The sequence below is a fragment of the Amphiprion ocellaris genome, chromosome 19 (assembly GCF_022539595.1).
Source record: "Amphiprion ocellaris isolate individual 3 ecotype Okinawa chromosome 19, ASM2253959v1, whole genome shotgun sequence".
In the NCBI taxonomy this organism is placed as follows: Eukaryota; Metazoa; Chordata; class Actinopteri; family Pomacentridae; genus Amphiprion; species Amphiprion ocellaris.
This window is the reverse complement of record NC_072784.1, coordinates 19941257-20085435: the sequence shown is the minus strand read 5'-3', so window position 1 is coordinate 20085435 and position 144179 is coordinate 19941257. Positions and strand designations below refer to the sequence as shown.

The 144179-nt window shown below is 39.5% G+C and overlaps 6 protein-coding genes across 8 annotated transcripts; 2 read left to right on the top strand and 4 right to left on the bottom strand.

The window, feature by feature from the left end:
- Positions 1-7360: 7360 nt before the first annotated feature.
- Positions 7361-9933, top strand: igfals (insulin-like growth factor binding protein, acid labile subunit). Its single transcript, XM_023269302.3, has 2 exons — positions 7361-7566; positions 7692-9933. Exons 1-2 carry the CDS (start codon positions 7376-7378, stop codon positions 9430-9432), a joined length of 1932 nt encoding a protein of 643 aa, XP_023125070.2. The 5' UTR covers positions 7361-7375; the 3' UTR covers positions 9433-9933.
- A 1481-nt stretch (positions 9934-11414) lies between these two features.
- On the top strand, positions 11415-22369 carry LOC111567925 (dynein axonemal assembly factor 8). The gene is made up of 27 exons (XM_023269303.3): positions 11415-11565; positions 11687-11791; positions 11886-12014; positions 12104-12223; positions 12317-12419; positions 14033-14159; positions 14233-14490; positions 14573-14708; positions 14778-14957; positions 15033-15167; positions 15256-15447; positions 15533-15640; positions 15741-15879; positions 16003-16294; positions 16698-16780; positions 16943-17097; positions 18781-18907; positions 19026-19127; positions 19192-19356; positions 19459-19761; positions 19857-20129; positions 20237-20331; positions 20428-20518; positions 20806-21020; positions 21089-21174; positions 21264-21327; positions 22040-22369. The coding sequence occupies exons 1-27, from the start codon at positions 11479-11481 to the stop codon at positions 22106-22108; spliced, it is 3939 nt and encodes a 1312-aa protein (XP_023125071.3). The 5' UTR covers positions 11415-11478; the 3' UTR covers positions 22109-22369.
- unkl (unk like zinc finger) lies at positions 22363-37821 on the bottom strand. 2 transcript variants are annotated; one of them, XM_023269299.3, is made up of 16 exons: positions 37688-37821; positions 36821-37030; positions 34756-34932; positions 34027-34160; positions 33761-33896; positions 33565-33682; positions 32616-32700; positions 32012-32178; positions 31371-31559; positions 30471-30521; positions 30182-30359; positions 30003-30092; positions 29661-29897; positions 29005-29192; positions 28641-28898; positions 22363-28462 (listed from the first exon to the last, which is right to left on the bottom strand). In XM_023269299.3, the coding sequence occupies exons 1-16, from the start codon at positions 37750-37752 to the stop codon at positions 28307-28309; spliced, it is 2439 nt and encodes an 812-aa protein (XP_023125067.1). In that variant the 5' UTR covers positions 37753-37821; the 3' UTR covers positions 22363-28306. The 2 variants fall into 2 exon arrangements, with proteins under 2 accessions (XP_023125067.1, XP_023125068.1); XM_023269300.3 differs by lacking the exon at positions 31371-31559.
- A 4998-nt stretch (positions 37822-42819) lies between these two features.
- Positions 42820-46077, bottom strand: gper1 (G protein-coupled estrogen receptor 1). Its single transcript, XM_023269305.3, has 2 exons — positions 45941-46077; positions 42820-44579 (listed from the first exon to the last, which is right to left on the bottom strand). The coding sequence occupies exon 2, from the start codon at positions 44144-44146 to the stop codon at positions 43085-43087; it is 1062 nt and encodes a 353-aa protein (XP_023125073.2). The 5' UTR covers positions 44147-44579; positions 45941-46077; the 3' UTR covers positions 42820-43084.
- Positions 46078-52572: 6495 nt separating this feature from the next.
- On the bottom strand, positions 52573-63007 carry gpr146 (G protein-coupled receptor 146). Its single transcript, XM_023269306.3, has 2 exons — positions 62693-63007; positions 52573-57005 (listed from the first exon to the last, which is right to left on the bottom strand). The coding sequence occupies exon 2, from the start codon at positions 56962-56964 to the stop codon at positions 55963-55965; it is 1002 nt and encodes a 333-aa protein (XP_023125074.1). The 5' UTR covers positions 56965-57005; positions 62693-63007; the 3' UTR covers positions 52573-55962.
- Positions 63008-92873: 29866 nt separating this feature from the next.
- On the bottom strand, positions 92874-139713 carry baiap3 (BAI1 associated protein 3). 2 transcript variants are annotated; one of them, XM_023269297.3, is made up of 34 exons: positions 139481-139713; positions 129476-129618; positions 120035-120122; positions 119404-119487; positions 119074-119181; positions 118373-118432; positions 116339-116405; positions 114504-114717; positions 114244-114288; positions 113209-113286; positions 112488-112593; positions 112224-112331; positions 112041-112133; positions 108164-108267; positions 107956-108073; positions 107656-107780; positions 106645-106735; positions 106273-106329; positions 106084-106181; positions 105060-105111; positions 104821-104972; positions 104594-104717; positions 102890-103030; positions 102687-102782; positions 102215-102430; positions 100956-101024; positions 100787-100866; positions 99162-99270; positions 98646-98717; positions 98468-98551; positions 98070-98190; positions 97868-97991; positions 97428-97633; positions 92874-97219 (listed from the first exon to the last, which is right to left on the bottom strand). In XM_023269297.3, the coding sequence occupies exons 2-34, from the start codon at positions 129607-129609 to the stop codon at positions 97116-97118; spliced, it is 3528 nt and encodes a 1175-aa protein (XP_023125065.1). In that variant the 5' UTR covers positions 129610-129618; positions 139481-139713; the 3' UTR covers positions 92874-97115. The 2 variants fall into 2 exon arrangements, with proteins under 2 accessions (XP_023125065.1, XP_054861409.1); XM_055005434.1 differs by lacking the exons at positions 120035-120122; positions 129476-129618; positions 139481-139713 and adding an exon at positions 119813-120015.
- Positions 139714-144179: the final 4466 nt, after the last annotated feature.

Below are 144179 nucleotides of genomic sequence, written 5' to 3'. Positions count from 1 at the left end.
TCTCTCTCACCGGATCAACTACGCATTTGCGCTTGCGTTAGGGCAAGTCTACTTGGACAGTCTTCCCGAAATGCGTTGCCAGAGATGTTTCAGGGATTTTGAGCCATTCTGCGCTGCAGATGCCTTAATTGTGTTAGAATTTTCAAATCAGATTAATCGTGATGGTGGATAAATCCGCGTTACCACGTTAATTTTGACAGCCCTAATAATAATAAAAACTAAATTACAAAGTCTGTTACAATTCAAATGCCAAATTAGATGAATAATGAAAACTAATATAAACAACTAAGATCCCAAACATGCAACATAAACAAATAAAATAGTCAAGTTGATATTTTAAATACAGCACATTTAAGACAACAGTCTTTGCCTTCCAGTGAAAAATATTATGTACGGTGTGATTTTACTTGAGGAATTTACATACTAGGAACTAAAACCCTACAAAAGGGATATAAATGCAACTTAACCTGACTATAATACATATTAGGGCTGACACTCTACAGTGTTATAAATTATGAATCTTAACCAAAGTAGTATAAATATTATGGCTAAATCCTACAGCACTGTTCATTATGGAAATTAACCTCAGCAATTTTAAAATAAGACAAACAAAAATATCCATTATCCCCAACAATTTACAATATATTTGCATATCTAAGGACTTACATTTAGCTTTAGCATGGACAAAGGAGGCAAAAACCAACATTTCAATCTAAACACAGCAAAAACAACATAAACTAACCAAAATCAACCTTACCTAACCTTCCCAAATACCTGTCTGATATAATGACTGCTCACCTCTACAAACTCCTACAGTTCAACAAAACTGCATGGCATAACTGCCATCTTTGTTTTTTAAGTTGTGGGCCACAATCAGCCAGGAGCCAATCACCTACAGACAGACAGCTCATCCACCAATCACCACCTCATACTTATTTTAATTAACATATGTTTGCTTTTAAATTTATGCAAATCTCATACCAGAATTGAGAATAGGCCAGTTACAGAACAAAATAAGGATGCAGTGTGAACCTATGACATGTCAGAAGCACCAAAAAAAATGTATTACAATAAATAAAGACAGCGCAATTAGAAAATACAGTTACAGAAATAAGGATTCTGTTTAGGGTCTACAAAATCATTAAAAGCTGTTAGAGTGCAACAGCAGCAGCTCCGTTTTCTTAAATAACTACTTAACTGCTAATGTCTGCACATATCCTAAACAAGCTCTGATGATCGCAAATCCAAAAAGCATCTTTCCCTTCTTCTACAGTTAAAAAACAGACCAATCTGTTCTGTATTAAAGTCCTTCCACTAAACTGCAAAAACTTTCAGATGTGGCTACATTATCAGATCAGTGCAGTCCATTCTCTTTACCCACTTTGTATAAAATCCTGGAAGTCTGAATCCATGTTTTTGAGATGGTCATCCAGGTGGAACGGCTCAGCCATGCTGTTAGGCGCGTATTTCTCTTATGATGTCGATACAACAAACAAACAAACAAACCATCATACAGACACGTAAACAAGGTAGAACAGACTTGATTTATACTGCAGGGGGTCTTCAAGAAAAGCCAAAATTCTGAAGTCTTCTAAAAAATCATATGATTTTCAACTTGCTGAAAGTCCTTTAACAAATCATGTGTGATGTACAGTTTAATCAGGAAAATGAACCAAATTTAGGCTTAAAATTGTGATATTTCATCAAAATGACTTTGTCCTTCAAGGTTAATTAAAAAACCTGCCAAAAATAAATCATTTATAGAAACAGTGGAGAAACCGGGCTGTGTTTACACAGAGCAGATATGAGACAAGTATGACTTAAGTGAATTAAAACTGTAAATTGTAAAACATCTATAGTATATAGAGCACCATTTACTTTCCACTCCTGACAAAATTGGAAAAATATTCTGTCAGCATCCTTGCCTGGCCCTCTTTCTGTCTGTTTCTCTCTCTTCCTCTCTCCTTTTCTTCCTCTCTCTCTCTTCCTCCTTCTCTCCTCTCTCTTCTCTTGCATTCTTCTCTCTCTCTGAGTTTTAGATTCCTCAAAGGGTGGCTATTTTGAAAAATCTGAAATCTCAAACATGTTTTGATGTATTTCACACTTTTGTTAACTACATAATTCCATATGTGTTCATTTATAGTTTTGATGCCTTCAGAAAGAAAACTCTTGGTCTTCTGTTCCTGGCGGGGAGGTCCTCATGTGAGCCAGTTTCGTTGTAGAGCTTGATGGTTTTTGCGACTGCACCTGGGGATACACTCAAAGTTTTTGCAATTTTCTGAACTGATGGACCTTCAATTCTTAAAGTAATGATGGACTCTCATTTCTCTTTACTTAGCTGATTGGTTCTTGCCATAATATGGATTCTAACAGTTGCCAAATAGGGCTGTCAACTGTGTACCAACCTGACTTCTGCACAACAAAACTGATGGCCAAAAATCCCATTAAGAAGACAAGAAATTCCACAAATGAACTTTGACAAGGCACACCTGTGAGGTGAAAACCATTTCAGGAGACTATCTCATCGAGAGAGTGTCAAGAGTGTGCAAAGCAGTAATCAAAGCAAAGGGTGGCTACTTTGAGGAATGTAAAATATAAAACATGTTTTGATTTAAGCCCTGCGACAGACTGGCGACCTGTCTAGGGTGTCCCCTGCCTTCACCCGAGTCAGCTGGGATAGACTCCAGCCCCCCCCCCGCGACCCTAGTGAGGATTAAGCGGTGTATAGATAATGGATGGATGGATGGATGGATGTTTTGATTTATTTCATACTTTTTTGTTTACTACATAATTCCATATGAGTTCATTCATAGTTTTGATGCCTTCAGTGAGAATCTACAGTGTAAATAATCATCAAAATAAAGAAAAAACATTAAATCAAAAAGCGTGTCCAAATTTATATGCAAAAAACATATTTACGTTTCCTCACTTCCAGCTATGGTTGTGCTGTTTCCATATATTTTACATTGAGAAATGAGCCCAAGCTGAGTAAAATGTGACAGGAGCAAATAACATTCAGGAATTGAGTTCAGGAACTGAATATTATACATTCTGCAAGTACTTTTTTTTAAGTATTAACCACATTTAATTTTGTGTTAATATGGATCCAATAACATTTTGACAGCAGCATCACTTACACATCCAAATTTTTCCATCAAAAGGTTAAATTGTGTCTTCATCTGCAATGACTTGCTCCGGTCACAGCGATCACAATCAATTAACAAGCAGTGGCTCAGTTCCAGCACCTTCCAGATGTCGAGACAAAGCCAAGACGTTCTCTCTCCTCCTAGAAAGCAGCAAGTTGACTGCGAGTTGTTATTAATAGCCTCTGCAGGGGTGTTGGAGTCTCTGGCTGTCAAAGGGTGAGGTGGCACGAAGGTTCACAGCAGCTCTGAACCACTACCACCTCGTGTTCCAAAGCTGTTTCTTTCAGACAAAACATGGTTCTCTTTGTTCAGGTGTGGATTACTGTGAAGGGATAACAGGCCAACAATCTACCAGAGGATGGCAGTGTTGACTGAAGCTGTTGTCTTTCAGTATAAAGTAAAGATGTTGGGATTGTTCTCACTTAAAGCCAGACAAAGAGAACAATTTAGGTTAATAAAGTGTCTCTGGTGAGCTTATAGCACAGACTGCTGCAACCTTCAACCCTCCTTTTTCCTGGTGAGATGCTCTGGCCCTGTTAAAGCAACAGAAGTGCAAGTAATTCCTTTGGCGGTCTTCCATGCACCGCTATGTTATGTGCAACAGATGAGACCAACAGGAGGGTCCAACATTATGCATATCCAGGGGCCTGCTGCACCATCACAGGAGGGGTAATCTGTCGCTTTACGGCTGGGCTTTTTCCATTATGGAGCCAATTCTTCCTGAGGCTCACTTTACTGCATTCAGCTCCCTTTTATGTAATTATCTGAGCCTCATGTGGAATTTTACTGTGGTGTTTGGCTGTCTTTGCCTCACAAAAAGTACAATAGGTAATACCTTGGTGGATTTTTTTGTGCTGGTTTATCACAGGGTGTTCTGTGTTTGACGGGACAACGGGGAAAGTTGTATGGTTTCAAAGGTGAATAGGTTCCGACCAGAAATAATCTATTCAGTTAAAAAAAAGTCTAGGGAATAATCATGCTTTAATTAGGAAGAATGACAACTTTTAATCTACACTAAGGAACCATTTGCACCAAGTAAACATGGCTTTTTTGTATTGCGAGTTTATTATTTATTATCCCAGTTACAGATGGACAAAAATCACAAGTCCTGTTGTCAGTAGATGATTATGGTGATGTTGTTTTAAGTAAATGGATAAAATGGCTATATATATATATATATATATATATATATATATATATATATATATATATATATACATATATATATAGATCAAAGTTCCTCTTTGTGGACAATAAAGTTAAAGATGAGGTTGGACATGAGTTGATTAAACCAATAATTGACCTAATTTTTAAACAAGAATTTGACTTTAATATAACATACATAAATACACAATGAAAAGAAAATAGGAACAGCAGCAAAAAAAAAACCTAAATGCATGCTAAACTTGTTTGATTTCTGAGTGTGATGTTAATGGATGATCAATAAACCTGTCAGGCCTGGAACTACATAAATCTGAGGTCTCATTACATATAGTTTATGTCTCAATGGATCCTAAATATTTGTAATGGGCTTCCTCAGCAGTACATGCCAAGAAGTTCCCTGACATTTATTTATGGAGCAGCAGAGCGAAGGAGGGTGAGTTCCACTGATAAACATGCATCCATCCAATTTAGATTGACATCGTGCATCTCAGGCCTGTTCTCTGCTGCTGAGGAAGCACAAAATTTATATGGAATTATATGAGAAAATTATTCCTCCGGAAGCAAGGGCAAGCAGCCCAGTCAAAAATTTACAGCCACAGCAGCAGCAGGCTCTGTCACTCATTATTAGGACTCCTCGTCTCCACTCAGGAAGCCCACAGCGACCAGCAGGAAGCTGGAAACCTTTGTGTCTTGCTTGAGTGCTGGTAAAATGAGCCAATTAGAGGTGTTTGTCGGGGGAGCAACAATCATGAACCAACTCATGATGGCAGCCATTCTGCATGACTTTTTTTGTTTTAGGACTGAAACAGCAGTAAAATTGCTTATTTCCCTGTATTTAAAATGAATTAATATTCATTATATGAAACAAAAAATGAAGCCAAACTCTTTTTCTACTGCTGTATTGTGCAGTCCTCAACGAAAACATCTATATAGCTTTAACTAACATGCACTCATTACATGATATGTGATCAGAATCACCTGCTTATCATTTCTGCTCATACTCTTTGAGGCATTTAAGAATTGATTTGTTTAGCAGCTTAGGGGATCCGTTTACAGAAGTAGAATGGATCAAACTGTTGGACCAAGATGCGACAACAAACCAGCAGTGCTCTCTACTGGCAAGAGGAATAAAAGTGTGAGACTCTACAGCTTCCTCAGCACTGCTCCAACTTTCATCAGGATTATGTGCATATTAAGAGAGGTTTCAGTGAGGACACACTGTGTTTTAAGATGAAAAATTTCTCAGGCCATTAAAAAAATATACACATCATGGATTCTAACACAAATGATTGCTATGGGAAATGTAAATAAAAATAATAAGTATGTAAATATGTGTAAACAATATGTATTGTTAAACAAAAACACTAATTTATTAATGCATTTAAAATATTGATTTTAGATATATTAAGTGGAATTAAACCTGAATTCAGTCACTCATCTCAATCTGAATTCAAATATTCCTTAATAATAAATAACAATTATCACACTTATATGAATCAAGATTATTGGTAAGTTAATCTAGTGTAACTTTAAGCACCTGATGAAAGTGTTGTGCATTATGTTCCCTACTCATCACATTTGTCTGTTTATTCAGAGCAGCAGTGGGTCAGATCTGATTTGACATTAGAAACCCAGAATATATGATTAACATAATGTTTCTTTAGAGTTTTTATGAATATAGTGTTGGTAAGCAATCAATGAAATTTATGTGCAAGCACACAGTGCTATCTAGATTTTCTTGTCCTTCCGAGCATGACCTGTTCATGGTTGGCTACAGATACCGAGAAAAAGAGTGTAAACAGAAAGTTAGTCATTACAATCACAGATTAGGAAACGGACCTCTGAAACCGAACTCATCCTGCCTTGTGAGTGAAAGACGAAACAATGGCACTGAGATTACAGCTGCTATGAAGCGTCTGTTATATGCAACTGTTGTGTAGAGGGGTGTGTGCAGTTGATTTTATTCAAATATAACATGAAGGCAAGAGCGATGGTTAAAGCAGTATTTGATATAAAATACACACTTCCAAGATTGGGTAAAGAGGGGGAATGCAATTTTGCTTCATATCACCTTTTGTGACATTTTTTGTTCATTAAAGAATAAGACCAATAAATTCAGTCAAAGGTTAAGTGCACTGGGTTCATCTTATCTCTTTGCCACTGTACATCGGTTAAAATCTACAGTAAATGCACTCAGTGACAGGACCCTGACTTTAGCAAACACCAAGGCCACTAAATGTTGAAGCCTTCTTTAGGCTGGTAATACAGTATAAGGGAGAAAAGTTATGAGTAACTGATGTATATGTATATAGAATACTTCATTTAGAATTGCTGTTCAGTACAGTCAACACCTTACTGAGAAATTTTAAATACGTTGTGGAATTTCATTGATGTCAAGAGAGGATGAGGAGGCAGATACAGAGACACTCTTTAGACTCAGATGGCTTAGGCTGAGAATAAGGTCTTACTAAATTCAGGAGAACTGATACAACAAAGCAGTATATTCATGTGAGCACTGCCAACACCAAATCTGAGGATTCTCTTCGACCTTTGGGTATGCAATGGGTTGGGAGGAATGTCAGATTTAGATTACAACTTAACAAGGGGACAGCTTATCTGCTCAGGCACATCAGACTAAATATCTAATGTTGACCAGGTCAGGGAGTCCTGACATATCTTCCTCCTACAGCAGTTGTCTTTCTCATGTACATAGCAGGAGAGAAGGCCTGAACAAGCTCACAGCCTTAGTAAATAGGAGAAGTAAATAGGAACAGGGTTCAAAGGTGATAACCTGTAGGATAATTTGAGGTGACTCATAGGGTCTATGGGATGATTTAAGGTGACTGCAGCTGACAGTCGCAATCTGTTTGATGTCTTCAGCTAACAGCCGCAAGGAAAATCCTTAGTAGAAGGAAAGAGAGTGATTTTTCCTTCACAAAAAACATCTCATTTTGCAGACTTTACAAAACGGCAGTCATCAAAGACATCAGATTGTGGTGCAGAATGAGACACTCATATTGGGGACAGGCAGCCAAGGAAACATAACAGAGAAAAAGGTTCAGCACATGAAACTGTCCTCCTTTACAGACAAGTCTAATGGAAATGAATGGGTTAATAGTACACATTCCGAGTATGACTTTAAAAAAAAAGGCTTGGGGGCTTGGCAGAGATTCCATTCAGTATACAAACAATTGCACAAGGGTCAGTCATTCAGTATTCTGCAGGCTCACCACCTTAAATTGAGACCTCTGAGAAGGTAAGCAATCTGATTTAGTCATTTAAGAATGAAATTTGAAAATGTAATTTAAAATTTAAAAATAGGAATGTATTCTAAAGGGAATTTACAGTGTATTTATGTTTTTATTTTTATATTTTATACAGAGCTGGTATGCAGACCTTTGTGCTGTTGGTTGTGTGGGTACTGGGGACATCACTGGTGCTGCCAGACCCGGACACAGCAGGAGACAAGGCGACAGAAGAACCCATTCCCTGTTCTAAAGGGTGCACCTGTCTGCATGATGACTACAGCTTGGAGCTCAACATGTACTGCAGTGCTCGGAACTTCACACAAGTACCAACGGACATGCCGACATCCACCCATTCCCTCTGGCTGGATGGCAACTTGTTCACCTCCCTCCCCCCAGTATCCTTCAGGGATCTTAGCAATCTGGATTTTTTGAACCTGCAAAGCGGCCAGCTCATGACAATCGATGCTCAGGCTTTTAAAGGCCTTCGGTCACTCGCGCACATCCATCTTGAGCGAAATCGCCTCCGGGTGTTACCAGGTATAATCTTCCAGAATACACCTAACCTTGCTTCACTTAGTCTGCATAACAACCAGCTCAGCCGCATTGAAGAAAGACTGTTTGCAGGACTCTCCCACATGTGGCTTCTCAACCTCGGGTGGAACTCACTAACAGTCTTGCCAGAAACTGCTTTCCAGGATCTACAAGGTCTACGAGAGCTCATCCTCGCTGGGAACAGACTTGCTTACTTGCAGCCACAGCTCTTCCAAAATCTTGTCGAGCTTAAAGAGCTGGATCTGACCGGAAATTACCTGAAGAACATCAAAGCAAATGTGTTTGTTAAGCTCACAAAGCTTCAAAAGCTTTATTTGGCCCAGAATCAGATTGTGACAGTGGTACCGAGAGCTTTTGTAGGCATGAAGTCACTCAGATGGCTGGATCTGACGAACAACAAGCTGACTTCTCTGCATGAGGACACGTTCTTGGGTCTGCACAGTCTTCATGTACTGCGTCTTTCCAACAACTCCATCACTGGAATTCGACCCAGGACTTTCCGCGATCTTCAGTACTTGGAAGAACTACGACTCAGTTACAACAAGATTCGAGCTCTGGGGGAGAGAATCTTCGAAGGGCTCGGTCATCTGGAGGTCTTGGAGCTGGAACACAATCAAGTGCAGGAGGCACAAGTGGGCAGCTTCACGGGCCTCTCTCATGTAGCCGTCATCAACCTGTCTGGAAGCTGCTTCCACAGTCTGCCAGACCATGTGTTCAAAGGTCTGCCCAAGCTGCACAGCCTGCATTTGGACAGAGGTTGCCTAACAAGGATCACAGCCAAAGCTTTTACTGGACTCTCTGGTTTGCGGAGGCTTTTCTTGCAACACAACAATATCTCTGTGGTGGAATACCAAAGCTTTGTAGACCTGGTAGGCCTGCTGGGACTGGACTTGAGTTTCAACAAACTGGAGGTTCTCACAACCAACACATTCTCTGGTCTCAAGAATCTGGAGTACCTGCTGTTGTCCAACAACGATTGCCGACAGTTTTTGCAGAACGGCACAAAGCAGCTGCTTCCAAGGCTGCGCTATCTAGACCTCAGAGCTAACGCCATGACAAATCTGGTCCCCGATTTCTCTGACAGTACAGAAAAACTTTTGCTGTCTGGAAACCGGTGGAGATGTGACTGCAGCGCCCTCCCACTCAGAAACTACAGCTTGAAGAATCCACTGGTGATACCTCGACGAGTGGAAACCCACGCAGAGGGTGAAGAACCCGACACGACTATCACCATATACAACAACATCACATGCACCAGCCCAGCGCGTCTAGCTGGTCAAGACCTGCGGGATGTGGATAGCGAACTATTCCAAAGCTGCTAAACAGATACAGTGTTTGAGGGACTGTTTGGTACACAATTCACAAACTAACAAAAAAGTGCAGCCTACTGTATATTATATTTTCAACAGTGTAAATTCAGTCAGTTTAATTTCAATGTTAAAATAATAATATAGACATGTTTAAGGTTATTTTACATCAACTATTAACAGATATATTGTTGTCTTCTCAAGTCTTTACAGAAAATGTAAATATCTGGGAATATGCAGAGAGAACAGTCAACTCATATTTCTCTGCTTCAGCTTTATGGAGTTATCTTAAATGTGAATATTGTGGGAGAAGGTAATGAGAGTTGGCGAGTTGTAGGGAAAAAAGGAAAATTCAACAGAACAAATCCACAACAAATGCCTTGCGACAATTCAGCTTATGGTAATATTAGGAAGTCTGATGAACTGTAAAGATCTGATTTTTAGCTCCTTGGTGGAGCTGCTTGACATGTAGAAGAGTCTGCTGGAGATATTTAATAAAAACAGATTGAAATGTGATGCATTCGGAAGTTTTTTTCTTCTTCTTTAATAATTTTGTTTTATTTAAAGGCCTTGCCTGTGGGGCTGGTATGAATATTGTGGTATTCCAACATTCTGTAGTTTGTGTTTAGGTCTGGAGTGGGTCCAGTGTTCTCCGGACTACAAAAGGCCGACCTTTGCTATGGTCTGTCTGTCTCCAAACTGCTTGTGACTACAGGCTACTTTGCAGCTTCATTTGGTTTGGTCCCACCACCTTACAACAACTCTCACCACACTATGACCATGCATCCACAGTTAAACCACTCATTAGCACACTCAATGTTCTTCATTGTTTGGGTTAATAAATACTCATTTTGCTTGTCCTTTCCAATTGTTGTCACAGCCGTGCCCTCGGGGCCAAGCTGGCCTCCTGAAACAAACAAGAGTGTATGAGAGACAAATCTATACATAAGAGTGCACACAGTTAATATATGAAATATCCTTTCAACCATTCATTTTCCATACACCATTTCATCCTGTGGAGGGTCGCGGGGGGCTGGAGCCCATTGCAGCTGACTTAGGGTGAAAGGCAGGGTAAGTTACAGGGCTTAGGATAGGATACCTAATGTCAGCAGTAAAATATCCTAAAACTTGTTAGAATAAAACAAAATCATTGCAATATAAATAATAATAATAATAATAATAATAACAATAATAATGAACTATTCTTATTCTAATTAATATTATTACTATTATTAATAATAATATTAATAATGAATCAAAATCACAGCAAAAGCCTTTGATTTGAAATGGAAAGAAAGGTGAAAGTTGGAAACCCCTTTAAGAATTTTAGAAACCTAAGAGGAGCAAACTAAAGAAAACATTTTAAGGCTTTAGATAATTATTTAATTAACTGAATTGTGACTGACTGACATAGACATGTTTGTCTCTTGAAATATTGTGAAATTGCCTTAAAAAAAACAAACAACTATGTTCAAACTTGAAACTTTGAAACATTAGACAATTCGTCTGGTTTGGCAGCTTCCAGAGCCTCCGACAGGAGGTCACTGCAGTGGTGAGGACGGCAGAAAAGATCATCAGGACTTCTCCTCCATCCATCCTGGATGATGTGCAAAAACGCAGTTAACATTATCAGAGACTCTACACACCCCACCATGGACTGTTCTGCCTGCTCTCCTCTGGGAAGAGGTTCTGCAGCATCAGAACTCTGCTGAACACCTGATTACTTAAAAAAAATTACATTGTATAGATTGCATATAGTGCGATATTTACACACATATTACATACAGTAAAGTGGCTATTCTATTCTATTCTATTCTATTCTATTCTATTCTATTCTATTCTATTCTATTCTATTCTATTCTATTCTATTCTATTCTATTCTATTCTCTATCATTGGTCAAGCGTCGCGATATTTCCGGGGGCCCCTGAACGCAACTCCGTTGACGAAGCACACGTGACCTGAAGTTTCTCGTTGCCGAGGTAACCAAGAAGCGTCAAGTCCTTAAGTGCGGCCGGTAAAGTTACTAAAACTATTTTATCTCGCTCGTAGACGACTTTGAAATGGATCCAAACCGTTCTTCGTGTTGTAATTCAATTCTAGAGAAAGTTAAACCACATTTACCGACGATAGACTTTGATTTTTCAACGGTAAGATGTGTTTTCTTTCTTCCTAAAATCTGTCAATATGCTAACTGACGAGAACATGATGAAAAGTTGCGCAGCTTTGTTTCAGAATTACACCGGATAATGTGTCTTCTTAATGTTGCAGTGCCAGAAAGACGAGGTAGTGACAGTATATCAGAGACCAGCTGGTCTTTCCCTGAAGGTCCCTGAAGACTTTAATAATCTTTCAGTAGATGATGCTGAACTAGAGGTTAATGAATTATGGCTTCCTAAGTGTTAGAAAAGTTGTGAACCCCATGCAAACATAACTGAGACTCACTGATGTTGATGTGTTTAACACGCAGGAGCTTTTAAAAGCACAGATCTCCTCAGAAGAGATTCACAGACAGTTAGATGATGATAATGATAATGGAAATGTGGAAAACAACTCTGCAGCACAGCAGAGTACAGGACCCTCTGATGCTGATGATGAGGTGGGTTATATTGATCTGCAGCCTCTGTCCTGGTGAGAGTAAAGCACTACAGAGCCACTTACACAACAATTCTTCTTTCACAATTAAAGGCAGGCGCTTATGCGACCAGCTTTGTGGTGTCGAATAACAAAGCCAAGCCGGATGCCTCTTTTAAACCAAACGTAGGCAGCACAAAATCCAAAGAGGGTTTACCTGTTCTCTCATTTGCAGTAAGTTTGGAAAAATGAGACATAATCTCAAACATTATAGCTGATCCAGATAAATATTTTATTCTGTTTTTTGTTATGCACCCATTTGTTCAGAGGCTTGACCAGTGGGATTTGGATGCTGTCCTCCAAAATTTAAAAGCGTCCAGAGTGTCTCTGCAAGAACATGCCCCAGTGGAACCTGTGAGAAGACGTGAAGGTAAGTAATTGTTAGATACAGCGGTTGGCTGATATATAAATCGGCATATGGTATGCACCAGCTTGAATATTTGCATTATTTTTTTTACATAACATAGTGCATGCATGGAGCAATTCACAGATATACACTACCATTCAAAAGTTTGCGGTCACTTAGAAATGTCCTTTTTTTTTTTTTTTAAAGAAAAGCAGTTTTTCTTCCAATGAAGATAAAATTAAATTTATCAGAAATACAGTCTACACCAGGGGTGTCAAACACACGGCCCGTGGGCCAAAAACGGCCCGCCAGAGGGTCCAGTCCGGCCCACGGGATGACTTTGCAAAGTGTAAAATTTACAGAGGTGAAAATGAATACTTCCTGTGAAAATATTTAAAGACATTGAACATTGTGCAACATAATGTGAGTCAGCAGCTTCAGTACAACAGAATTTGGTTTGGTTGAACCCTATTGTTGATGCACTGCCACAACTTTTATGCATTTTTTATGTATAAAAGCAGGAAGATAACTTAACCGTCATCCTGAATAGTTCCCACTTTAGTTTGTGTGGTGTGGTGTGTCAGGATAACTACACAGAAGTGGAAATGAATGGGATTTTAAAATAATTTCTAGCTCTTGACAAGTTGTAAAATGCTATATTGTTCAGTTCCAGCAACTGAATGTTTTGTGCTTTTGTAGATACACTGTGATCTGTAAGTCGTGATACACAAATGATAAACTGAGGCTTAATATTGTTGAAATTTCACTTATTTGTCTTAAGAAATTTCAGGTTGTTCATGTTTTGTTTTGTAAAAAGATAGTTCATTAAATGTGAACATTGTCAGAATGTAATTTTTTGCACTAAAACAAAGGGAAAAATTTGGAGTTGTCGTTATTTATCGGTAATTATGTTATGATTTTACTGGTCCGGCCCACTTGAGATCAAATTGGGCTGAATGTGGCCCCTGAACTAAAATGAGTTTGACACTCCCACTCCAGACATTGTTAATGTGGTAAATGACTATTCTAGCTGGAAATGGCTGATTTTTAATGGAATATCTACATAGGGGTACAGAGGAACATTTCCAGTAACCATCACTCCTGTGTTCTAATGCTACATTGTGTTAGCTAATGGTGTTGAAAGGCTAATTGATGGTTAGAAAACCCTTGTGCAATTATGTTAGCATATGATTAAAAGTGTGAGTTTTCATTGAAAGCATGAAATTGCCTGAGTGACCCCAAATTTTTGAACGGTAGCGTCTTTTTTCTACTAGAATGGGTAGGACTCCATTGTTTCTAATATTTTCTGCACCACATGCAGCAGAGTACATCACAGCAGTGTGTGGAGTAAAATGATGTTTTTACAGTAAGCTGCTAGCTAGTTGTTGATATAAATTTCTAGAAAGCTAATAAACAATTACCGCATTATTTCTCCGTTTGAATATGACTCTAACGTGTATAAAGAGTATCAGCAGATATTAATATCAGATTTTTTAAGCCCTAAAGCCAGTAAAAACACACTATTGGTTGCACTCTAGTAAACATAACACATTTTGCTGTAGCTATAAGGATCAATAAAGAACGTATAAATAGAAAATTGAGAATTTACACAAAAAATTTGCAATCTTGTGTCGCAGTTCCAACCCGATGTTCGTTTATAAATGGTGACAACAGACGCTCCCAGGAGGACATAATGGAAAGACTCACTGCTCTCTGTATGAAACAGTCTGTGTCAGAACCTGTAAAAAATCCAGGCTGCATCAGGTAAGCCACATGCATGCTGAAGATTTGGGACCAAAACTGTAAGATAATAACAACAATCACATGTTTCTTGCAGACAAAATAGCATCTGGGACAAATTGCTAGAAAAGATGTCAACACAGCTCAACAGCCACGCGGAACGTCCTACTGTTTATATGGACTTGCGTTGCCCTGATCCCTCAATAAAACCAGTGAGAACATCCCCAGATCTTTCGTTAGAGCCCCAGTCAGCAACCAACACTCAACAAGATGAACAATGTCCATCTGTGCACTCCAGGAAATCAAACAGGGAAACTGATCAGCAAAGTTTAATTAAAGAACCAAAGCAGCAGAGGTATGAATTTCTCTGTATTCATTTGCAAATTATTAACAAAAAAACCCCCAAAACATCTGAACCATGATAATGTATCTGTTAGTGATCAACACAGACTGGAGACATTTCAACACGAGCAGAAGCAGGAAATTCTAAAACTACTGGAGAAACATCGCCCAATCAAATCTGTGCATCAGAAGCAGCCGGCTGCTGAGAAAACTGATGTTCTTTTTGACATTGTAAGTCTCACAGAATGAAAAATAGTATCACAGCGCATTTGCCTGCACTCATTCTAACTTGTTTTTCAGGAAGCGTCTCAGTTAGAGTCAGTCAGCTCACTCCCAGCAGGTATTGAAAGTAAAGGCCGCATGCTGCTCATTATCAACCTCTCCAGTCCTGGTATGGTTGCAGCTCATGGAAAAAGGAAGCATCCAGCTGCAACCAAGTCCCACATCTACAACACTTTAGTGGCTTGGCTTCTGTCTTTGGTTAGTGGCCTCTCTCTCCCAATGCATGGTTCACCATGAGGCCACTTATTAATGTTTTTTTTTTTTTTTATTCAGGCTGGTCCAGATCAATGCCACGATGAAGACCAAGCAAATGCCCCATTCTGGGTTGCAGGACTTCAGCAGCTGTGGACAGAAGATGGACTAACTTTGCAAGTTTTAGCCGTGGCTCGTCGTTGTTATAAACCAAGGGTGAAGAGAGAAAAATCCGCAAAAACGCACACACAAAAAAGCAACATTTCTCATGTGCTTGCAGATGTTATTTTTGACTGTTTTCTAGAAAAGGGACGTAGACATCCACGCACCTTTCTATCACCACGTCAGCAAGTTCCTGTCTGAAACCTCCCTCACCGTAATCGCCAGCTGGCTACCTCGGCTCCAACACATGCTGGACCAGCAAGCCTACACCTCACCCATCCACCTGCCTCCGTCCTGTTTGAGCAGTTTTATCTCCACCACCTCCAACAAAAATGTAGGGAGAGTGAGCTTTCATAAATTTTGAAGCGCTTAGATGAGTTTTGCTAACCGGATTTTGTTTCCCCGGCTTTTAATTTCAGGTAATAGACAGAACATTTGGTCTCAGTCCAGGGTTTTACTGGCAGACTGTGGAAACTCAGGATCACATCTGTAAGGGGAGGGAAACCTCACAAGAGCAGCACATAGAAGTGAGCATGTTGCCCTTGAAGACTCTTTTTAAACAGCTATCTCTTCATAATCACGGAATTGCAGCAGGAACTGACTGATTTCTCTTGGTTTTGATCAAAGGTATCGGTTGTCCTGGGCTGCAGTGGTTTCTTTCAACACCCTCTCATAACTCACCACACCCTCCAGCTGGTGCTCGAATTAGGACTGGACGTGTGTGGTCTGCGACTCCTTTATCCACCACAGACGCTCCTGAGCGATGGTAGGATATAACAAATGCCATCTGTTCTTAAAATGACTCTACTTGGCTCATTGGTCAGGGGTCCATCACGGCCTGGATGTGTGTTGCCGCTGGATAAAAATGCTCCTCTTAACTTCTTCACAGGTGGTGTAACAGTTAACCAGAGAGCCGATGAGCCAAATCAGCCTGTCCTTGCCTTCGCAGTTCGGGGTCCTTATGCCCACTCTTTGTTGAAGGATTTCATTCATGCTTCAGAACCTATGCTGCTAAAAAAGATAGAAAAACCGTCTGTCAAGCCTCTGCACAACAGAAATGAAGAACCTCGACTTGTCTGCTCTCCTCAGTTGGTCGCCCAAGTTCACCGTGAGCTCTGCTTGTGGTTTTCAGGAAGACTTGAGGGAGGCGGCGTACAAAATCACAACCAGCACGTAAACAGGTTTGATGTCAAAATCCGACAATAGAAAAAATTTTTCAAGGGACAGATCTTGTTAAAAAAAAAAAAAAAAAAAAAAAAATCATGAGACCTTTTTGATCAAATCTGGGATGGATTTATCCAAAACTGATGGTGGGTGCCCTCAACATGATTAGCTAGCAGTAGAGATGGGATTTATGGCTGTTGAGGAGCCGTTCTTTTTCAAAGAGCCGTTCAAAAGACTGGCTCATTGTTATATTCATTTATTTTTCAGAAGTAGACCAGGGGTAACTCATTTTTATCAAGGAAACAAACACTGGTAGCCAAGAAAAGCAGCACATACCACAGAATACTTCCCTTTGTTACACTAATATGCTGGGTTTTTGTCTTTTTTTTTGGTCTTTGTCACTGTCTGTTGTCTTTGTAGCGTTGTGCCTTTGGATGATAGATTTGAAGGCATCCCATCTAATCTGAGTAGACCACCTTCTTTTCTGTGCGCTACGACTAAAGGTACAGTAACTCGAGGGGGCAGGGGAAACTGGCTGGTGTCCACATTTAATTCTCAGCTTTACCATCCTCAGGGAAATTGCTTGTTTGCAGAAAGCAGTAAAAAAAATTCACTTGAGTGGAGCTAGTAATCCTTCCCTTCCCTTCCCTTCCCTTTCTGGATAGCTGATTTGCTCCTCGTGGTGTCACCTGTTGTGCCTCCACGTTGCTACGGCCAAGTGTTGGCTGGATGTGAACGCAGAGGCTTCAGCCTCAGGGGGCTGCAGAGGCTGCAGCTGCACAACAGTGAAGCTGCTATTCTGGGACTCAGCAACCTCCAGGTAGAGTTAAAGACACTCAGTCAGAGGGCAGTGTGTAAATCCTTAGGAAAGAGTTGTTCCATCTGAAATCATCAGGGACCTTCTGCTTGACCATCTCTGATTAACTTGAAACTTTTTTGTTACGAACTATGGATATTTAAAAGGGCATTTGTGAAATTTAAAGTCAGAACATGTTCTATATTTTTAGTTCTTCAAAATAGCCACCCTTTGTTTTGATCACTGCTTTGCACACCCTTAGCATTCTCTCGATGAGCTTCATGAGGTAGTCACAATGAAATTTAAGGCTAGAAACTACTAAAAACAACAGCCTAAAATTCTCTGTGTTATTTCTCAACATGCTATTGATTCAGAATCTGCAGTATTTAACAGGTAGAACAAATAGTCTCTGATTATGGCTGAATTCCCGAACTATGTTCTACTTGGATGAGGTTATCTACCAATATTTGTGTTTTTGTGGTACAACTTATCATACCTACATAATCAGGAATCATTTAGGGGAAAAAAAAAAACTAGTTTAAAAAGGTTTTTTATGACCAAGTATTTTATATTCAAAAGCATTCTATAGGTTTTGTTTTGTGTTATTGTGATGTGCAGCTACACATGGTTCAGAAAATCTCAGTAGTTGATTTCTTCATTATCAGAGTTTTTGTTAATGTGTACTCAACAAGAGGACTTTTGCTTTATTTTATCCCACATTTTTTTCAGCTCATCAATAGTCAGAGACTAATACTATTGCAGATGCTGAATCAAATGCATGTTGAGAAGTAACAGTAAAATCTTCAGGTTTTTATCTTATAGTTCCTGAGATATTGTCAATATTGTCATCAAAACAGAACTTCAAGCTTCAGTACTAGGAAAACATGCTCCAAGTGGGTTAACAGGCAAAATTTTAAAAAGAATATCAGAAAGTCTTTGATATAACAAGTTAAAATTTTTTACCAATATCTTTCCAAATATCCATATTTTATGCTATACAAATTTTAGGTAAATCAGAGATGCTCAAGGAGAAATTGTTTTAAAAATAAGATGATTTGAGATGGAATGAACTAAAATCTAGAAGTTACTATTTTTTTTGTTAATATGTATTAAGAATATATGTTATAGAATTAGTTTTGTTACTGTTTGGACAAATAGGGGTGCAGATCAAAATTTGAGAAATGACAATTACAGTATATCATACTATGATCTTAATGCATACACTACTGTTCAAAAGTTTGGGGTCACCCAGACAATTTCATAATTTCCATGAAAACACACACTTTTATTCATGTGCTGACATAATTGCACAAGGGTTTTCTAATCATCAATTAGCCTTTCAACACCATTAGCTAACACAATGTAGCATTAGAACACAGGAGTGATGGTTGCTGGAAATGTTCCTCTGTACCCCTATGGAAATATTCCATTAAAAATCAGCTGTTTCCAGCTAGAATAGTCATTTACCACATTAACAATGTCTAGACTGTATTTCTGATTAATTAAAAAAAAAAAAAAAAAAACTGCTTTTCTTTCAAAAATATGGACATTTCTAAGTGACCCCAAACTTTTGAACGGCAATGTATTTACAAGAAATGCATTCAGATAGTAAATTTTTGTTGCCTTTTTATAACCTTGGGCCAGTTTTCCTTTTACCTTTTGATTTTTTATTATAGTCTTAAAGCCTTTCTATATATATTTTCTTAGGCAAGTGTGTTCTGCAGTCCAACTACTGCAACTTTGGATCAGCAGGAGCTGAAGCTGCCTTCTCACTGTCTGGTTCTACTCCTGAGAAAAGAAAATGCATTGCGCCACAGTGTTGGTCTCCCATCAGGTCTCACAATCAATCTTAAATTATAGCTAAAGCATAATTAATCTCTATGAATAATATGTGTAATCAATAAACCTGTGCTTTTTTTTTCACTTCAAATGACCTTTTCCAACTGTTTCAGCCCTAATGAGAGGGTTTAAAGCTGAAAAGCTGCCGAGCTGCTTCCACTCCAGCTTGTGTTTCCACACTGTCCCCTACAGCAGTAACCTGTTGCACATCTTAGGTAAGCACAGGACTAATTCTCTATCTGCTGCTCTTTGCGTGTTTTACATAAGTTTTCTTTTCAGTTAGGTGTATGTGGGCAGTGCCAGATCCCTCCAGTGTGATTCTATCCCGTCAGAAGTGTTCATGCAGTTCTGACATGGAGCAGGTGGTGATTTTGACCCTGTGTGGGAAGGACATGAGTCAAGGCCTGAACCTCCTACACAGAGTGCTGATAGAAGAGTCGAAAGGTGGGTGAAGTTTCCTGGGTTTTAGAATTGAAAGTAGCAAAAAAGACAATTGCTTCGGAGTTTAATGAATGAGCCAATTAGTAAAGGCCTTTTTAATTCTAGGTGATGACCAGCATGCTGGATTTGAGCTGCTGGGCCTGAAGTGGCTTCCTGTGTTGACTCGACTTCAGGCCCAGGAGCTGAGTCCTTATGAAGTGGGAGAGGCGCTCTGCTACGACAGCGTGGACACTCTGATGTCATATCCTGCTCTCGTGTGCGCTCTCAGAAGGTGTGATGCTTTTGCGTCACTGAGGAAACTGCTTCCGCACAACTGCTCTAACAACCTGAGCGTCCTGATGTCACCTACACCTGAAGCGGCCCTCAGACAAGCCTCCCTCTTCTTCTTCAAGCATGAAATGATTCCTGGTAAGTTTATCTTCTTCTCTTCTCTTCTCTTGATGGATGTTAGTGACATCCACTTGTTGTGAGGGATGCTTTAGAGGAGCTAACTTTAGGTTTAGATCCACAGATGCTGCTCACTGTGGGCGTCTTCAAACCAAGAGTGTGGAATCACACTCTGGCTCAGATACTCCAGCAAAGCGGCCTCATGTTGGTGGGCCTGCGGGTAGTGAACCCAGACAAAAGTCATGCTACTCCTCTACCGCCTTCAGAAAATGTGCAGCACCTGTGCTCTGGCCCTTCAGTGGCTCTTTGCCTTCAAGGGGAAAAAGCTGTGAAAAGGCTGCTGGACGTGCTGCGCCAGGAGGACTCATCCACATGGATGACCTGCTATGGTGCGACCTACTTCTAGCATCTGTGACCAGTGTCCCTAACTACATACTGGTGCATATTCAGGATCAGGAGAGCTGCATGCTGTTAAAAATGCCATCCACTCTTACAGGATCAAGATCATATCAAGAAGCACTTAAGGATGTGAAGAGTCTTTTCCCAGAGGGCCTCTGCTGCACTGAGACCAGCACAATGAGACAGGAGCAGGTACGCATGTCAGACACAGGACTGACAAGACTTCAAAGCTGCGCTATTTTGGGAACTTGGTTTGTAATCTGATAAAAGAGTTCCTTTTTTTTTCAGATACTCAGCTTGTGTTCAGACGCTTTAGCCTCCGTGGAGCGAGAACAGAGATGTATGCTGACCCATGTGGCCCAGGAAAGTCTGTCTGGAGGTGTGGATTTCCTTTTTGTTGTGTTTTCATAAGCAGGTATTCTATGTGCAGATCATTTCTGTGTAAAAGCACAGCTTGGAGCAGCCACTCGTAATTATAGGAATCTCAGTGTCTTATGGTTAAGTATTCTTTTAAGACCAAATGGGCTCCTTTGAAATTATTTAATCATTTATTAGGTTTTGGCAAGAAATCTACTGAAGGATGTTGAAATGCACCTAGGTTCCAGGTGACCTTTGTAAATTGTACACAAAACAAATGTCCTGTTTTGCTTGTTTACTGGGTACCAGCGTCCCTGAGACACAGATCCCTCTGGCAGACAACCTGTCTGCTCATACCCTTGAATGCGCCACAACACAGCCCAGTGTACCCCCAGCTGGAGATGGTGGAGCAGCTGCTAAGGGCAGGCTGCCATCTGGTGGCAGGGAGAATGAGCAAACTGGACCAGGAGCAGAAGGAACATATCGCAGAGACACTCGCGGTGTCATCTAGTGGAAGAGAGAAGGTGAGGAGTGTGGTTTTGTTGCTTTAGAGCATGAAGACAGCGCAATCAGCTGATTTTCTCTTCAACAGATGGAGCATTTTGACAGGGCCCCTTGTCTCATCATGGCTCTTCAAGGGGAAAAGATTGTCGCTGGGTTACGCCTGATTCTTGAAAGGTACAGAAACAGACAAATGTAATATGCAGGTATGTTTATGCATGACAATAACTTTTCTCTTTTTCGTTTGCCATTCACTGTCACTATAGCATTTGCAAGGAGAGGTCAGACCTAGAGAAGGTGGTGATGATCTACCCAGAAAGTGAAAAAGAGGTAAAAGAGCATAGACATACATACAGAACTGCTTATTTGTAACCCTTACATGTATAAGCGAGTCAAAAATGACCCGGTGAGGTCGTTTTCTTGCAATATCTTTGTAAAGAAAAGTTTTTATCATTTCATTTTCCAGCTATTCCTCAAAAAACATGTTTTTGATATCACTCCATTTATAATTTTAAGTTGCCTTTGATACTTTTAAAGCAATTCTAATATTTATATTACTACCCCAAGCTCTTTATCACTGATAATATCATACAAGATGTGATGTAGTGAAGAAACTTGGAGGGATGAGCAGAAACAGCTGGAGGAAAAGAGTGGAAAAATGTCAACCAAATGCATGTTGACATTCTTCTATGCTGTTCTGTGTAATGTTCCTCTTCTTCAACAATCAAAATGTTCAAAATACGTTATAAAGTGAAAAATAAACATACTTCAAACATGAAATCATTCTTGTGTGGACCAAAATATAATACAAACAATAATACAAATTATTGTTAACCAAAACAACAAAGAAACAACCAAAACAAAAAACATTGATTCTTATAGGGGTCATTTTTGACCCACTTCTGGAAGTGTAGGGTCCAATCACTTGTGCATCTAAGGGTTAATATAGATACACAAAATATAAACTATCCACAGCTGTTTACCTGAATTCTGTTTGGATTAGTTGTATCAATACATTTTTTCATGTTGTATTGTCCTCTAGGCCACACAGCTGATGTTCTACCTATTTGATGCTACGTCTCCTGAGACCTGTGACACTACTTTGCCATAAATGTTCAAACGAGTGCACATGTACAAGCACATTTTCCAAACATTAAGCAACATCTGACTTCTCATAATATATCTGCTTCAAACTAAATGAATAAATAAAATCACTGATAGAAAAGACTTGTATCAGACATTGTTCAAAGCCACTGTCAAGCAATAAATATATATTTTCCCCTCAAAACAACGCTATGCCTTCTCTGCCCTCAGGCACAAACTCCTATACTGTGACTTGTGTTTGAGACAAAAAGTATTCACACGTTTCAGATGAAAAATTATTTTAATTCTCAAGATGATAAAAATAATTTTGTGAACTCTGTAAACCATTGCATAACTGTAGTGTAACAATTTAACAAGTGTTAACAAACTAGTAATACACTACAGTAAATATGCCATACACAATCCTCAATGTAGAAAAGAAACATCTAGTATTCTAAGACTTGCACCTGTTTTTGTGTTCACAACACAAAAATATCAATATACCAACAGAATAAGTTCTACAATTATCAGTATAGAATTTACTACATATCCATACAGCTTGTCACAAAATAATGGACATATTTTTTAATCTATAAATAATGTCTAAACCCACTGACATTAAGTAAATAAATCCATGAAATGCAGTTTCCTCAGATTTAACACATTCTCTATCAAATCACTGTTTCACCCTGAGAAAAATACATTTTCTTTATATTTTCTCATTATGCTGACAAATAGAAACTTGAAAACTTGCATTTGTTTTAGTTCTAATAAATTTTATTGAATAGCAGTTCACAACTAGATGCTACATAATAATCAATTAACTGCGCTCCATAATATCCAGTGACCTATTCATTGAATATCTAATTTAGAACAATACATTCAATATTTCAGGGCTTCAATGTTAAAATAGCATTTCTACTGAAATTTTCTAAAGTACATGGAACAACTGGTTCCACATTCAGATCATTTACTTTTGACTTTATACTAGTATTTTTTTACTTAATTTGAACAGCTCCATACATCATAGTCATATACATGTACAAGATTGCATAAATCTTCTGGCTCCATTTTCATAATATTAAAAACAAAGAAGACACAACAACTAACAATAATGCAAAATAGATTAAACTATTCCAATGCAGAGCATAATGATACAACTATTACAGTTCATTTACAAGATTCTTCCTATTTGGTGCTTTTCCTTACAAACTTTTTTGTTTCACTTTTTTGGTGCCAAATGACTAATTGAATCCAAAATTGTGTATTCAGTGGTTCGGTATTGCTGTGTTGTCTTGAATTGCATGGCAAATACAGACTCAGAGAGATGATTATCAGTCAGTTAAAACCTTTGCTTCACACTGTCAAACTGGTGAAGCAGATCTCGTTAGTCTTTTTCCTTTCGGCTAAAGTGGCCTGAATGCACAGGACATTTAGCATCACATTATGGTCCACAAAAATATTGTAAGGCACTAGAATTTTGATTCTAATTAAACATGTTCTATTTTGTTTTTCAATCAATCCACATTACATAATTGTTAAAAGGCACAGATGTATTTGAAAGTGTAATTGGTCCATTAAGAGATAAAATCGAACAAATCTGAAGAAATGTAAAGAAACGTAAGCTGTGCTTACCGAGTGAATGCTTTTTTTGAATTTCTTTTTTAGAAAACTTGAATTGGGGAAAAGTAGACCTCTAGAGAGGGCAACAACAAATTGCCCAAACAGCTCAGTTGTGATTATGTCTGTATCTGCCATTGATGCTTCACAATCGTCATCTGTCCCTGTAATAACAAAAACTAATTTGGACCACGGCTTTTAAGAAATACAAAACAGAGTCAGATAAAAAGAAAGCACCTTACAGTCACTGTAGGCCTATCATAACAGTATAGAATGCATACCTATCGATTTCCAAACTGATTTAGATTACGTAGTTAAGCAAAATCAACAAACAAAACTGACTTCAAAACAGTACTGTAGTGAAGTTTATATGGCCACTTCAGAAGCATAAATGTCATTCAACTTTGACATTCCTTCACTGTAGACAACAATTAAACTGACACTGAATCCTCGCTTAAGGTCAGCATGTGCGAGCCAGTATTGCACAATCTGCCATAAACGCCAATGTATACTTAACACAAAATTAAATGTACAAATGCACAATTTGTAAGGATCTGACCCATGCATTTCTGATCATATTTAGATAGAAAAAGATGCCGTTAATTACTGTTAATGAACATTATCTATTTAAGGTACTAGGTGATTTACTTTTGTAAAATCAATGTATGGTTTTTTTAATTGTTTTTTTTTTTTTTTTTTTTAAACTGAAGTGAAACAAATGATGAAATGTAGTAGAAAAGAAATAACAATACAGGTCTTTGGTAAAACTGCAAAAAATGGGCCTAAGTCCATTACTGTTGTAAGCAAAAGCCATTGGCATAGTCCTGTTGTTGACTCAGTTAGAGGATTTATGTCCTACTGAATGAAATATTAAAGCAAAAATCCATCCAAAAACAGAATTCTTGCCACTAATAATGCTGGATTTTGTCTCAGTTTCATGTTATCTTGGTGCTCTGACCTGTCATTTATAGCTTTGGGTCAGACTGGGCCGCATTCACAACTACAGGCTGATCTGTCCAATACTTGAGCAATTACTCGAATTCTGTTCAAGGGTAAATTTTCCCTTTACAATACATATTTGGACAGCTACTAGAACACCACTTTGGTTCGGTTTTAGATATTCACACTAGACATCATTAATTTAGTTGGTTTCACAGGCAAAACAAAAAAAGACCAAAGGACCCTGTGAATTAGCTGCACCGTACACTGCTATCCAGTGTATGGGGGAAAGAAAGTCAACAAAAACACATTTAACTTCAATTAATTAAAAAAAGGGACAATCTACAGTAGTACAGGCCCATGACATCATTCCAAATGATTTACAAAAGTACTGAAACTTTGACTCAAATTGATTTACAAGTGAACAATTCAATCAAAAAAGATTAAGTCAAGTTAGATGCAGAAGACAGATTATTTCATAGTTTCTGAAATCTGAGCTGTGGATGCACAACAACATTCAAACATCTAAATGGATAACAACAAACTACATTAATACCTTTTCCAGTAGCAGCGAAGCTTGCAGAAGTTATTTAGCCTTAACTACACTAAAGTAAGTCAATACAAATATTCTGGCAGTGTGACACAGTGCGAACATTTTTTTTCGTATTTTTTTGTAGTTGGTTAATATATCGCATAACATGCAATACCAGAAGTGTTTAGCCTGCCTTTTATGCTGTAATATAATCATGAAAATGCTAAAATACCATAACCTTTTCTTGATATTTTTCCTCTGAGTTGCTTAATTGTCATTTGTGAGAATGTAAACAATCATTTTCCCATACTTATAAGTAGCAAAAAGTGTACCTGGAGATAAATGATTTCTACTGAATTTAAAGCAAGAATAAAAAGATTTTTTTTTTTTTTTAACACAGTAGAAGGTCATTTCAATTAGAGGAACCTAAGCACAAACCCTATGCAAAAATCCAACCTACAAGTTGTCCATGGAATTCTTCATTCACTGCAGAATTAGTACAATACAAGAAACTGAAGTTACTCAACTGCTGACAAAGCATTTTGTACGTTGCGATACAAATTCATGTGTCCTATGTTTGCATACTCCCCAACGTTAAAGTGTAAAACCTAATTTCAAAGACTGAAGCTGCACCAAAAGAGCACCACAACCAAGGAATGAGTGGGTGGGCGGGCTGTCGGAGGGGAGCAGGGAGGTTCGTTTCTATGGGTGAAGTCAGGACACAGGCACTGACAATGTTCGTCTTCAATTATGTTCAGCAGAAATACTTAATGGGATTTGGCCAAATACCCTGGCATATACTCATATATACACATATAGTCATACACATGTCAATGCTTCTGCAAAGTTAAATACAAATTCTGCAGAAACCTGTGCACAAGCTTCAACTACTTGTGTTTGCTCTGACGATTCTACACATAACCTTTTCGACTAAGGCAAGGCACTTTAGAGTTAGAGGCCGATATGTTCTAGACAAGGTCAAGAGGCTAGATTCCTACAAAAATCACCATTTCAGGCTTATAGCAAATACAATACATGCTTCTCTAATGGATAGGCTATATAAACTTCTACAAAACAAAACTAACTGATTGAATAACAGCCTTAACATGTAGCATGTGCCTTACTGATATTACAGCTGCTGGTTATGCCTAAAATGCCATTTAAATTTGCACTTATTTGATTGAAATTTTATAAATCTAACTATGAAAGTAGAAACTATTAGGTACTTTTCTATGAAATCTTAATATGTAGAACCATGCCATGATTTAACAATAGGAAACATGAAATATTAAAATATGTTTCACAGTACACACAAAAGCTTCAGACATTAGCTTATGTAGAAAAGAAATGTATAAATCAAAAAAAAAAAAGACACAAAAGAATACCTACAAAGCAGCTTTAAGCAAATTTCTCTACACCCTTTAATAAAGTCCCAGGTCAACAAAGTGCTTTTAATAAGAAATTAAACTTCTTCAGAAAACTGGTCAAAATAATGATGCTTGACTGGTTGAATTTAAAAATTGTCCATGAAAATTGATTTGGGGTTTAACAGCAAAAACTTGGCTTTATTTAAAGAGGAACACTGTTTTGATGTTTCCTTGTTAAGTCCGATTTAGAGGCAGCATGAATACCTTCATGAAACATTTAACAAATCTGAGTATTAAGTTTCTACTTTTACACAGCACTTGACCCAAACCTTTTCATGAAGTGCTCACTCAGAGTTGAATTCAAGAATAAAACACCTACTCATTTAGCAGAGCACACAGCCTCTCAATGCTGTGGTGCTTTCTGGTACAATGAAGCTGATAAATAACCTATTTCACACTTGTCAGTTTTAGAGGCTCCACTCTCTGTGAAATGGTGTCAGCGCTCACTTTTCCCTTCTTCAGCTCCACACTAATTAGGCTAAAACAAATACATGACTCCTGAATTCAATATTAGTCACTTTCAGGTGCATTGATGTCTGATTTCTTGATTTGCTCCCAAAGAATTCTCTTGATTTAGACGTATTCCTCTTTAATTAAAGAAAAATCTGTTTTGAGTTTTGCCCATTTTATGTTGAACATCGTCAGATTCTTTTGTGTGTGAACTCATGATTTCCCGGCAGTATGTTTTCAGTATTTACACAGTGACTTCCTCACATGTGAGGTCCTAATGCTTATAGCTCTAGCAGTTGTCTGAAAATATCACTATAACAGTGTCTTTGTCTACGTGTTATTATGTAGGACTGTTTTAATCCACAAAAGCAGAAATCTGAATAACTATTTTCTGCGATAAAGATCAGTAGGCTACAAGCAAGCACTCTTTACTATTGTATTAATAAATGCTTTTATCAGACTGCAAGAATTCTCTAGAGTATATTACAAACATTGGAGGATATTTTTTTAAAAACTGATATATGAATTCCATTTTACAACAGAATACTACAATTACAGTAAAAGGGAGGTACATTTTCTCTCTTCATTATGTAACAGATTCACCAAAACATATTGTCAACTTTATACACATTTCTACAGGATTTTCTAAGAAGTTAAGGGTTGAAATGCCGTCAATTTGCTCCGGGGCAATACTAAATGCATCAAGTAGATAAGATGTTGCCTTAGGAGATCAGAGATTTAGCCAAACTAATGTAAAAGAGGAGTGGAGTATTTTATAGTCGATAAAGGGCAGAAATATCAGTTCACACTCTATGTGTACTGAACTTGTAACCAAGTTTGTTTGTTTTTTAACCTATAAATTTGCATTTACCATAAGAGCAACACGTCTAAAGGTTAAGGAAAAGCATGACTGCATTCTGTGCTTAGCCAAAATGTAAAAAATCTAAACATGATGTATCACGACTGAAGATTTGAGAGTTACAAGTGAATTCAATATTCTAAACCAAGTGCAAGGCCTTTAGTACAAAAAGCAATCTGGTTGACATAATGTGGACATAAAATGAGCAAAAGCTAGAATGACTGAATCCCCTGTATGCAATATGATTCATAATACTATTTGTTTTGTCAGTCAAACATCATTTTGTCCTAAAGTAATTCAATCACTGTACGAAACAGACATTGCTGTTTAGAAAATGTAATATCTATTAGTAGTTTTTCAAAGGGCTAATCTTTAAATAGTACCTTGAGTAATTGTACATCACCACTTCAATATTTTTGCTCTACAGTAGGGACATTCTGTTTTACTAGGTGCACAGTTCTCACATAGTACATAATGTTGGCAAGGCTGCAGAACAATGCAACGATCATGCTTTTGGCAAACTATACATTTCTTTGACTGAAGCTGATATATTACCTGTTGGGGGAAGAAAAGAACGGGTATCAGCTGCAACTTCCGAAAATACAGTTCATGCAGACTTTTCAAATACGCATGCTTGAAGACAAACATGAATCTGAATGATAGTCTGATAAACTGTTTTGAAACTATGCAGATGCTACAAGTGAAATGCTGTGTGTGGTCTAGGCTTTCTTACCCCATCTATAACGTCTAGGTCATTACGCAGCTGACTCTGGATGGAGTGAAGCTTTGACAAAGGGAGCTGCTCCAGCTCTCCATAGCTACGTAGAAGAGGTGTTCCAGGGGTGCGACAAAGCACATCAAAGTCCCCCTGGAGCTCTTTCAGCTTGCGCTCTGTTTCTTCCCACTTCTGTTCTGCCAGCTGCCGCTCTGCCTCAGCAGTCTTTGCTTGTTCCTTTGCTTCGTGAGCGTCTTTCTGGCAAGCTTCACACGCCTAGAACAAAAGGTGAGTGTCCTAATGAAAAACGATCTATGAAAAGGGAAACCATTCTGATACACTGGAGCACGTATCATGGTGGGAGTAAACTTAAATCACTGACTTGTTTGACCTGATGCCAGGCCTCCTCCCATTGTTTGATCTTCCTCTTGGCCTCATCCAGTTCTCTAAAAAGGCGGGCCAGATCAGCACTGCTGGTTGTAGAGGTTAGGCTGCTGAAAACTGGAGATGGACTTGGTGAAAAGCTGCCACTTACAAAGTCCCAAATGTTGCCAGCTCCTCCATTCAATCCTGTGAGTGATGCGTTAAAAAAAATAGATCGAACACAAAGGTAAATCGTTAGTTGTAGCTCTGTGTGGAAATTTTAGATTCTGTGAAGTGCAGTTTTACTTAGAGCTGTCTAAAAGAATAAAATCCTAAACCGTTTTTAAACCAGTGGTTTAGATTTGAGAAGTTCTTTGTTACACTAGGCTTCTATTAGCCATACTTCTAAGCATAACAAGTGCTGCTTTCAAATCCTACTCCTTTTACATTTGATATTTACGACGTCTGGTTTATTCTCACATTACTGCATTTTTTTTCCCTAAGCAATGTCTGGCGCAAGAATTTCCTTTGGGATTAATGAAGTTCTATTTCATCTGATTTATACATTTAAGTAAAGTTGAGGGAAGTGGTTGATACTTAGGTAAAGTAAAATGCACTGTGATGCAAACACTTTCAAACTCAACTGGAGCAAAATATCTGATGTTATCAGCTTACCCAGAGAGTTCTGGGAAGAGGAGGTGGGTGTTCCCAGTAGGCCATGCTCTTGCTTTGCCAACATGTTTGAAGGTTGATTTTGCTGAGATACCGCCCCCGACAGTAGAGACTGCGACAGAGACTGGGAGAGGGAACTTAGCGGGGAGGTGGAGAGGGATGAGGAGGAATTGAAAGAGGACGATCGTGCCAGGGAGCCAGGAATGTTAACAGGAGCAGATCCACCTAGCACCCTTTGACCTAAGGAACAAAACACGCAGTTGGGAGTTTTAAAAACACACAAATAATGATGAAACCATTTGTGACAAACAAGTCAAAGTGCTTAAACAAACTAGATGTCCTTACTTGCCAGCCCTACACTGTTATCTTGCTCCTCTAACTCCTTATCAAGAGATGCAACATTAATGTCACTAAAGTTGAGGTCCAGTGCAGATCCTGATGGAAAATAAAATAACTCTGACTCACATTTGACAACAAAATACAGAGTGGTAGCTGACAATTCGACCTGTTTTACATGCACTTACCGATGACAGACTCCACTGTGTTGCTCCCTGGATAGAAAGGAGTGGCTTTTGCATTCATTGTTGATAAGGTGGTGGGTGAAGAACTATCTGAGCCAATACTAGAGGCCAAGCTTGACGTTATACTGGAGGTAAAGCTTGATGCCAAAGGGTTCACCGCAGAGAATACAGTATTTTGTGTCTAAACGGAAAGCACAGTCATTTAATTCGCAACGCTGTTAATTGCAGGTTTTCTAATGAAATAAATGTATTATGTAATATCATCAAGTTCTTACAATGTTTCAACACAAACCTGCTTTTCTTGGTCCATCAATTTTTGATCCACCTGCCCTTTGTTCTTGATCTACAAATGATCAAACAACACAGAAACAGCAAATTTCAGTGACAAAATTTTTACATAGACAGGTAATATGAAGCAAAAGCTATTATCATTATTATACAGAGTTATGTGGCTGACTCTGGAGCAGCAATAAATACTGCTAATTTCTAGGAGCTCTTGTTATTGTGATGATTTATGTCTTAACTACCAACTGAACGGCATCCAATCAGTATCAAAGCTGTGTAAACTGATCATGTGACTGCGTCTTGTAGCTCTAGGAATGATTGTGGTACATACTGAATGAGTAAGAGTCACATTTTACTCTGAGTGGGTGGCATTCTCCTGTAATTACAACACTAGAAAGCAGTTAAATCAACTTTGGTGGAATTTTTACCGTGGGACTACAAATACTCCTGGCTGTGTAATCAGGTGAGAAAATATTTTGAAGTCAGCCTCACTAAAACGACCGTGCCACTCGGATACAGGAAATGCTACACTGATTACAAATATTTCCACAACAGTTTGAAAAAATTTGACATTTTTGAAAAAAAGACAATCTCCCACATGGAAACTACTTAATGCTAGTGACAATGACTATATTGATTATATTTCAGACATACTGTACCTGCAGAATTAAACATGCTAAATCTGCACTATTTTACCAACATTATAACAGCACATGAAATGACCTACAAACTGTGAAATTCATGACAAAATGGCTCAGAGTGCTCAAATTAAAATGACATGACAAACAATGACTGAGAGATAAATAAACAGTGACTCAAAATAAATGCCAGTGACACACTGAATGTAAGGCCCTCATATATCTATGTGTTTCACTCTTCCTAAAGCTGAACAGAACAGTCTGTGTACCTGATCTTCACGTTCAAAGCCCGGAGCTTTAGGATAGTTAGACGTCAGAGATGAGACACTGGATGTGGTGGACTCTGAACATAAACTACTGTTAGTTAAGGATTTGGGCCTGCTGATGGATCCCACTGGGGATAACAAACTGTTGCTTCCTGAGCTTGGCGTTACAGTTGAGCTATTAGAACATGAAACCTGAGAAGGAGAAGTGCACATGATCTTAATACAATGATGATCCAAAAATAACAAAATACATGAAACCATCATCCTGGAAGGACTATTAAACTGAGGAATCAATTCAAATTCAGAGCATAAAACAATAAGTAAGAACTAGCTGTTTTTACTGAATTATCCTCTTAAATACTGTTTTCAATGAAAACTTGCTACTGTCCTTTCAGAACAATGTAATAATGAAATGTAAAAATGCAAAAGAAAACAGTAATAATGACAAATGTATGAAAACATACAAAAAAGTGAAAGCATGGTAAACAACATGTCAATAAGTAAATAACTGATCACCATCAGCTGAATTGCAATTTAAGTGGCACCAGTGAGCATCCACAAAATTTGAATAGCTCTTGTAATCAAACACTTGTATTGAGGTGATTTTTCTAAATTTCCTAATGAAGGACCGAGAAACAGCTTACACTTCCTACTTGTCCGTTGCTACTGGTTGCGCTGGTGGTGGAGTTTCCTCCACTGTTCCACTCAGTGACTGGACACTCTGAATACTGCTGAGAGCCCAGCTGAGACTGTGAACTCGACTGTATCGCTGTTAGCAGTGAGCTCATGGTCTCTTCTGTTGATGGAATTCCTGAAAGGTTTCAAATTAATATTAAGATTTTATACAATGTGTAAACAACCAAATTGTCATTAACAGTAACATTCCCTACAACAATGTTTGATTCAAACAGAACCTGCTGGCAGGTTTGACAAACACATGATTTTTGTTAGTTTTTTTTCCACTCACCAAAATTTCACCATTTATCATAGCAAGAAGCTGTGAAAATAATTTTCACTTTTCCAAGAATCCTTAAACAAATCATGTGACTTAGTGACTTTTCTGAGAAACACAACCAAACTTACAACTAAAATCAAGATATTTTAACAAAGTCCCTTTATTCTACAAGTCTAACCTAAAAATTGCCCGAAAAAAAATAACTGTATGGGGTTCAGAGGGCTCAAAAAATGTTTGTAATTGTCTATTGTAGTATTTTATAAATGACAGTATTAAGACAATCTTCCACTTACTTTCTACATGTGCAAATGCACAAAACGGTCCTCTGGGACAGTATCCAGTTTGTCGCATATCATTGCATTTGGTAGATTTGTAGATCTTGGAGAAAGAAAAACAAACCAGAACCCAATGAGATACAATACAGTGTCATCATCAAAACCATTATTCATTACTACAAGTATGTAAGGGTTCATTCCTAAACTGAGTGACATAAATTGACCATGACTGTAATATTTCTGAGCCATGCCATAATTATTCAGCCCTTACTTAATTGTGTTGCTTTTTAAGTTGCTTACTAAGATGAACTAGATGTCTCAAAAGCTACATGAAGAAATTATTCAATGGCTCCAAAACATGAGTCGTTTGGGGGGGGGGGGGAGGGGGGGGGGGGGGGGTAATTTCCAAAACACTTCAAGTTACAAAAAACAAACAAACAAACAAACAAAAACAATTCAGCAATATACACTGCAAACCTTGCAGAATCAAATTTCTCTCAGGGGAAGAATTTAGAAACAGAATGTGATGTCTTCAGTGTGTAAATTAAAGTTTGCTGATCACTGGACTTTCCAGCAACACAACCATCTCAAGTCAACCAAAATCAACCACAGCTGGTTTGAGATATTGTTCCTGGAATGTTCTTAAGTGACCACTTCAATCTCTGTATTTGAATCCCACTGAAATCTGCACAGAAACTAAATATTACAGAATCAAAATTCCTTCTGGGAAACAACCAGAAATGTTCACTGACAGGCATAAAGGTAAAAGAACAATTACAATAAATACTGACTGTGGGAAGCAAATAATAAACTCAACATTATGTTTAGTTTTTTAAATCACTTAATCGTATTATCAGACTTCTTTTCCTGACTTTTCACCAAGACTTTAGTATATGTTTTCACTCTAATGTCGACAATGTCTTGCACTGTAAGAGAATGTGATGGTAACTCAACACATGTCACTCACCTCTGGGTGAAACTGCTGTTCAGTGCGAGAGTGACAATACTGGCAACTGTCGCCACCGTCACACTTTGAGGGCTCGCCCCATTCATCACCATGTTTCACATTAGGGCAAGGAGTTGATCTGCATGCAGAGTCAAACCCTTTAACACTTTGCATTTACATAGCTTAATATTTAAACTTATGCTGAATCATAGCTCACCTATACTTGAATTTTCGTGGATTTCGCCTTCGATCTCTACTGTTGTGGTAGTGGGGGCAAGCATAGCCCTGTCTGCATAGTCTTGGGGGCTTAGTACACTGATCTGTTTTATAATTGGCTAAAACAAAGTTGGTATCTGCCAAGAGACAATAAGTTTTAGTATCATCTTTTCATCATTGTGCAGAAAAATTACAAGTTTGTTCCTTAATAACTGAATGAATTAAACAATGAATGTGATTATCACTATTTAAGTAGGGGTTGCTCACCTTGCCACCGGGGGTCTTCTGTCAGAGTTTTCTCGATCATAGCTTGACTGGCTAGTACACCAGGCTGCAAATCAGGAATACCTTCCCCAGATGCCAGTTGTCCATTTTGGAGGGCCTCTTGTGCTTGGATCTCTCTGTGAATAAAAATTTAATTAGTATTTCTTGTTCTTTAAAAAGCAAAAAAGGGGAAAAATTTGAACTTAACAGTTTTGGAAACAGTTAAAGAGTGTGAAGAAAAAAAATCTCTTTCTACCAAATATTTTTTATCTCAAAAAGTGCTTTTACTGGACTACTTGAAACACTGGATTTTAGTTACAAACTAGTGCAACAGCATGAGCATAACATTTATACATACATCTTGAAATGCTATCAAAATGCAACTAAGCTTAAAAAAATGCGATGTATTATGTACACATGGACTCGTCAATCTAAAACTTAACACAAGCAATCCACTGCATCATCTGGTATCAGCTAACCTCACTCACTGTTTAAAGTCAACAAAACATGTTCATCTGGTATTAGGTGTTTATTATCTTTTTCAGAAATGCATTGAGCCAAGCTCTGAAAGCTACAGTCCAAACTAAACAGTAAGTTCACACCCATATAATACAGCTTTTCTGTTTTGTAGGGGTTTAATGTATGTCTAGATTGGCTGATTTGTTTGGTGCATTGTGAAGCATTGAGAAAAAAGCAGGGATAAGAGAGGCCACTATTTGCTTTGCATGTCACCTGATATCATAGACTGGAGGTCGGAGATCATGTGGCCCGTGAGCAAAAGCACAGTGGAGGCCATTCTTCACACAATGCCCTCGAGCGTCTGTCTCATGGATACAAGTGCCAGTCTTGTAATATCGTAGATGGTACTTGCGCTCTGTGTCACCAGTGGTTCGGTGTAAATAAGGGCAGCTAAGGAAACGAGGATACAATGTTAAAATATTTCATCAGGTGATTCAAATACAATCTTTTAATATAAATGACTTGGTATGGCAGTAAAGTGACACACAAACAGCCCAAACCACAAATCTGTCCAAAATATATAAATATAGCACAAACATGATATATTTTTTTAACTGTATTGTCCTTCTCTGTGTGTAAAATGCAACTCTAGAGTGCAAGTTAAGGCTGCATGTTTGAGATGAAATTATTATCCAAGTATGAAACAAGTGAGCACTGCACTGACATTTAAAATATGGCCCAAACAACCAATTATAAATCTACAAAGTTAAAACATTTTAATACAAGCAGGATCTTTAAAAGTTACACACATTTTTACAACTAAGACTGAGGAATACGATTCTACTAAGAATGCAGAGCTGACACACCGGCAGTGCCTCAAGAAATGTACAGCCAATAAGCCTCTTGAATAAACCCAATTTTCCTTTCTTGAGCAGCAACAGTTGCTATAGCAACACATAAGGTCACACAAAAATAGCTTCCATTAGCAGAGGAGGAATTGTGAGGATTGCAGTTCTTCATTTTCCATTTGTTTAATAAATTTCTATTTCTTTTTATGCATCTGTCTGGCTCTCAGTTAAATGGTCCACCATTTTTAATTCCCTGACACAGCGAGAGGCTGCTTTCTGTATATACTACCTGCTGAAAATTAAATGTGAATGCCATTGTCACCCCTTTTGAGAATTCTCATATCTAGTTACTATGCTACCAGACAGTTCAGCCAACACTTAAAAGTTTATGTATTCTAAACCCACAGGCCTTCAACAAAATGTGTATAAATTGTTTTCCTCTATGACAACCCTGGACCAAATATCCAATGCAGGACACTATGAGAATCAAACATTAGAAAATATGAAGCTTGAGACAAAAATGTCAGTGTATCAAATAATACAGCCATCATTGAAAATAACAGAAGCAGCACTAAAAATAATACTGGAGAGCAGAGCAATGTATCTCGAAGACAAAGAGATGCAATACAAAGGACGAAAACAATCTGAAATGTTACATCTGGTACGTACGCTACATAAAATGCAAGAAAAACAAAGAGGCAATGTGAAAAATGGCTCTGGCACTTCTGTGCTGGCAACACCTGTAATAACATCACACTAGCAAATTAATAAATGGTGCTCATTCAGCAACTACCAATCAAATCACATGTTATTGTGTAAATAAATAAATAGCAAAATAACAGAATCATTTGATGCACTCCTAATCTGCAGTGAGAATAGACAAATTTCCCCATGTATCTTTAGAGCACACGCACAATAACATTCCTTTCATGGCAGCCATATACAAAACATGTGGCTCCAGCTTTAAATTGTCTTTTAAGGCAAGACTGGTGATTTATAGGTGTACTGAGGTGCACATATGCCATTAAGAAGAAAGGTAGTTTGTCCTACACACTTGTATTTTTGTGGCCACAGAAAGCTGGTGAAATTAAGAGAAAAGTTTTAATAATAAATCATCGCAACAGAACAGTTCGATAGCAGTACTTTCTTGGAAAAGTGAAAAGTGTTGCAGCTTTGCAAAGTTTGCTTTAGTCATTGCAAAAGTCACTCTATGAAGTGATGCAGTGCAGCTTTAACAAAGAAAGCAGACTTTTGACTATGCAATTCTGCCCAATGAGGTTAAACGACAGTATAAAGTTATTTAAAGGCAGCTCAGGGAGAACATAAACAGAAGCAAGCACTAATTAAATGTCTTTCACTCATTTTTGGGTTCCATAAAGCTACAATGATCCCAAACATGTCACCAAAACATCTGTCATTTGTCAGCAGCTGTATCATCAAAACACTGCCATGAGGTTGCAGGAAAGCACTGACTGAAAACGGGGACTTACTCATCTCCATCCGGGCAAATGCCTGTGGTCTCGTCGTATTTCGTGCAGTACACGTCTGGGCTGTAGTTAAAAGTTCCGTCTCTTCTCCTGATGGGTCGCCTTCGTCGCTGGTTGAGAAAATGCCAATGAAAGCACGTAAAGGGTCTGTGCTGCGTACACTTGTGCTGGAGGAACAACGGGCACTGCTCTGTCCTGAACTCCTTCAAGTATCTGAAACAGCGAGAGAGAGAGAAACAAAACAAATTAACGTCATGAAACGGGTTTTAAACGCTAAGCATTAACAAGTGAGTCCAAAACAAACAAAAAGTTTACTGAGGCGTCGTGTTTCGCTACTCCTGCAGCAGCCTGCTATATATTTTGGGTCACCAACGTTAGCTCACTATTCTGCTAGCATACTACGCTCGTTTTTAGACGTAGCGCCGCTACAAAGATCCGGAGCGTACGACTATATATGTGCGTAGTAAGAGGGAACTCAAAATAAGGCCGAGCTATTTACAAGCGGACTGGTTAGCGAGTTCCTGGCTAATCATTTAGCAGACCAAGATGACGGTGTAACATTCAAAATATAATTCAAAACCGTCCGCTAACTATGTGAAACAACTGCAAACGAGCCCGACAGCGGCTACTTCGCCAGTTAAGTGATTTAAGATGTGCGTGTTTCCTGCATAAGCGCTGATGTCGTTAGCGTGCCTGTCGCTGTTTGCTATGTAACGTTAGGTAGTCACAAAGCCAGGAAAAGCACCATGTTTTTAACGCACACACAACAGTTAAGGAATGCCACAAATGCGAACGCGCGAAAGGTGCGAGTGCAAACGGCGTTTTCGGCAACGGGCGAATTCGCCGTTTCTTCGCAGCAGCTTTACTCACGTATAGTGGGTAGGTTTCTCGGTTTGAGGAGACGCATTGGCCGCCGTTTTCGAAACCGACGGCATTTTCAGTCAAAACAATGAATTGCGCATGCGCCGGGATCTGTTGCTCGCGTGCATGCACGTCCGCCCGCAAGCCTGCGCGCTGCGAACACCAACACAGAAGCACGGGGGCGCCCCTGTGCTCAGGTCAGCTGTAAGACAGTCACATTCAGTTATTAGGAGGAAAATGCGACCGTTTCTGAAAGTTTGAGCAACTACAGTAAACAAGAAGAAAAACATTTTTGAAATAATCAAACCTGATGAGTCTATCAAACACAAAATGTCCTGAAGACACTTTTTTGACAACCACAGTACCGGCCAAACAGTATAATACAACGTTTGCATTTTGTAGGGGTTTTGACAAATTCTGTCAGGAATGCAATTCTGTCAGAAAAATACCAATTTACAGTTTTGTGATCTTTTGTTTTTTCCTAAAATATTTATATTTAAGAATGTGACTCTGTTTTTAAAGTTGTAATTGATCAGATTTCAGTGATCAAATTCGCGATTTTCATCAAAAAGATATCGTTTACTAAGTTTTCACAATTTCATAAAGTTTCATTGTCCATAAAGAGACAATTTACAGTTGAATAACGGCCTTGTCTTAGATATGATATGTCAGCTGATCACCCAATCCAGATGGTTTGGGATGAGATGGACTGTAGAGTGAAGGCAAAAGGACCAACAAGTGCTCAGCATGTCTGGGAACTCCTTCAAGACTGTTGGAAAACCATTTCAGCTGACTACCTCATGAAGCTCATCGAGAGAATGCCAAGAATGTACAAAGCAGCAATCAAAACAAAGGGTGGCTGTTTTGAAGAATTCAAAATATAAAACATGTTTTGACTTACTTGACACTTTTTTCTTTACTACATAATTCCGTATGTGTTCATTCATTCTTTTGATGCCTTCAGCGAGACTCTACAATGTAAATAGTCATGAAAATAAAGTAAAATCATTTAATGAGAAGGTGTGTGTCCAAACTTTTTCCTGGTAGTGTATAATCCAGTACAACAAGTAGGAACTGTAGTTAACTGTAATCTTTTTTCAAGGCACATAACACTTCTTCAGTCATCTTTTTCACTATAAAGCTCTCAGTTACAGAATGCCTACACCCTCACTTAAAAACACCATCGGGACTATTTACTACAGATGTGGGGCAGTGACTTACACAACAGCAAATGTGTGAATGATGTTTGAATGAACTCCCTTGTCGCACACATTTACACCTACTGATTAACACTGACACATACAATCTCACACCGAATGTCTGTGCATGCAGAGTCAATACACAATACACGTCACGCACAGTCTATTTAATCCGTTTTGTTCTTTTACTGTTCTTAATCTGTTTGATCCACTTATTAGTTTTGTTGTTTGAACCTGAACTTAAATTTGGAATTGCAAATTTCATCTTTTGCTTTGCTCCCTATGCTGTAGACATTATGTTATATGATGTCTGTTGCACTGCTTTTCTCAATGTAACTCCGTATATGTATGTATATATTCCCAAATAAACACAGAAAAGGAATAGATAACAGAATTAAAATGTGAAAAATCCTACAAGTGGTTACATACATTTATCCATTATATCATAGTGTGTTCTTTATTAGGTTAGAATAACAGATAAAGTCGGTGTGATGTAGTTGAGTAAATTAGGTAACATCACGATTTGTCTGCTTGTTTTTAATTATGAAAAGTGAAGTATCTACCTATATTTGGACTTTAAAAAAAAAAATCCAAGCACGGAATTGTTCACTTTTTTCTGTTCATCCCCAAAAATTGCACACCTCACCTCCAGTATGAATTCACAGATTTGCTAACAACGATGTTTTTTTGTGTGTTCTGATTGTTTTAATGAAAAATATGCTGACATTAAACAATCCGAAGGTTCATTACTGATGCATTCACACCTTCAGTCCCTTGTCTTTGCTTCTGTAGCTGGGGAGCTAATCAGTTCTATTCACCTCCTATTTTCCTGTAAAGGATTTTAATGTACAAATGCAATTATACGTCTAATCCATTATTCAGCTGCTGAGGTCCACAGAGTGCACTGCCTTATAATTATGCATAAGCCCTGGACTATCCACTTGTCATTACTTTGACGTGCCCCACCCACACTCAGCGTACATACTGACAATTTCCAGCTCCTTTCTTACATAAGAAAAACATTTAAGGATTCTTATGTATATGTAGAATAGTATTTTTTCTGCAATAGATTCTGATTGTGCAAAGTTTTTATAATGTCAGAGTGATATTGATGCAGCTTAGATGTGATTACAATTTTGAAATATATGTCAGAAGTTTTGCCTGTTATCATTAATATGCATGAGGAGAGTATAATACACCAACAACCATATCTGCAGCCTGAAAGATTATTATAATGCTGAAATATCACCTCTTTAAAGTAAAACTGAACATTAGGGTATGTGTTTTGCAGGATTTCTGCATCATATCTCATTTTTGCTCCTAATAAAGTCATCATTTGTATTTGCACTTTAATTTACTAAAAATGATCTTTACTTACTTTGTGAGAAGCTTTGAAAAATTCAATTAAGTAATTAAAAATGCTGCAGGTGTTGCCTCAAGATTAAACTCATCACTATTTGGCTGTGTGGCCATGTTCATGCCTCTCTTTAGAAATGATCAGCCCAGAATTATGCGTGGGTTAAATTTATTGTGTTATTCTCTGGATTGATTTTTGCTCACAGACTCGTTGTTGAATCCAGCATCATCCAGAGGAAGTGTTGAGGGGAAAAGTCACACCCCTTTTCCTTCTATGATGTCAGCCGCCACTAACCTTTAACCTCGCTCAGTAGTCTCAGCTGCACACTGTCAAGCTCTTCTCACAGTATGTCAGACGTGTGTGTGTGTGCAGATGTGTGCAGATGTGTGTGTGTGTTTGTGTGTGTGTGTGTGTGTGTGTGTGTGTGTGTGTGCACGGGTGATATCAAGATGTTCTTTTGCCTCTCCTCAGGGCTGCACATATAGGGCCTTGGCTCTGCAGTCAAGGTGTTGCTTGTTTATATCAATGAACCTGACAGCCCTCATTGCATTATTACTTCCCTGTCTTCCTGTTTTTGTGGAACTAAAAGAGAACAAGAGCTGCTTGCAGAAGATTATATACCCTTAGCACGCCTAAATCCACATGCAAATTACAAATATGCAATCCATACCTAAACCTGTGTTTGTTAAACGTGATACATTAAAAGACGAAAGCTGAATGTCCTCCTGCAAAATGAGGATAAGGAACGCAATTTGTGTAATGGAAACATCAATCAAAACAATCTTTGGTATCGTGCGCCACATTGTGTTTTGCATTTTTGCAGACTTCTAATAAACAATCACTTAAACAATCCTCAGTGCTGCTTTCCCAGGCTGCCGGGACTGTTACAGCTGGAATAACAGTTTGTGGTTTGGACTCCTGTTTTTTTCCAGTCACGCCATTATCTCTTGCTGCCTTGTGCACAAACAGACCCACCACAGACTGGCAATACACCCATCCTCTATAATGACATATGATCCTCAACCTAGGTGTGACTGTGATTCCTGTGTTTTTTGATTTTGCTACATGAAACATCCACTTTTTAACATTCCTAATGTACTGAACCTGTAGTACATGGTGCTGTGTACTGTAAATGGAATATTTTGAGAATTCTGTTGTATTTTATTGTAAAAAAACAAATGATTAGAACCACTATCGAAATGAATAAATCAGTGCAGTATCAAGAATTTATAATGTTTGCAATAAGAGATCGGCAAGCTATAAACCTTTATGACAGGTTATATGAAACTCCAGACTCTAGTAGGATACAACATAAAATCTGTAAACTGCACGTGTGTTGCCTGGTAATCTGCATTACATTAAGCCATGGTCAATGTCTTAATGAGCATCTTTGTCCTGCTGAAAGCATTTTACTAATTTGTAAGTGATCATATTTTTAAAGAGATTTTGCAAGTGCAGTGGCCAAGTTATGTTACAGCTCTTGCAATAGTTTGATTTTAGTATTTATATTGACTGAATTAAAATTTCACAAAAAACAAACCCCACATGTACTGATGAGGTCTGAAACAGATGCAACATACATGTCAAAGTCTCATCACTTATAGCTAATGTTGCACATTTCTGTTGATCACAGTAATTTATGTTAATGAATAAAAGAATGAAGCAGCTTCATGATGAATGGTGTATTTACTCAGTCTCATCTTCTCCTGGCAAAAACAACACCTGCCTCTTTGCTCCACCATCACGCTAACAGGATCTGACAAGTGGAGCAATAACTCAGTGAATTGTAGCCATCTTTGAAGTGAGCACTCGCTGGTTCTCACATTTGTCTCAATTTATGTGCTCGGATGTCAGATTTTGAAGATTAAGTAAACAAAAATTGGATCTCGTATGGCCTCAAACTCACCTCAAAGCTTCACTGTGACCAAAATATTGGCAAACACAAGAAGTAAGAAATAAAGGGCATGTATTACCCTGTATTTAACCTAATTTGGGATTATTTAAATATTGTTTGGTCCCTTTAGGTTACATTTTCTTGATTTGTGATACCCAGAATTGCTATTATATTGTTTTCATGTTGCTTTGCAGCTTTGATGCTGTCTTCATTTTGGCAGGAGGTGTAAAAGTGTTGTTGATGTGGATGGCATTTACGTGTGAGTTGGCTTGTTTACGTTTGACATTATGTAAGCACAAAGGAGTTTAACTGAAGTGACCTCTCTCCTGCAGCTCAAACAGATCATCTGATTGAATTCACTGTGATGCACCGCTTCCTTTATGCATCCCATTTTTCTGTGATGCAACCTCTGTTACTTACAGGTAATCCCACATTCATTAGAGATCTTCTGGAAGATTTGTGCCATAGATCACACAGTGCAACATTATTGGCTATCCACCACAAAAGCTGTCATCTTCTAAGACTCATTTATTAACTGGTTACCTTTGCTTCCTGGCTTCACTTCAATGCTGACATTTTGCTTGACTGTGGCATTTCATTTGCTGAAGCCTGCTGTGCCACACAGCTAACTTTTTGGAGAAAATAAATATAACACACCAAAACCACTCAAAGAAAAACAACTGGTTGTCCATTAAAACATGAAAATAGCTTTTATGTACTGTATGTGTATTTGTTATCTACTAAAAAGATACATCAAATCATTTCCATCCTTCTTTGGGTGTACATTCTTGGTGCTTTTGTGTTTTTTTGTTCAGAAAGTGAGCAGGTTAACTGAGAGACTGGTACAACTACTGTATGAGGCAAAGCTAAATAACAGTTGAAGAAAACTGATATATAACTTTGATATGAAGAAGTTTGTGGAGTCAGTTCTATAGTATTTGTCTCGCTTATAACAGTCACACCTCTGACACTTCGCTCCTGACAGGGAGGTGTAAATCAAGGCCGTGGTGGCAGAAGCGGTTCACTACTGACCAGCTGGCTTTCTGCTTAATGAAGAGACGCAGCTTGTCCCTGAAGGTTTCCCCAAGAAAACTATAGATAATGGGGTTGAGGCAGCTGTTGGAGAAAGCCGCCAGGTTAACAATGTGGCCTGTGAGTGGGTAGTCATGCCACAGGGTGGTAGCAGTCCTCTGTGATGGGTCGGCCGTGCCCTGCAGCAGCTGAATGCTGATGAAGACGTTCTCGGGCAGCCAGCAGATGAAGAACACCAGAACCACCACCACAATCATGCGTAGGGCCTTCTGCCGCCGTGGCCACAATCCACGGTGCTTCTGGGCCCTCATGAGGATTCGCCCGATCAGAGAGTAGCATAGACCAATGATGGAGAAGGGCACCAAAAAGCCAATGGTTACCTCCAGCCACTGAATCTCAAAGACATTGGCAAAGCAAAAGTGCACCTCGCCCCTGTGCTGGGTCTGCACAATGGTGAAGGGGAGAAGGGTGGCCAGGATGGAGGCCATCCAGATGAGGCCACAGCTGAGCTTGGCGTGCTGCATAGTCCTCAGTGGGCTGCTGCTCATGGAGCTAGCCAAGGCTATGTATCTGTCGAAGCTCATCCACGTGAGAAAGAAGATGCTGCTGTACATGTTGACCTGCAGGAAAAGGGACATGAAGGTGCAGAGGACAGCGTAGTCATAATACTTTTCGTTCAGATTGAAGACCTCAATGAGGGAATCAGCCACTAGGATGAGGTCAGCAACAGCCAGGTTCACAAAGTAGAGATCAGGGATGGTCATCTTCTCTCTGTGGTTGAGGTTCACCACCAGGATTAAGATGTTTCCAATAAATCCAATAGGAAAAAGGAGGATGGTGTATAGGCAAGACAGGAAGAGACCAATAATATAAGACTGGTATTTGTCTAAGTCTTCACTCAAATCTGTGGTGTTGTACTCATATGTAGTGTTCAGTTGTTCTGTACTGTTAACGTATATCCAGATCAAAGATGTTGTCCCTTCCATAGTGGCTGTGGTTGGCCCGTCTTAAATCATATGCCACATGTAAGTCTCCTGTAGCTGCTACATCATTAAACCGTGTTAGTTCCCAGTTTTGTCTCTTTAAAGGGTGAATCATCTATGCTGCACTGGCACGCCGACAGACGTCTGATGAGTGCAGCGAGACATTTATGGCTTGTTTGCCTCCAATGTTGACATCGAGTGTCATCTACCAATAAATTCTCGATGCAAAACAAATGCACCCTAGTGTCTTAAAACCACCTTTGCCGCCGATGACTCACATCATTCAGATATCCAAACAGTGTTCCTGAGATTAGAGGGTGGCTTTCTTTCTCCTCTTTTGAGTCATCTGATTTGAGTGCTGCTTTGTCCCCCAAAGTCCATGTGCATCTTTATTCAGCGAGCCTCGGCCAGAGACGCTATTGCTGTGACACCTGAGCTGTGGAGTAGAGAGAAGGAAAAAAAGTCACAACAGGGAAGATAATTAGGGGAAAAGCTACAGAAAAATAGCAGTCAGGATCCCAATTATGACACAGAGGAGACACAGTAGTTGTTTTACCGATTCACGCAAAAAAAGAGCGATACAAGATCGAAAATGACATTATATAACTGCGTTGCTGAAAGTTTTTAAGGGGTGTAAAATGGAAGGCAGTGAACTGCGTGCGCACATTAACATTCAAGCTTCACACTTAAACAGATGCATTGAAATCGTGCTTCAAAATCCTCAACCAATCCAAGCTCCCTCAAACTGGTTTGTCCAGACTTGATGACTATTAACTTGTGAGATTAAAAAAAAAAAAAATCGCCATTAACATTTAACAAACTTCTGTGTTTTGATGGTCAACACTTACATCAGTCCACAATATTATAAAATGCATTTTTTTTCATTTACAGAAGCCTTTTACATTATTAACTACCTTCATCTTTGTTGATGGGCCCCAAATCTCAGACTTTCTCTGGTGATAGAAAGACTATATTCTGTTTGACAAACATGACCTTTAGCAAACATTCACAGCCCTGAGGGTTTCTTTTTCACTGGAGGAAACCCTCTGCAATATTAATGTGCTCTTATTAAAATTACTCTTCACAGCAGTATTTCCAGACATGCACATGAAAGGAAAAAAATGTATGTACAGGCAAGAAATCCTACAAAGCCTCAAAATGTGTACTGTAATTGCAGAATCACTACTTTAAATATCTCCACTCCTCAATTAAATGGAAGATAAATATCATATGTAGATTTTTCTTTTTACTTTTCAAGTACCATACACACCCCATGAATATAAGAGGAACATAAAATGGGGTGAATCAGTTCTATGACCCATCAAAATCCTACTCTGATTTTAAGTAAATCTTTCCTGTTTCTCATTCCAAAATGCTCTTAAATCTTATTAAATATACTAATTCTGAGCTGTACTCCAGTAACACTCTTTGTGAATAGTTAGCTCTTGCTATGAGCTTGTTTTGATCTGCACCTTTTCTACTAAACTCGGTAAGATTACAGTACGATTACACGAGTGCTCAGTGAGGCACTCCAGACATGGAAGCAAGGTTAAGAGCTACTTGATGACATAATATACAAGTTGTGCAACTGAATTTACAAGACGTGAGGAAAAAAAGTACACTGAAACTGAACAGACACGTTGTTAAGTGTGAATTAATGCATGCAAAGACTTCAGCATAGTTCACCCACGTTTCTCAATGCAACCTGTCTTTGCTTTTAAGGCACTAATTGACATAAAACCCTCCACCATGACCACAAATAGCAGCAAAGATGTGGTAATTAAAGACAGCACTTACTTAATTTGGGATTTATTGCTCCTCCATTCTTGTCCGGTGCAGAAGTCACAAAGCCAGAGATTTGTAAATCCCATGTCCGGGGCTTCTCTTCTGCACCACCTGCTGTTTGGCCCAACCCTGTCTGGAGATGAGAGGAGGGCGGGAGAGACAGAAAGGCAAGAGATGATCTGTCACCCATGGTTTGTCACTATGCTCCATCAGATTCGCTGCCTCTTCTCTTTTTCTTTTGGTTCCTGGATTTTGCAGGAACTGAACTGGCAGGCTGCTGATTTTAAAAACAAGTTCGGGCAGCAAATAAGTGCACTGTGGAGTTGACCAGGCTGTGTTGTTATGGAAACCACTCACATTTTTGCTGTATTTGTTCACCTGGGTTGTCTTGCTCTTACTCTGTGTAAACACACCTCTCTTGACCTTTGTTTTCCATCGATATGTTTGTAATATAGATCGATTATTGATTTCCACACATGGCAAAAAACAGCAGTCCTTACTTATTTAATGTTCACTGAGGCTTAAAAAACTGTGAGCCTTCACTCTCAATAAGATGGAAACAGAACAGGCTCTTTGCTCCTAGCCAAGGAGTAACATTAACATAATTTCAGTTAATTCATGTGTCCAAACTGCAACTATAGAGACCTGTTTGATGTGGAGTTGGCTAATGAGGTGATCCTTTGACAGCTGGGATGGAGTAACTGCAGATGCCTGCAGTAATTGCAGACACACAATAACCATCTGCCACAGGATGGCTATATATATTAACACTGAGCAGAGGTCACATTAAGGCATAGTTCTAAAACTAAATGATGTTATATAATATATTGATTTAATTTTTTCCCAGCGTAAGCTCAATTAGGTCCAAGCAGATTTATTCCAAATGATCAGTAAGCAGGTGCAAAAAGAAAACAAACGGTGTGAACAAACAACTTCGGAATCCTCGGATGAAATAGGATGAAATCATTAAGAATAGAAGGAATCTGACAAGAATTAAAGGAAAGCAGAGGAGGAAAGCATGACAGGAGTTTCCAGTTTTCCTCCAAAAGACCAAACCTGAACTCGCAAGGTGGGAGGTCACTTCATTCAGACGTAGCCAGAGGGGAGAGAGAGGAGTCAAGGCCAAGGCTGGGTCTTTGCCTGGAGGTGTGAGGTTGCAGCTCCTTTGGGAGGACTGTGTGCCAACTCCAGAGCTTTGAATGTGATGCAGCAGCAGCAGAGAGCCACCAGCAGAATGAGTGTACGGTGGTTGGGGTGCACTCTCTGTGATGAGTTCTCAGTACATGCAAAGTTTGGGCCTACTTTTTTATGGTCAACATGTAAATTAATCTGTTTATAATCTGTGGCTTTATTAGGTAGTAGCTGTATTTGAACAAAGCACAAAAAATAACCATTTTAAATTCTTTTGTATTTTTCAGTCATTAAGATACAGATTTTTCCTTTCAAATAACAGCAAATATTTTTAAAATAATTATATATTTTTTTGATTTAAACATGGCCTGCACAGTGGCTTGGCAGCTAGCACTTTCGTCTCGCAGCTAGAAGGTCCCCAGTTCATGTCCTGGCCTTTCTGGTATCTTTCTGCATGGAGTTTGCATGTTCTCCATGCGCATGTGTGGGTTTTCTCCAGGTTCTCCGGCTTCCTCCCACAGTCCAAAAACATACTGAAATCAACTGGTAACACTAAATTGTCCATAGATGTGAATGTGAGTGTGCTTGTTTGTCTCTATATGTAGTCCTGTGACAGACTGGTGACCTGTCCAGAGTGTCCCCTGTCTTCACACTAAGTCAGCTGGGATAGACTCCAGCCCTCAGTGACCCTAATGAGGATTAAGCGGTGTAATGATAATGGATGGATGGATGATTTAAATAGTGTACATAGTGAATATTGTTAAAGAACAAATCACCTTATGTTTAAATATAGTTGTTTTTATGTTGAATATTCATTGGTGTTAATGACAGTTTTGGCTTGATTAGTTTTTTACAGTTGATTAGTAAATTAAAACATTTCTGTCTAGGATTTAACTAGTCAATACCTGTAATTTAACAGTGCAGAAAAATCTGTATATAATTTTTACAACGTGGACACTACAAGAGAACCTGGACTTTTCATTTAGGTTCTTGAAGATGATGATGCTTGGATGAGAGATGAAATGTCTTCAGGTACCTAGAAGGAAAGTTCAGCTGCTTTGACTGAAGCAACTAGGAGTAGAAAATGTTGTTTTTAATGTCTTTTATTTATTGACACGGACGGTCTCAGTTTGATGTTTATGTTACTCTGCACATCCATGACTTGACATCTTGGTTCTTCAGTCCGGTTTGTAGCTATTTTACCGCTTGCAAAGCTTTCATTCAACATTGACCAATTGAGAGTAAGAAAATGTTTTCTTTGTGGATTGATTGAGTGACTTCACAGTCTGTACATATTTTCATAAAGTAATTTGTTGCAGTACATAGTTGGACACCCACAGCAATTATAGTAAGAATGCTTAAGTGTAAAAAAGTAAAGTATTTGTGACAGACAGGTCAAGAGCTGGCTTCATCTTGGAGAAGAGAAGTGTGTCTTGCCACTATGTGTGCAGATAGCACATGGCTTTATGTCTTGGAGAAGCTGATTTTGGTAGACATTATCTGGCGCAGCAGAGCAGCAGTGATAGTCTTAAGGAGCAGACAGGGTCAATACGGCAGCTGGCAGCCCTGCTGGCACAAACAACTTTGGGTTTTTGACAGGAGAGAGGACGGCAGAGAACAGTTTATGTGGGCTAGAAAAATAGGATTCTAGTTGTGGTGGAACTCAGTAGCTCCGATGAAGTGGGAACAGGGCAGAAGGTCTGAGAGGTCATACAGCAAGGCAGATTTGTGCGATTTCTCTCCCACCTACCTCAAATCTGAGTTATTCAGTCTGCATGACTTCACACAGATAAGGGGAAAGTGGGGAGGTTGTGGTCAGTCTAGTGGAAAGGCGCTAGAAACTGTCAAAGAGAGGAGGGAGGAGGGGAGGAAGAACGGAAGGTGTGGATATTCCCCGAGTATAAATGATAGGAGATGAGAGCAAATTTAATGCAGTGACTGTTTCTCAGTCAGAACAGGTAAAATGAGATCGATTCATTCTAGATGGATGTTGGTTTTGGAATATGAATGACAAGGAAATAAGCTATATGTTACCAGTAGAGAGCAGACTTGGTGCATATATCATAAACCTAATGAAAGACAATAAAGGGCTTTAACAAAAAAAAAAAAAAAAAAAAAAAAAAGCTGTGACACTGACTGATTCTAGGACTTCTCCTGGCAATGCAGCCGTTCCAACAAACCGGTAAGTAAGCAAGGTAACTCAAGGTTAAGTAAACTGTGAGCCTCATCTGGAAAATGTACTTCCAGGACAGACTTCCAGAGACAGGATTTTTGCATGTGCTAACAATGGTTGAAACTGTGTGATGGGAAATAAAAATGACATAAACCACTTGAAGAAACAAGGAGTTGCAGCATAGTTTTTCATAGCAATTTATTCTGTTTTACACCTTTTGCTGCAGATGAAAAAAGCATCCATGCCATCTCCTGCCCTCTAGATTGGCCTTGGTTTTTACATCTGTATGATCTTTTTGACTCTGAATTTAAACACTACGCTTCCAACTATTTCCTTTTGGAAATAGACTTTTGGAAACGGATTATGTTGCTCAGAAAGGATGCACTCCATATTTCTGTCCACTGGGTGGCCCACTGGCATTAACAGTGAATAATGTCTGGGGAGATGAAGAGCATAAGAAATAGGATTTCGGAACCACTGGCTTGACAGAAGTCAAAGAAACGACTGATGTGGTCATGCACATGGTCTACGGATTAACAGGTGAGATGTTGAGTTTGGCAGCTTCAAAGAATGAAAGGGCAAATCAGTGAAATGAAATGGTAAATGAGAAGAGGGATCAAACATTTCCTTTGGTCTGTTTTTTTTTTTTATTATGCTGACCGTAAAATCCTACCATAGCTGTGAAAACATGTTATTATAAGAACTCTTTTCTTCTGTAGAAATAAGGTTAACATGGAACATGGAAGAAAGAACAACAATACTTCCCCATACAGTGACACCTAATGAACAAAGTAATACTACCAGTGCTGTTAATGGGAAGTTGTGTGGTTTAACTGCTTGTGGTTGGGTGAGTGAAAGTGGGAGGTCTAGAGGAGGGAGGCTACAACACCCTCATCTGCCTCCACTTACCAGTCTGATGTGCTGCTGGCTCTATCCAGCATCTCCCACAGCCACAACCACAAACTTTGAATGGAACATCCTGCCCTGTCAGGCTCCTCTGCACTGCTTCCAGGGCCATTTTTTGATATTTAGCTGATGCTGGGATTTAATTGTTAGTCTTTTTTTTTCTTCCTAAAGTCTCTGCTCTCCTTTCTGAAGAGGAAAAGCAAAGAAAGAACAGAATTGGCAAGAGAGGAAGGGTGGGTTGTTTTTCAAGCATCTGCCCTGGTCCACTTGTTCTCCCAGAGCTGAGGGGATGTGGCGGGTCAAAGATGAAGGCTCCTTCCTGAAGCCTCTCTTCTGTTCTGTAGGATTCATTATGGTGGGAGATTTCAAATATGTCAAGGTCAGAACTGCCCACATTTGAAAGGAACTTTGGCTGTGTTATTCTGCTCACCAGTCACAGGGCCATGTTCTAGATACAGGACAATCACCAGAGTTGCACATCTTATTTGCTCAGCATGCCTTTTCTGTTTTGTCTTTTTGAACCAAATCACTCCCCTTGTTCTATTTTCTGCATGGAATTCCCAACGTATACTCTTTGATTTCTTTCTTATTACCATATTGTCAGTCTCCAGGGATCTGACACTTTCGCTCTTTCCTTCCTGTTGCGTAGTTGTTTCGCCAAACTCCATTTTGTGTCCTCTCTCTGACACTGTGTGAGAAAGATTTTAAAAATACTATCTGTAACCTGTCCACCCTCATCTTTACACTGTACAGGCTTTTTTTTTTCTTTTTAAAAATCCGTAGTAAGAAAAACAATGGTGGTCTGAGGTTGTGTGTGAAATGTGGCTGACAGCCAAATAAAACATTTGAAACCGCAAAGCCGAATGTTCTGTCTTCATAGGTGGTCTGATGCTGTTTGATGCTGTGTGTAGGAGCGAGGCTGACCCTCATACTTTTGGTCTGGCTGAACCTCTAAAGGAGAAAAACAACATTAAGACTAATGTAGCACATTAAAAACTGTGCTAGGTCAGCATTGCCCCATTTCCAGACAGATGCTTGTGCAGTTAAGAGCTTTTCCTGGTACACTTTGCAACTTGAGGGAAACAAACCTGTAATGTGATACAAAGTTCATTGTACGCTGTATCCAGCTTCACCTTTGTTTTTAACAAACTATGTAAACCAGATACGCTCATATATATTGTTAAAAATTGAAAACATGGTGACATTATGGGAAAATGCTGCTTGTTTTTCTGGCTTCAAGGACCTGCAGCCTTGTGGTGTTTGTGTCAAGAGGAACCGACATTTTCAATGCCATCTGCTCAGCTCTTTTGCATGTTACTTTCAAAGAAATAAACAATAATTGCAAATGTAGTGAATTTGAAGTTATCTTGTGCAGTCATGTCTTCATCTGTACTACATCTCAGACCAATCAGCCCCCTATTCTTGCATAATTAGCTGCCTGTACTTTTAAAAAGAAATGGAACATAAACACAGATAACTAAATTAAATTGACTTATGGTTTGTGTTCTTTGTGCTGAAATCCCCCAGAAACTTCAGTCCTCACAGGGGGAAACGGCAACCATGGCAACCATGTTTAATTCTCTCCATTATCATATCATTTCCAGATGTAGTACATATAATTCAAGACCTCCCCCTCCTCCTGTTGGAGCTGTTGTTTCCCTCTGTGTTTTGGCTCCTGAGACGTTATTAATGCACACACTATCATGCAATGCAATGCTGTTGCATTCAGTCTTCAAGATAAACAGTGTAGTAGTGGCAACAGCTAATGCACTGTGATTACTCCTCCCTGCAATATGGCACCTTACCACGGCTGCTGAGATTTATTTGTAACACATCTGATTAAAGAGTCTTACAGTGCGATCCTCATCATCTCAGTCCTGCCAGCTTCCTGTTGCTTTTTTTCCCCTCAACTCCTACTTGCAGGCAGCTCTATGTGCAGCATTGTTATCAGATGTAGCCTACACAAAATAGTTGTTTTTTTCATTGAGAATGGCAGCAGTCTTATGGCTGTCAGACCTACAGAAGACAAAACAATTCACAGAATGCCTGGAATGCTGCTATTTTTCCTCCAGTCTGTGCAGTGGTTAAAGGGTTGTTCCACAAGCAATCTGCTGTTAGCAGTGTGGTGAGCGGGAGAGGAGCTGTGGCATCCATCTTCACACCCACCGTCACTGCAGCTCAGAGGGAGGGACGACCTGCACAACCTGCCCCGTCTGATTGAACATAGAGGGCTGGAGAGATAGAATTAACTGTATTTTTGTACACTTCAGCTGCAGACAAGCAGCTTGTCTTTTTCAAAAAACAACTACAAAAAAGACCGTTCCCTTGAAACATAACATTTAACTTCTTGCAGAACCAACAATGACTGAATGGCAGATGTCTTTGTCACATTATTACACATACTGTAGCATTTAATTGACGTGAGAATAAATGGTCTCATTCATGTTAGTTTATTGTTCAATCAGTCTTTGACTCAGCTGACAGTAATTACTTACAGAATCTAAATATATCTCTCAGAAATTAATACTGTACTTTTGAATGGTATCTTCCTGTAAATCTTTCACATACAATATATACAGAATATTTCATATCATACATATGCACTTGTATACACAGTCACAAAAGCATCATATCCCAAAGTGGATTCATCTGAACTTTTGAGGTTTTGCTGTTCGAAAAGCTAAAATGTATCTGTATACATTCGACACACGAGAAGGCGTTTTTACACTCGGCCTGTTTCAGCTATTAAGTGAATTCCAAGATTAGAATGTCTTTGCATTGTTGTGACATTTAGGGCCCTCTGAAATACTAAACCAAAATCAGACTGAGTTTAGGTGTGATTTAGAGCTCTGACGGTGCTGTATTTTCCAGTCGTGAACATCAAGTCCACGTGGCGATTGCAAATATCACATCTGCCAAGAAGTTAGTTAGGTCCTGTCTCTGAGCTAGATAGTTCCAAAACAGCTTAATGGATGGAGTTGTGGCAATGGCTAAGGAAAACTAATCAGTTCCTGGCGATTAAAGTCAGAACTTCTGTGTGTAATTGCGGCTAACTTTAGATGACACATACACAAATCAGCTCCAAGCAAACTTGACGGTGTTCTGCTTAAAGGTGGGTTTTCAGCAACATGGTGCGGTTAACTAATCATCTTATTTAGGCTATGATTGTCATTCATTTTGTGTCATTTTATGCAGATTCAGATCCAGTTTGCAATTTAAAACTTCCAAACGATTTTATAAAATCAAAATAACACATGGATCTGGATATTGTTTCATAGAAAAACTGGTATTATATTCAGATTTACTGCAAAACAATACCAATGAAATCATGTGCAAGTGTCCTATAATGAAAAAATGGGAAAAATTCTGTTACTCACTTCATGTTTCAGTGTAATTGAATGAAGTGATTGAATAGTTAAACTTTTAATCGGAGCCTCTTTCAATATCTAGCGCACCAATTAGGGGCTGAAAACGAACACCATTTTAGGAATGTTGCTTAAATTTCCTCCATCATATCGTCACAAGTTTTGTTTCAAACAATCCTCTAATCATGTACCACTGTTGCCTTTTCATTCCTAGATGAACAGTAAGCATTAGGACTTTGAACTAAGCTCAAATAATGATTAACTGTGTCACAATATGAGCAAGATCTGAATGGGGCAGCACATACTGAGGCACAAAATGCAAACGTACTTTCTCAGTTGAAAATATTTCCTACTGATTGATGGCAGATGCATGTAAAGCATGTGGAGTTCTGTAGAGAAAAAATCATACGTCGGACACTGATTCATGCCTCAACTGTAGACACAACATATTTCTAGTACAGGAAAAAACACAGAATGTGTTTATGCAACTACGTTATAATCTTAATAATGAAAGACATCATATCATTATTAGTACATGTAGCAATCCTTGACATTTTTAGTGAAAGCACACTCGTGGAAATAGTCCAATACTTTTAGTAGGGTGTCATTTATACAGAATTACTTATTTGAAGATGTAAATTAAAACTGTCCACAAACACAAGTGAATTAATTTCTCTCTAAGCGAATGCCCCACTTCACTGGTGTATCTGTCCACACGGTGATTGATAAACTGGCCCTCTCATTCAGAAAGCAAATAAAAAAATAAACTAATGCAGCATTGCAACAGATCTTATGCAAGGACAAGTTTTCATTTTGCAATATATAACTGGGGTTCATCACTACAAGAATAGTCTGTTCATTTTTTAAGGAGCAAGAAAGCAAAGCAGCTTTGCCAACAATGTGCAAATCGCTTTACTACATCTGAGCAGCATTACAGTTCAAATTCTTCTGTGTCAAACACACTGTGTACAGGTGCTCGGTAGGCGAGCCTTTCATATTTTCAAGCAGGTTTATGATATTGCCTCTGAAGTGACTCAGTAAGTCGTCATATTTTCACTGGACAAAACCTCCCAGCTATTCATGAGTGCTCATAAAATTTAGGGAATGTACATGCCACCTCCTCAGGGTCCTCTCTGTGACCCTGTGTGAACTTCACTGACCCTATGTGAGGCTCTGCATGCATACCTCCTGCAGAAGTAAAATGCAGCTTAATAAAAAAAATCACATAAGTTAATTGTTAAGGGTTGATTTGAACTGCGTGTGGTGAACAAGTAATGTTATTTCAGCAGAGATAATAAGAAGAGGTATACCGATTATGTCTGAAAACCTGAATACTTGCTTTGTATGAGCATTTCATTTTGTTTTGTGTGACTTCAAAGTGGTATAGTGACATATATTTCTATTTGAGGAAGTCTGTTGTGGAGCTTTACACGTGTAAAAATAATCCCGTCATCGTGCGTGTGAGTGGATCAAAACCTCAGAGCACAATCTGTAAGTGAAATGAGAACATATCTTCACACCAGTGCCTACTTCTAGTTACAGGACAGTACTGGCACTGATAAAGAAAATAGCTACAGTGTCTGTAAGAGACAATTGTTATTGTACTCCACCTTTAAAATGTGAAGATTATTTAAGCTGATAATGAGGAATCACTCACAACACATCTGAACAAAAGGAAAATTAAGCTGAACTGTCTAGTAATTCAAGTGACCATGGCTTCTAGTTTGAGGGTAGTTGACAGTGATATTCACTGACAGAGCAAAATGCTGGTTTGGAGGTTTGACATGCAATGTTCATTAGCTGTGGTGGGTTGCTGATAAGTGCAGGGGTGTAGAGTGCTATGTTTAGCATAAAATAACTTGGCTTCACTTGATAATTAAAGTTTATAGCTTATTGGTTCTGCTTGTGTGTTGGGGGAAAGCATCATGCTGCAACACCATAAAGGCTTAAAAATAAGTCACATCATAGAATAAAGAGACTGGAAATTTAGACACTCATGCATTAGTCAAACTTGCAGGCTGTCTGCAGAGCATTCACAACACAAACCACGCTAACTACATTTGTATAGTGCTTGGAAGTCCCTTTCTAACAAGCTATTTTGTAAGTGTCTGTGGGGAACTCTAAAAAAAACACCGCACTGGGTAGTTATTTAATGATTGTGCCAAATTCACCACCCTTGAACTAGAAGCCCAAAGTGTCTTGTTGGAGAGCTTTACTCAGTGACAAAAAAGCAGCACTTAGTGGTTTTTGCTTGGTTTGTCTTCCCACTGCAGAACTGGATAGATCAGATCAAGTTCTGGAAGGTGACAGGAAATTCCAGTTAGCTATGTCGCTCTTAACACAGTCCAGAGCAGTGAGGAAGCACAGTCAGACACTGGCTCTATAGGGGGTGGAGATAAGTGCTGGCTAGGCCAAGAGGTGGAAATAGGAGGGGCATCTGTGATCTCCCAGGGGCGATCTCACGTCACCACTTGCTGCACTGTTGAGCGTTCATGAGGGCAAGACTGATCTCTGCAATGCAGCCTCCTGAGCAGCCGCTGAAGCTTGTTGGAGAAGTTTTTGTTCATTTGCCTGTACATGAGAGGCATTGCAAAGCTGCTAGAGAAAGCCAGCAGTTTAGACAAGCACCTCAAGAAATAATAGGTAGGTAAGTAATGTGCATTGTTAATATACCCTGGTGCACCGGCTACAGTGTGCACCAAAAGGGTCATATAGTATGGGGTCCACAGTACAAACTGTACACAGACTGAAGCTAGCAGCAACCTGTGAATAGAAGGGTCCAAGCGAGCAGAGTCTTGATCCAGAGGTGTGGATTCTTTCCTAATGCGCAAAATGAGCACAAAAGCATAAAGAACAGCCACAGCTGGAACCACGTAGCCAATAAACATCATGATGGCGTCTGCTGCCTCCTTGTTTTGCATTTTAGAGCACTCAACCATTTTAGTGGAGATGTGGTTGCACACATAGAAGAGCAGTGAAGAGAAGCTAGTGAGCACTGCACCACCCCAGATGAACCCACACACATGTTTTGTGTTATACACACTGGACATGTATGTACGAGGCAGCGCCCGCTCTATATAATAGTCCAGACTGAGCAGTGTGGTGGAATACATGATGACCAGAGATGAGATGTTGAAGAGGATGAGCAGGGTGATGTAGACCTCGTTGTTGTACTCCCACGCATGCCAGCGGGTGAAGGTGGAGCTCAGGAGCTCCACGGGCGCCACCAGGTTAAGCACAAGACCCGCAATGGCCATGTTGACAAAATAGACATCCGGCATGGTCATGGACACCTTGTTGGAAAGGTTCACCACGACCAGCAGCACATTGTAGCACAGCCCCAATGGGAAGCACACCAGGAGGTAGATGAGCGAGACGACTGACAGGATGAGGCCAAAGTCCTGGCAGAGCCGGAAGTCCACATTGGTGTCCGTCTCATTGTAAACCATGCAGATCCACATCGCTGGAATCTGACACTGGTCAAGCACTCTCAACAGGTCGACTGCAGACAGAAAGTCAAGGAGACAGGAGTTAGTTACTGCACTGATAATAAGCATCATAGCTTAATGCTGTCATATGTTTATCTTTGTGAATCACTGTATATTCCTCTAAAAAAAAAAAAAAAACTGAACCCCAAAAGGCTTGTCATCTTCTGAAAAAAATTATACCATTGATCAGAGCAATAAATTGTAAAAAACAGAATGATAAATTTTCAACCCTGCAACAGCTGTCAAAACATTTTTTCTACATCTTATTTAAAAAATTTGCCGAAAATAAACCATTTATACTAACCAGATTCTGTAACAAACACAAAGTTCTGTGATCCGCAACACAACTGTGAAGCCACTAGTAACTCAGCTGTAACTAACAGTCACTTAACAAAAATTCAGGATCTTTTCAGCAGAACTGGGCTGAAGCGCAAAAGACATTTTTGAGTTCTCTCTACTTCTACCCAAGGTTGTGCTCTTTCCATAGTAAATAACAATTTTAAACAGTCAAAAATGAGCCCACAGTGACTAAAAATGTGGCAGGAGCAGAAAACAATCAGAAACGGTTTGGGGTTCAGAGGGTTAATGCCATGACATAAATAAAAATTTAAACAATAGTACAAATGAAAAACAACCAAAACCACATTGTAAATGTTGTGATCTCATGCAGACAAACATTTCATGTATTTTATGTACAAATCTGTGTGCTCTGTATTTTGCCATAAAAATACAGCTTTTTTTAAATTACATTTTTGTGGAGAATTCAACCCACTGTTACCAGCTTGTGTGCTGGCTAGAGAAGTAAGCAAGGCCTTGACACAAAAACACGTCAGCCACGACTCGCCTATTATGCCATGGGGTAACACTGTTAATTTCACTTCACTGCATCTGACTGGCTGAATACAAACCCCTCACAATATGTTTCATTTGCTAGCTCAGCCTCAAAAACCCAATATTTCTCCTCACTGGCCAGAACAAATGAGGCCCTTGTTCTGCTGGAAGAATACAAAACTGCATTTGTTTGACACCTTGGTAAGCTTTTTCTGTCTTTTTCTGTCTCTCTGTTCCTCTCAAGCACAGTCACATGCGAGGGCATTGCTGCCTGCGCAGAGCTACCGTTGTACTTTTCAAACAGTAAGATAAAGAAGAACACTTCACAGACTGCTTTGGTGCTCCTGCGTAAAGCACATCCATCTTCTGTTCAAGTTACTGCCAAGTTGACTGGGGGCTGGGCATGTGGTGATGGGTAGATTTATAAAGAGTGAAATGTGAAGCAGGCTCTGGTAAGAGGTCAGTGAAGAGCGAGTTTGAGTTCAGGGTAAGGTCAAAAAAGAATGACCATGCACATGTCAGGAGCATTTGAGATCAAGGCTGAAGGGGCTGCAAATTTTCCAAAGAGCTTATATAATACTCTCCTGCATAATTAAGTCAGGTAATTTTAAATAAATTATTCAAATAGCTTTGTGTTAAGGAAAGGGAAGATTATAATTATATTGCATGATAGGAGTGATAAGTCACTCAAGTCGACAGCATTTTATCTCCTAAGTGATAATCTCACCGTTAGCGTTTCCACATGTCTGGCCTCACTCCCTTACGTGCTTTTAAAAAGAATGATTCTCTGAAGAAAGAACAAAATTTACAGTAATAAATATGTGTGCAGAATTCTCGGGAAACATCCCCTCTTCTCAAAATACTCCGGAACAAAGTGCAGGAAGGCAGTTTTGTTTTCAAGAGGATGAGTAACGATGCCAGTAAAAGGGAAACATTCTTCCGTTCACTTACGTAACACAACTACAGAGGGGCTGTTTTGGCCTTAAGCCTCAGACACACATACGCACACAAGGGCTCAGTCTCTCCTCTATACTGCTCCAATTGGCTGTAATGAGACTGTAGCTGGAGCTCAGAGCTGCAGTGGAAGTGGATCAGGAGGAAGAAAGTGTAGAGTTACTCTTTACAAAAAAGCCTGTCTTCACCAAGACAGGAGCACTGGTCAGCCCTCTTGTAAACACGGCTTTCTAACCTCAGCAGCTAGATGATTCACTGACTAAAACAGACCATGACAAAAGCACATAATTAGCAGTGGTCCTCTCCCACTGATTATGTCCTCTTTTCCTGAATGCACTGTACATCATATGAAGCTTGTTCACTCTTCACTCCTCTAACAACCTCTCATCACCTAAGGAGAAAATGACTTCAAGGGAAGTTGGCGATTATTAAAGAGGTCTCGCTGCATTGTGGCTGGCTGTCCCCATTCATTAGCACCTGCCATATACACACACTGCAGCCACCCTTTCATTACCACACGGGCTCAGCTTTGCAGCTTCCGTTAGCTGCAGGGTACCTCATAATTCCACATGAAAATGGTGTCATTGTTTTTCGTAATACAGGAACTTCTCGGCTATGACTAGTTTTCCATAATCAATTAAAAGAAACTATTCCTGTTTTCTGTGCTTATAGCTTCAGCCATAGTATCTACCATAAAAAAAAAATCATCGTTTCAATGTATTCTACACTGTAGGTATGCAGTTCAAACCCAGATCACAGGATTTTCTACATGTGGGAGCAGCATTAACAGACTCCGAAATGTAGGATTATGTACATTTATTCAGTTTTACACAGTTTGAAGTGCCTTGTAAAATCAGTCTAAACATCACGCCAGCTACTATTAGCTACTTAACATGAAAGATTAGTGTCTACTTTTCATATTCTGCAAGGAAAACAGACCCACTAGCGATGGCCCATACTAATAATATTACAAATCTTTTCTTATAAAGCTTGTGAGCCTCTAGCTTTTTCCTGTCTGCATCTATTCATTCTGGGCAACATCTACTTGAGTGTTGTGAAAGTCACTGCACTTTAGCTCAGCACATTTTGCCAGCAGCCCATGATAATGAAATCTCTAGTTTTCCACTCAGCTGAGGGAAAAACAGGCGAGGTGAAAGAAAATGTCTACTCCTGATGTGGAAGCAGGGCAGCTCCATGCTGCATGAGCTATGTCTCTTTTAATTCAAGGTAATGAGGACGATTTCATTTTTGAATCCATTTCAGAGCCTGTCAAGACAATAAGAGGAAGTGATGTTGTTAGGTCTGAGTGAAGGTCACAGATACACAGCAAGAGTAAAACAACAGGCAACATTCTCAGTTGATATTATAGCCTGAGTGCAGTCAGTGAAGTTGTGTTAGTGGTCTTTTTAAGGATGTAATCTCGCAGACATTGAAGTTATTTTTTCATGTTTGTCTGGTGTATGGTAACATGTCACTTGTCATGTTATTTTTTTTGCTTTGATAATTCTGTAAAAGCTTTCAAGGACTGTTTCCATGAAAAACAGTTCATCACATTGCCCTGCTCTTATGCTCCATTAATAATCCAGATGTTTTCAATTACAACACAGATAACTACTAGTAGATTTATGTATTCAATATTGCAGCTATGCACACCCATTACTATAAGTATGCAAATGAGAGAACAAACCAGGAGAAAGCCCTACAGCCCCATCTGAAAAATCTTCTCTCAAGCTCTTCTTGGACATGGCTTCGACTGCAGTTGTAGGCTTGGATAAGCCCCATCTGAACTTTTTGCACTACTCCATGTCAAAAGTGGTTAAGTTAAATATTCCCAGAGGGGGAGGCCCTGCTTCAGCATGCTTCAGCCCCACCAAGCACGATCTTGTAACAGTGACGCCCACGTGCTTGACGTCTCAGCGTTTTGAAGCCAGATCTCGCAGGCTGATGGGAGTAGTGTGACATACTGGGCCCACACCCCTCATATATCCTTACTGGAATTTACAGGCGCTTCTCAGAAAGTACTGAGTGATGTCACATGATTCGCCATTCTTGTCTGCAGCAACGTGCAGTGTAGCAGCAACAGATCTATTACAGAAATAAAATAAGATTACTTGACTCACTTTTACGCATGCTGTGGCTGTGCAGCACTGTCAGCAGTCAAATGTAACACAATGGCAATTAATGCACATCATTTTCTAGCAACTGTCAGTCTATAACTCAGAGTAAGTGCCTTTTAAAACTACCTAACTACTTACTGCAGAGTGAGGCCATTAAAGTGCAAGCGGATTATTTAGGAAAGTTCCTAAATATCTTCCTGTTCTAATGTATTCCTCAGCTGCCTATTATTCTTTAAAAGCAGCCCATTAACTTAGAGTGGTAATGAGGGATCTGTCTTCAGGTGGATGCTAATGTTGCATGACATTTAGCAAATTAAAATTACTAATATCACACTGGTGAATAAAATACTTTCCATTAACACTGTTTCTTTGAAGATGTTTTTCATAATTCTGATCATTTTGACTAAATCATTGTGTTTAGATGGATATAATGGATAAAACTGGAGATTTTGTTGCAAACTATGCATCCATATCTACCTGTTTTCACTAAGTAACAACAGAAAAACCATCCAAAACAATTATGTCTTGATGGACTGTCTGCTGCACAAAGGTTGCACAAACCACGGCAGAGCATTTCTTCTTATCAGGTGTGACAGACTCTGGTCAAACTCAGGTCACGGTCAGCCTCAACAGCCTCCTCGGATTCTTTCCGGCAACATGTTTTAACTGTCACAGGCATCAACAAAGTCGGAGTTCAATGGTCAGCACAAAGCAGGCTTACTGCCATTAAGCTACGGTGCACACGCCCATGTCCCCTTCAGTCACATGGACAAAGTTGACAACAACAAGTGCAAAGCCTAAATCTCAAGAAGCGTTTAATTTACTGGGCGTTAAGTCAAATCTGACAAGAGCTACTTTTTTTTTTTTTTTGTCAAAGTAGTCATTCAGTCTTGCAGCTGATGTGACATATGGACAAAATAAAACACTAAAATATTATCACCACCATTATTAGAGCTGATGTTAGTGCATCATCTTTACTAGTAACTTTCTTAACAATAACAGTTGTACCATTATTAGTTATTAAACGAAAGTTGTGCTAGCATGAGTTACTTATTAATGATATCAAAACAAAGAGTACCTTTGAAATCACTTGATCAAAAACTGTGCTTTGAGCAGTTTCTCAACTGGTATTTTATGAATGATTCAACATCACAAGACTAGATATGTTTTTAAAAAAAAAGCTATCATCTATTGATGGGCTGGGAGTTCAGAGAAAACATTAGTAGATTTACTGAACCGGTAAGCAAAGCTGTCTCCATCATGCAGTAATTATAAACATTTCATATGCTTAACTAAACAGACATCCCATTAGTTTTAGTTCCCAGAGGAAGATGTCATGCTGTCAACAAGAGGAGAGGTATTACTGACGTCCAGAGTTTAAAATTATACTTTTTCCCTGCCAATGAAGGAGTTGTTTACCTGAGAAGCCCCTTTATTAAACCGCTACAACTTTTTTTTTTCTTTTTTTTTTTTTTACCCCCACAGAGAGCTGATCCCGTGAGAAACATCTTCAGGTGCTGTTTTCCGAACACAAACTTGAACATGTACAGAAGAAGAATCCTAACAAACAACTTAGCGTGCTCTCCTCCCTTTTACACTTGACTACGCAGATGAAAGCGTGGATAGCTGTCACGGCTTTCCCATTATTCTCCCATTTCTGCGGCTATTGTTGGCACAACAACCGGAGCTGCTCCCTCCCTCTACTACTACTACTTACTCCCGTGTACCCGGCGGGACGAATTCACTTCACTTTCGGGTGAAAACTTTCACAAAATGACAGAAACAAGACGGCAACTCACCACAAATGTATAGGTTTGGAGCGGAGGCAAACCTACGGAGGCATTGGGTATGGATGTAGCATTTCCACTGGCATTTCTCAGTCGTTTCATTTGGGAGAAAATACGCATTAACAAAAACGTCTCTTCGGCTCTCCGAGCGCTCGTGAAGCGTAAAGAAATTAGCAAAAAGGAGCGTTTCGGTGGGTTTTGGCTGAAACGCTCCTCAGACAGCAACTTTTCGGACGAGGCTGGAAAAAAGTGGGCCGACCGTTAGAGACTTTACTACTGCTGGAGTGCTGCTGAGCCCCGCACTGTGTACACACGTGACCCTCCCCCACCGTCTCCTCTCCACGGTCGCGAGGCCCGAACGGACGTCCTGCGCTCTGATTGGACGGAGGGCAGGGAGGTGGGGCGCAGGGGAGACCGAGGGGAACTCACGTAGACGCGAACACGCACACATGAGCACACACACACACACACACACACACACACACACACACACACACCCACACACACACACACACACACACACACACACATACATGAACACACACATATGAGCACACATATATAATCACTTTGGAAAGCATTATAATAAACACAGTATGTTAGAATGATGGAATGCCTCCGTGTTGTTCTATTGAATGGAGCCTTTAGTAAAGCAGCTGAAGTGTGCTAAGAAGATTAAGGATTATGATGTAAATTCTTTTCAGTTTATAGAACATATCATAATCCTGACACAGAAAACAATGTTGTACAGCAGATGATTCAGAGGAACACATATGTGTTGTGTTAGCAGAAGCTAATTTAACCATAGACTGCTCTGATACAACCGACTTGCCTGAGGACAACAATGTTTTATGGCCAAATCTGTGAAGTTGTGGATCCTATTCAGTTTTAATCAGCTAAACATCACAAACATTCCAGGGTCTCAGTATAATCAGTATATATATAATATTTACTCCGCCAAGGAATGCAGCAGAGTTGTGACGATTGGCATATGTTTGTCCTTCTGTGAATCTGTCTGTCTGTGCACAACATTGCTCAAAAACGGACTAACAGATTTGGAGGAAGTTTTCAGGGAAGGTCAGAAATGACACAAGGACCACCTCATTAGATGTTGGCAATGATGTCGCTTATAGTCTGGATCCACAGATTTGTTAAGGATTTTGTATCATTGCGAGATAGCGTCACTGTAACTATGACAAGTGAGCGATACATCATATGCTGCCTGCTGATGATCATATGATTGCAATCCTACTACAAATCGACTGGGACTTATACCTCGGAAATGATACAAGGAACAATTGATTAAATTGCGGGGGTGTTTCCGAGTCCCATCAATTCCCGCCGCCCGCCATATATTTAGGTCAGGTGATGCGTATCCGTACATAATGTACACATGCATATCACATGCCTGTGCTCAGTGCAAGGTCATTTTTTTGTTAACGATTTTATCTGTCAGAAATGATACAAAGACTGAGCAGCCTTGGCAGACTAAGTTTTTCTTGTCACTGTATAGTATCACTATAAGTTCTAGTAAGTACTGATGAATCATACTGAGATTGCAAATAAATGTCATGTTTGTTGTCACTAGAAACCTAGATCCTTATTTAATCAAAAGTAAGCTTCGTCCACAGGTCAGAGATAAAAGTGACATGTGCAGCCTGGCAGCATCAGGTCTTTATCAGTGCTTCAGTGTGTACAGATCCGTTCCTTAATTTCCTGCTCAGCACCTGAGGGGGAAGAGGGATTCAGCAACAAAGCCCTGAGGTGACACACTGAATGTCCACAGTGTTAAAAGAAAGGAAATAGATCTTCCGTGAAACTCTGGAGAAATATCTGCGTGCTCCTTCAGCTCTCCATGCAAGTAATGGATTAGTTGTAGGTCAGTAATACAAAATGAAAAACAGTACTGAGAGATTTTTGGAATGCACAGTATCAAAACAAAATGCCTGGCCATGGATCACTGAGCGTTGCTGGGCCTTATGAGAGTGCTGAATATTAGTCTCTTGTGCCATTTTGAGAGGAATGAGGCAGAAATGTTGGAATGGAATAATTCAAGAGCTGCATATATCACTGATATTATGTTTAAGCATCAGCATAACTACAGTGATTTCACTAGTTAGTCCCTTCCTCTATCAGAGACATGCGTGCCTGTTTGAGAATATTGTGTCCAATCTGACCTTGTACATGAGACAGTAGAGGTCAGAGTGTTCCCCAGCTGTAGCTAATATTGCATCTAATCAGCAAATAAGAACTGAACAATACATGTACTTTGTTACATTATCTCCAAAAACACAAATGCTTTGTAATGCAAGTCGACACAATGGCAGCAACAGAAGATGAGTGCAATGAAACCATATAACCTTCTTTGTGTGCTTTTACTACTAAAAAGGGGGTAATCAAAAAATGTTTAGGGAATGAGAGGGAGAATAATTTCAAAGACCCCCTACTAAGAATAACACCATCACATAACATAAAAAACTGTTACAGAAGATATCACAGCTGTTAAGCCCATTATTCAAAACATCTTTATAGCAATTTCATTGCACAGTTTTTCCCCCATTTGCAATTTGCAAATCAGAAAGTGAGGCAGAGTGTCAAGACAAAACATCATTACAAATTTCTTAATAAATACAAGGTGCTGTAAATATTGATGAGTAACAAGATTGTGAAGCTAAAATGCTAATATGCATATAATTGTTAGAAATATCCTGGGATTGGTTTGCGTGCTCAAAGTTCTGCATTGTCAGATTGCATTAGCTTCATGGTTTAGTTTTCTAGCAGCCAAAAACAGATCACATGTCATCCTGTTTGTGCTCTCGATAAAGCCAAAGTCAATGTAGCTATCGTCATATTTTCTTGGTTTGGCTGACTGGACTTTTTGTCACTTCTCAAATTCGATTGTAGATTTAAGAATTTTTCCGTTTTGAGCAATGTTCCATACGGTTAGTTCGCCAACACTTCATCCGGCAGCATGGTGTTTATCGATTGACACCAGTCGGGATATTTCACAAATCAGAATTCCAGTTGGCTCAAAGTATCATAGTGGTGTTTACATGGGTGCAATTTCATGAATTGATACAGTTTTATAATTTTTCTTAAAAAAAATATTTTGCAGCCCCTTTGGCAAAGTCTCAAGGGCACCTAGAGGAGGAGATATTCATCATGTCACTGTTCTGTTATGACACTAGATACAGTATTGCAGTTTTAATGCAAGAAAAGTCAGAAAACAGAGTAGGAAAGTCTGACAAAACAGCAGCAATAGCAGCACGGTTGGATGGAAAGCAGCGACTCTGTAAATGAAGAATCACTTCATTCCCCACAGTCCCCGTAGGATGAATATTTTTCTTGTGCCTGGCCACCTAACCTGGTCTCTGTCTTTTATCTTTCCTTTTCAGCTAATTGAGGTGCAGCAGTGGAAAAGCACACATGTCTGTACTTCTTGTGAAAGCATCACCGTGGAGACAGAGATGTTGTTCCAGCTGATTGTTCATTTATCAGATAAGACATTTTAAGTCCGTCCCCATTCAGAGTTTGACACGTACATGGTGCAATAGAAAAAAATGCTCATTCATGTGTGGATCACTTGTGCCTGCTTTTAAAAATCGATAAAACTAACAAAGGGCTGTTTTTTAAATGAACAATTTCAGTTTTAAACCCATGTCTCTCAGATTACCAGGGTCCTTCTTGACATGAAATTACATTAAATGGATGATATCAATTTACCACTAGGAATGCCTCTAAATGGCTTTCAGAGCTGTTCACCAGGCTGTCGAGAGCAGCTTTTTGTAAGAAACGGTTAAGAGAAGGCATAGGGTTGACCGAGCTGAAAGAAAGAAAGAAAATAATGCATCGGTTTGCATCAATTTTTCTGATTTATGGCAAATTCTAATGACGAATGATAATGAAATTGCATTTAAACAACAAAATGAAGTAGGGAAATTAGTCTTTCCTCTACCACTAATGGATCTTAATCACCAGTTACTTCATAATTGGTAGCATAAGCAAAATCTTTTAAAGCCTTGAAAATTCTAAGCCAATATAATTAATTATGTCAACACAACTCAACAAAACAATGCTTGTAACTGTGTCTAAATCCATACATTGGAATTTTTGTTTTGCAATCATGCATTTATTGAAGGGATGGGTATCGGTCCACTAAATTACTTTTTAGCATGGTAGATTTTCCACATTCATTGGTCCTACATGCTGGTTGCAGTAACACCAACCATGGTGATTAGTGGATTTTTTTTAAAATGTGGAAAGCTGTTTGAATCTTTACAAACATGTCATGATTGTCATCAAAAACTAGTGCTTCTTAAAGGTAATTACTGCTGTATTCCCTCAAAATGCCCACATGAACAGGCAAGATTTATCTGATTAATTGAGTAGACCTTAGTGACTTACGAGCTACTTAAAGTCTTAAAATTTTTTTTTTTTTTTAGTATGTTAACGTGCAATATATACTGATTCAAAATTGCCAGAATATTTAGAATGTTGCTTTTGTTTATTTTCAGGAAATAAAAGATAAAAACCATAAGATCTGTTAAAAATACAACTGCAAACTCTTCATTACTTACAGTCTCAGTGTGACACAGAGTGTGTGCGTGTGAAGGCTGGGTGTTAATGCAATAATCCCTCACATGCAGTCTTCTCACTTCGACAACACTAATTAATTCCAATGTACTCTATGTCTTGTATAAGACATACTACAAGCTGATCAGGTGTTACTCTGAAAGGGCTATAATGTAATTCACAATTTCCTGCTATTCTGTTAGTTCTTGGTCCCAGATTACAGCAAAATAGAAGAAAGCACTAAATGACATTAACATAACATGACATTAAAATATCATGGCAATTAATTAAACCATCATTTTACATATATTTCTTGTTATTAATGTAACAAGTTGTAATACTTTGTTGTTGTGTTTTTCTGCTGGATGCTTTGTATATAGTCGATCACATTTTTGTTTTTACTCTGTTGCATCTCAGCTAAATAGCACATGTTTGTTTAATCGTTAATTACAGGTTTAAGCAGGGAACACATGCTGATTAATATTGGTTTGCGTGACAGTGCTCGTGCTGACGACATTTCCTGCAGCGGGGGAGAAAGTGTTAGAGTTAGGGGCAGAGTGGGTCGTGGTTCTGAGGACTAAATCACAGTTTATCCCCAATCAAGCTCAGAAGTCTGTTCTTGTTCTTGGAAGCCTCAGCACCACTGCAAGGATCTGGTCTGCATTTACTTTCCCCTAAAGACTTTAGGCAGCATGACGACATATGGCTTGTTTACAAATGATAGTCTGCACTCACCCTCAGTCGCCCCGGATACATGTCAGCTGTTTGCATAGTCACTTTGGCACCAGATGGTCACAGACACGTAATGTGAGTCTAATGATAATGAATATGTCTGTGGGCTCACTGCGATTCTGAAATATTACATCAGGTTATGTTAATCAGTTTTGTCCTCTCTCGTAGGGAACTGCCACACAAACAGTAAAAATACATCAGCCAAAAGTTACCAAGCTGCAGTCACACCTCAACGCTGTGTCTTTTTAAAAATTATTTACACGGAGCAGTGCATGCAAACAAACAGAGGTAAACTGCACCGCTCTGCCTTACAGTGCATGCTGCACACATGGCATTAAGCTCGGAGGCCTGGGGGTGCACATTAAGCTCATTAAGTCTGTGGTGGAGATTATGTGTGTTGCAGACCAGTCACCAGCGTCCAGTGGCTCGGACATCTCATTTCCAGAGGGCAGGGAGGAAGTGGATAGATGAGGGTGGAAGAGCTCCTCTTGTTCACTATCTAGTCAACATTTCCAGTTCGGACAGATGGCTGACTGAAGCGCCTGCGCTCATATATAAAATTAGACTGCATGGGGACAGAAATAACTAATCTAATTTAAATCTAAATCACATGTTTTGACGATGGAAAATCTGCCCAAAATACAATGCATAGTGGGACTGTACACACATCCACATCACGACAAACAAACACTGCTTTGCATAATGTTGAGATGTACAGCGAGGGGAGCAGACACAGCGAGCTCTCATGATAATCCAAAACAAGTTCATAATATAAACATCAGTATGGACCCTGAAGCTTGTTTTTGTTTTGACATCACGACTGATTCGGCACCACACTGAGGTCTGTCATCCTGTCAGGAGGCTTCCTGGAAAAAAAAGACTTCCCATGTGGCAAGATGTGTTTGTGTCATCAGGCTTGACCGGTGGAGGCGGTGTGTGCATGTATGTGTGTGTGTGTTAACAGAAATGTGACTATAAATAAAGTATTAAAATGTTTCAACACTGGACTAAGTAGGTGAATACATATAAATGATGGTGTCACTGCAAAAAATAATGGAATGCCAGTGAAGCCTGGATTAATATAACACTACGTAAGCCTGTCCTTTAAGCTGGTGTGTGCGTGTGTGTGTGTGTTTCCCTGCTGGGACAAATTATGCTTTGGAAAGACTTTTGATGAAATTTTTTTTTGGTAGTCCTCTCCCATCTGTCTGCGTCCTAACATTTTTCTCCAAAGATTCATTAACCTTTGGGCCCTGTGAGCCCAATAATGTCATGAGCAGTGGTGATCTTTTCTTTGTCCTGGCTCAGCCTCATGTTTATGCTGAAAAGAGCAGTACAACTTGGCAGAGGATGGCAAATAGCACATCTGCTAAACTGGAGCAACCTATTTTCCTCTCGGCAATGCTGAAAGAGTAATAATAGCTTTAATGGATCATTTTGGGAAACTGCCAAAACTCAATCGCTATACTTCTTGAAGAACCTGTTGAGTATGTTGATAGATGAATACATACACACACACACACACACATGCACACACACACACACACACATTGGCTGATGTCAAAATGTATTACATAAAACATATATATTGTATAAGCATATAATATATATATATGTGGTGATACTATACTATCTCCAGACATGCTATTGTTTTTAATCCTTTCCTCCTGAGCAGCACAGTGCAGTTATAGGTGCATGTAAACTAATAACAGTTCAACAAGCAATGGCAGCTGAAGCTTAAACTCCCCTAAAATGGATTTCTGTATAACCATATTACATATTTATAGGTTTTTTTCCACATCAAAACAATCTCTCCTTGCCCTGAAATGGCTTTGATGTAATGCTACATATGAGCTACTTGCTTGCAGCCTCAAGCACACAAGCTCCCATACAAATACTCTCGAACACTCAGATACAGCAAAACTACTCTCTGCAGCACAATATCAAATTGTAATTGGAGTGATCAAGGCATACAACCTAACAGGATTGTTACAAAAAAAACTCTGGCTGTCTGGATCTTTGTTTTTAAGAGTGTTCCTGGCACACTGCAGCTTTAATATTCAGCCATGGTGTTTAGAGTTTATTTTATATGCGATGTGTCACTAGCATTTTAAAAAAACACCATAGACATGTTAAGAAGGTTAAAAAAAAAAAAACTTCATTTATTGGACGGGTCTTTAAGAAACTTTCCCTGATGTGCCTTGGGGGTCCACTTTAGTCCCCATTCATTTCCTATTTTTTTCACCCTTCCCTGACAAGATCATTTTTTGTTAGTATATCTATGTTTACTGCTATGCTGATGACATCCAACTATTTATACCTTTTATACAGATTAACAGTGGAGCAACCGTATGGATAGAAATGGAGTAGGCCATAGCAGCTAGCAGGATGATGGAGTCAATGGTGGGAAAACCTAAGAAGGAAGTTTCTGGTGCTCCAGATAAACGGAGAAGGAAAAGGGTCATAGTCTATAACATAAAGCAAACAACAGTGAGGACAAACATGGATTACCATTGGAGAGTGGTGAAAGAAAAGAAGGGACTGAAGACAAACACAGATGTCACCTACTGCTATTGGACAGGTTGGCATTTGTAAAATATTCAGAGTAGGCTTTGTAGGTATTACATTTACATCATAAGAATGCATCAACAGTGTTTGTGTGTTTTTTCCACAGCTGAGGTTCTTACTTCTGCGACAGAGTCTGTCATTGATGGAACATTGCATTTGGTCCCTTTCTTAACTGATCTGATCTAATCTCAAAATAAATTTAGTCTACAGTAGATATCCCTTTTGGCCATGGTATGCTTAGTCAGCTTTTCACATCTTCAGGTAGTGGGTTGCTTAGATCTTCTGATTAAGTTGTGTTGGTTGACCTTGAACCTTAGCAAGAACCAACAAAAATCTTGAACCGTCATACTTAAAGCCTATGTAAACTACAAACAATCTGTGTTGCTAAATTAATTAATTCTAGTGTCTGTAGTATCCATCCATCCATTATCTATACACCGCTTAATCCTCACTAGGGTCGCGGGGGGGCTGGAGCCTATCCCAGCTGACTCGGGCGAAGGCAGGGGACACCCTAGACAGGTCGCCAGTCTGTCACAGGGCTACATATATAGACAAACAAGCACTCTCACATTCACACCTACGGGCAATTTAGAATAATCAATTAACCTCAGCATATTTTTGGACTGTGGGAGGAAGCCGGAGTACCCGGAGAAAACCCACGCATGCACAGGGAGAACATGCAAACTCCATGCAGAAAGATCCCGGGAAAGCCGGGACGCGAACCAGGGACCTTCTCGCTGCAAGGCGAAAGTGCTAACCACTACACCACTGTGCAGCCCTGTCTGTAGTATGTATTTTTTTAAATATTTTTATGGTATTTGCCCGCAAAGAGCTATATAACATTTTAGTATAGGCCATCCCATAAAACCTGTAGCTGTTGTGTAAGTCATGACCCTGTCCGTGCACACATCACTATGTAGATATATGATATTGCACAGTACATAGCTGCAGAGAGGCCTGCATAGCTTAGTAACATTCCTGGAGTAAGTAAAGAGGACTAATGTTTTGTAGGCGTGTTTTAAAAAGGGGATGCAGGGTAACTGAGGTGGTGCTCAAGCGCAGGCAGAAAAGCATGCAGACAGCTGCTTCCACCCACTGCTCTGCTGTTAGCTTGTCCTCACTGAAAGAATGAGCACTGACCTCAGGTCAACCTTGTAATGTATCCTTTTCAATAACATCCACCTCAGCCATAGGCTTTAGCAGTAGTTTTACGGCACGTTCCTTGGATTTTCTTTGTCTCTCAAGGGAAATTCATTTTGTTGCCTTTTGTCACAGAATATGAGTCCACACCAGGTCAGCTTGCAAGAAGCTTTTACTGTAAATAAATTCCATGTGAGTGGTTAAATAGCCTCCTGACCGTGTGCTCTGTCTCCAGCTAGCAAATTGACTGTCACAGTGATTTTTGCTCTCATTCTGATGCAGTCTTTGGTGTACTCATCAGCTTCGTCATAATCGTTGTCTTGAATGATGTACACGACTCAGCCATGTTTGAAATCAGCGATAAGCTGTCAGCTAATGGTAACAAGGCGTATCATGCTTTTTGGTGTCTGTGTGAAAATCATATTCTCAGAATTAAATAACTTTCCTGGGTAACTTGCAGAGAAATCTGAGTAAGCATGAGCTGACAATTAGAGCTTTGTGTGAACAAATGAACAAAACCTAAAAAATCTGCTAAATTAAAATATATATCAAGGCTTATTCTCATATTTATATATATATAAAAACTCATCAATGTGCATATAAATGTATCACACTGGTTAATACATTTGAGTTGAGTCACATTAAACCCCGCAGTCCTATTGAGCTGTTTGTCTTTATTAAAACTGCCAAGTCTGGGAAGGCCATGCAAATCCTCTTGCACCTAATCTAGTTAAGAATTCATTTAGTTTAGACACTTTAATTGCAGAACAGCCTTGCTTTTTTCCACTTTTATTGTTGCTTTTATGAGAAAATACAATAGAATAGCATGTGTCTAACCAAAAAATCAATTGATCTGATGTATAATTCTGCTCTCAACAGTATTCTTTAAAAAAGATAAAACAACACACAAAGTTTTATGAGGTTCATTCTCATGATAGTTTTCCTCTTTTATGGTTTCTCCATGACACAGGGAGGAATGGAAGGGCAGCAGGGGACCCAACGAGGGCCCCCAGGACTCCTGCCTCATGGGCCCCCTGCTCCATTCTGCCGTGGCCATAAGCCAAGATTATTCCGCTGTTTGGTTCCACCAGATGCGGCAGCGCCACTGGATGGGCACTGTCTGGCCCTGATGAGCACATCTAAGAGGGATTAGTGGGCTGTTGTGGTGGATCGGCAAGAACAGTGGGAGGCTGTCCACACACAGCTGTGTGTTTGTGTGTTTCATAATGCTCTGGCCTCTGGTCTGTCTCTGGCTTTGGCTCCAACCCTGAACCACCTTTCCCTCCCACTGACCTCACAGTTCAGGGAGCTCTCGGACTGCAGACAGCAGGAACTCCTAAATTTCTGGAACGGCATGAAAGCTTTTAAAGAAACATGATTCTCCCCGAAGAATTGTGGGAGAGGAGCGCTCACAGACACTATTCTCTGAAAGTCTTACCGCGACTGCTTGGGATTTTTACAGCTTTGCAAACATTTCAAGCAGTAAACATGAAAAAAAAGAACTATTCAGAATGTGATACGATGGGGACAGATAGAAGCCACTGTTGTGTTAATACACTGCTAAAGATGTTTGCTGAACAATGACTCAGTGGATTTCCTGGCTACAATTAGCTAACCCTCTCATACAGAAGAAATCCTTGTTTGGGCCCAAGAAGCTGCTCCTAGATGTGCTGGTACCCTTGTTGGCATAGATAATTGTTTCTGTGCCAGTGAAGGCCAAGCTGTGCTTATGCCCTTTCAGTGACTGTGGTCATATTTCAAGTCCCCATAGCAGCCACTGTTAGCTGGTGACAGTTTCTATTTACAGAAAACAATCCCCTTGGACAAAGAGTTGGTGGAAAATGTCAGATGATAAATGTGTTATGGAAGAAAAAAAAAAGCAGCATTAAAAAACACAGCTCTGGAGAAATATATTAAACACAAATGTAAGTTTATCATGAGTTGTGGAAGCCGACATATTCAAAATAAGTCAAGAAAAAGTTGTAAAAACAACATTATTTTCCATTTTTGGTCATTAAAACTGTGTTCTCAAATTTGTGGTATGTGAAAAGGAAACTATTTTGTGGATTATTGTGGAACATTATATCCGACCTGTCTGACCAAACAAGGTCAATGAGTAAAAATGGGTTGCTCCTGCTTGTATTTCATTTCACTTGCTTTCTACCATGCGCCTAACACTAATAATAGAAAAAGCAGGAGCAACAGCAGCTCAAAGCAGTCTGTTCTCATTATCTGGTGGTCCAGAGTTTTGTTTTTGACATGGCTGCGTTGTTTTCTCCATCCGTTTTATAAAAACACTTTTCCTCAAAGATGTTCCCGATAAATTGGAAAGTGGAGCGGTCAGGAGAAATTGCTGTCCTTCGAAACTTTTTCTAGAAGACCTCGGTCTGCACACAACATTGCTAACAATTCTTTGGATTCGGCGTTCTTCTCCTCTCCTCTCGCTCGCTGTGTGTGTCTGTGTGTTTGATGTCGTGGTTTGGCTGTCCTCTAAAGTGTTCATTTCAGAGCGGTTACTCTGGGCCTCATTTCGACTCACTGGCTGTCTGCCTACACCCTGTGGTCTACCATCCACTACAACAACCGCCTGTGTGTGTGTATGTGTGTGTGCGCGCGTTTGTGTGTGTGTGTGTGTGTGTGTGTGTGTGTGTGTGTGTGTGTGTGTGTGTGTGTGCGCAAGTACAGCATTTCTTCACGTGCACCCATACTGTAAATTCCACAATAAACTGTCTCTCCTATAGACTGTGTGTTCTATCTGCAGAATAGACTTGTTTAGTCTGGAAACAGAGGTGAACCATAAAGAAAAGCCCCTGGCTGTCAGCCAACCAAACAACTACCAACTGAACTTTTTCAGCTCCACTCCTCATCCCAGAAGCCCCCAGTGTTTTGCAGTCATCTCATGAACCTATTAATATAAGGATGAGGAGTCCATATAGAACATGCCCATTACTTTTTAATGAAATCCATCATCTTTAATCACAGTCAGAGTTGTGTTCTATACAGACTGCTCATTTAAGTGCAGAGCCTATCTTATTAAAAGTGTTCTCCATTCACGTTGCCAGATAAAGTAACTGTTGCTCCACTTCCCTGATGCCTTCCAGGAACACATAAGCCTTTATGAAAGAGGCCTCTTTTAAATTCATTATAGCTGCAACAGGAAGAGAAATGAGGTCTGGAGTCAACAGATTTATTCTCAGGACAGCATGTTTATTTATTACTAAATCATTATGCAGCCATATGAAAAATAGTGAAAAAGTTATTGAAAATACTTGTTTGCCAATCCATCATCCATTGCACTTTCTGTCTCTTATTTTGAAATTTGTTGTAGGTGGAAATAAAGAGACTGCTATGGCGTCTCACTTAAAGTTGTAAACACACTGAATGCGTATAAAAGATTTATCTGTTAAGGTTGATTAAAATACTAATTATAATCTACAAAACCTAAACATTTCAATGCAATATGGATGAGTTAGCTGCTCCCTTTTGCTACCATATCTGCTTTTCTAGTAGCTTGTCTTTCTGATTTTTATTAACTGATGCATTTCTTCTAATTACAATGCAGAGAATCAAGGCGTTTGATTCAAATCTCAAGCTAGAAAGTCATTCCTGCAGGGGTTAATTAGTTACTTTCACATTCGGACTAATTTTATTTTATTTTGCATAATGAGAACTGAAAATTTGAACTTTGAGATTATATAACATTCACACTTACACGGTTTACCTTCAGCGTTCGATCCCTCTCTGGTGCCACTTGAGAGTGCAAGATATAAATCGATGGCCAGATTCATCTATATTTTATGTGATATATCAGTATTCAGCGGCTTGTCACAGGCCCAGCTGAATAAGGCTTCGACCGCATGCTGCACTTATGTTGAATAACATTTCATGTGAAGATGCGACTATGGAAAAAGTTACAACACATTTCTGGTTACGAGTGACTGAAAATGCATCCTTTTATTCCCTGTTATTTTTCTGACTAGGATCCTTTTTGACAGAGGCATGCATTGTTTTAAAACAATAGTGTCTTTTTATTGTGCATGTGTGGTGCCTGAAGGGACTGTTGCTTCTGAAGCCATTTTTAGAATAAGTGAAGCAGAGACAGACAAGAACTGTGCAGGGACTGATTGGAAGAGAGAGAGGAAGCGAACAAGTGTCAGGATCTCTTTGAATCGAGAACAAAGAACCCATGAACCTCTGTGTTTATGACACTTGATGTGCATGGAGTTTGTCTGGGCTGCGTGACTTTTTGAGCTCCTGGCTGTGAATCAGGCCAGCCTCTCTGAGTCTGGAGAATTGAATTGGTGTGGATGTTTGTACAAGGGATGGGAAGACGGCAGGGAAGGAAATGCTAATGATCTTTATGGGCAATAAACAGGACATATATCTTTCAGGTTGATAGATGCACATGACCTTTGGTGTGATTTAGTTACATCGGGTTAGTGTCTGGGGAAGGTTGACGTCAAACGGTCTTTTGAGAGTTTTAGTGAGGCGGAGAGGAGAAAACACAGAAGCTGAAAAATCCCTCGATCAGAGTAAATCCAGTCTGGATCTATTACTTTCTTCCAGAGCCACAGTATTTCTGTATCAAATCAAAATCTGGGCACAGGATAGTGTCCCAACTTCAGCTTCTTTCAGACACTCAGTGACTTACTAACACTGATCAAATGTCCTGATCAGGATACTTCCAGGTGTTATTTGGTGTAACATTATCGATCATTCTGTTATCTCCTAGTCATTGACCTGTGTGTATTTGTGTGCAGAAACATTTAAAGCACTCGGTGTTGTGTTTGTGATCAAAGGTGGGGGGCTTTTAAGGCAAGAGATGGTTGGTAGGAGCCTTCACGGTGGATGTGCATAACCCCTGCTGCCGCTCTAAACGGAGCAGAACATCCCCAAACAGTCTTTCTCGTTTTTCTCCCTCAGCTCCCATAAGCCTTTTCTGCAACTACCCAGCCCCATGAGATAGCTTTGGGGCCTCTTCCTCTGATAGCACTGTGACTTATAAGGCTTGCATGCAGCCTTGAGATGCCTTCCTTTATGCTAAAATGGAAAATATTCAAACCAATACCCATTTGCAAACACAATAAAGAAGCTAAAGGTGTAGGAAATGTATCTTTAAAAGTTTGCGGACAGTTTTTCCTGAAACCAAACATCGATTTTTCTTCGGATTAAACAAACAAGACATGGCATGTTAATTATTGAGCGTTAAAGTTGCTGACTGGAGGATCTTATTTCCTTCCAGATCGACTGTTTTCTCCTGTTTTCAATCTTTATGCCAAGCTAAGCTACCAGGCGGCCAGTCGGAGCTTTCTCTTCTCATCCAGCTCATGGCAAGAAATCAAACAAAATCTACCCTACTATAAATGATACTTCATGACTCCATCAAAGACAGTGAAGTCATCTCCACTTGTTCTTTTTGAAACTACAGTGACAAAGACGTTTCTGACACCTGCTGATGTCAAAGAGACATCGACGGCTCTTTGAAGGACCATACTTTCTTGCGTTTATCGTTGTACTCCATATGAGGTCCACATGTATACTAATCAAAAAAATTCTCCGCCACTTCTTGTTGTGGTTGTGGCTCATGTTGTAGCTTCACCACGAGATCAGGCAGAAAAAAGCCACAGTTTCGAAGAGATTTATCTTTCTACACCCTCTGTGGTGTACCAAATGGCAACCAGCAGGAGATCTAACTTCAACCAGCCATTTGTCGAAAATAAAGCCGCAGAATAGGACCACATGTTTCGCAGTTGTGTAAGGTGTATGTCAGCTTGTAAGTGCTTGAATAGCAGCAGTTCAAATAATGATTTCTGTATGCTGTGCAATATAAAACACATCAAGAAGACCTCAAGTGTGGCATGAAATTGCTTGTTATTATTATTATTATTATATGTTGCCTCTTGCTCTTTAGTCTGCACTGGTATCACATGAAAGCATAGCAATATGTTCTATAGTACACTGTCTACATTATTTTCCTGGCAGACACCTTATCCTCCACCATATGTGTTACTTTCAAGACACCTCAGTGTATCATCACTTGCTTGTACTTGTCTGTACTTGCCTTTTTTTGCAGCTATACATCTGATCTGCAGTCAGCATGTAAGGCGAGAGCTGCTTTTAAATCTGAATTCATTATCTTGAACCGCTATTCAAATTACACCTCGGTTTCTGAGGCCACAAAAACATTATATATATTTTTTTCATAAGCAGCATCAAACGCCGATAATCTGTGTGGTTGTCTTTACGTTCCTCCAGAGTTCAAAGAGTGCCATTTCCCTCAGAGCACAAATAGTATGAAACTACATGTGCATGAAGTCTATTGATCTTACTCTGATGCAAATTATATGGCTGACTGGTCACATGAAATCCCTTAGTGCAGTAAAAGTTTGTATTAGCACACAAAGGATGCCAAATTAAAACACCTGCTGTGTGCTGCTTGTGCCACCTGTTCCAGCTTGATATACAGAACACAGAGAGACCAGAGTGCATTTGCATGCCGAGTCGTGAGGGTAGAAAAGTTTGAACTGTATTAACTTCTGTGTATTTTTCTGGGAACTGCTCTTTGAAGAGAGAAACATGTTAATTAAAGCAGAGGAAGGAAGACAAGTCGATGTAAAAAAAACATGAACAAAAACAGGCCTAGTGTATTCATTAGAGGCTCGGTGGATTCAGGCTCAAACGGTTCCAAAAAGATTAATCATTAGCTTCTTTGCAGACCAGACAATGCTGCTCCGACTCACATGAGGATAAAACGGAAGGAAAAACATTATCAGCCTCTCTGGCGTAGTTAGATGTGCTATTAAAACATGACGCTGGCTCAGGGGGAAATCTGTGGCTACCACGCCTTTAGGCTATGACGATGGAGGTCTGGATAAACTTAGACACCGTAGCTGGTAAGAAAAGGACTATTGTCATTATTTAAACCTGTCACATGGCCCCAATGTGTGGTAATGAACAGCTTAATACTGTGAAAATCCAAATCAAATACTGTTTTGTCTGGATGCATTTTGAAATATGGTTTCTGGACTGTTTTTGGATTAGATATTTAAATTCAACCTTGTGATACAACTTGAGGTGGAATCATGCATCTCATTGTTGTCAGGTGGTTGTCCAGGGGCTCATGGGAACACTGCATTATTTGTTTGTTTGTTTTAATGGGTCACATGAAAAATCAAGGGCATTAGCTGTGTCCCAAATCAGCTGCTGGACCCACTTTCTCTGGGTGAGACTGTGAAGGCCACGTTGAATCTGAGTGGCCTGAAATGACCTTTTCTCAGGATCTGTGCATTTAAGCAATCCTTGTGAACACATAAAGGGAAAACAAGTGTATCACCAGGAAGCTGTCCTTGAAATGCTGATAAATTTTGGGAAATGCACAAATTTTTGCCAAGAGTTAGATAAGCAGATAGGGTGACTTAGAAGCCATTGTCAGGCCGGCAGAGTCTGCAGGAAGTTATTGTTCCCCTTGTGAAACTAATCGCTAATTGTTGTTTTTACACTTTGGTTTCTGTGCAGATGAAGGAAACAATAGTCATTGTGTTAACTGGAGAGCAGTTTTCTTTGGACAGGTTAGGCTAGGCTAGGCTAAGTTAAGTCCAAAAGCTTCTGGTGGTAGCTTATTACATAGCAGACAGAAATTAAAAAGTTAGCAATCTTCTTGTCTAACTCGAAAGCAACAGCTGGGTGACAAATTAAAAGAAAAACCTAAACCACTGAGTGCTAAAGTCAGTTGCTCTGTTATCATGTTTTGCTCTCATTGTTTGAGTCCATTTGTCTCTTAGAAGGAAGGGTCACTAAAAATCACTACAAAGTTGTTCTGAACTTAATCCTACATTAAAACATTTCTATTCTGTCTCCAAGGTGACAATCCATAGGGCATGAGGGGTCACTCAATAGTTTGATGAATATGAAAATGATGTTAATTATATTCTTTAACCTCCACATTCTCTTGAGCTCAACCCAGTTGCACACAAACAGATTTTGGATCAGTACGTTAGACAGTGATTGCCACCACTGTGATCAAATACCAAATGAAGGAATATTATTTAGAAGAATAATTTATGTCCTCCACTAGAGTTCCAGAATATCTGGACAATTCAATGCCAATGTGCCAAATGAAGCTGTTCTGCTAGCACATGGAGGCCCAACACCTTACTAAGCTTCAAGGTGGTTTATCATGTAACGTGCCATCTATTATTTTGGATAAATCCAATTACACTGCTCATTGTTTTACTCTTGGAGCCTGAGCTCATAGAAAAAATTGTGCTTATTTGGACAGAATCAAAGTCTATTTTTGGTGAATGAATAGACAATGGTGGATTATGTGGATTTAAGCAGAGCAAGTCTGACGAAACGACAGAATCCCTGAAAGAATCCTCAAGCCATTTGTTATTGTACCTCTAGGAAGCTCAGAAGTTCACAAGAGACAAGATATCCCAATTCGTTAATAATTTATCTACTAATTTTCCAGAATTAAAACACTGCATATTTTTCCATTTAAATTCAAAAATATTGAAAAAATTGTCCAAAAGAAAAGGAATAATTCCATCAAAATTACAGTGTATTTGCAAAAGTGTCAAACTGTTCTTGTAAACACATGACAGAAGAGCAAATGGTGCACTTACTCATTACTTCGACTTGATCCGGATTCCCAGAACACCCTATTAAACAACTGCCTCCTGCAATGGATTATGGGATACTGTGGGTGGTGTGAGGATATGTCACTTGTACTCTTAACATTTGGGGAAAGAGAGGTTGCATTTCTTGCTAAGATTTAGACAGTCCTTTCAAATGGAAACTAAAACTGACATATCCACCATTTCTGCTGGAAATAAACATGCAATTCTTGCACCTAACCTTGATTAAGATCAGGAAAAGATTGTAGCTTGCATTACATCAGTGCATTGTGCCTCAAGTTTATGCCTAGACTGAACTAGACCAAGATATTTCTCTGACTTACACCAAGTGTTGTGAGTGTTTAAATATAAAAATGACAAACTTCAATAGCACTGTAGCCTCTACAAGTGGATATTGATAGAAAATTTAATCCAGTTACAATTGAATGCCAAACAGATTTGCTGTTGCAGCTTGTCTGCAAATAAACACTTTATTTGGAAACCATCAAGAGAAATGTGGATGCTGCCACCAAAGAAACTCTCAGTGGAAGTTGAAACTCTGGCTGGCGGCACACAGAAGGAAAAGCAAAGTATGTGATGCGGCCTAAGACCCTGCTAGTAATAATCATAACCACGTCTGCATAGGTGATGTGATAAGCCCCTCAAATGCAAGCAAAAAGCATTTAAATATCCCAGTGCATCCTGCTTCAGAATTTTTCAACAATGTAATAGGATGTCCATTCATTTCATTCATTCCACGTCCCAGCGGCCTTTCCTAAAATTCACATTTTTTCTTTGTAACAGTGGTGAAACTAGGTTTTTGTGTAAGAATATGTCTGAATGACAACATGTAGCAGCTGATCTGCAAAGTACTGAAACACTGTGGCCAAACACATTTACTGTGCTGTTTTCAGAGTGGTGCTGTCAGCACGGTCCTCTCTCTGTCCGGCTCCACTGTGGCTCTTTCAGCTGCCCCTCTCTGGGCCCCCTTCCCCTCCGAAGCCCTCCCACTCTCCATTGTTCTTCTATTTGGTGCTTTGTTTGAGGCCTTCTCTTATCATCTGTGCAGGCTCCAACTCCATCCAGTTCATAAACATCTCAGATATTCCCCTCTTTGGCTTGCTCGCTTCCTAGAGATGCTACGTCGCATGAAGCGGCTGACAAATTCTCAGGCCACGTCTGTCCGCTGCCATCACATATCACCATCCTGTCTCTTTATTCCCTGGACATTCCCCTTCCTTTGCCTGCCAGCAGCTCTGTTTATTGCCCTTTTTAATGCATTGTGGGAGGTTTGCGTGGAGGTACAGCCGAGGTGGCCGCCTTTGTCTGGAAGGCTTGTTTTATGGGAGGTCTGCATTCACCGCACAGGATTTTCTAGAGACACGCAGATGACAGAGCGCTGGTCGTACCTACCTCTCTTTCCTACACAGAGCTGGAATCAGCACATCACAGAAGCATAATCCATTGTTCTTATGTCCATCATGTGCACGTTATTTATGTATTTAAGGTGATAAAGGGATGAGATGTGTTAGTGCAGCGAGGTTATATAGAGGTGGGACCCTGTGTTTATAGTCAACACATGGAGGACCTCGGGAAGGATCACTGAACCACAAGGGCGTCATTACACAGTTTTTCTTACATCAGCCACATTTCCTTCACACCCAAAAACACATGACTGGAGTGCAAACAAAGAAAATGCCTCAGCTCTTGTGCAGAAACACCGGACTGCTAGAAAACTGTCACCACAAAGTTTATCTTCCCCAATCTCCCAGGTCTGTCCGGGGCACATGCTGAACTTGAGTTGCTTATCCTGCAGCTGCACAGGACAGCCAGACTTCAAGCTTGTATGAGAAAGCCTGAATAAATGCATGGGCCTCCCTGTGCTTTCAATCAGATAAGAGTAAGTCCAGAAAGCGGGCATGGACTTCCCTGCGCATTCCTGTGCTGCGAAACACAAGGCAGCTTTTGTCTCCTCTCCATATCTGCTGCCCCTGTTCCAGTAGCAGTGCAGGATTCATGCTGTTTATTAGATGTAGAGGACTTTTATTCACTTGTACCTAAATTCATCACACGGAAAGATGATGTGATTAGAACCTACATCTCCTGTAATGGGCCAACCGACTCCAATATGTGGACTGCAGAGAATCAGTTACTGCCTCTATTTATTAAAAGAAGATATCCAAGGTTTTCTTTCTGCTACAGTTACACAGTCATTTCTGCAGGTTTTGCAATTGTATTTACCCTGCTGCTGTCTAATGTTCACCTGTGAAACTGCGAGACACTATTCAGTATGTGTGAGTTAGGAAAAATCTTTGAGTATTCAGGCTGGAGCTACGATTTAAGAGGTTACTGTTCTTTACTTGGACACAGGGAGCAACTGTATCATTTTGTTTGGATCCTTTTGTGGCTTTTCTGCATCTGGTTACCATAAATTCAAAGCCAGTATGGTACACAAGTGACAAAACACTGACATAAAAAAAGATGATTTACCTTCTTGGGTTAGATGGAAATTCATTGCTAGTGCCTACAAAGAGCGAAATGGCAATTTATGACTTCTTTAAGCCTCTCTAAAGCGCAAACAGAAGGGTGAAATATGAGCGGTGTCATATCATAGTTTTTAAGATGACACATTTTAATTTAAGGAGGAACGATACTTGAACCCTTTAACAGCCGATTGGTGCCAAAACTTTATTTTACATACAATTGTATTTGGACATCTGACAGTTAATGTAGATAATGTAGAATCCAATTATTCTCATTATCTGTCAGATAATGTAGACTAATTGGATTCTTATACACTTTTAAACAACTTTATTAAAAAACATAAAGATAAACTGTGTGTAAATTAATAAACTAAAGCCATAATAGCACAAAAATGCAAGTGCTTTGTGCTGTTTCTCCATCTGTATAATTCTCCCAAGAAAACATCTTCCTGCTTTTAATTTGAAATGCACCATTAACCAGCCAATTAACAGTTTGCAAACACACTCAAAAATAACTATAAAAACAACTGTTTCATTAACAAGTAATGTCTTTGCGGAAAACGTGCTCATGGAAACAAAATGCTTTCACTTCTTCATTTGACTCCAACCTGCTGATTTCCATATGCTGAATGCAAATTCACCGAAGCCACAACTTTGTTGTTGACTTTTTTCCCCCACAAATTGCTGTTGAAACTATTTCTGTTTATGCTACACTTCTGGAGTTTTGCCGACGGATTAATTCGTCATGAGAAGAGTTTCCATCCCATCAATATCTGATGTCATCATGCTTCTTTCTCCAGAATTAGACCCACCATAAATAATAGTTCATTATGTCTAATGGCTTGTTTAATGGTTTTGGCTCAGTGCAGAGTTTGATGTATGGCTCTTTAAACTGTGTACTATGCTGTAATTCAGCCGAAACAGAGATTTATGACACAGATCATTTTATACATTTGTGATGCACATAGAAACAAAATTTTAAAATTGGTATCCTGTGGTGTGCAAATGGCTGTGGTTGTATACTGTAACTAAGTGCAAGTGATGCTTGTGGAAAATTCAACAAATGCATTGATATGTAAATGTTTAAATGAATGAATGCATGGATACAGGACGCTTAGATATAGTTTAATATGAAGCAAGGCCAAATTAACCACAGATGTTTGCTTATTGACCTTTGTCCCTGTATAAACACTGATATAAATGTTGGATGGATGGAAGAACGGACAGACAGACGACATAGTTTTACAGCAGGGGTTCTTCCTGAGATGCCATCAGACCCACCATTCCCCACTCCTAACTTCAAAGAGAGCAGAGCATTCTGGGGCAAACTGCAGGATTTTACTGTTGTGTAACAACCAAAGGGTGTTTCTAGGATTTGAGTGGAAGGGAAGCTGTGTGTGTGTGTGTGTGTGTGTGTGTGTGTGTGTGTGTGTGTGTGTGTGTGTGTGTGTGTGTGTGTGTGTGTGTGTGTGTGTGTGTCTGGCTGGCTGGCCTGATATGTGCGTGTGGGTGGGTGAATGCACTTGATCTGATAAAGTACAGTCTGTCTGTTCATGCACTGATTTATCTGTGGAGTATTTTCCAAACATGGTTTGCACACAAACTATGATTGTTTAACCTCATTCTATTCTCATTTTACACACTGAAAATTGGAGCAAAGTGCGTCAACCGAAGGGATTTTTATCAAAAAGTTTACCTTGAGGACAATCCATCCTTCAGTTTCTTCAAATATTAGAGCATGAAACTATAAACAGGAATTTATCTCATCTTGCTAAAGCATATTCAGGCTTTGCAGACTTAAGGGCATGTTTTTAAAATGAAGTACACTAGAATTCTCCTAATTTCCCACTTTTTGTCTTCGTTTCTGTGAACTACAACCAAAGCCAAGATGACAGAGAGTTCTGCAGCCATGTGAGGAATCAGCCATGCTGTTCGTGGAATCCAGTTGGGTGCATAGGATGAGACAGTGCTGGTGTTGCCAAATACAAGGCATCTGGATTGAGTTTCACCCCGCTGAGGCCTGGTCCTCAGCAGATGGTGCTAGCCAAACAAGCAACACTGATTGGAACCAGAGGGGCGGCCCTCTCACTTACGTGCACTCATTTCATGCGTGCTTGTCAAAGGCCAGTTTTAATAACATGCACCTATAAGGGAGATGAGCGCTTCTCTGCTGTTCTGTGATTAGGGCAGGGGAAGCTTCATTTACTGTACTGGCTGGTGGTGGCTGACCAGCGACGTTTCCTTCTGCTTCTGAAGAACCTTCAAGTGCTTTCTCTGAACATGCAATTCGAATCGCTCAATTATGGGTCGCATTTTCACTCAGAACTGAGGCGACCAATTTGTTTGCATGTTACAAAAGGAACTTGGGGCAGATGGTGTTGTGTAAACAGTTCATTTGAACCACTAAACCATCTTCAGCAGGCTTGCCAGTAAGACAAAACAACTCGAAGGCGACATAAGAGTGAGATGTCACTTCGTGGAAAAGCTGGCACTCAGACTCCCTCCTTTTCATCCACGCTGAGTGTACCAGCGAATTACCAAGCATTAGCTCTGGAGCCTTTACAAAAAGGGTGGCAGTGGAGCTGCTTTTCTACTGGAATACAGGATGGCAGGCTTTTTTCTTTTCAGTTTAAATCTCACCACATGATGTCCACATGATACAAAAACACACTGCAGCGCAAACCCACAATGGCCACAGAGTTTTCTAGCTGTGTGGGAGCTGATGAGAGCAGACGGTGAGTGTTGGCAGCTGCCATGGTGGTCCCAGAGACATACATCAGGCTTTAGGGCCGACTAAAGAGGCTAGATGTAGGATTTTGGCTAAAGCCTGGCTAGGTGTAGAGCATTTTGGCATGTTCAGCGCCATATGTTTGGCCTGTCACCTTCAATTTGCTCGGTTCTTCCTGCAGCGACATCTTTGGTCCTCTGACACGCTCACATTTGGGTACAACGGCGCTCAAGTCAAGATGCGCCACAAAAACTGAAAAATGATTCAAGTGGCTAAGTGGTCAGACTCTGTTTATAGGCTGAGGATGTGTATTTATATTCTGATGGCATAGCTGAAGGAATGTTTAAGTCTACTTTTGATCTTCTGACTTGTGCACTTTTTTGCATGTTTCAAAACAAATACAAAAAAAGTTGGTGTTATGCTCATATCTATTGCAGTATTTTTGTGCCCCAAAGCTCTGCATCGTCTAAACAACCTCTACAATCTCGCCCACTTTTAGAATTTGCTCTGTTCATTTCTTGAAAAGGCTCTCAAAGTTAAAGTCAAGATCACAGGAGACAGCGAAACAAAACATGGGACAGCTGAGCCAGTTGTGAAACACTGTGTGGTTGGACAGAATGGTAGGATAACATTTTAACAGCTGCTCCTGTCCATGAAAAAGCAACACAAGTTGAAAGTGCCAACACCCCCATAACCGAGACCCCACCTCCTCCTACCCTTTATAACCCCCCACCACTACCACCAACCCAGGGAAAGTTGATGTGACTTGTTGTGAAGGTCTGGGGGCATGAGAGAGAGGCTGACATTATACCCTGCTCCTCTGACTCACATACTGTACCCACAAGACACAAGACCACAGATTTGTGTTTCTCGCCCCTTGTTCTCTTTTGGGAGGATTCCTTTGGTCCATTCCCACAGCCTCCATGCGAGGCTCTAGTTAGGAGAAAGACGGAGAGCACGACACACAGCTGAACCTCCCACCCTGTGAACTTTGACAGTGGCAGACTTTATGGCACTTTGACTGATCTGCTGTGGAAATTCTCCCCATTATCACAAATGTATTCACAGTTTATGAAAGGATGTCTGTGCTTCACTCTTTTATCTGAATGTTTCTAAGACAAGCAAACCTTTCCTTGCTTAATCTACTCTAGCTATCCAATTAACACATGCAGTGAATGAGGGCATGTGAACAGCCTGGAAATCTTCCAGAGAAACCGAATAGTTGGCACTGAGAAACATAGATATATATATATATATATATATATATGTATATATATATATAGACTTTTCACAGCTTTCACATAAATTTCCTGAAATATTTGCAGACATACAAAAGCAAGTGAGGGAAAGGAGAGGAAGCACATGGTGCTGAAGTTTGCTTCGGCTGCCAAAGTTCCCTGCATGAATCATAACATCGGTTTACAAAAGAGCTGCAAAGACCTGGTACAGAATGTGTTCTCATGTCCAGCAAAGTTTGGGGAAGTGTGAAAAGTCTGCTGACCTTGAATTGAACCGAGACATCTTAGCTGCGGCAGCTGAGAGACTGGTCACATTCTCCTTCTTTCACCGCTGGTGGCCATGGATACAGTCGTCTTTGTTTGTAAGTGGCCATCAAAGGCTTCAAAGACGGAGCCTGTGAACACTTTGGTTTTGCCACTGACCACTTGACCCTTGGATGCCCCGCTCGCGGAGCACTCTAATAGGAAATGAACTAAAGATTACTCTGACCACAATCAGTCAGGGGATAAAAAAAAAAGAAAGAAAAACAGGGCTTCACACCAGAGGATATTAGCCTTTCAGCAAGAGGAGAGAAGAATACAGCAGTCACTCAGAGATAAACACAAGGGTGGTGGTCCTTCAGATTCAATTAATACTGAGTTTGGGTGGCATGGCTGCTACTTTGAAGGATTCAGACATGTTTTTTTCCTGCCTCTGAAAAGAGCAGCAGTGACTAGAAATGAATAACAAGAGGGCTAAACAGTTCTGGTCAAAATGTCATCTTTAATGTCACCCAAGTCATTGATGCAATGGCGTGCACGCTTTGATTAGCAGCGGATCCAGATCTCTTCCTTGTGATGCAATCGTCACCTTTGGCGACCTTCTAACCCACTGGGTGTAATTAGAGGGGATTGTATATTTCTTTAAGGGAGAGAGGCAAGTTTTATTACATCCATCACTGCAGCTAGCATGTGCCAATAGCAGGAAAAGGTTTACGTTTGCTTGTGTAGTAGTAAAAGTAAGAGTGTGTCATGGCGTATGACTAATGCAGTGAAAAATAGATGTAGTGCTGAAGGAAAACTATTTAGTTTCAAGTGTTGTTTTTTTTTTATCAAGGCCAGATTACTGGCATGATTCCTAAATACAGTTTTCCTCAAAGTCTGCCATTCTACTCTGGCAGTGCTAAAGCAAACAGTGTGGAAAAAAGTGCGCACTGTGTTGAAATACTCATTGCTCCATGTATTTTTAATGAAGCATCTTGACATGTCTGAAGAAAACAAATTAGCTCTTTCTTATTTTCTCTGTTGTTACTTAGGCTACTTGTAATTTAAAGCATTAAAGCCACAAAATCCTGATGATTACACATTTATTCTGGCACTTAAATGCAACCTTCATTTTAATATGATATTATGATCATATACACAACCGTTCAAAAATTTGGTTTCACTTAGACATGTCCTTATTTTTGCAAGAAAAGCATTTTTTTTCAATGAAGATAACATTAAATTAATCCAAAATACAATCCAGACATTGTTAATGTGGTAAATGACTATTCTAGCAGGAAACGGCTGATTTTTAATGGAATATCTCCATAGGGGTACAGAGGAACATTTCCAGCAACCATCACTCCTGTGTTCTAATGCTACATCGTATTAGCTAATGGTGTTGAAAGGCTGATTGATGATTAGAAACCCATGTGCAATTATGTTAGCACATGAATAAAAGTGTGAGTTTTCATGGAAAACATGAAATTGTCTTGGTGACCCCAAACTTTTGAACGGTAGTGTACATTCAGGTGAAATTGTTAGCTTTAGTAGCTGCTTTTTTTAACATTCCACACTGAACTGTGTAGTAAGTCAGCCACATTGTGCCAAGTTGATATTAATCTCCAACTTTCCATTATTTACGATCTCGTCTTTGCACCCAGTGTCGCCCGCTGAACATTAAATTCTAGCACCAACTTCCTGGTTGCCTGAAGTAATCTGCCGCTTCTGAAGCCCACCTTGCACATAAAGTCCTGCCATGTAGCAAGCGGCAAATTCTGTTGGCCTCGCGTTAAAGCAAGCGTTCATTTATCACCCCCAGCCAAGTTGGTCGCCTCGTAAAAGCAAACTGCCAAGAGAAAATCAAGTATGAGTATCCCACTTTCCACAGATAAAGGAGAACCAGGGGAATAACAGCATGAACAATGTGCAATGTGCTATACAAAGATGAATTCCAATGTGAGCACCCTGGTGCAATCAGCAGCAAATGAAACAAACATGAACCCTTTTTTTTCACCACTGTAATTTGTTTGTGAGCTTTGAGTGAGTCCACAGTGCTATGGAAGTATAGAAGTGTTTGCAGAAATAGCCGGGAATGGATTTGCGTGTTTGAGACCAACTGAGTGAACCGCAGTCAGTGTGCTTGGTGAACTGAGTGGATAAACAGAGGATTCATGTGGACATGCCCCGCCACAATAAGCACTTCTTCACAGAGCCCTCTGTGAAGAAAGAAGACGGCTCTGTTTTTATTTAAACTCCCAAAATGAACATCATTCTGAGACATCATAATGAGGGACAGACTAGTCTCCTTGTCTCTGAAGCGACACTCTCACTGCAATGACATTCATCGTCTACCATCAAAAGAGTACATTCATTTGTTGGAGAATGAGGAAGCCATCACAGGCTTTAACGGACTCACAAAACCTCCTCTTGGGCTGTTGTTGGTAACAGCAGACGGTAGAAGGAAATCAGATGTTTCTCATGTGATAACCTTTAGGGTTATCATATCCCCCTAAAGGCCACACTGTTCTTTATGCTCTGTATGCTCCTGTACAAAATCTACTTTGTGCAGCTGTCACAACTAATTAAACAGAGATCTTCACAGCGTACAGCGCAATAATTGTGTGAACAACATTTTGAAGAAGAGCATGGAGAGAAAGATGGAGAGGCTTGGAGCCAAACTTCACAAGGGCACCAGCAGGGGAGGAGCCAGACAGTGGGGTGTCTGCTTGATTAGTTTGTTCTTTAAACTACTTCCAACTGTCACTTCTTTTCGGGGAGAAAATGGGGGAACAGTTAATTATTGTTGTGAGCCCAGGAGACAGTTTTATGTGATGCAAACCAAGACAGCGTGAGATGCGCTGTTAAGAGAAGAATTGTGGTTGCTGAGTGGGGGGAATGCAATGTTTATGCAGCATGCAGTGATGCCAGTTGGACTGTGCTGCAACGAGCAGTCGAGCTTAACACAAATGCATCGTTTTGTGCAGTTGTATTGTGTAGATTGTTGATCTTCTTACTCCCTTTTAAAAATCTTTCAATCATTAGGAGTGTTTTCTTAATGTTCGCATCTACCAGAACTTTTGGTCACCATCCTCCTGAAAGAACAACATAACATAAATGCATGAGTACAATTAATCAAAAACAATCTGAAGCACAGGATAGCACTTTACAGTGACCGGAACAACGGCATTTCTGCGGTCAGTAAAGTGAGGCTCATATTTTATATGTCACTGAGTGAATGAGAGTTCAGAAAAAGTATTTTAGGAAAGTCCTATTGCTGTTGGCTTAAATCATAGGAAAACATTATTGTAATTATTAGAAGAACATGCTATGTAGCTATGTACATGTAGGCCTAAACTTGCCAAATCTGGGGTCAAATCTGGGGTTTGGTTTTCCCCTGTCATTCCTTTTACTAATGTAACCATGCAGAGGATTATGGGTAATTCTGTTAAACAGTTGAAATGTAGATTTATGTGAAGAAAGGAGGTAGGCCTCAAGCACTTACTGGTTTTACAGCAGGGTAAACCTAATGAGAATGCATCAAAGCCCGCATGTCCATATTGATAAAGTGGGACTGGACTTCTTGCTGCAATGGGGATCAGTCGATGCCACTCTGCATGAAGCTAAAGGGATAATTCTGAGAACGGGTCTGGTTAAAAGGCTCAGTAAGTCACTGGCTTTGGCCCAAACGCTGTTCCATTTGCATTCCTGAAGGGCAAGCTGTCCAATATTATCTCTGCTCATTCCAACAGAGGCCCCCGAAGCCACAAAGGACTTGCTGTGTCGGCTTCTTCCCACATCACATTCGTCGGAGAGGTGAGGAGAGGCCGGCTTCAGAAGCGCCTAATTACGCCACAGCAAAGGATGCACCTGCGGACACAGGTGTTTGTATCCCTAGCCTTTCTTTTATTCTGAAGGAAACTTCTAAGGTTCTGGCAGTAGCTGGCATTTATTACGTGCTATATCTGATGGAATCAGATTTCTGTCGAGGTGGATCAGAAATTCCTCTCATTCCCTCACCTGGAACCACTAGAATAACTAATGCATACAAGCAGGCACTTGCAAGTATACAGGCGCCCACATGATAGCTTGGTTGAATTAATAATCTAACCCTCCTCCCCTGACAGATGGATCAGGTGTCATGACTGAACCTGTGGTGTCATAGGACAGCCCCTCACTGCCATGTCAAGAAACCTGCAGGTGTGATAGAGAAAAAAAAAATTAAAAATGGAAGGAGTGTCTGTGTGGGGGATCCAGGTTGAGCTGCTTCAGTGGGAGGACTCTGCAGTGTAACATTTCTGTGTGCAGGATTAGGGTTGTTTGAGGGGAGATAAGACATTGCGGGATCATTGCGCTGTTAAACGTATCTGCCGGAGCCAGAAGAGGAGCAACAGCAATGCGGAGGCTCCTGCCAACATTCCTGGAGATCAGCACCAGCTAAAAGCTCCTACCTCTCTGCACCCCGCTGCCAAAACTCAAAGAAAACCTGACGAGGGAAGCTCACTTTGGCCCCTTGAACCACCAATTTCTTAATTTCTGTGTGGCTTTGTTTTAATTTGGTGAATGAATTATAGCAGAGAAGAAGATGTACTTTTGGAGCAGTGTTTTTTTTTTTTTAATTTTTTTATTTTTAGAGGTTGATTTAAAACAGCAGTGCAGAAATATAACAAAGTGCATTTACATTTTGTTTTTTCTGCATTAGCAAGTGTCTCTCAACTCTTTACTACATTTACAGTTAATTTCAGATCTTACACTCAAACATGATGCATCATTGCAGATTATACTACCTAAAAATATAAAACCTTTAAAGTAACCTCCATCTACAACAATAAAGTGTGATCGACTCACATTGCTGCAATTTTAATGCCATAATGATCAAATAACAGTGATTTTCCTTCAGTGTGTACTTACATTTGATACTGAAACAGTTTTATGTGCAAATCAAAGTATTTATGCACCATGTGATCTGCAGTAATTGATAGTCTCAGAACATTATGTCCTCATTTCTTAGAAACACAATCTGCCCATTTGAAGGCTTCCTGCAATCAGATACAGTGATGGAGGCAGATGACCATGAGGCTCAAGAGGATGTCAAGTCTTGATTTCTTCCTCTGTGCTGATATCAGTAAGTGGCAACGCTGTAAATAATCAAAGCATGCATGCTGTATGCTCTGACTGCACGCCAGCAGGACTCACAGGGATGATTTGTGAAATTACGAGGACATCTTGTGGTCAGAATTGGAAGATTTCTGTCTCCTGACGTCCTCTCTTGCACAAATGCATGATGTTACCCGAAGAGTGGATGGAGTTTGTATTTGGAATAGATAAAAGGGAACCTATAGGAGGCTTCCAGCTGCACAGAGACATTAAAGGATGTGCAGCCACTGACTGGCGGGCATGATGTCTGCATGAGATGAAAAGGTTCTCTTCACACCTGAGCCAATTCCATGCCCTGCTGTCATCACTTGGCTACCAATTTAAAATGGATCGACTTGCATTCAGTAGAGTACAGGCACTCACAGACTTTCCTGTCCTCCAGCTACGAGGAATCCTTGTCTAACCTACTATCATAGCAGCTCTTTGAGAAATGTGAAACAGGAAGGTGATTGTGTTATGGGAAGGTCTTCTGGCCATTGTAATTTCAGTGTTGCTGCTGCGTTACATGGTGTGTTTGATCTCCAGTTCGCTGCTGCTGAGGGGAGGTAAAATATTAAAGGTCAAGAAAAAGCTGGAGACACTGCAGGGCAGGAGGGTGGGTGGGAGATGGATGGCGAGGACGAGGATATTGCAGGGAGGATGAAGTGGACAAACAGGTTAGCATCAGCCTAAATACACTGAACACCACACACACCTGAAAGAACACGCTCAGGTATGTCAGGAATAGTTATGTGAATTTTAATGCACCATGCCAGAGAGTTTCAAATTTAAATTCAATCTTTATTGGGGTCATAGACATCTCCCAAATGTATAATCCAATTAACAGCAACACAGGCATTTACAATTCAAGGACAAAGAATTCACTTTTACAATAACAAATTGAAGGTGTTTTTGCCTCTTGCAGATACGTTTCACCAGCTGTTTGCCTTTTAAATCTGAACGACAGACATCAAACCAAGCACTGATAGTATTTCTAGATCACGTGAAAATCAAATGAGTTCAGCTCTGACAGTCGTGAAAATAAGTCGTGATGATTATTTTATTTTTGTTAAAATTCAGTCTGATGTGCTTCGCCATGTTTTCTGAATTTTTAAGGCATTGCCTTTTTTTTTTTTTGTTTTTGACGTGATGGCCAGCAAAAAACTATAGCTTGTGTAGGAAATGAACACCATGTTAATACTAATACTTCACTGAACATTTGTAGACTCAAATACTTTGCTGGACTTTGAAAAAAACAATCACCAGAATAAATTTGTTTACTCAACTAATACTCAACAGACTGCCTGAATATAAAGACATTTACAATACTGTGACGGACTGTAGACAGCTATAATAATGGGGAAGGACACGCTTCTTCCCATAAGTATTGGAAAATATTTTTTTTTCTCATTTAAAATCATTATTGTGAAACTGGGTTTAGCTTACAAAGCTGTAAGAAAGACATAGATTACTTCTGCTTTGTGATCCTCTAATAGATTTTATTATACAGTAGAATATTAGATCTATTTGACTAAATAATGCTTAATATTTAAAGTGAGGTTGCATCTTTCTTTGTAAACATCTGGTCCTGGGATTGAAGATAATACGGAGAATATATAATTGCAACATTGCTTAATTTCACACTTTCCTTTTCTATAATAAAGCAGAGGTGGTGGGTCTTTTTTAAAAAATAAAACAAATTCTACCTGATATATCTTTAAACAACAGAACAAACAGAAACAAAACATAAAAGCAAGTGCTGTTCAGATGGACAGAAAGAAAACTCCCTGCTCCTGTAAGTAAGGCAGGTTCCTTGGACACCTGAACAGTCCCTGTAAATGCAGCACACTCTCCAGGCATAGATATGTTTTTTTTTGTTTGTTTGTTTGTTTTTTTGCGTGCTTCATCCTCACGACTCTACAGGGGGAACGACAAAGCACAACACAAGCAGCTACTGTTAAGTTACATCACTATCAAAACGCTGTCGGTGTGAAGATTTTGGTGCTAAGTTCTCGGTACTTGCTACAGTGTTATTCAGTGTTTCCTCAGTATACATCTGTTACTACTTAAGGATCCGGTTGTCTTGTCTAAAATGGTGCAAAAAAAATTTAACACTTCCTAGAAGCCTAATTGTGCCTTTTTAAGAAAAAGAAATTAAATGCGGGCAGTTTGTTTTCTAACTGTAAAATTTAAGCCACAGTTCTAACAATAAGGCCCAGTTTTCTAACAGCATAAATAAAAACCCCAAAATACTTCTTTCACTGTTTTGTTTTGTGTTTCTATGCCATTATATTATTCCCCTTCCATCCATCTCTAATGAGGCTCCCTTATAAAAAGGAACGTGGTGGAGTTATGTGACAATCGGCGTACGTTTGTCTGTGAATCTGTCTGTGCACAACATTACTCAAAAAAGGACAAACGGATTTGGATGAAATTTTCAGGGAAGGTCAGAAATGACACAAGGACCACCTCAATAGATTTTGGCAGTGATGCGGCTTATAGTCTGAATCCACAGATTTGTGAAGGATTTTCGTATCATTGCGAGATAGCAACACGGCATCACTGTAACTATGACAACATGAGAACACTATGTCAGCTGCCTGCTGACGATCACATGATTGCAATCCTACTACAAAATCAACCACTGCAGACTTATTGGGACTTATCCGTCGGAAATGATACAAGGAACAATTGATTAAATTGTGAGGGTGTTTCCGAGTCTCATCAATTCCCACTGCCCCCTACATATTTAGGTCACATGATTCGGTATCCGTATGTAACGTACACATGCCTGTGCTCAGCGCAAGGTCATTTTGTTTGTGGGTACATCTATATTAAATGGCCACATTCTATGTTGCCATAATTTCTGACAATCAATAACTAATAAACAAATGTGGCATTTCTTAAAAAAAAAAAAAAAAAAAAGTGCTGCATTTCTGACAATGCCATATGGGAATGAACAGCCTTGGCGGAGTACTGCACTCTCCGAGTGCTTCCCTAATGATAAATATTACGGCCATTGATTCATGACTAATTTATCAAAATGACCAAAAACTTTATATATTTCAGAAAGTCTCCTTTTGGAAACATAACTGATTATTCTGGGAAACAGGCCCTTTAGATGTGCTATGATAATACTGGCAGTAAAATCGAGGAAACTCCGCTATTTCGCTGTAATCTGTGCTTTCGGTTGCATAACAATGGTACAACAATTTCATGTTTTTTACTAGAAAAAGCGCGGTTGGATTCTAGGCGGCAGTTTGACCATCATCTCAAAATTGAGAAAAATAACCAAACATCAAGATCCCAATCTTTTAATCACAGTTTTGGGAGATCGGCAAGAACTACAGTTGAAATTATGCCCGTCAGTCCAGGGAGAAGCTGCTGCAGGCAGGGAGGGCTCACCGGTCCCCCTAAGTATAATTATGCCACTGCACAGGTTCATTATCCTTCTGTCTTCTCTTTTGCCTCCAGAGAATAAGCTCCGCAGCATGACACAAACTCAAATTTCCAGCCCTGCAGAAGGCCTGTTATGAGCCTGCATCGATGTAAAGTTGGAGCAACAAAGGCTTTGTGGCATTTGATGGTTGTTTTGAGAGTTTCCTGAACGCCACATGTGCTCATTAGCTGTAATTAGCTAGGTTTCTTCTTAGACATGTTCTTGATGCTCTTACCATCTGAACTTAAGGGCATCTAACATGCTGCATTCTGCATTATCTTTGGGGACGTCAGGGGTGTGTTTTCTCCCTTTCAATTATCAGGCATCAGGGTTTCCTTGTGGATCTCCACAACCATGAAAATACAAATGATTACTACCAGCAGAGGAGAAGCCAGAAAGAAAAGCAATGTGTGCTTTCACAAATCAAGTGTTCCTTTGGATTCTGTAAACAAATATCATGTTAAATAAATCAACTTTCAAATCTGTTCCTTGCTTAAGCCAAGATTGCCAAACTGAAAGCAGATGTACATGACTACAGTGAATATTAAGACATTTAGCTGAATGTATTTTTGGTCCAAATTAAAGTGAAGACATAAACCAAAACTTGAAATAATGTATAAAGTAAAACAGTATGAACTAAAGAGGAATTTTCCTCTTTCACATATGACAGATTAATCTGTTTCTGTCAATGCAGCGGGCCCCTACAACTTTAAATTATGATGCACTTAAATTACCATAAACATGACTCTAAGTGCTATAATCACACAAGAAGGAACTCTGTTAAAAGAATCGGTCTTCTCTCCGCTATAGTAGCACCATCTCTGGCTTCTCCAGCGACCCATCACAGGAAGAGCAATCTGCAAAGCTGAATGAACCCGAGCAGCGGCGTGGCCTTGGGGGAGTGTTGAGCCTTCCTGCTGCTCATCTGTCTGACTGGCCCTAAAGCACCAACTCTCAGAAAGTTCAACTCCCCACAGCTAAATTCCTTCACGACATTTCCAATTTTAATCCTGTTTGTTGGTAAGCCACTACATAAGTTTTAAAATAAATGCAGGTTCAGATTTTCATGCAATTTAGCTCCACAATGCCTGTGAAGAATGTGACACCTGCTAAACTCCCCTGCAAACTAAGCATATCTGAGGTATACTCTGATTACTTTTGGATATGTAAGCTACTTCCACAAAATAGTTTCTAAAATGTTAAATCTATCATATCAAAGGTTATACAACAAAGATAACAATTACCTCAATACAAAAAATATAGACTAGTAACATTTAGGATCAACTATCCATTAAATTCTAAAATATAGTTTAACTGAGACAGCGTAGAGTTGCACAGTGACAGGACTTTTATCTCCCAGGGAGAAAACAGCGACAAGCCTCACTGTCTTCCTCTCTTTTTCTTTTCATTTTGGTATAATTACAGAACAAATGCTAACATTGGGGGAAAATAATCTAAATATTGTAAACATTGTACCAGTACAAAAGCACATGTCGCAAGACGTGGTCAGAAAACAGCAATACAGGCAGCACTGACAGCTTTTACTCCTCCTCCATTGACTTCTCAATCTCCTTCAGCCTGCGGACAAACTCCTGAGCCTCCCTGTCTCCGATGCGAGCGTCCAGCATCCTCATGATTGGCTTCTCTGGAGGGGAGAACAAACAGATGAGAACAGTTTGTACACCTGACACAAATATGTCGAGATTGAATGGCTTTTCATGTTGTACTGGAGAAGTAATTGCAAACCCAAGCCTACACCCTCAGGTCTTCCAAGAAACCAATATTATGTTTGCGTTTTAAAAAAAAAAAAAAAAAAAAAAAAAAAACTTAATACAGCCAGGAGCTATCTGTACCACTGGGTTTACTGCGAGACAGGTGCAAAATGACAGGCTGGACGCTCTTCCCAGCCGGTGAGGCGTTTGGTCTGCCAGGCCAGCAGAAGTCGCTGAGAGGAGCGATGGCTTCACCGGCGAAGTCGTTGGTGGACAGCCAGTCATAGTCCATCACAATGAAGGTCAAACAGGCAAATCTGTGTCTGTACTGTTCAGGACTGACATGGCTGGAAGACAGAATAAGAGTCAGACATACTTTATTGATCTCAGAGGAGAAACCGTTTAAAATTTAAAGACTTCTTGGCAGCAGCGGGATTTGAATCCATGCCCCCAAAGAGGCTGGAGCTTTAATCCAGCACCTCGGACCACTCGGCCACACTACCACACAGACAGCAGAACCAAACAAGTCAGGCACAGGGTGTGTGCGTGTAAACAGACGAAGAGAAAGGAAGAGCGCTCACAAATAAAAGAGCTCATCGAATACTGGGTGCAGCGTCTTAAGCTTCACTTGTGTGCGTTGACTCTTGGCCATAGGAAAGAGGTGGTGAGGACAGAGCTCCACGATAACAAAAGGGTCACTCAAGCCTAAGGAAGACCAGAAAATACTTTAAATACTTTAAAAACCCACAACCTCTACTGAATTCTGACTTGTAACAGTTGTACCGTTAGCATCCAGTGCAATAATATCAGCAGCGTGCAGAATCTCCACTGTCAGTCTCTGCTCTGGAGCATCATAATAGCACTTCACACTGATCCGACCGTAACGGGTGTGTTTGAGTGTTTTCTGCAAGATTAAATGCATGTTTTAATATAAGCAGAAAAATGTTCACATCATGACAAAATTGTTTATCAGTCTGCTGATTAAAAACATTCAGCATGCATTCATCTATGTGTCGCTCTATTTGATTGCATCATGTTTTCCAAGAGTAAAGAAGAAAGGCAGATTTTCAATCAGTCGCCTAACAACACAAGATGGAGTGCTGCACTGTCCAATCAATACCTCCTTGTCCACTTTAAGGGGCTAAAATGAGATTGTCTAGTCTGGTGAAGTTGAAAAGCACCTGGTGGGAAATTTTCTCCAGATAATACTGTTCAATCAGCTCAAAGGAGGAACATTTATTCAGCCTGAGCTCCTCATCCAGGACCTAAAGCAGAATCAAAATGGTCAGAAAGCAAAAGAGATAAATGGTAAGAGGGCAGAGGTCTGAACTATTCATCGAGATTTCAAGGGCTTCTTACCTTGTAGTCTCCGCTCTTCATGTCTTCCATGGAAAGACCCTCTCCCTTAGCCTGGAAGAAGTGCAACAGGGTCTAAAGCGTTCAAACAGAGAGAAAAAAACCCCATAATATATCATATTTATCCTTCAAATTTTGACTGATTCAAACACTTGTTCACACAAACAGCAGGAAACCACTGGAGGGCAAACATGATATAAACTCAGCCAAATCGTGTGGCATGCCATGACATCTCATGCAAATCCATCACGTCCTCTGCCAGCTGTTTAAACTGGCATTAGAATATCCAACAGTTCCCACATTGGCATTCAGAAGGGAGCTCACATTGATACTGAACACCCATCGACTTGATGAATATCTGATATATGCGATTGCATGGCAGAGAGTATGCAGAGATAATTCAAGAATGATGACAGCAATAGCTCTGATTATCTTTACAGAGTAGATACGTGTCTCTTTAGCTACACAGTCAGACTGGGCTATAATAACAGAAAATCGTGTGATGCAGTAATTACTGACCTCCACTGTGTACTGGAAGCGGTTGTAAAACTCCACCTGAACGCCCCTGTTTTCTGTCACGGCGTCCAGGATCATTCGAAGCAGCAGCTCCCACATGCTCTGGAGAACTCTACCAAGCACAACAAGACACCCACATGTTTGTGTTTACCGGCTCCTCCAATTACACCCCTGCACCCTCAACTCAGCCTCATGTATGTTTTCACAGATAATGGCTTGATAATGAGTACTTGTACATGGCATAAGTGCTGAGGGGGGATCATTATTAACGGAAAGCTTCCATTTATACACACTCATAGAATCTTATTTGCTGTGCCGCCACTCATTTGACCTGGTGCTTGTGAATTGACACAATCTTATTTAAAGAAGAAGATGAAACTGTGGGTATCTGTCTGCAACTTTTCCAATCAACTGTAGGTCTGCTGGGAATCTTGTAGGGTCTGAAAGTTGATGGTATGCTGATGATGCACTGTTTACCATGCATGCAAAACATTTGTAAGAAGCCACACTGGTGGTCTTTGCAATGTGATGAAGAAAATAGCACACCTTTTGCTACTACTGTAATGTGTCACCCCCTGCATTCCACTTCCCACAGTGGTCCACAATTCTTTTGTCTTTGTAACCCGAATCCTGTCTATCAGACCCCCCTTACCTTTTGGTGTCACACCTTCACCATTTGCAACTGTTTGCAAGATCCTTTGATTGAATTGCTCTTTGTTCTTTTTGTCTTACCCTCTGTTAATGATAACCAACTATACGTAAATTAACCTCTACTGACCCTTGCATTTACATACGGCCCCCTCCCTACCCTCTGGCATCCCTATAAAATGGGTACTCTCAGAATGCTCTGGGTCGGCTTACCTTCACAGACTCATGCTCTGTGTTGGTAAGCCCACCGTATACCGGAATACCAATAAACACCCCACTACAACAGGACTAAGAGTGAAATTTCTTCAACAAATGGTAAATACTGGCTAAACTAAATTATATACAACTACACAATCTGATTTACATGTATGTGCTTGTATTATTTGCTATACTTGTCCGTTTTGGTTTCATCTCGTTTTATGTCAGTGTTCTTGTTAGTGTAATCGGGACATGACTTAATGATTTCTTTCTGATTTAATGTTGATTAAATAGCATTGGCTGCTTAGATACAAATCATTGGAAATAATCCAGAATGTAGCATAACTATAACTCAGAACTGTAATAATCGTAATGACATTCACCCCCAGTTTTACTAAAAAAAAAAAAATAAATAAAAGCGTTAAACCCTGGAACCATTTTGTTTGGTGGATTCTTCCAATGAAAATAGCGTGCAGCACATTCATGGAATATGAGCTCCTGTGGACAACATTAAGGGTAAGAAGCTGCCATTTTGCCATTCATGCACTCTTATTATAGAGAAATGAACAATCACCGCTGTGGCATTGGTACTTTTAAATGGCAAGCACTGTGCGAATCATGAGGCTTTGTGCTCTCAAACAATACAAGTTATTTGAAAGGACATCTGATTCAGAATGGGCTGATGTCGTGCAAAACAGTTATTTTCACTTGACTCATATCGTCTTTGCTTAGTTAAAAATAAATATTAATCCATAATGAAGAGAAGAAGGAGGAGAAATTACCTGCTCAGATTTTCCTTTACAAGGTTTTCAGTGAGAATGACCATAGTGTCTTGCAGGTACTTCATGAGAGGGGACACAGCCTGGAACAATGTCACACATTGCACAGTGTGACTAAAACACAGCGGACGGAAGAATAAAAATAGTTCAGTGGATGGCTGTTACGACATACGTCGTCATTGTTGATGGAGTCCGGAGACAGGCTGATGTGCTGGATGTACCTCCGCAGCTCAGGCAACATCTGCACAGAAATATTCACTCACAGATGTGCATACAGGTTCATGTGCACATAAACAGAATGATTTTACAGATGCAGAAAGTATCACAGTAGTTGTGTGAGAAAAGGAAGATTGTATTTTTTCCCATTAAAAGCACACAAAAGCACAAAATGCGTTCTCCTACTTCCCCCAAGATATCTAAACAAGAATAACACATATTTACTAAAGATCTTTATGGCAGCCAGCCTTGAATCTGTGCAGGGTACAATGAAATCTCATGACTATCAAGGTATTCTAGAGAGAAATGTGCTGCCCAGTGTCAGAAAGCTTGGTCTCAGTCTCAGGTCATGGGTCTTGCAACAGGATAATGACCCAAAACATACAGCTAAAAACACCCAACAATGGCTAAGAGGAAAACATTGGACTATTCTGAAGTGACCTTCTATGAGCCCTGATCTAAATCCTATTGAACATCTGTGGAAGGAGCTGAAACATGACATCTGGAGAAGGAACCTTCAAACCTGAGACAACTGGAGCAGTCTGCTGATGAGGAGTGGACCAGAATACCTGCTGAGAGGTGCAGAAGTCTCACTGACAGTTACACAAATCGTTTGATTGCAGTGATTGCCTCAAAAGGTTGTGCAACAAAATATTAAGTTAAAGGTACCATCATTTTTTCCAGGCCTGTTTCATGGGTTTATTTTTAAAAATAATTTTGTTAAACCACAGTTCAAAAGCAATGTCTGATTTTTATTGGTTAATTTTCATAGAACTTTTATTTATTATTACTTTTGTCAGATTCAAATTATTTCTGTGACCATTGTGGGTTTTTCTTTCATTAACTGAGGGGTACCAACAGTTTTGTCCATGTGTGTAACTCTCGCTGCATTCCTTGGTGGAGTAATGACAAGCATAGAATGCGAAGGTGTCTAAACTTTTGACTTGTAGTATATGTTTAACTATGTTTGTAGTAAAAATAAGAAAAATAAAGTTTTTTTTTTTTTTTAAAAAGTGCTCTCCTGCAGAACAAGAGAAGAATGGAATAAGAAAAAGACAAAGATGAAAGAAATCTTTCTCCCGTTCTTGCCAAAGTGGATGCAAACCTCACATAACAATGTACAGATGTCAGTATGATGGATGTGCTGCAAGGTTTTGACATGGCGGTGACAAATTGCATCTGTGTGGATCTGTCACATTCACAGATGTGTTTCACCTTGTCAGTGAGCAGCGTGATGAGGTGTTTGGCTTCTCTCTGTAGATCCAGGTCCATATTGAACAGCTGTCCATTGAGAGCCTTGTAAACCTGCTCCTTCCCATCCACGCCGCACGACTCCTCCATGGCCCGCTCCACGCCTTGCCAGTCCAGGTCACGGGGCAGATTACCCAGGAAAACACGCACGTGCTCAGCGTTGTTCAGGGCGATGCAGAGCTAGCAGAAAGCAAGACGGAGCCGAAGAGGAGAAACAGAGGGTGGAGGTGGAGAAAAAAAGAAGGAAAAGAAGCAGGGCTACAGAGGAGTGGAGGGACGGAGTGTGAGTGTAAATGACAAGAGGCAACTGCTTTGTTTTTGTGTGTACAAATATCTGCTATGCTGCTGGGGCCCTTTGTGTTGATGGGAGAACACTTGCTGACATTGTTTGGCGTCACTGTGTGCTCCTCCGGTTGTGTCTTGCTGCAGGCGTTACCTGCACTGTGAAGCTCTTGTGATCTCGGCCCAGCTGGTTCCTCTCAATCTTCCGTGTTATCATTTCGGAGTAGCACACTGCCTCGCTGCAGAAATTCTGTGGTGAATAAAAGTGATATTACGACAGGTCAAGCTGCCTCTTCAGAAATCGTACATGCATGCGTGTAGATCTTAGAGTGTGACAGCACTAGAAGTGGCACTCACGTCTGTCAGACGAGTGACAAAGATGAAGGCCCCCGCAGAGTCTGGCCAGGCCAGCTGGACCCAGATCTCGCGTACCTGGCTGAAGCAAGCTGTCACTTCCACTGCTGAGGAGCTGTGCTTAGCTTGCTGCAGAGGCTCGAGCTGCTCACAAAACATACACATTCTTAAGACTGTGCAATGGGAAAAAAATGTATTACCATTCATATTTTTCTTAATAGGTTATTCTGTGATATTCAGGAGATGAGGAGTAATATGTTTCTTAGGTTTAGAGAAAAACGGTCTGTTGATATTTGGTACAAACCAAAATTACAAACTTACTGCCTTATAAAGGACAGATACAGCGTGGAGCCTTATGTGAAGTATAATTTAAGCAAAAGACAGAGATCCCTGTGTGCACAGTTACACTCAGGAACATTACCATTAGCTTTAGAGACTGAGAGGCTTAATGCTGCTCCAGAGAAGGACAGACTTGGGCAAAGTTGAGAATGAGCTTCATTTTATGCTTTACTCTATACAAAGATATCAGGGAGGTACTTTTCAGGAAGATGTCCTCTGTTTATTCTGATGTCTTTTGTATGGATGACCATGAAAAACTTGAGGTATGTTTCAGAACGAGAACCTTTTTCATGGCAGAATTTCTTTGCCAGGCCTGAGATAAAAGGCAACATAGTTTGTTTAAGGACTGAGAGGCAGAATATTGTGTGTTTTGGATGTATTGCTCCAATGCTAGTATATTGGTGTTTTGTGAACCCATTAGTGTTGGGAACACTTGTGTGCATGACACGGGGGGGAAAAAAAAAAACAAACAAAAAAAACAATCAATTCAAATCTTGAAGTTTTTAGAACAATTCATGTTTGATTATCTTTGATTTGCAAAGAGCACCTGACATGTCAATCTAAAATTTCACAGATACCATTTTAAAAATCCATTGTTTATTCAAATGATGCAGATGAAGAATGGTAGTCATGACCTGAGATGGAATAACCCTTGAATATTTCATTTCATACTCCTATTTATGATCTATAAAGTATAAATAAACAATTACTGAATACATTATACCACTTAAAGCCCATTATAATGCTGTTATAAGCAGCAATACAGATAAATAAAGCACATCTTAACAACTTAACAACTCCAATTCAGTATGTTTATGAATAGTTCCTGAATAATGGAGCAATTATAATCTTCAGTATAATTAAACACGTTCACAGGAATGGTTTCAACTTTGTTGTGAATTTCAATAAAAAGTTAATAAATATCTTATTTGGAATTGTTAGAACAGAAGAATGGACACTATAATCCAATATAAAACACCTGCATTGTTAATTCTTCAAAAACAAACAAAATATTTACAACTTTAAAACTATTTTGTGGTATTATAAAGAATGTTGTACATGTTTATATATGTTAATGATTTAATGTGAGCAATAAGGGCATCCAAATACATTTATTTTGCTTATACTGATAAACAATCACATCAAATTAATATAATAGCAATGCTTAGAACTACATTTTAATGTGGTAAAATGTGTAATAAAAATTTAAAATATGTTTATCTGGAGGTTATCACATGCTAACCAAGTGGATTTAGAATACAATGGTGGCTAAAGGATCTTCTAAAGGATCACTGAAGCATCAACGAAACCAGCATACATTATTTTCAGTTTGATTTTTGCATCATTTCATTGGCAGAAGCGTCTCACCTTGTCTGCTTCCACGGCTATACGGATCCTGTCACAGGATCTGTCATGAACGATCTGCAGCCATTTATGAATCGAGGACTTGAACCAGTTATGAAAACCTGTCAGGGCCAACATTTTAGCGTCCCTGTAAGAGAAGGACACGTATTTTTAAATTCAAATATTTTTAAAATAGCCAGTGTTGAATCAGGGGCTTTTCTACTGCCATTAGAGACAAACAGAAAACCAACTTGAGGGGAAGAAACTCTCTGAAGCCTTTGAGGATTTTCAAGGACATGAAGAGCTCGAAGATGATTTCTCCCATTGTCTGAGTCAGTCTGGAGCTCTCCTGCTCCAGAGTCCCACACACCCGCTCCATCGCTACATTCACATCATCAGCTGCCTGTCGCATCAAAGAATTATTCAACATACAGTACAACAGAACTCATAAAGGGTTCATTAGATGTATGTATAATTACGCGAGACGTACCTGTTTTTCCAGCTGCCTGTACGATATGCTGAAGAAATCTACTTTCACAGCACTGTGAGAACAAAGGATGAAATGGTATCAGTCAACAACTAAACAAACAAACTGACCTGTCTATTTTTTAAACTTTTATTTTAGCAAGAAGTTCCAATAAGATCAAAAATTTCTATTATAAGACAGTTCTGGACAAAGAAGCAGCTGTACAAACTCACAAAACAATTTCCACTAAACCATCTCTGATCTGCTTGACATTTTTGTAGCATTAAATCTGTATATTTATAAAGATTTTTGTGACACTTCAGTTTTATATGTTAATTACTTTCTGAGGTAACAAAAAAAGAGTGGCCATTAAAAAAGTTGATGATGCATGTTACAATAATACAAAACAAAACACACAGAATACTTTTGAATATGAAAAACCTGCTCAAAAATAAAAAATAAAATTCCTTCACTTTCATAACTGATTGAGCAAATATCACAAGCTGTACTACACATATTGCTAGAAGGCCTAATCAAAGAACAAACAGAGTTCTGGACTTTCTAAATGGCATGGTGACAATATAATCTACTTCTCCAATACTGCAAATCTTTAATCAATGGCATGATGAGAAATAATTGTGAAAATTTTAGGCTTTTATGTTTAAAAGTTCCTGAGATATTGTTGGTCAAACAGCCTCAAATTTCAATGTGCGAAAAAAAAAAATGTGCTGAAAATGGGTCGAAAGGCAAAAATACCTAAAAATAAAATGAAAGATCTCAGTCAATATTTGATAAATCAATCTAAAATTTCACAGATACCATTTTAAATATTCATAGTTTATGTTTTCTTTTTTAGATGCCTCTAGATTCATAAATACATACAAAATAGTCAGTTTTTAGATCTTACTGCAGATGGTCCAAGGTGTATAACAGGAAAATGCAGTTTTACCCCAGACCTGTCAAAAACTTTGAAGCCCAGAATTTTAATATTTTTTTCTTTTCTTCCCCCCTGAGAATTGACATTCACTTGCAGACAATTGCTATTCACCTGTAGAAGAGTTTGTTGTAGATGTTCTGTGCCCTCTGGACGTCTGCACACACGGCATCGATCACCTGAACCAGCTTCTTCAGCTGCTCCTCCAGAGTCTGCATTGCAGAAACACAACGAACAACATCCTGGTTTATTCTGGAGGCAGATTTCTGTATCATATCTGTCTATCAGCCATAATAAACCTACCCCGTCTTCTGGTCTGTATCGCGCAATTAAGCTCTCATACCACTCAGCAGTTCCTTTCTGTTGAGATAAAAGGAGAACAAACGGGCTTGAATAATGTCGTATATTCGAGGTTATTTACATAAAAAGCTTCCTTTACAATGATCTCTTTATGGACACCTCTTTTCTTCCTGCTTTAACTGCAAAAGTAGCATCAACAGCAATATTGAAACCGAACTCTGTACATGATGCAAGAGTGAAAACTGCTTTCATACATGTCCTTGTAGGCATGCTGCTTTTTTGCAATGTAAACTCTGTGTAAACTACAGTAATCTATTGCAAAACAACTCCACGGGTGGCTTTTTAGTGAGGTTTTCATTGCACTCTTATCGTTACCTTGACAGCAGTAGTGATGTCCAAATGCAGCTCATTGCGGAGAGGACACACAGTCTTAAATGCCTGCATGTTTTGCATGTAGCCAATCCCCCTGGCATACACAGACACGGAAAAAAAGTCAATTACGACAAAAAAACAAAACAAAACTGCTGTCAGCTCATCATTCAGTGACACAGTGTTCTCAGAATTCAGTTACGATGTCAGGAAATCCATTTCAGTCGAACTCTATGCAGGATTTCTGCATTATGTGAGCAGAGGGAGGAGAGATACAAATTTAACTGTTGGGTTAGTCACTCTCTGTGTGTGTGAAGTGCTGATCACTGGGCAGAATATGATTTCTTACTATAGAAGCTTCTATAAAAACTCTCCAGATTAGTCCAACACAGCAACATGAACCTCTGTAATTAACTGATTTTACTTGCTGGGATTTATGTGAATATAGAATTCCCTAGAATTTCTGGATCATTTTCTTTCTTTTGTGAACAGAAGTTTCTGATTTAAAAAGGAAAGCCAGTGGAAATCCATGGGACTCATGGTGTATATTCATGGTCTCCACAGGATGAATCCTTATGCTTTTGGTGGCTAAAAGTTTCACATGAAAAAAGAAATCTATATTTTTCTGTATAGCAAATCTGAAAGTTTTCATTCACACATTCATTCTCTGAAAGGGGGGCAATTCTTGCAGATTTTCATGCTTATATGTATGCATGTCCATCTTACGAGACTGTATGAAAGGGTTTGGTCAGTGATTTTAAGAGTGAAATGGAATAATATAATACGTTGGCACAAATAGCTGCTATGTTTCAGGTAGTGAGGAGAAAAATGCTTCTTATTTCCTCTGACATGAGTAATGAGAAATGATCAAGATATTTGTGTCCCAACACTGCCTCCTCCTCCTCCTCCACAGAGTGTGACTGACCGGCCAGAGTCTCTCTGTGTCTGTTGGGGTGAAATGTGTCCTCGGTATGAGAGCACGGGCGAGTGCATGATGTGATGGTGGTGTGACTTTACCTCAGCATGAGCTCGTAGCGTGTAATGGCAGCGGCGCTGGTGCAGGGGAAAACCTGACGCATGTTCTTCATCAGGCACAGGCAGTGCTCTGTGTACAGCCTGAAGCTGTCTGACAGCTGCCTCTCCTGGACACAGGAAGGGCCCTCAGTTATAGCTTCCAGTACACTGGCTGTGAGACATTTTTGGCTGGACCAAAAACCTTGATGAATGTCAAGTGAGGAGCTGAGCTAATGAGGTGACTGTTTTCTAGACGATGAAAGGTTATATCCTACAGGGAGGCCGATGGTGGAGAGAACCTACCATGTCTCCCCGCACTGCAGGAGGGTCCCACTCTGCATCGATGGTCCTCAGGAGACGCAGCAGCAGGGAGTAGCACACCCTCTGGGTCCGGTGGTGGCTGCTGTAGCACTGCCAACGACTGCGTTGAGACATAAAGCACACACCTTCCACCCGATGCTGAAGCTTTCATATTTCATTGGATTGATTTTATTCCACCGTTAATACTCACATAATGGCCTGCTGGAGAGGTGAGAGATCAGTTTGCACAGCATGGTGAGTTAGAACAGTCCACGCTGGAGCAGAAACCTGCCCGTTCCAGTTGTACGGTTCTCTCTAGAATTAAATAGAAGACAATTTCAATCATACTTTGAGCGATATAAGAAGAATGTGTTTGAATGCATTGATAAGCTTTAACGTTGAAGTGTCCTTGGGCAAAACACTGCAACTGAAGTTGCTCCTGAAAGCACCTCGTATGGCAGCTCTATCGCCATCGGTGTGTGAATGTGCGAGTGAATAGGTGAATGAGAAACATTCTTAACTGCTTTGAGTACCATTACAGTGGAAAAGCACTATAGAACTGCAGACCATTTACCATGTAATTACACTCTCTTAAAACCCAAATCAGATTGTTCACACATTGAGGCTGAAATCAGAGAAACACAGTTCCAAACAAGAAAAGCAATCAGAGAGCGCAGTACTCCGCCAAGGCTGCTCATTCCTTGTATCATTTCTGATGACAGAAATCTTTTTAAAAATCCATGGATCCCGACTATAAGCCGCATCACTGCCAAAATCTAATCAACTGGTCCTTGTGTCATTTCTGACCTTCCCTAAAAATTTCATCTAAGTCCATTTTTGAGTAATGTCGCTAACTGACAAACAAACAGACAAACCAACGCTGATCGTCACATAACTCTGCGAAGGTTCCGCTTTCTTGGCGGAGTAATTAGAGTTCATATAAATTAACTATTACAACTAATACGCAGCTACTGCAACTGCTGCTACAGAAGAGTTTTCGTACATGGTCTGCAACAATGCTTAAGTAGGTGTTACGTGTCAAGGTAACATCCACATGGACGGCAGGACCCAAGGTTTCCCAGCAGAATATTGCCCAAAGCATGGCATCAGAGTCCACTATGGGAAGAAGGCAAGCTGGTGGAGGCAGTGTGATGTGTTCACCAGGTGAGCGACGCACCCGGCCATCCACGAGTTAAAAAAGAAAACATGATTCATCAAACCAGGCCACCTTCTTTCATTGCTCCGTGGTCCAGCTCTGATGCTCATGGGTCCATTGTTGCTGCTTTGGACGGTGCACAGGGGTCAGCATGGGCACCTTGACTGGTCTGCGGTTATGCAGCCCCATAAGCAACAAACTGAGATGCACTGTGTATTCTGACCCTTTCGTCTAGCCATCACAATTCCGTCCTTGTCAAACTCGCTCAAATCCGTACGTTTGCCCATTTTTCCTGCTTCTAACATTCACTTTTGTGTAATATTCCCAACCCAGCCAACAGACCAACAATCAGTGTTATTCACCTCACCTGTCAGTTGGTGTATACAAATTTATTTTCCCTGCAGCCAGAGCAAATCCTACCAGGGCTTTAGTCTCCAAGTCATCTGATTGGTCGATTTGTTCTCATCTGACCCAATTCTCATTGGTCGGACAATTGCCAGCTTTACTTTCATGAGGAGAAAAGTGCCAGATCAATAGCTTTCCTTGATTAATCCATTATTGTTGGTGGCAAACACATTTTTAGACATACATTTTCATAGCTTTGTGTGGTGAATTTCTAATTACTCTGATACCAAATAATCATGACACATCTGAGAAAAGGAAAAACAGAGCGCAGTCTGTGATCTTTAGTCCACTTGTAGATTCACTGTACATCACTCAAAGCTGGTCTTGAGGTCAACTAAAGTTGTAAAATAAAGCATTAGCTCAAACAAAATTATTTAAGCTGCCCGACGTGCGTCACACACCTCACCAAAATTTGAATTTCAATTCAATTTTAGCTTCTATGATTGCATATTTCAGCATTTGTAATAAAAATATGCAAACCGATAATGAAAGTGCCCTGCCTGGACATAATCATTTCTGGCATTTGAACACCTAACAGAGAATGCCAGAAGTCCTCGGTGTGGCTTCATTTGGTTAAACAGATGGTCAAAAAGTCGAGTGCAAACAAACAAATGGCCTGTGTGTCTCCACAGTCTGCCAGCAGCAGCAGCTACACCCAGAATAAACTGGATGTGAAGCCTCCTCCCTCATTAGAACAGAAAGACGGTATCATATTGGGAATTGTCACATCAAACATCTAGGTTAAAGACATTGAATATACTACAAATATCAGTTTTTTCGTTATTAGGAATTCAATTAGTGTCAAGTCCACCTCTCTTTCCCTCCAAAGGACGCGAGGACAACTCAATTCAAATTTCCAACTTAAACTTTTATTTTCCTTCTAGTTGGTTGGTCATGATGTTTCAATAGGTTGTAAACCTTTAAAGAGAGAGAAACAACGTTCATACCATCAAACACAGAACCAAAAAGTTGACATATTAGTCACTTAACCATTTAAATCAACCAATCATGAAGTGCAGTTAACATAAACTTGGCCATATCAAGAAACATTTCAAATCACCAAGAAAGCAAATAAACATTTCACCAACCATTGGCGTCTTTGGACTGAATCCATGAGTGAACTTGGATCTTCTTTGTTCTTTCCTCGTGTCTCTCTTCTGAAGATTGTTTGCCTGACTGACTGAGCTTCCCCCAGTCCTTCCCAGGTGCTCTAAATCAGTGCTCACTGATCAGGTGTCAAGCACCAGGTGTCAGGTCCCTCCTTGCTGCTACCAGTGCATTCTGGGAAGTGTAGTTTTTAGGTCCCATGTCCTGAGATTCAGCTCAACAATTAGACTAATATGATTTGCATAGAGTGTACATTTTACACTATGGAAGATGTAATTAATGTAGATTTTTTTTTGCCCTGCAACCAATTGATGGGTTAATATGTACATAAGAATACATATTGGAATACAGACTGGTGCAAAGAAAATTATTGAAAAATGGACATGAATCCACCTTCGTTAAGAACTTTTAACACAAAAACTAATATTACATGACCCCAGATTTTAAAACTCAATCAATCTTCACCACTTGGTCAGGTGTGGGGCATTTGGTGAAGTGAGGCAGAATGACCCTTTGGTGCTGGTTTATCTCAACCAACAAGCCAAGGAAAAGAATAAAAACACTAAAAAACCACTCAGAGAGCACATTACTCTGACAAGGCTATTCATTCCCCCATATCGCATTGTTAGAAATGCAGCATTTTTTTTTTTTTTTTTTTTTTTTTAGAAATGCAACACTTGTTTATTTGTTATTGATGATCGGAAATCACGGCAACATAGAATATGTGCATTTAATATAGATGCACCCACAAACAAAATGACCTTGCACTGAGCACAGGCACAGATGCTTTACTGAATCACGTCACCTAAATATGTAGCGGGCGGCAGGAATTGATGGGACTCGGAAACACCTCCACAATTTATTCAATTGTTCCTTGTATCATTTCTGACTGATAAGTCCCAATAAATCTGTAGCAGTGGATTTGTAGTAGGATCGCAATCATGTGAACGTCAGCAGGCAGCTGACGTAGTGCTTACTTGTCATAGTCAGGCATATGGGTTCTGTAAAGCGTCTCGAGACAATTTGACTGTAATTGGCACTATATAAATAAAATTGAATTGAACTGAATTGAATAGTTACAGTGACGCCATGCCGCTATCTCGCAATGATACAAAAGTCTTCAACAAATCCATGGATCCAGACAGTAAGCCGCATCACTGCCAAAATCTAATCACTTGGTCCTTGTGTCATTTCTGACCTTCCCCGAAAATTTCATTTAATTCCTTTAGTCTGTTTTTGAGTAATGTTGCTGACAGACAGACAGACAGACAGACAGACAGACAGACACCTATCATCACATAACTCCGCCGTGTTTCTTGGCAGAGTAATAAAGGGAATAACTGGACTGACAATATGCAACTAAAAAGCTACGAAACATGAAAAATAGCCTCATAATGAAATTCGTTCGATTAAAACTCACCTTCACATGAGTGTGCTCATACTCCAGAATCTGGCTCAGCAGTTTCTTGTGAATGGAGACATTTGTGTCCTTCTTAGACAAAGTTGTATCTCTCTGGAGGTAAAATTAACAAATAGATGTTCTAATTTTAATATTTTACACAAATAAGACATATAAATCAGATAATTGTTGTGCTGTAAATACCTGGTTGGTAAAGAGCTTCAGAATCAGGTGACACTCTCCCTGAACTTTAGATGCACTCGATCGAGGCTCCAGCTTGAACCAGGTGTCGTAGCCGACAACAGGGATCTCCTGCGAGGAGGAAACCAGCCTGATTAATAACACTGGCACACTTGCGGGGGGAAATCCTTCATATTCTGTCATTCATTAGATTTCCACTTGTGTTTGATGTCTCGCGGCGGCTCGGCACGGCTGACTGGAGAGACTTTTCCCACTTTGAACACTCACATTCAAAAAGATGTTGATGCAGCCGAGGAAGTCGTCGGCGTTCTCCTCGGAGCCTGATGAAGCGGAGCCATTGGAGCGCACTGACTTTGCTATCTGCTTAAAATACCTGCGAAAAAGCAGAAAAGCAGCGTGCGAGGAATCCTCCCGGTAAAGGTTTTCACTTTAAAGGCTGCTTTCATCCTCAGTTCACTTGCAATTAGAGCAGGATGAGTTTAATTTCCTAATGAAAGTTGACAATTATTCAGTTTTTTTAAACGAAAAATGCATGTTTTTCACCACAGAATTGTGATCCTTTCATCCCTCGGCCATGATTGACATTTCCAAGTCTTCACTAGACATGACTTCTGTTTATTAGTGTCTCAGTGACCTCTATGAACTCCCTGTGTTTTCTGTGTGCACAGCTTTATTGGCACCACATTTTCCTGCATGTCAGTCTTTCAAAGGACAAATATCACATGATCCTGTAAAATTAACAAGCAGGTTTGGTGTGAGCTTTGTCAACAACTGCACAAGAACTAGGCCTCTTCATTCAAAAAACTGCAGCCTCTGGCTTAGTGAGCATGGAAATGACTCTTTGATTGACATGTCTATTGACTCATCAACAGACTTAAGATATATGCAGTATTTTTTCCCAAAACATTTTTAAAAAGCTGGAATTTTGACCATTTGGTACATCCTCAGAGGTTTACATAACTGCACAGCGGACAGTATTTTCTTCTACCTTCCCATTCCTCGAAGTCCGCTGACTTCATTGAGCTTTTTGCAGGCCTCGGCAACAGAAACGTCATCATCATGGTCCCTGTAGAATAAAAAAAATACAGGATAAATCAAAGGTTATAACAGCCTCACATTTTCTGTAGGTTTCATTCTCTTTGAACAACTATAAGCAAAACTGAAAAGTGCTATAAGCAAGATCAAGAAATGTTATCAAATCAACTCTGTACAGGTTTCACTCTGAGGCTGAAAAACTTTCTGAAGAAGTGGCACATTCTATAATTCAGAACATCGAGTTCAAAGCGTTATTTAATCTGTACAGCGATCATATTCACAGTGAAGGACATCGTGGACAAAGCAGACACATTGTTATTGTTGTTCCATTCCACCTACAGCTGGAGATCTTTTTTGTTTGCTTGAAAAACTCAGCGATTTTGCTTTTTCTAAAGAAATATGAGAAATTTATTTGAAATCTTTTGCCATATGACCAAAAGATGAAAACAAAGCAAGATAGAGAACCATAAGATTTACTGGATTAGTCTTGCATTAACATTTTCTGCATTGATTAGATGATAGTTTCCAATAAAAATCATTTATTGGCTCTGCTCCAAGAAAAAATTCCAACAACAATTCATGGATTTGGGCACTAAACTGAAATAATTGTAAGATTTTTTTTCTTTTTCAAATTAAGTTGAGAGTAGTTGGATTTTTGAATAGTGGTTCGACAAACTAAGATGTGAAGATGTAACCTCATGCATTTGTTACGGGTGTGCAAAAATTTTATTGAACAATGACTAAATATTTATAGAGATAGTAAACTGCAGGTAGACAAACACTGGCTTCAGCTTTACTTTGTAAATATATATATATATATATATATATATATATATATATATATATATATATATATATATATATATATATATATATATGTATGTATTTTGTGATGCAAGACCTGAAATCAAATCAAATGAATCTAATCTAATACGCTGAGAAATGTGTCTATGAGGTTTTTTAAGGTGTTTCCATGCTCTGATCTTACCATATGTCCAGATGTAAGAGGTCATTGTGGACATCATCTATTTCACTACAAAACAACAACAACAACCAAAAAACAGGAAAACCGTTAATTCAATGACCATTTCTTTGACTAGCATTGACATTAATCAGCTCAGTCCTTCCACAGAATGAGTTCCACTGCTCACATAACTAACAGCTTTGGGCGTCAGTGTGACACTAAAGCCGTGAATCCTGCGTGAGACTCATCACCATGTACAGTACTCAGTTTGTCTTTGTACTCACAACACAAACTGCTCGTCCCACACTGGGTTGAGAGTCTCCGGTTTGACCTCGGTCACCTGGATGCACCTGGCAGGTAACACCTCCTTGGTGCTGGAGCGTTTCTCCAGCTTCTCCCTCCGCTTCCTGAAGCTGAACTTTCTCTCCTTCTTCTCCTCCGTTTCCCGAGGACTCTGGCCGACCAGGATTCCCAGCATGCAGTAGGGGTCACTGTACCCTGGAGGTTGTGATGCACATGAACTTTGTCAGCTTGGGCAGTCTGATGCAGGAAGAATTAAGGATGTGCAGTATTTCATGAGACTGATCTGAGAGATACAGTGAGTTTTTAAAGAGTGAAGCTGTGTTTACAGTATTTACCCAACTCAACTGTGCAATTAAACCAATAATCCTGGCCCGCCCATGCACCGCACCTCTCCTATATGCTTATTATTAGTTCTTTTTTCACATTGTACTTTTCTAATACTTCATTTTATTGGAAATACCACAATTTTTGCAACATTTTTTGTAAATACCAGCATTTTTGGAATCTTATTTCACTTATTCATCTCTAATGTAACGTGTGAGTTACTGGATACCTTGAACTTCACCAAGGACAATGACTAAAGTACCTATCAGTCCCTCTATCAATACATCTATCACATATTTTGTTCATTGTAACATAATTTATCATTAGCCTGCTGGTTAATTGTCATATTTTATATAAAATATCCCCAGCTTATGTTATAAAATCCATCCACTGGGACAATAATATATAGGCAGGTATGAGTCTCTTCACGTGTGATAAAAAGCTTCACCCATGTGCAGCAGGGCCTCAGAACAGTTAGTTTGATTGAAGTGACAAAGAGGCATAATGCATGCTGGCCTATGCTATGATGTTTCTGTTTTGAGACATGATTGGAAGTGGATCGCCTTCACTCGTCCTGGTCTTCATGCTTCAGCAGGTTTGTCTCAATATACGGTCCAAGATCTTAATACTACTTAATCCTCATTAGGGTCGCAGGGAGCTGGAGTCTATCCCAGCTGACTTAGGGTGAAGGCAGGGGACACCTGGACAGGTCACCAGTCTACCACAGGGTTACACATAGAGACAAACAATCACACTTGCATTCACACCTACGGGCAATTTAGAATCACCGGTTAACCTCAGCATGTTTTTGGACTGGCTGCACAGTGGCTCGGTGGTTAGGAATTTTGCCTTGCAACTAGAAGATCCCTGGTTCATTGAATGAGTGAAAATTGAAGAAAAAGTGTTTATGAGAGAGAGAAAAAAGGAGTTGATCAATTTTAGAAACAAATGCACTGTGAGAAACTCATTCTGGACATTAAACTTTAAAGGTTTCTGTTATTTGGCAAACACCTGGGCCTTCCCAGGATGTTTTGCATGGAGTTTGCATGTTCTCCCTGTGCATGCGTGGGTTTTCTCCAGGTTCTCCAACTTCCCCCCATAGTCCAAAAGCATCCTGAGTTTAATTGGTAACTCTAAATTGTCCGTAGGTGTGAATGCGAGCGTGATTGTTTGTCTTTCTGTGTAGCCCTGTGACAAAGTGGTGACCTGTGCAGGGTGTCCCCGGAATTCACCCTAAGTCAGCTGGCATAGACTCCATCCTGCAGAAACCTCTTATATCACATCTGCTGGTCAAACCTGCAGAGGCCTCACACATTTTGAATAGGCGTACTGAACCGGAGTGGCCGAATGCTGTACAACGCTCGTGGATTTGTAGTGAATCAGTTGACCATTTACGAAAGTTTTTCAGTCCACACCAAGTAAGGTGCACTCCATAGAGCTATTATTTCCAACAAGAAAAGTTTTTTTTTTTTTAACGCTTGACACGTCTCACCATTTGCATCCTTAGCCATCAGATTCTTCGCTTTCATGACAGAAACTCTCAAGGAGAAACTGGCTCGCTGTGGAGAAAGAAGTCTGTTTAGTATGGAACTGTGAACACATGAAATATTGATCACATTCCAGTTAATTTAATTGTACAGTAATTCCATTCAATCAAACCTGCACTTGTACTGTAGTGTAAGGAAGTAATTTCTGTATATACTGAATGTTTAAGTCACCAGGTAGAACCACATAAACTGCTATTTTAAAAGACCTTACAGGGATATTGGAATGTCCTTGATGGTCAAGAAAAAGGCAGAAAATCTTATATCTCACAACTTTGAAAAAAAAAAAAAACACCCTCTAGGGCGCTGGTACACTCTGGCTCTCAAGTCCACCATATTATTTCCTTTCAGACTCTGAACATGAGGAAATATCAGCATTTTTTTCTCAGGTGCTTTGGCGCATGTCGGGAATGGCCCTTGACATCTGCACAATGGTAAGTATATTTCCCGAAAAAAATTGTAGCAACCGCACGATGTCAAAATCTATCTCTCAGAAGCAATATTTATATCAGTCAACATGTCAGTGCAGTGAGAATGACAAGTCTTTGTGTTGCTGTTTACAAACACTGTCAAAATCATTCGTCGAGTTGTGTCATACAGTATTTTCACACATGGTGAAGGTTCTGATGACTGAAAATGCACACTTTGTATGTCATCTATCACTTTCAACAGCACAATGTTACACATTACTGCATATACAAGACTGATTGCAAGAGATTTGACATTTTTTCCTTTACTTTTTGTACTTCAATTTGTTGACAGATCGTGTCACCGTGATATGAGGCTGTTTCACAGCACTGCGTCGCACAAAGGCAAAAGCACGTCACAGCAGTTGCCTGCAGAGGCTGGATAAGACGTTCCAAAAGATTCCCTCTGTGGAAGGGAAGATAGTCATTGTGATGTGGATGAGAGTTTGTTGTCCAACAGACAAGCACATCAGGAGGTGAATAAAGACTTTAAAGCACTGCGTGTACAGCTCTGAATAAGGGGTGTTTATTGTGCTGTTAAACTATCTTATCCTTTTCTGTATTGCAATGTCATGCAAGGACATAGTGACGAGTGGTTTGCCTATTTTGCATGTAATTATTTATGCAATGAAGCAATACCTTGATATTTGAACATCACGTAAGGAAACAGTAGACAGTTTCAAGAATGCACCAAAACCATTTGTTCAAAATGAGAAATTGGTTTCAGAATATGCAAAAGTGGCCAAATTGTGGAGAGATGATCAAGTTGTTTATCAGAACATCAGTGCTGACCTGAGTAATGCACCAATGCGACTGAGAAAAAAAATAAACCTGCAAAACACCTCCTGTGGCAACACAACTGAGGGTTTAGTGATGTTTCTAAATCTGTACTCTGAGAACTCCAAGGGGCTTGCTGCTATGATGTGCTGTCGGCATTCGTTGGATTTGTCGGGTTTTTCTCTATAACATAACACTGTAAAGTCTTGACCTTACTCTGTAAAGTGCCCTGAGATGACTTGTGTTGTGAATCATGCGCTATGTGAAGAAAAACTGAACTGAACTGAAAATATCTTGACTGAAAGGACAGCGGCAGTGGTATACATGTTATAGCACAGTTAGCAAAAGATAAGATGATAAGATAAGATAAGATAAGATAATCCTTTATCAATCCCGCATTGGGTAAATTTGCAATGTTACAGCAGCAAAGATTGTGCAAACATTTAAGGAATGTAGTATAAAAATGTAAATAAAACAAAATATACATAAGTAGTAGTTCTAAAAACAACAATATTGCACATATGAGTTGCATTGCACAGATTTTTTTAATAAACAGAAACACTGATAGAGCATTATTAATGTGCAAGTCACGTTATGTTAGTGTTGGATTACAGCTAACTATTATGGAAACTACGTAAATAGTTTTCATTTTAAATACTTTAAATGCTATTAGGAGACATTTGAAACCTGCTTGAGTCCTGTAATGCATCACAGTCTGTACAGCACAAAATGTCTCACCTTGGCCTCTTGAACTTTTTGTAGAATGATGTCATGTTCCTCCTCACCCATATCAAACACCTAGGAGAGATGATCAATTTTAAAAAAATCAATTTATGTAACAATAGCACAGAAAACACTTGCTGTGTGCTTAAAATCAACACTAACAGCCAATATTTATTATGGGTTTACTTCTTAAAGCTGACAAAAATCCACTAAAAACCACTGAAATTCGCTTTACAAAATCTTTAATTCTGTCCCTGCCAGTACCTGACCTAACCAGGAACACGAGCTACACACCTTGAAGAAAAAATAAAATAAAAAAAGACGCCCACTCCAGAAAAAAGAAGAGGCTACAGTCCTGAGCGTGAGATCATCTGAATCAATGCAATATCAGAGCTGAATATCAGTACACAGCGTGACTGGGCTTTGATGTTTAATCAGTTTTGAGCCAAGAGCATCTGCTCAGATTCTTACAGCCTGCTCACAACAAATAACGCTCTCTGTGAGGCGACCGTCAGTGTTATGAGGAGACATTTAATAGAGCTCAGAAAATACAGTCTGTTCTTCTGAAGATAGATAGATGATAGATAGATAGATAGATAGATAGATAGATAGATAGATAGATAGATAGATAGATAGATAGATAGATAGATAGATAGATAGATAGATAGATAGATAGATAGATAGATAGATAGATAGATAGATAGATAGATAGATACCTTTCGCAGGTAAGCAAACAGCTCATCATCACTCTTCACATGTTCTGGTGAAGGCACTCCGACCCTGTTGACCACCGTGTACACAGCCTCTTCATAAAGCAGGTCCAGCTACATGAAAACACACTCGACTTAATAACTACATTTTCAAAAGAAAAAAAAGCCTGTTTTTCTTTAGCCTTCATGCCTTCTGCTCTGCTGCACATCAAAAGCAAGAACAAAAAAAGCCACAACTGTGCTTTTATTGAGTTTTTTTTTTTTTCTTTTTTTTTAAAGAATTTAATCCCTGCTGAAATGCGATGAAAACCAGAAAAAAAAGCAGAGCTGACACACCTCAGTCCTGCTGATTCTGTCGGGGATAAAGGCCTGGTCCACATGCTCCTGGGGCGGCGCCACTGTGCAGGCCCCTCTTTGGCACTGTGAGGGGACAAAAGTAGTTTGTTCGAAACCAAACCTCCACTGATTCTCTTTAGAAGAAGTTTTCAGGTCAAAATCCTTTACTAGAGGTAAATCCCTGAATCAAAACCTTATTTCATTAAAAGTACTGGAGGGAAAACTGCTTGTTACAATGTAAAGTATATGAGTGTAATATTATTGTATGTTACATTATTAGATTTAAATTGCACGTCAGTGTGTGGAAAGCTAATTGTGTGGATGCTCCTTATGTTTTGATGATGATCAACCGTTTGCTTTTTGCTTATTTTTTACTCAGCTCTTCGCAAACACACTAATAAAGCATCACCGTCCAACTGTGGAAGTGGGAGAAACTGAACAGAACCATCGACAGCAGCTCGTCACAGCTGAGCTTCCAGTCTTCTAAACACCCATTTGACCCCGTCCTTCTGTCCGCAGACGTCACAGTGGCCATGGCAATGGGTTGAATGACAGCACCGAGGCCCGCTCGCTGTACATACTGTACAGAAGTGTACAACAGATGGAAAGGTTCATATCGGGTGGGGGTTACCTCAGCCTGGGCCGCCCGCATCATGTTCTCCTGTTTCTGCAGGATGGCATTCATACGCTCAAAGAACTCCACACTCGCCTCTGAAATCCTGCCAAGAAGAGGGAGAAGGTTGACAAATAGTCACGTCTAAAAACAGAGACAGAAAAGTGAGTCGAAATGCATGTCGCACTATGGCCATCTGATCAGTTTAACGTCAGATTAGTAATTAAACAGCAGGATTTGGTGACATTGGTGGGATCAAATTGTGTCCTGTTTACAGACACTTGTGAAGAGCGTCTGTCAATAAAGACGATCTGTTTCCTTCTTATGGTGAACTACTGGACTCCGTCTCCTGCGGTTCAGCGCTTTATTAGTTATCAAACCTCATCTAGTCATCAGCACTAAAAATAAAAAAATAAATCAACATGCCTGCACTCTGCATGAACCATGTTAATCTGATGTGATGAGCGATGCCGTGTGCAAAATGCAAATGATGATTTCGGTTTCCTCCAGGTGTGAGTGAATCCCCGAACTCCCGCCAGCCGCAGTTGTCATGGTGATACGGGCACAGTCAGGGAGGGAGTAGCTGGATGAACACCCTGGGAATCCCCACCACCACCACCACCACCACTTCCACCTCCACCAGCAGCAGCACCGTCACTTCCACCTTACCTTCCTCCCAAATCTCCTAAGGGACATCTTCCTCCCGGCCTCTATGGAAATCACAGCAGCTCTGATGTGAGCCGTGGCAGAACCACTGGGATCGGCCATGCTGTCTGTCTGTCTCCTCATCCCCGCTGTCCTCACCCTCCCAGCTCCTGCCTCATCCCTCATCACTCAGCCAATCCCCATCACATTATGCAGAAGAGCTGTCCACAGAGGCCCTGACACGCTCCTTTATTAGCGTCATCACATCACAGCAGGCGTGTGGCAGCCCATCCCAGCACCCACCGACTCTCACCAAGGTGGGGGAGCCGATGGCGAAGCCACGAGGTATTGATGGACACTAATGGCATCAATTCTGGGAGAGCTGGGGAGGTTTTCACTGGCACTGATCCCAGTAAAACTTAAAAGAGGGATGTCTTCAGTTTAGTTAGACAAAAGCTTATATTATATTACATTCTCAATAGGAGTCCTCCTTTGTTAACAAATTTCTTTAATCGAGTTTTAAGCTAGAATTTCCTTGGTTAGTTGGGTTGTGGCTTAAAGTTTGATACTGAGTATTATAGCTGTACATTGTAATCAAGAAGACCGATAAGAGATATTTGGAACTAATAATCGACAAGGCCAATAGTTAGTCTGTTCCAAAATGATATGTTTCATGACTAATGGTTCATAAAATGTCCAGAATTCATAATTCATCAACTTTGCAACTATATATATATATATATATATATATATATATATATATATATATATATATATATATATATATATATATATATATATATATATATATATATATATATATATATATATATGCATTTTTATGATACATACATATACACATATATATGACAACCTTATGAATAAATAATAAAAATCTACTATGTGGTACTCATTCCAGATTCTGATGATAATGCTTTGAACACAGTCATGTCATGTGAACAGCTAAAACTCTAACACCATCATAGCACACTCTAGCTGAGAGCTCTGACTGGTTCACATTAAAACACAGGAGACTTTGTCATGGTGGTCTTTTACTAGCTAAACTCCCACAATGCACTCTGCATGCCAACACAGAACTGCCAGTAATGCGAATGAAAACCTCCCACAGGTAACAGTAAGCGAGTCCACCTCATGATGAAACCAGGTACTACAGCTAATCTGCAACAGATTCTCTGACATGCATTTCCTTCATCTTTGGTCTTTTCAATATATGCTCAATCAGTTCAATTATTAACAAGAATTAGTCAAATAATGATTCATCTATACCATTACTAACTAAGTTTTATGTTTAAAAAATTTTGCATCAAACACAAGTTAGTTGTTTCTAAACACAAATTAAAACCTAAACTGTTATTCTTTTCTGAAACTCCTCAGTCAGCGTTTGAAGGCTTGAAACCACAAACCGAATCATCCATCCATCCATTATCTATACACCGCTTAATCCTCACTAGGGTCGCGGGGGGGGGGGGGGGGGGGGGGGGGCTGGAGTCTATCCCAGCTGACTCGGGCGAAGGCAGGGGACACCCTAGACAGGTCGCCAGTCTGTCGCAGGGCCACATATATAGACAAACAATCACTCTCACATTCACACCTACGGGCAATTTAGAATGATCAATTAACCTCAGCATATTTTTGGACTGTGGGAGGAAGCCGGAGTACCCGGAGAAAACCCACGCATGCACAGGGAGAACATGCAAACTCCATGCAGAAAGATCCCGGGAAAGCCGGGACGCGAAACCAGGGACCTTCTTGCTGCAAGGCGAAAGTGCTAACCACTACACCACTGTGCAGCCCCCCAAACCGAATCAACAATCTCTGAATGACTCGGCAAACAAACCTGCTGACAAGGGATTGGGAGCTTTGTTATGTGGAGCTTACAGTTTCCATTTGTACATACAGTACAAATAAGCTTAATTTCATGGTAAGACTTGTGTTTTGAGACACTCAATTCTCTCCGCATCCATCTCCAATCATCCAGGGCATTCTCATATCCAGAAATCTGTCCCTTCTTCTGTCAGTCAGCTTGAGGATTTGTCCAGACAGTCTGGGATCTGTTGGTTTTTTCTTCTCTCTCTTTGGAATTTTGGACAATGTGATCATGAGCAGAAATGATGCCCAAATGATGCATATCCAGTCAATTTTGATCTGATACATCACATATAAAACAATGCTGATATCTTTCAACCGCTCTCACACACACGCAGACACACACATGCGCACACACGCGGCACCAGAATAACAAACTGATTTGATGTTGCTAGGAAACAGGTCTTCTATTTTTTTTAAACTCGCTTTATTCTAATTTATTTTTTGAATTCATTCAAATGCTTCAATTATGTTTTCCTGTCTAGAGGGTAAATCGGAGTCAAGGCAGAGATGAAAACACTCCTTCTTCTACTTCTTTTATTGGGGATAATATGTTTAAACACTACTAATTAAGAGTGTGAAGGTGACGCCCCCTCACTTCAAACTTCAATATAATATGGCAGTGCATGCATAGTAATTAATATTGCAGACATCACTGTCAACTGCAGCATGAAAAACAATGTGACGTCTGTATGCATTCTAATAAAATAAGATGATTTTTCAAATCTGATTCATCATGCTTGTCACTGCACAATACAAGTCTGCAGCTCCTATCATAAACAAAGACCTCTATGACAATACAACACAGCAGGCTGTTTGTTTTACTCTAATTATACATTTGATTAAGTGACAAAACACTACAGGTTGAAAGGTATCAAGGCGGAGATATGATCACAAAAGCTCTGGTTGAATCTCTCTGTTCATTAACTTAAAAAAGAAACAACCGAGCTAGTACTACTGACAGAAATAAGAGCAGTTTGGTGTGAATTTATTTCCAATTGGAGTTCTTGTGAGTGCTTAAGCGTCTGATCAATAGCTGACTGAGGATTTGAAAAACAGCCAGGATATGTTCCCTGACAACAAGAGAAAAGTGTTCCTTATGTTTCTTTTCATCTGTTATTCATCAAACTACACAGTATGACAACACAAACTAGAACAGCACTGAGAGAGCACAGTACTCCACCAAGGCTGCTCTGTCGTTGTATCATTTCCGATGGCTGAAATATCATGGATCCACACTATAAGCCGCATCACTGCCAAAATCTAATCAGTTGGTCCTTGTGTCATTTCTGACCTTCCCTGAAAAGTTCATCCAAATCTGTTAATCTATTTTTGAGTAATGCTGTTAACAGACAAACAAAGGCCAATCGTCACTTAACTCCACTGAGGCTCCGCCTCCTTGACAGAGTAATAAAGAATTTCAGTATTAAATGAAAATAAATCCTGGATACATCTCATACAGGTAACAGTTAAAGTTAAACCAATATAGCAAAATTTTCTTCCTCAAGGCTTAAATATGTTGTATGTTTGTCACTTTGTCCAAAACAGACTGACTGGATTGAGCAGCCAAAACCTGATAGGTGTTAATTTTTCTATATTTCAGAGCACTTTAATACAGTCTTGTCCATGTTGACTTGACAGACAGGAAAACTGACATTTTAATGAGTAGGAAAATTCAAATCAGCCGATGACACATCCGTAAGTAACAATGTTTGACTGGGTCACGCATCCCTCCATTACAATTGTGATAGGGATTTCGGTTTACTGTAGTGGAAGATGAAGTCAGATCTTTAGTTTAAAGACAAAGTGATATGGCAGTGAAAAATACTCTGAAAATATTCACTTTCAAAATCTGGAGTAAAAGTACAAATTTAATCAACAAAATGAACCTTAAAACCGCACCACAGATTACACAATTTCTCATACCTACAAACTGTTGAACCAAAATAATCATCAGATTTTCAGTTTTACAATGCTCCTTGAACTACCCATCTGTGATGCATCATCCAATTAGAAAACATGACCAAATGTAAGTTTAAATTTGAAACGTGTCATCGAAATCACTTTATTCTAAATGTCTAATATATTTAAAAGAAATACACCCTTTGCACTAACCAGAATCGGTAAAAACTAAAGATTCTGTCTTTCTTGGTAGAACTACGAAGCCGTTAGTGATTCAGCTACAACCAACAGTCACATGGCAAAAATTTAGGGACTCTTTTGCTCAGCTAGGCTGAATTGCAGGCTGTGTTTACACAGAGCAGAGAGGAGACAGATATGGAAATAAATTCTAAATATAAGCAGTAAAATATGTACTTCATCTGGAGCCACTGTTTATTTCCCCAGTATTGGTGGTAACACCAATACCTGCAGGCACTTGAAAAAAGTGTTGTACATGCTGATTCCTGAGTCTCCCAATTTTTGTAAAAAAAAAACAAAACAAACTACCTTCTTTATTATGATAAATTGCATTGTAACAATGTGATACTGAGCAGAAGACAATTTTGAGTTCTCATAAGTATTTCCTGAACTTTATTATTGGGACAATATATAGAATAAAAAGTACAATGAGATTCCTAGGTTCTGAATAAAAGTCATATTTCTTATGTATGAAACAATACTTTGCTAATAAAGCTGATTCTGACACATGTTGCATTTTATTCCTGCAGCTGTCCAGTGTGGAGATGGGATTGCAAAAATAAATGTGTTATTTATGTCAGCTGTTCTCAACAAACAGGCATGCATGCAATCAGGGAGGGAATAATTGCTTCCTAACATCTACAGCACCTTTAAAAAGTATTCATACCCATTGGAAGTTTCTCCCTGTTAGTGCTTTTCGACATTGAATCATGACCAATTTAATTAGTCTTTTTGGATGAGAAGTTGCATAAATAAGACTCTTTCGAGTCAAAGTGAAAACAGATTTCATTGTTGAGATATATACATATATATATATATATATATATATATATATATATATATATATATATACATATATATATAAATTAAAAAATTCTTTTTAGATTTTTAAAGAAATACAATGTTCGTATTAAGACACAGACTGGGTAGGAAAATCATTCATCAATTAATCAAATACACAAAATTGTTTTTTTTTTCTCGTTGGATTTGTTAAAGAATCTTCAACAGTGCTGGCCTTGACTACCTCTGCAATAACTGTCTCTTCATGTGCATCAGGGATTTCTGCTTAATTCATTCTACATTGATTGGGTTATTCTCCATTATTAAAAAGTGAGAGCCTTGACACAGTGACACTGAAGAGTCAAATCCATTAAAGACACGACAGCGAGCTCGGGATTCAAAACACAGTGGAGTCAAGTGTGAAATATGATGCTCACCACTGTTGACAGAGATGGAGGTAAACACTGAACGAAGCAAAGACAAATAAACCATAATCTAAATCTAAGCAGAAATCCCTGTAGGTTATGCTGTATGACCATTCAAGCGGATCTCTGACAGTGTCTTGTGCATTTCCAGGGGGCTTAACAAGCAAGCTCACATAGTGGTATAAACATAATTTGCTCAACTGAATTAAAAAATCCGCCTCTGATGTGCCAGTCAGCTTGGAGAGGCTCAACGCTGAGAGCAGGCGGCACTGGGTCAACAACTGTGGACGGAGCAGCCCAAATCTAGCCAACCTCATTTGCAAAATCTCAATTAAAGTGGGAGTGAAGGCAGGTCAGCAGCAGCCTGAATGGATAACAAAGATCAACAGCCTGCCTCTAATGATGAGCGCTCAGGGTATGAGGTTCAGCGGTGAAGCTGCAGCATCATAGAGCTGCCATCGGAAATGAGACGAAGGCGAGATGCTGACAGCTTAAATCAGTTTTTAAATAAGAGCACACAGGCAGATTTGATGCTAAATTGCATTCAAAAATATTATTAAAATTAGAAATCCATAAACATACTGATGGTTAAATGTGTTTAATTATACATTCAATAAAAAAATACTAAAAAAAAGTGTGCCAGAAAGTCATTTATAGGTGCTGCATTTTTCATTCAAACCTACATTTATGAGTGTTCAATGCAGCATCTGAGGTTATCTTCCACGTTAAAAATAGACATGGTTGTCATTACAAGTATAAGTTCACATCATGGCAGCAGCCCATGTTTAGGTTGCTATAGAAACCCCGGGTTCATACTATTACTTTTGGCTTCAGATGAAGCTTCAAAACAGGACTGAGAAGAAAAAAAATCAGATGACTGTTCACCTGAGAAGCTTTGTGTCATTGAGGAAGACTCCACCATCACCCACTCTTCAGTTCAAAAAAACTAAACAAAATCAAGGAACACTCACAAAATATTTAATAAAAAAAAAAAAAGCCTTGAACAGGAAAATGTGGCACAAACTAGAGAGTGGCAAAATCAAGGTACACAAAGGTTCTGTATATACCTCTCATTAGCAATGTTATAAACAAATAACGTATAACAAAAAAGAAATTATAGAAGAGAGCATACTAAGAACATATAACACAATATATAATGCAAGCAGTACAGTGTAAAGATTTATGTTTATGTTGTACATTTAATCTAAAAAGAGTACATCTTTATTTTCCAGCTGAGATATTTTCCTGGCTGAAAAGCATGAGGATGAAAAATGGATTTGGCCAATTTCGGGTGGCAAATGATGATTATGTCCACCAAGGTGGTGATGCGTCAATAATTTTCTCGATAAACTTTTGAAACTTTGCTTCTTTTCTTCAATCAACTATACAAAATCCAATAACATTATTGGATAATAAGGTGCAACCATATCATTTTTAACATTCTAGCAGGAAGAATGACTGAAATCAGGTCTAGATCAATGTGTCATTTCAACAGTGCAGAACATTCTGTCCATTAAATTTTCTACATCTTTTCCCACACATGGAGTCAAAGTAGGCATTTATTTTGTCCGTAGCGAATGTTCCTTCATTGAAACAATTGACAGTTGAATACTGATCATCTTATTGCAATGCAATGCTCAGAAGTGGCTTGAGGAACATAATGAAGAGCGCCGATCTTATCAAGCATTCATGAGTTGCGTGGAAATAATCAACAAAAGCCCCATGTCCATTCTTTTAATACACAGACACAGCTCATACGCTGCAGTTCAAAAGTTTGGACTCACTTAGTGGAATGTCCTTATTTTAGAAAGGAAAGCATTTTTTTTTCAATGTAGATAACATTAAATGAAATGCAGTCTACATATTGTTAATGTGGTAAATGATTATTCTAGCTGGAAACAGCTGATTTTTAATGGAATATCTACATAGGAGTACAGAAGCCCATTTCCAGCAACCATCACTCCTGTGTTCTAATGCTACATTGTGTTAGCTAATCGTGTTGAAAGGCTAATTGATGATTAGATAACACTTGTGCAATTATGTTAGCTCATGAATAAATGTGTGAGTTTTCATGCAAAACATGAAATTGCCTGGGTGACCCCAAATTTTTGAACGGTAGTGTACATGCATGCACACACCCATGCAAACCATGCAAATGTAAATTTATATATATTTCCATTCACATGCAAAAACAGATTCACCAAACATGCATACTGCTTCTGGATTTGATCTCCTGTCTTTTACCACGCGGGAAGATGTCCTTATTGCTCCACTAAAAGCAGTCAGTCTGCTGTACAACATTGCACCCATATGCTGCAGGAGACATTTGGACATCAAAACCATGTGGTGTAAAACCCGTAGAACAAGAAAGCAGCATTTGTGATCCCCCCGGAGTCTGCCTGTGCATGTAATAGTGCGGTTTATGTGTCCTTGGGGGGGAGGCAGCTTGTGAATGGCGTCCTCACAGCAAGTCACAACTCTAGAATAAATGCCATGCAATTAAAACACTGTGTTGACAAGAAATGACGACCTGTGGCTTCAGCGGGATGGCCAGCAGAAAACAAATGAATTATTGCTTATGAGCTTGTGCCACTCTTTTCGAAGGGATGTCATTATCCTTCCGAGCGGCCCAGATTGCATTTTAATTTCCTGCAAAGATGCTCATTATGAGAGATTTTACTACTCCTAAAGGGCAACAATCAGGCAAATCTATACTGTAGATGGAATCTATGTATCAATCAAAAGCAAGGTACTTATAAACAGACTGGATTTTTGCTCAAACACAAGCCAGGTTTAACCTGTCTGACAGTGATGCTGTAGATTCTGAAAGCAAAAGTAGAGATTTCATCACAACTCAGGGTCGACTGCTATGGGTTTTTTGTTACGGTGCAGATTACTAATGATCAAGAAAGGCCCATAACTGATATTTTGAGCTGATATACATGAGATTTAATGCTTTAACAGCATAGCAGAGAACCTGTCATTCATAACTGGGCTTGAAAGGTGAATGCATCAGACCTGAAGTAGCACATTTAATTTATCAATAATTGGCGAAGGGCTGCACAGTGGTTTGGTGGTTAGCACTTCCGCCTTGCAGCTAAAAGATCGCCGGTCTGCGTCCCAGCCTTCCCAGGATTGCTCTGCATGTTTTCTCCGGGTACTCTGGCTTCCTCCCACAGTTCAAAAACAAGCTGAAGTTAATTGGTAACTCTAAACTGTCTGTAGGTGTGAATGTGAGTGTGATTGTTTTTCTGTATACGTAGCCCTGTGATAGACTGGTGATCTGTCCAGGGTGTCAGCTGGGATAGACTCCAGCCCCTCCCACGACCCTGCTGAGGATTAAGTGGTGTATAGACAATGGATGGATGAATAATCAGCCAATAGAAATACAGACACAGATAACTGGTATAACGTCAAATATCGGCCGCGATAATTGGCCAAGCAGATCATCAATCTATCCCTAATCACAACCCTACTTTTAATAAAATGAGACACAATTTTCACAAAGTGTAAAAAAAATTCCGGTCCATCATTACTGGAGCTATGAAGTCATGTGTGAAGTGTGTGGACAGCGGTAGCTCACCTGCGAGGTAAAGGGTCAGGACAGTGTGTGAGGGGGCTGCTGGCGGTGGGAGGCGGCTCCCGTCGACTCCTCAGCGACTGGCTCCTCTGCACCTGCCTCAGCACACTACTCTTCAAATCCAGCAGCGTCGTCATGATGTTTCACTGGCAGAACGGACACGAAGAGCAAACGTCAAGACACTGACCACTGCAACCACTTATTGTCTGAGCTCCATGTATCCTCAAAATTCATTTAATTCCAGCTGTACGGTCATTAATCTGGTAATGCACGTGGGTTCTTTTGGGCTCACCAGCTGAATAATCACCCTCTTGCACTCTTAACATCATTGTATTCTATTTTTGTCTCATGCTGCAGGGCACGGATTCATCTTCCACCTTTTTAGTCTGGTCAGTTGTGAGTCCATCGGCCGCCTTTTTTGGAGACCAGACTTTGTATGAAATATGCAAATTAAGAAACTCTTGCAAGAGAGCTGCAGGCAGGCAATGATAGCGGTGTCACAAAAACTGCCTGAAACTAAGTGAAGGCTAAGTTTAGAAATCTTAATCTGGCCTTTATGAAGACAAAACATGAGAGTGCTTAATAGGTAAGTGCTGAAAAAATACACAATATGGGGAATGACGATCAGTGCGGGTCGTGGCCGGCTGGGATTTAAATCAGCAACTCACTGCTGACAGCATGTGTGCCCATGTGGTATCTACCCAAACCAGTCGGATAGCAGATCACCCCCAGAATATTAGACTTTTGGAACGTCTGCTGCAGTGTGGGCTTACAGATGGTAAAATGTTTGCCTAATTTTAGTTGACAAGTTTATAGTTGGTAAATAATAATGAGGGACTCCACAATAGGCTTAACAAAAAGAACATTCAGTAATAATTTTTTGCACCTTCCTGTTTAACAAAAGCAATATTCTAACCTATAATTAAACTTGCATAAACTATCAACTGCATGATTCTCATCTTTTATTGAAATATTAAATATTTAATGAGTGCAGAGGCATTGACAAAACCATGATGCAAAAGAGTTTCTAACAGTGAATTCAGACTTTCTTTTTTTTTAACTAGTAACTGTGGGGTTGACTGAACATAACTGTTTCTTTTTTTAGTGATTGATACCATTAAAAGTTAAAAGCTGCTAACAGGGGGTCTGCTCCTTTGAAGCAGTCAGTGAGCTGTGTTCTGAATCACAGCAACAGCAGGGGGTTTGGGTCTTTGGACTATTTGTCAGACCTTTAAAAATGTATCCCTGTGTATAAAAACTTACATATTCAAGTTTTTTTTCATGAAAAAAAAATCCCTTTCTGCCTTCAAATAGCTTAGATGCAACTCTGCATCGTTGCTTTCTTTAAAATGTGTGGACCTCTTTCTCCACTCATTCACTGCAGCTCAGCACACCAGGTTTGTTCTGTTCAAACACTGTAAAACTACAGCCAAACAATGGCAAGTTGTAAATTGGAGTAATTCAGCCATACGTGTTAGAATTGGAAAGTGATTCTCATGAAAATCGATGGCAAGTAAAATACTTGATTTACATTGGAGTGGCTTCTTAAAGCTTCCCATAAACACCTGAAAACCTGAACAGTGAAAACTTTGTCTGGATAAAAGCTCCACATCCATCCAGAGCAAAAAACAGAAAACCCCTTAATCTGATCAGTATACCACACTTTGCCTTTACTGCAGCCCCTGCTTTCCAATCTGTACACTTGTACACAGTTTTTAAAAGCAGATTGGTCCAAGCATCTTGGAGAAAGAGTGTTTTTGTCTTGTGTCTTCTCATATAAGAGATCAGAGTTTTATGTAGTCTGTTGCACATCTCCTTGTTCTTCACATTGCTGCAGATTGTTCGTGACTCTGGTTGTACATTTTGGGTTTTTGGAGATTCTGTTTAGGACCAATTGTACACCTATAGATGACTGTATTACATGATGAAAAATATCTGCACATTTGAAGCATTCAAAACTTCTGCACAGAAGTGTGTTAATTTTTAAATTTTTTTTAAATTTAGCTGAGAAAATTGTCTGTACAGTAAATACAGCTTTTTCTGGAGCCAGCAGGTGTTTTGCATAGTTTAGCCTAAAGACTGCTACCTGGTTAACTGGTCGGTTTTGTGCTATTTTTGTACAGATTAAACAAAGGAGATATTAATTAACTTAATAGATGCTGGCAGGTAAATCTTTTTATCTTTGGAGAAGCCAGGGTGGCTTTTCAACCTGTTACTGGTCTTTGTTGAAAGAAAAGTTAACCAACTTCTGATTATAACTTCATATTTGAAGAGTGGCATCAATCTCCATAGCCAACTTTCCCAAAATTCTTCTATTCTACCAACCATTGTATTATTTTTATATATATATATATATATATATATATATATATATATATATATATATATATATATATATATATATATATAATAAATCATGTGATAAAATCCCTGTTAATTTGTCCTCAACATGTTGTTTTCACTAATTTACCTGGGCTTAAAACTTGGATCAATGAACATGTTAAATTGTACCTGAAAAATCTGTAAAATTATCAATCAGAAATACTCTAGACAGCAATTTAGAAAGCTACAGGTTATTTAACAGAGAAATATGGCATTAAATCATTAGTTTCTTACATTTTTTTTAGCATATGGCAGCTTATCTTCTTTTTAGTAAATGCAGAAATGTTATCTAAGCTTTTACAAAGAAAGGTGTTGTTGGGTTATCATGACCGTGAAATACCAATTTAGAAAAAACGAGCTTGTCTGGCGACCTCAGAGAGATTGGCACTGCGTTGCTAAGCAATTCACTGAGACCGGGTAGATCTTTTTTAAAGCTACTCGCCATCAAGTGAATTCTCATTTTGGTTTCATGGTTTCATTTAAAGAATAAGTGAATTACATGACCTAACAATATCAAGAACTGTCACTGCTCCCCACAGAATGAGCCAAAGTATAACTGCTTAGTTTAAAGAAATCGTACATGTAAAAGAGTGAATGCAGTAAAGGTTGCTGTTTCTTTGAGGTAGTTTTATAACAGCTGACTGAGTCTGCAATTTAGGCTCACAGTAGGGCCACATAATTGACATGAACATTATCTTTAAAGCTGTTTTATGGCGTTTTTAAAAAATTAAATTCAGACAAGGGACTTCATTATGGACATGCAGCATCTACTAGGCTTTTTATTAGGACTTAATGCTTTTATTCACAACAGAAGGTTATCTGTCTACATGCAAATCAATGATAAAATTAGTCACTAAACCCTCGCAGGAACAGAGTACATTTCTTAGCTGCCATATTTTTTGATTTCCAACCACTGTAGCAACAAGACTGTTTACAGTATAATTTTATTTAGCATTTCGAGAACGAAAATGACCGTGATGTGATTGCACAGTCATTAATCACATAAATGTCAGTAGCTTGTACAGTAAACACTCGAGAACGCTCACAGGTCTGCCTAGCAACCGACGGATGAGATTAAAGCTGACTGTGAAACCAAGAGTCTCCTTACCAGCATCCCATCACTTTGGTCGCTGCTTGTCCAATTTACTCCTTTCTGACTGTGATGTGAAGTTTGTATGAAAAGGGGGCTCCACTCGGATGACTCGGGCGGCTTTTGTGACACTCCAAAAGTCAGTATGTGCAATGTGTTAGCAGTAAAAGGAGAAGAGACAGCACATTCAAAAAAAAAAAAAGAAATGACAAGGACACAGCGGAGAGAGATAGGACTTGATTGATGGAGAAGTTATTCAAGAAGGCAGACTCAGGCAGTCAGACACTCTTTTCAAACGCTGACAGCCAGTGTCTGCACAGCTTTGTGAGAAAGAGTCAATGGAGCCGTGGCTAGGAGTTTGTTTTTGCTTTTCCACCAGTAAAAGACACGCTAGTCGCCTTCATTACCAAACCATAATGAAAGAATTAGCTTGGCATGCTTGTGGGAAGAGACTGAGCTGATGCAGCCCATTTTACTGGCAATATTGATTTGCTTTTTTTCTCCCTGGCGCTGTTGAAGGTTGCCTGTTTTGAATTACAGTGCTTACACCAAATGGATCCAGAAAATGAAACATATTTGCCTCAATGACTGCTATCATTTGGGCCAACTGCACAAGGAGCAGCATGCATTCAGCTTTCCAGCTCGGAGTAAGCCAGAGACTCATGGTACAGTTGCATCATTGACTCAGCCAAAGGACAGTATGTTATTGATCCGCAGGAGGCTGACATCTGTTATCCACTTTGGAGTGTCTATGCTTCACTCTGCTAGGTGTCGATGCTCCTTCACAGTCAGATATCAACGTCTCATTTCCAGCAACACCCCAGAGGGAAACTCTTGGAATTTTTCTCCATTTCCACCTCACGTATAGATTTCCTGTATTTCTTCAAATGACAAAAATAAAGTGCAAATTTGGTATTTTCAATCATCATTGATTGTTGAATGTCACTGTACCATTGCAGCTGCTTTCATATGTAGGATCCACCAGCCATTAACAATGGTAAAACAAAGCAAGAGCAGATCTTCATCCCCCTCCTGTAGCTCCGGGTTTTTAACACGTTCACGGCCACAGACCGGCCATGTGGCTCTCTGGGATCAGTGGAGCAAAAGGATGCCAAGACACCATACCAGATGTGAACATGTCTGTCAGGATGGTGTAAAGTTTAAATCAGCAGGAGGAGAGCACGAGAAGGCAGATTTCAATGGATTCCACAAAACAGAACATCAGACGGGAGCAATCGAACAATGTCTATTGGGGCTACAGTTGAACCAAGTGATTGCCTCACATTCCCAGTCACTACAAGGACAAAGGACCACATGGCCCCATAAACTCTCTGACTGATTCCTGACCCTGCAGAATGTGGGTCTCAGAAGTCTTGATAACAACTTCAAAAGGACTCCACTTCACTGAAAACGCTACAAGGAACTCTGAACTCACATTAGAACAAAGAAAGACAATTATTCCACCATTCTGGACTTAACCCTTCTTTATGTATATTCATTTTACAGAACGGCTGAACTTCTCAATAACCTCATGATCAATTTATACCTTGCTTTTTATAAAAAAATATTTTATATTAATTGTTTATGTATCAACATTAGAAGTGTAACATGTCTGATGTTCATATGGGCATATTTAGTATCATTCTGATCAGCTATCTGTCTGTCTACCATATCTGTCTGTTGTGTAAGACTAGATAATGATATCCCTTCTTGCATACATGAGACCCCTACTAAAACTCTGTGGAATGGCCGAGTGAGTGAGGGCATCCTCTGGGTTATCAAGTGGGCACCCTCTTTCCTAGGTGTTTCACTGATAGGCCCACGACACCTCCAGAGGGTTCAGCAGTGAATCCCAGGGTCCCAGGTTCAACCCCTGGATGCCATCAGTCAAATATGGACAAACACATTTGGATGAAAGTTTCAGAGACGTTCAGAAATGACACAAGGACCACCTCATTAGATTTTGGCAGTGATGCAACTTATAGTCTGGATGTACAGTTTTGTCAAGATTTCTGTATCATTGCGAGGTAGCGGCATGGCGTCACTGTAACTATGACAACAAATGAACAGTCAGCTGCCTGCTGATGATCACATGATTGTGTTCCTACTACAAATGGACCGCTGCTGCCTTACCGGGACTTATCTGTCAGAAATGATGCACTAAGAATGGATTAAATTGTGGGGGTGTGTCCGAGTCCCATCAATTCCCGCCGCTCGCTACATATTTAGGTCACACGATGCGGTATCCGTACATAACGTACACATGCATAACACACACATCTGTGCTCAGGGCAAGGCCATTTTGTTTGTGGTTACATCTATATTAAAAGGCCACATTCTATAGTGTCGTGATTTCTCGATCACCTCTATTTTTGTGCCAAGATCCCAGAACAGATGTTCTGGGATTTTGGCTAGTCGATATCAGCGCTCTTATCAGGGTGTGATGACGCAAGAGTGCTGCTAAATTAGGTGGCAGCAATGTGTTCAAAACCTCAAAAACAAACAAGAAAATCTTTAACTCAATCCTGACAGTAGAGGGACGCCAAAGCTGGTGTTATGAGATCACATTTTCTTTTTCCTGTTCGAAGACGAGCAGCTGAAGAAACGAATTACAACATTCTAAGGGAGTAGTAATAATGGCAAAGACTGCTTTTTCAAATGCTTTGGGAGAGAGGTAGGTCTTGTTCTTGGCTGAACTGACAAAAAAGCTAGTTTTGATCACTGAGCAGATCTGTCCATCAAATTTGACGGAGCTGTCCAAGATCACTTCACAAAAGATCAAATGTATGAAGCCAAAGCGGTAAAAGTGTCATCAGACTCAACGAAACATAACAATCTCTGTCCTATTCTCATTAGGACTGAGAAAGTTAAGCTCCAACCAGATATGAATATCTTTCAAGCAGTTCAGAAAGAGCTGCACTGCATTTTCAAGGAATCCTGTGTTTCCAACATCTGCTAAACATGAGGCTTACTTTGATTTTTCAGTTTTATTTTTTTACCTGCACTATACACACATAATATTCCAGCACTGGAAAGTCCAAATGCAATGGTAAACTACTAAAACAAGTTCATTAGTTAAGCTTTACTTATTCAGAAAGTTTCAATGGGATTCAATGTTTTTCTTTTGCGAGACAGAGCTGAGAAGAAAATTACACACACAAGATAATGAAAATCATCCCTCCAAACAACCATCTCACACACAAATGGCCGCACTAATTAAAACATGAACGAATATCATTCTGGATATGAGTTCGAGCATTAAAGTCTCCCAGATGAATGAGCGCCTCCAGCTTCAAGCTGTGTTGGAGCTGCATTTATGTGCATTTTGTCACCAGAAAAGTGAGCAATTGTTCACTGTTTTGTGCTCCACTGGGCGACTTCTGTTTAACATGATTAGTCTCTCTCCATGAGATCTTTAAAAAACCATGCAGTTGAGGTACCTGAGGCATGTCTGCTTGCTGTGGTAAACAGACTATATTCCCACTTCAAACTGGGATGTCAGAGGTCAAATAACTGCTCAGGCTTCATATCCACTACATGTAGTCATGGTAAGCATTGGCTGTCGACAGCTAACACGCACTGCAGAGCAGCTGTCTCCCAGGTGAACTCATTTCAATTACAGGAGTGGATCTATCCCAGCTGGATTTCACTCTGTCTCATAGTGACAAAACAGGTCGGCGTGCCACCGATGGTGGGGTGCCGGCTGCCAAGGAAACACTGTCAAAGCCAAGCAAATGCCTTTCTCGCTACATTGGTGCTGAAGTCATGCCAGGGATACACTTGCTCACCAGTGTCTCTCTCCTGTGAGAGCCAATGAGCCCGGCAGCCAAAGGCGACTTGCTGATAGGGATGGAGTGTCTCTATGGTAACAGCAGAGGAAAAGGAGCTGGTAAATACAGGTAAATGGAATTCTACAAAGGCTGGAGAAAAAGAACCCTTTGATGTTATAATTTGTTCACCTTAACGCAGCAAAATACGTACACTGTTGAAACTGACAGCCATCACAACAGGCTACAAATCTTGCCACTTCAACCATAACACAACTGGGACAGAGTGACATATAGAAAACGCTTTCTAAGCAGCATATGAAATACTTCTTCACCTACATAGTATCTCAGTCTGCCAGTGTCTGACTTAGTGGTGTCAATCAGTCACTTACTTATGTATGTCTCATTAACATACACATTCAGCTCATTCCTTTCATTTGATGTTTCCAATGCAAGTCAAAAGAAAGCAAGAAATAAAGATCAATAGAGAAACAAGGATTACATCTGCTGATTATCAGCTTCAAACAGACATCTCAAGATTTGCCTTTGTGCGTTTTTCAATAACTAGGAGATTGTGATCTTCCAGTTTGCTTTGTTTCGCAATCAATAACCTCAGTAACATGCATTTAATATGCTACATTCCTCTTGAGTCTCCAAAATAAAAGGGAAATGATATCCTTTTATGACTGCGCTGGTAGCTCACGTAATCGATGAAACAAAATGTGCACATTTTGACCTCCATATTCCCACATTACATTGGCTGTCAGTGGGGATTCAAATCATATCAGAGCTCGAAGTACGTTGCTGTTGCTGATGTCAGAAAGCACCTTCAAGACAGAACCAAGAGCCTCATAATAGACCATCAGTGTAATCATTCAACTGTCCCTTCGAGAAACACAGGCTAAATGGATCAAACTGCCAGGTCTGTGTCAAATCTTAACAAGCTCTTCCAGTAAAATGTGTGTGAAAAAGTATAGACATCAGCGTGATCTATGCACCTGTAGATAACACATAATCAATAATCCAGCATAAAAAAAACACAGCACATCCTGCTGTCTATTCCCACATGCTCAGAGTCTGTGTTGTCAAGGCACATGACAGGCACTTTGGCTTGGAAATTGACTGCGAGAGAAAATCCCAGGAATTGACGGTTGAGCTTTTTGTACAGGGCGTCTGCAGCACAGCCAGGCAGCAGAAATCACTGACAGCCACGCAGGAAATACAAAACTTAAACAATAGCACAAACCCCCTGCTTATTATACTGCAGACAATGCATCCTTTTGTCACCCTGAAACCACTCCAGCAATAGCACTTCTGTCAAAAAATAGCAAGTCTTTATGCGAAAGCAATAATGCCACCTCCATAGTTCAGGAAAATCAATCTGCATTTACAAGGCGCTGTGCTACAATGCGATGCTCTGAAGTCACACAACTGTTCACGCATGCTATAATTAATGGTGCACTTCCGAAACACATCAGCAGAGTGCTATATTTGTGCAGAATTACCACAACCTTTCTGTAATGTTGCTTTGAAGCTGGTTTTATAGTCAGGTTTTGGAGCAACGACCACAGATCTGCTGTATAATGATAAGAGTTAATGATTAATTAATGACTAATGGGCTCATAGTGATTAAAGTGGGGCTTTGACCTGCACTGGGCAGCATCGTAGAAACACAGAAAGGAAGACATCATAACCTGAGGATGGTTTTGTTCACAGTGAATATGTTTTGCAGCTTATTTTCTATTAGTCTGCAGCTTCATATGGCTGGTGTATAATGTTATTGTCAATATAAATAGCACAGGTGAATTACAGGATCGGAACTTCTGCTACTGTCACTGGGAGGAGAAGATACTTGGAGCTGAGAGGTGTGTGTGCATGTGAGTGTGTGTGAATGAGAGAGAGAGCTCCACAAGCATCAGTTTGGTTGACACAGTATAAAGCTCGGTAAGCAGTGTTAAAATCACAGATACCTTTATTTTCTTAAGAATCTTAACTTATTTGAGCAAACCTGACTGCCAAAGAAAAAGCTTCTTAAGTGCAAATGTTTCAGAGAAAGAATCCAATATGCTCCAGTGCTTTATCTTGGTGTGATGTGATGCTGCTCTGTTGCACCTGTATGTTTTGATCCTTGATGGGTGTGGAGCGTTCCTAGCGATAGAAAATTTTGCAGAATAACAGGCTCCTTAGAAAGCATTTATGGCCAACAACAAAAATGGCAAAAACTAAATAAAGCAACAATCTAATAAAATTATCTCTCTGACGGACTTTAGGGAAAGCCAACATTTTTGTCATATTTCACTGTTTGTGTGTGTGTGTGTGTGTGTGTCTGTCTGTTTTCTCCCTAAATCTGGTTAGCAACTTGAGTTCCTGATGAGGCTTTAAGATTTTTGTCAGACACAGAAGACAAACTTGTGAGCAGACATTTCAACATTTATAGGGTTTTCCTCAAAAGAAGTGTAGCTACAATGTCTGACTCATTGGTTGAAAATCCTTATGAGCTCCATCATCTGTCATCCACTCATTTATTTACACTTTCTTATCATTTGGACATAAACAGAACTTTAACACCCCTTTTAAAAAAAAAAAAAAGAAAAAAAAAGAATTTTCAGCCGTAGGGAAATTCAGATCAACAGGTGCCTTTTAAATCCCCATGTAATAATGACAGCAGAGTCAGTGCACGTGATGCACATGTGAGTACATCTTTGCAGACATTAGTCTAAAGAGGTATTTTTGTGTATTTTGCTGTTAAATGATTAAATTCCATCTTACCTGCGTCTCCTGACAGTTTCCCAGTGTGAAATGTTTTTTGCTGCTGCGTGTCAGAGTTGCAGTGAATCAAAGCTCAGCTGCCTGCAGCAGGACGAGGTTTCTCTCTGTGTCGCACTCAACTTATATGACAACAACGTTTGGATGTTTTTCTTGTCATAGACGACAAACAAAAGCTCATTTTGCTCCTTCGAAATGCTTCCCTGAGCTCACGCGCCGCCGATGCGCCGCCAAATATGGCCAAAGGAAGTGCGAGATACTTCACGTGCCCTCGATGACTGTCGGAAATATGGCAACTACGTGTAGACCATCCATATCCATATCCACCCAGGAGGAGAAGATTATCAAACACCTTAACCCTGAGGTAAATCTGCAGATTTGTGTATATAATATGTATAATTAACAACAAAGCTTTATTTTAACCCTCCTATTGCCTTCAAATTTACTAACGTCTTTTATCCTCCAGCAATTTAAACATCCAGATAATTATTATAATTTGTCATGTGTCAGGTACTTTATTTCTTTTTGTGGACTTCCTAAATAGCCCTTTCAATAAAACAACCCCCACCCACTCCCCTCATACATCCACAACACCTGGTACGCAACTATGGAGAAATTTGCAGACCACAATGAAATCTCACTGACTGACCTAAAATTGGAGACAGATTTCTTTTTGGTGTTTTAATGGCTTTATTTTTTTTTTTTCAAAGTACATATTTTTGTTATGTATAACATTTGGAATGAAAAACAAATTCTGTTATCAAGAATGGCAACATGTATTATGTTCAGGGTCACTTTGACCCCAGGAAGAACAAACACAATTTCAAAATTTTAGGGCCCTAAAGCGTTTTAAAGATTATAAAATTGCGTGTTATAGTGATCTCAATATCAGTCAACACAACCAAAACAAAACTGTGTAAAATGTTGATATTTCTTTTATGTTTTCTACAGTTAAGAGCCGAAGAACACTGATGCGTTCAACGTGTACAAGACATTGAAAACATATCATCACATTAATTTTATGTTTACCCAGTTGTCCCCATTGAATTAGGAGAAGTCATAAAATATGAAGAAGAAGAAAAATGATGTCACTCGTTTATTTAGAGACGGTAAACATTGAATGGGGTCAAATTCACCCCAAAACTGACAGGAGGGTTAAAATTGAAGTCTATTGTGCTTCTTGCTGTTTACACACAAAACAACCTATTTGTATACCATAACTAATCCACATGGGCTGCATTTATTGGAAAAAAGGTGGCTTGGCTTAACATAAAGTATTTTATTCAATCAATCAGGCTTTATTTGTATAGAACTATTCATATAAATAAGTGCTTTAGATGCAATACATACACAGTATTAACAGAATGAACAGTATGAACACTGTGGTTTGAGCATGTGAAGTATGGAGATAGAAATAGACTAAAGTGTCATAATAATAATGATAATAATAATAATAAGTTTTACAGAGCTTAAGAATCAAAAACAAAGGGGGAAAAACAGGAAGGAACTAATGAAACACCATCATAAATTAATAAACACAATGTGAATACTCTGAAATCAAAATTCTGAATTGTAAAATAAGACAATAATAACAAATGCAGTGATAAAAGACAGATAAAACAGACTAAAAGGAATAAATAAATAGATAAAAAATGACTTGAATCAGCTGAATAATAAAGATGATAAATAAAGAAAATCAGTTCAAAGCCAGACTATTAAAGAAAGACTTTAATATCAGCATTTGCTGCTCAGGTCACTCTACACACAAGGTATATAGTGGAATGAAACTTCTTCCCTCCAGAGACCAAAACAACACAGGACAGTAGCTTAGTGCTAAATAAACAAGCATTAAGTAATAATATAGCTAAAAAAACCTGTTGTTTGGTTGTCTGTGTTATGCACAAGAAATAAAAAATACCAAAAAGGTCTAATCTATATTAGATAAAATGTATGTAAGTATACAAGAGCAAGAAGGGGCATTGTCTGAAATCAAAATAAATCTTTGAATCAGTTATAAAACAAGCATTAGCCAGTGAAGATACCATAAAATTGATGTAATATGGCCTTACTTTTTAAAATTATGTTGTATTAATGTTTGAAATGTTTTGCAAACAACACATGCCAACTTGTTATGTTAGAATTCAATCACAATCTCAGATACTTTATACTTCTGAAAAAGTTTTTCCCTATTTTTAATTGTCGTTTCACTTCACTTGACTGCTCTTAACTGATGGTAAATGTATTTCTTTTCCCTTGCCTCTGTAGCTTTATCAGCCTCCAACCAAAAGCACTTGAGTAGAGTGTAACGTAGGGGTTTCCTGAGTGCACCTGAAGGTATCATTTGACTGTTGCTGAGGGATGTCTCTGAGAAAAATCCTCTCAGCAGCAGAGGGGGGCAAGTTCAGCTGTCAGTCAGGATGGGATGTACTTTTTCCTTTGTTCTGCCTAATTAGCTCATCGGCTGCTTTGACAAAGTCATTATATCTAAACAGGACTTCAATAGGATGTAATTATGTTAGTGAAGTACACAGGAGACCAAGAAAACCTCCCAGGCCTCTCAACCTGTCGGTCTGTTGGACTGAAGAACAAACAGAGTAAATATACTCATCTTCCACTGTATACTAATGTGTAAATGGTACATTTAGTGTCAACTGATGTAGCATGAAACCTTCTTAGACCATTCTTTTATTAACAATGGCTGATTGAACATCGCGTCCCGGCCTTCCTGAGATCTTTCTGCATGGAGTTTGCATGTTCTCCCTGTGCATGCGTGGATTTTCTCTGGCTACTCCAGCTATAGTCCAAAAGCATGCTGAGGTTAACTGGTGATTCTAAATTGTCCATAGGTGAATGTGAATGTAATTGTTTGTCTGTATATGTAGCCCTGTGATAGACTGGTGACCTCTCCATGGCGTCCCCTGCCTTCACCCTAAGACACCTGGGATAGACTCCAACTCTGCCCCCACGACCCTAATGAGGATTAAGTAGTGTATAGATAATGGATGGATGGATGGATTGATGGATGGATGGATGGATGGATGGATGATTGAACATTTAGGGACAGGAGTGACAGGAAAATCCTGCTGTTTATGTTCATCATGAGATCTTATGTTACCACGTTACTCAGTGTGAAACCAGACACTTTTGGGTTCTTATATCAAAAACACACCCATAACTTATATATAACACATTTGCTATTAATTAACAATAAACATGGGATTTAGAATGAAATAATGCAAATAAATAAGCATTTCTTTGATGCTTCTTATGTGACATTGGCTGTTGCCTATTTTGACAGTGTTGTCTGTTTGTGTTTCATTAAACTGATAAACTTACGGTTATAACTACGACATTTTTTAAAAAAGGACTTGGAAGACCCTGCTTTATAGAACACGACAGGAGCTTTCCAGCTCATCTGTTTGCTCATTATGGCACATGAACGGAAGGGCATGTGCACAGATGCTTTAAATAGACGCAGGAGCATTAATTATATGCTTGCTGGGGAGAGGTGTTTCTCTCTAAGTGCAGAAATTTTTTTCACACATGGCCATTATAACAGAAGGTGCAGGCATCTCATAAAGTAGGACTGGCAACGTCAGCATCTCAAAAAGTCAAAGCTTCCCTTGTTTAGGAGTTTTTCCTTATTTATTATTATTATTTACAATTCTGAGAGTTAATTCTGCAGCTGTCATTGCCTTACAGGGAAATCAGTCAAGAACAAAGAAGTTCCAGATAACATAAAATCAAAACTGATTCGTTTTGTGGAAATATATACCGGAAAATTTAATTCTTCAAAGGGTTTAGAAGTCTCCTCGGAGCCCTGTGGAGGTTAAAAAACAACACCTCTGCACTTGGGTAAACATTCAAGAACAGGAAAGCTGTTCAGTATTCAAAATTAGTCCAACATTGATTGTTTTTGTGCTCAAAGCCATCACTAATTAATACTTGATCACTGACTGGATCATTGTCGCATAATTGCTGATTTTAAGGGCCTGAGTTATTTGGTTGTTTTTTTTTTTTTTTTACATTTTTGTGTGTGTGCTCTCACACAAATACATGCCAAGAGATGTGATTTTCTCTTATGACTGACTGTGGCTGTGGATCTGGGTGAATAACACACAAGGAGAGCCGGAGAATCACATCCGAAGCCTTATCCAGCGCACTAATGAGGGGAAACAAAAAAAAAAAGGTGGACTCCTCCATGATTTTGATATGTTTTGACATCATTTTAAAATCTCAGCACAATCAAGCAGAAGGCTTTTCCTGTGTTGAGTGATAAGACACATGTGACCCTTTGCCTTGTTTCCATGGACACATCATTAGAGAACTTCCCCAGCTGGCTCCGACTGCTTGAAGTGTTGATGGCAAATAACAAGTGAAAGATTTGTTTATAACCAAGACAAAAGCACGGAGAGCTTTTACACTCTTACAGCTATGACATAGTGGAGCAATTAGAGTCATGAAAGATTGTTTTAATGTTTTTTTTATTATTATTGATTTAATTAAATCGTTCACAGGACACTTTGATGGATTTCTATGCAGTCTTACGAAGAATAAAGTATGTTGCCTTGGCTTTAAATCACACTAATGTCTTTGATTTTCTCAGTCATTCAAAGTTATTTCAGACATTTACTGTAATCATTAGCTGGATTGGTGCAATATTTGGATGTACAAGTTGGTATTTAAACATAACAGCAGCTTG

Coding starts and splice junctions, on each gene's coding strand:
- LOC111567925 (XM_023269303.3), top strand. CDS start 11,479: ATGGATCCAAACCGTTCTTCGTGTTGTAATTCAATTCTAGAGAAAGTT. Junction 19,357..19,458: donor GCTGATAGAAGAGTCGAAAG/GTGGGTGAAGTT, acceptor TTTTAATTCTAG/GTGATGACCAGCATGCTGGA. Junction 21,328..22,039: donor ACCCAGAAAGTGAAAAAGAG/GTAAAAGAGCAT, acceptor ATTGTCCTCTAG/GCCACACAGCTGATGTTCTA.
- igfals (XM_023269302.3), top strand. CDS start 7,376: ATGAAACTGTCCTCCTTTACAGACAAGTCTAATGGAAATGAATGGGTT. Junction 7,567..7,691: donor AAATTGAGACCTCTGAGAAG/GTAAGCAATCTG, acceptor TATTTTATACAG/AGCTGGTATGCAGACCTTTG.
- gpr146 (XM_023269306.3), bottom strand. CDS start 56,964: ATGTGGATCTGCATGGTTTACAATGAGACGGACACCAATGTGGACTTC.
- unkl (XM_023269299.3), bottom strand. CDS start 37,752: ATGCCGTCGGTTTCGAAAACGGCGGCCAATGCGTCTCCTCAAACCGAG. Junction 31,560..32,011: donor GCAACGGACAAGTAGGAAGT/GTAAGCTGTTTC, acceptor TCTCCTTCTCAG/GTTTCATGTTCTAATAGCTC. Junction 29,898..30,002: donor TAACAGTGTAGGGCTGGCAA/GTAAGGACATCT, acceptor TTTGTTCCTTAG/GTCAAAGGGTGCTAGGTGGA.
- baiap3 (XM_023269297.3), bottom strand. CDS start 129,609: ATGACGACGCTGCTGGATTTGAAGAGTAGTGTGCTGAGGCAGGTGCAG. Junction 120,123..129,475: donor CCTGACCCTTTACCTCGCAG/GTGAGCTACCGC, acceptor TCTTCTTGGCAG/GATTTCAGAGGCGAGTGTGG. Junction 102,431..102,686: donor ACAAGAGCTTCACAGTGCAG/GTAACGCCTGCA, acceptor GCTTTCTGCTAG/CTCTGCATCGCCCTGAACAA.
- gper1 (XM_023269305.3), bottom strand. CDS start 44,146: ATGGAAGGGACAACATCTTTGATCTGGATATACGTTAACAGTACAGAA.